The sequence below is a fragment of the Blennius ocellaris genome (genome assembly GCF_963422515.1).
Source record: "Blennius ocellaris genome assembly, chromosome: 7".
NCBI classification, from domain to species: Eukaryota; Metazoa; Chordata; class Actinopteri; order Blenniiformes; family Blenniidae; genus Blennius; species Blennius ocellaris.
Window position 1 is genome coordinate 26909991 of NC_137656.1, and position 144179 is coordinate 27054169.

Here is a 144179-nt window from a genome sequence, read left to right on the forward strand (position 1 = left end):
CAAGAGCTTGTGTCTTCTCTTCCTTTAGAAGACAGCTTGCAGTAAGATGTGCTTAAAGGAGCAATATTAGGAGCTTATGAGCTTGTGCCAGAGGCATACAGACAGAGGTTCTGTAATCATAGAAAGTCCCGTGGACAAACCTTTGTTGAGTTTGATCGTGAAAAAGGGGTTCTCTTTGACAAGTGGTGCAAAAACAGTTTTGAAGCCCTTTGTCAGTTAATGCTCTTGGAAGACTTTAAAGGTGCTTTACCTGAGCAGATGGTGATGTTCTTAAATGAGCAGAAGGTGACTTCATTGTCCAAAGCAGCAGTCTTGGCTGATGAGTATGTGCTGATTCATAAGAATGTGTTTGTGTCTTCCTCCTGCCCAGGCAGAAGTTCAGTAATGCATTGAGGGAGACCTGGTCCTGGCCACCTTCCTTTTCAAACGGGTAGGGGACCACCGTCACCTCCTCATGAGACTTCTGAGTGTTTTTACTGCCAGAGGAAGGTCATTTGATCGCTGACTGTCTAGCTCTGAAACATAAAAAACAAACTCCACCTAGTTCACATGAACCAAAAGGCATAGGCCTGCTAATCAGGGTCGTTACCAGACACTGAAGTATTCAAAAAGGAAGATGAATCTAATAAATGTTTTGAAGCATTCATTTTCGACAGTTTCGTCTCGCTAACAGGGGATCCAAAAGATCAGCGGTCAGTTGTAATGCTAAGAGATACAGGGGGCTCCCAGTCTATTTTTCAAGAAGACATCCTACCCTTGTCATTTACCTCATCATGTCACACAAGTGTGATTGTCCAAGGTGTTGGGATAACCTTTGTACCTGCACCGTTGCACAATATCCATGTTCAGTCTTCCCTAGTCAGTGGATGCTTTAAAGTAGCTGTGCTCCCTGCCTTGCCAATAAAAGGTGTTGACTTCATTCTTGGTTAATGATCTTGCTGGGGCAAAGGTCATGCCAGTCCCTGCGGTATTGGACCACCCTGGTTCAAATCTTGGCTCTGACACTGCAGAGATGCTCCGAGACATCTTTCCCACATGTGTAGTTACACGGGCCCAGTCAAAAATGTCTACTCGTAGAGCAGAAGGGCAAAAGCTCGCTTGATCTTGATTTTCAGTATGAATACAGACCGTGAAAGCGGGGCCTCACCATCCTTCTGACTGTTTGGGTTTTAAGGAGGAGGTGTCAGAAAAGTTACCACAGGGAGAAGTGGCTTGTGGCGGCCAAGCGTTCATAGCGACGTCGCTTTTTGATCCTTCGATGTCGGCTCTTCCTATCATTGTGAAGCAGAATTCACCAAGCGTTGGATTGTTCACCCACTAATAGGGAATGTGAGCTGGGTTTAGACCGTCGTGGGACAGGTTAGTTGTACCCTACTGATGATGTGTTGTTGCTATAGTAATTCTATTCAGAATTACTCAAAGGATGACGTCAAATTGGATTTGACTTGTCTGACTCCTTTTTAACTACAGAACAGTCTTCTAAGGCTGCAAGGATGAAGGTACAAGGTCGGCATAACCCTCAATCTGACAACATGGTGCCATGTCCCTCTCGTCCAGTGGTTGTGAAGCTGCCAGCCACACAAGAAGCATTCATCGCAGCACAGAAAGGTGCTGAATCTCTTTCAAAATGTCATTCCTCTGTCACAACCCGGGAAAAAGCCAGGAAGAAGAAAGTGGCCTATGTACTTAATGATGGCTTATTGATGCATCGATGGGCTGATGAGGTCATTGATGACGTGGACTGCGCAGTTTACCAGGTTGTTGAGCCGACAGCCTATCGGTCCCAAGTATTGTCCTTAGCTCAAGATCATCCATGGCCAGGACAGCTGGGCATCACAACAACATATGATAGAATCTGTAGAAATTTGTTTCTGCCAGGACTAAAATATATAGAGATTGAACAGAGTTGTAATACCTGCTATGTGTATCAAGTTGCTAAAAAACCAAACCAAGTGATTCCCCCAGGCACCCTCTGCCTCATTCCAGTGATGGGTGAGCCATTTGAAAAAGTAATAATTGATTGTGTTGGATTGTGTGGCGTAAGCATGTGGAAATTGATGAATATGAATCAGTTGGAACCGATGCGAGTGTTTTGGTTCCTTTGCTGTGCATCGGTACAATTTACAAGTGAAATGGAGGTCTATCAGTCACTGTGTGTGCAATGTTATTATTAGTATTATTTATATGAGAAATCTTAGTTTAGTATCAGTCTGGCAGACAGGAATATGGAAATTGGAAATTGCACTATTGAAAGTGTCACTTTAAGTTCCTCATTGATAGTGACTGTTGTTGTTGTTGTCTTCCTGTTTACTGTTTACATTGTGACAGTGTGATCAAACTAGTTCCAAATGTGAGGAACCGCTTCCTGTTCCTTATGTGTTTTCTGGTTCCAAATGCTGACGCTGTGAAAAGACCTGTTTTTTGTCTTGTGCTTTTTCTGAGGACAAAAAGAAGAAGCATCAAGTGAAGCAAAATGTTTTTGTTAAATCTGCTGCTTATGAAGATTGAATAAAGAATAAATCCTCTGCCTCCAGTACCATATGGAATTGCAGCTTCTTATTTTCTATTTCCATTTTTGTTATAATTTCTTTACATCATGTTGAATCGTATCGTATCACACCAAATCACATTGTATCACATTGTGCAGAATTGAATCACCATCAAATTAATACTAAATTGTATCAAATCGAATTGAAAAGTATCGTATCAAACCAGGAACAGGAGTGTATCGTATCATGTCATCATGTCGTGTCATGTTGCGTTGCGTCACGTCACGTCGTATCGTATCGTATCGTAGCGTAGCGTAGCGTAGCATAGCGTACTGTACCGTACCGTAGCGCAGCGTAGCGTAGCATAGCGTAGCGCATCGCATCGCATCGCATCGGATCGCAGCGTATCGCATCGTATCGTATCGTATCGTATCGCATCGCATCGCATCGTATCGTATCGTATCGTATCGTATCGTATCGTATCATAGCGTATCGTATCATATCGTATCATAGCGTATCGTATCGTATCGTATTGCCAGGGCAATAAAGAAAAGCCGATTTGGCTTCTTCGTCCGTCTCCTCCTTCTCTGCCTCGACAGTATCCAAATATGTTTTAGTAAAACAGGTTCCTCTTCCTCCTCCTCTGGTTCTCCAGGTTTCTCCTCCTCTCAGTGCGTGAGCAGCCCTGGAGCGGCAGAAAGTACTGCTAAGCAGGCAGGGTTTAGTAGCAGTCTCACCAATGACTGGTCAACACCAGAGTGACTGACATGAAATTAAACCAATCAGGACTTTTAAACCTTCAGAGCTGCTCAGTGATTGGCTGAAAATTAGTTTGTTCTGGTGTTTCTATCAGATGTTGAGATGAAGACAAGCTCTGATTATTAACTCTGTCACTTCTCTTCTAATTCACTGATTATTAACTCTGTCACTTCTCTTCTAATTCACTGATTATTAACTCTGTCACTTCTCTTTTAATTCACTGTTTCATTATTTACTGTCACTTCTCTTCTAATTCACTGTTTGATTATTTACTGTCACTTCTCTTCTAATTCACTGTTTCATTATTTACTGTCACTTCTCTTCTAATTCACTGTTTGATTATTAACTCCGTCACTTTTCTTCTAATTCACTGTTTCATCATTAACTCTTCTAATTGACCCTTTCATTATTACCTCTAATTAATTAATTTGCTGCAGGTTCAACTTTCTCCTTTACAGGTATTTTAAATTCACACAAACAGAAAAGTGTTCAGGATTGATCAAATGTGTTCAGGTGTGTTGATGTTAAAATAAATAATTTTAATTAATGATTGAAAATCTAAGAGCTTAAAAAAAAAAGCACAAAGTTTATTTTGAAAGTCTTTGAGGTCCAATCCTAAAGTGCTGTGAAAGATGATTGAGTTGGAGAGAATCTCGCTGAGGCTGATTTAGTTTCACTAAACTCAGACTAACTGTCATTTCCAGTAAACCAGCCCTGAAACACTGGAACTTTCTAGAAGAGACTAATTGAAGCTTCTGCTTGTGTTTGTTTAAAGTATCTTCATACAAGTGTATTTAATAAGAGGCTGTTTAAAAGTACTATCATCTTCACCACTAGGGGGCTCTCTCAGGCTAAAAACGACAAGATTGCTGTGATGTAGTTTATAAACATTCTGGAATTATATTAAGTGAAATTAATTTAGTTTAAGTGGCTGAAACTGCAAAATAATGAAGAACTGTTCCAACAGCCACCACCGCCCTGGAGTCAAACCTGCACTTGGAGTCAAACCTGGAGTCACCCAGCGTCAAACCTGCAACTGCTCACACCTGGAGTCAGACCTGTCACACCTGCAACCTGTCACACCTGGAGTCATTCCTGTCACTCCTGGAGTCAAACCTGCAACCTGTCACACCGGCAACCTGTCACACCTAGAGTCAAACCTGGAGTCAAACCTGCAACTTGTCACACCTGGAATCAAAGCTGCAACCTGTCAAAACCTGGAATCACACCTGAACCTGTCACACCTGGAGTCAAACCTGCAAACTGTAACACCCGGAATCACACCTGCAACCTGTCAAAACCTGGAATCAGACCTGCAATCTGTCACACCTGGAGTCCCACCTGGAGTCAAACTTGTCATACCTGGAGTCAAACTGGGAGTCAAACCTGCAACCTGTCACACCTGGAGTCACTCCTGTCACACCTGGAGTCAAACTGGGAGTCAAACCTGCAACCTGTCACACCTGGAGTCACTCCTGTCACACCTGGAGTCAAACTGGGAGTCAAACCTGCAACCTGTCACACCTGGAGTCACTCCTGTCACACCTGGAGTCAAACTGGGAGTCAAACCTGCAACCTGTCACACCTGGAGTCACACCGGCAACCTGTCACACCTGGAGTCAAACCTGCGACCTGTCACACCTGGAGTCAAACCTGCGACCTGTCACACCTGGAGTCACACCTGGAGTCACAGCTGCAACACCGTAGCCTCAAATCTGTAGACCAAGTCAAAGTCTGCAGCGCATCATGACTGTGACAGGAAACAGGAAAGGTCCATCATTGTGGAGGAAAAGCAGGAGGAGGAGGAAAAACAGGAGGAGGAGGAGCAGGAGAAGCAGGAGGAGCAGAGGGAGGTGGAGAAGGAGGATGTGGAGGAGGAGGAGGAGGAGGAGGAGGAAGCGGAGGGGCACCAGGCCCAGGACAGTAGGAGCTGCACCTGCCAACAACAGGGCCTCTGTGGGCCGATTCATTCATGTCCCCCCTCCCCACAAACACACACGCACGCACACACGCGCACACGCACACGCACACACACCGGGCCGGAGCTGTCGCTTCACCGCGCCGGTCCGCTTCCTTCCAGTTCGGTCCCGGTAAGGTTCGGCACCTCCTCCGTTACCGCTCCTCCCGGTAGCCACTCCTCGAACCGGGCCGCGATGACAAGCAGCCCGCAACAACAACAGCGCGTCCTGCGGAGCCGCCGCCGCCCCGCATCACCGGCAGCGGGGCGGCGGCTGACGGAGAGCCGCGTCCGACCGCACCGACCCAACCGGAGACACACTCACCTGCTTCCCGGTGGAGACGGACGATGGGCGGCTACAGGCTGGAGGTCCGCTCCGCCGCTACCGCTCCGTCCTCCATCTTCCCTGCGTGTGTGTGTGTGTGTGTGTGTGTGTGTGTGTGTGTGTGTGTGTGTGTGTGTGTGTGTGTGTGTGTGTGTGACAGGGGCGGAACAAGCATTTCGGGGGCTGAAGACCCCAAGAGCAGTGAGACAGGAGAGTTTCTGCAGCTTAAACTAATTTCATCAAGAATAAAACGTGTCATTCTTTTATTTGTTACAAACAATCATAAACATCCCGTCAAATGTTTTCAGTACTTGTTCCCCACTGAAACCACTATTTTGATAAGATTAGTAGGATAAAGTGACCTAAGTGTTAATTAATGGTGTTGTTCTGACACACTGTCCAGTAATCATAATTTCGACTGGTGATGCTGTTGCCATGGTGATGGGAGGGGCATGCTGGGGGGAGGGGCGAGGAACAGGGAACACTGAGAAGGATCTGGTTCTACTATTAATGTTGGCGTGGTGACGGCTGACAGTGAATACTTGTGTAAGAACTGACCGGCGTATTGCAGTACCCAGGTGGTGCCAGCAGGTGGAGATGCGTTCGACCCGCAGTGGGAATTGGAGGTGACCGGTGCATCGGGAGTCTGTGAGGCAGCTGCAGCAACCCCAGAGCCTGATGGAAGGCGTGGCTTAGTGTGGGAACCAGGCCTGGTTTACCCGCTGGCTGCACACTGTGGACTGGATTTCCTGAAAGGAGTAATGAGTCAGGAAACCATTCCACAGTTTGCAGCCAGCCAGCAGGCTAACGTAGTAGCACTGTGCTATCCAACTGTTCATGACAACATGGTGCTGCTTGGATGGATTTTACACTCAAAACACCAAAAAGCAATGCAGCAATGTGCAATTTTTGCAAAACAACAAAGCAATGTGCAATGTTTGCAAAACAACAAAGCAATGTGCAATGTTTGCAAAACTACAGCAATGCACAATGTTCGCAAAGCAACACAGCAACATACAATGTTTGCAAAGCAACACAGCAACATGCAGTGTTTGCAAAGCAATACAGCAATGTGCAATGTTTACAAAGCAACACATTAACGTGCAATGTTTGCAGAACAATGCAGTAACATGCAATGTTTTCAAAGCAACATAGCAATGTGATCAAACCAATACAGCAACATGGATGTTGGCAAAGCAATGCAGCAATGTGGATGTTATCAAAGCAACACAGCAATGTGGATGTTTTTAAAGCAACACAGCAACGTGGATGTTATCAAAGCAACACAGCAATGTGGATGTTATTATAGCGACGCAGCAACATGGATGTTATCAAAGAAACGCAGCAATGTGGATGTTAGCAAAGCAACGCAGCAACATGGATGTTATCAAAGCCTTTGTCCACCAGGTGGCGCTCTTCCACCAGACGTCAGCGTTTTAAAACTCCAGCTCTCCAGGAGAACAGCTCTGACATCAAAACACTGAACAGCAGCTCCTCCAGGCTGTCAGCAGGAGATTCACACCTCTGTGAAGCTGCGTCCTCCTCCACGCTAAACTCCCTGAAAATAGTCCCAATGGTTGGAGCTGCGTTAGAGCTGGAAACATTGTGTTGCTGCTGCGCTGATAAAGAATTTCTCCAGGGATTAATAGTGATTGTGAGGTTTTAAAAGTAGAACTAGTTTATTATGACGTCACGCAGACCCCCACATTGTCCACATGGAACTAAAATACTTTGTACTGCTTCTTTTTCTCACCTTCTACTAACCTCAAGTTGTCTTTTGAGAGCATACATGTAAACATTCCTACATTTATTACTTTACTGTAGAGAGGAGTTTATTACTGCCTCGTATAAAATCAATTATTTCTTTTTTTATTCATTCATTTCAGGCATGTAACATTTAATACATTTTGCTCAATCATGTACATATCCAATATCCCTATACACACACATACAAAAATACATACACTCTTTGATGTTAATAAATACAAACATTATAGCATAGCATATATGGAAATATAAGTTTTACAAAATATATAATCTATGTTTAAGTATAGTCACACATACTTATCAACATACATACACACCAGTGGTGTTTTGGGATGTAAACACTTGGTGGGGCCAGATTTTATATCAGGTCTAGTAACACTACTGAATTCCAAAGCAAAGAGGGTGTACAACATTTTCGCCACCACATTATAACAACCATATAGGTCAGGGGTCTCAAACTCAATTCATCTGGGGGCTGCTGGAGGTGGAGTCTGGGTGAGGCTGGAGGCGGAGTCTGATTGAGGCTGGCCCACATCAGGGTTTCCACAATCAAAGTTGTACAAAAAAATCCTCCAACGTCATTATTAACAGTTTTATTGATTTCTTCTGAACATGAATGGAACATTGAATGAAGATCCTGAGCGGTTCTTCTTAACATGGTTTCTCTTGCTATTCCTTTCTGCGAGAGACTTGGCAGCACTTCTTCTTACATATTAGAGCCACTTTGGCTTGAGAGAGGTAACAGTACAAATCCTCATAATGTCTCAAAATATTAGCTATAATGGAGTCAATACACGCATAATATTAAAAATACAACTTCCTTTATACCAGCTACAAACTGCAAAAGCTTCATTCTGAACACTTGGAAACAACAAAAAACACCCTGGCAGGAGGACACTTCACACAAATCCCTCTTCACCCCTGGTTGCCCAACCACAACTAATGAACTAAGCTAAACAAAATGAACTAACTAACTACATGAGCTAAGCAACAAAAACACAACACAATAATTATCAACTCTACAAAGCTAATGTAACCCCCAATTATGACATCTAAAACAATTAACAGTGTTGGTGAACAGTGTTTGTGAAAAGTATTAGTGAACAGTATTAGTGAACAGTATTAGCGAACAGTGTTAGTGAACAATATTAGGGAACAGTGTTAGTGAACAGTGTTAGTGAACAGTATTAGCAAACAGTGTTAGTGAACAGTATTAGAGAACAGTGTTAGTGAATAGTAACTGAATTTTTTTTTGGATAATTTAGTTTGCACATCACCCCAGAAACTTAATTAATGAACAGTATTAGGGAACAATATTAGGAAACAGTGTTAGTGAACAATATTAGCGAACAGTGTTAGTGAACAGTATTAGTGAACAGTATTAGCAAACATTGTTAGTAAACAGTATTAGAGAACAGTGTTAGTGAACAATATTAGGGAACAGTGTTAGTGAAAGTATTAGTGAACAGTGTTAGTGAACAGTGTTAGTGAAAAGTATATAGTGAACATTGGTAGTGAACAGTATTAGATAACAGTGTTAGCAAACAGTGTTTATGAACAGTATTAGTGACCAGTGTTAGTGACCAGTGTTAGTGAAAGTACTAGTGAACATTGGTAGTGAACAGTATTAGAGAACAGTGTTAGTGAACAGTATTAGAGAACAGTGTTAATGAACAGTGTTAGGAACAGTATTAGTGAACAGTACTATGGAACACTATTGGTGAACAGTGTTAGTGAACAATATTAGGAAATAGTGTTAGTGAACAGTATTAGGCAACACTATTAGTGAAAAGTATTAGGAGACAGTGTTAGTGAACAATATTAGCAAACAGTGTTAATGAACAGTATGAGAGAACAGTATTAGTGAACAGTGTTAGTGAACAGTATTAGCGAACAGTGTTAGTGAACAGTATTAGAGAAAAGTGTTAGTGAACAGTGTTAGGGAACAGTGTTAGTGAACATTGTTGTGAAAAGTATTAATGAACAGTGTTAGTGAACACTAGTAGGAAACAGTGTTAGTGACCAGTATTAAGGAACCGTGCTAGTGAACATTGGTAGTGAACAGTATTAGAGAACAGTGTTAGTGAACAATATTAGCAAACAGTGTTCGTGAACAGTATTAGTGAACAGTCTTAGTGAACAGTGTTAGTGAACACTATTAGTGAACAGTGTTTGTGAACAGTGAACAGTGTTAGTGAACACTGTTATTGAACAGCATTAGTGAACAGCATTAGTGAACAGTTTTAGCGAACAGTGTTAGTGAACAGTTTTAGCGAACAGTGTTAGTGAACAGTGTTAGTGAACAGTATTAGTGAACAGCGTTAGTGAACAGTATTAGGGAACACTATTAGTGAACAGTGTTAGTGAACAGTGAACAGTGTTAGTGAACACTGTTAGTGAACAGCATTAGTGAACAGTGTTAGTGAACATTGTTTTGTTAAAAGTATTAGTGAAGAGTGTTAGTGAACAGTATTAGTGAACAGTGAACATTGTTAGTGAACATTGTTAGTGAACACTGTTAGCGAACACTGTTCGTGAACAGCATTAGTGAACAGTCTTAATGAACAGTGTTAGTGAACAGCATTAGTGAACAGTCTTAATGAACAGTGTTAGTGAACAGTATTAAGGAACTGTGTTAGTGAACATTGGTAGTGAACAGTATTAGAGAACAGTGTTAGTGAACAGTGTTAGCGAACAGTATTAGGGAACACTATTAGTGAACAGTGTTAGTGAACAGTGAACAGTGTTAGTGAACACTGTTAGTGAACAGCATTAGTGAACAGTGTTAGTGAACATTGTTTTGTTTAAAGTATTAGTGAAGAGTGTTAGTGAACAGTATTAGTGAACAGTGAACATTGTTAGTGAACATTGTTAGTGAACACTGTTAGTGAACAGCATTAGTGAACAGTCTTAATGAACAGTGTTAGTGAACAGCATTAGTGAACAGTCTTAATGAACAGTGTTAGTGAACAGTATTAAGGAACTGTGTTAGTGAACATTGGTAGTGAACAGTATTAGAGAACAGTGTTAGTGAACAATATTAGCAAACAGTATTAGTGAACAGTGCTAGCGAACAGTATTAGGGAACACTATTAGTGAACAGTATTAGTGAACACTGTTAGTGAACAGCATTAGTGAACCGTCTTAATGAACAGTGTTAGTGAACATTGGTAGTGAACAGTATTAGAGAACAGTGTTAGTGAACAGTGTTAGCGAACAGTATTAGGGAACACTATTAGTGAACACTGTTAGTGGACAGTATTAGTGAACAGTGTTAGTAAACAGTATTAGGGAACACTGTTAGTGAACAGCATTAGTGAACAGTCTTAATGAACAGTGTTAGTCAACAGTATTAGTGAACAGTGTTAGTGAACAGTGTTAGTGAACAGCATTAGGGAACGCTATTAGTGAACAGTATTAGTGAATAGTAACTGACATTTTTTTGGATAATTTAGTTTGCACATCACCCCAGAAACTTAATTACACTGTTCGGGGGGCTGCTGGATGCTGGAGTGGCGGCGTCTGGCTCTGGTGGCCTCGGGCCCTGGGGTGGTACTGCGGGCCCCCCCACAACAGTTCCAATCACACCCAGTGGACACAGTGCATACGCACACGCACACGCACACACTGCCACTCCTCATTGATGAGATTTGCTGCTGATTTCTTATTTTCTGCTTTTGTTCTTTTAATGATCAAAATCATGATTTTGAGCTTTGTTTTGTGTCGTTTTCTTTTTGTTATCATTGTTGTTTTGCTTTGTGTTTTGTTGGTTTTTTGCCGACCTGCTAATTTATACTCTTTATAGAAAATGATGTTACTGTCTAGATTGAGCTGCTCAGGCTGGTTTAATCTCATAACAGTTGGAAAATATTTGGATCAGTGTGAATACTGTAAAAGAAAAAGAAATATATGTAGCACTAACAAGGGTATTGTATGTATCTCCCCACAAAGTCTATCTCTCTGTCTTTCCTCTCCTCTCCTCTCCTCTCCTCTCCTCTATCCTTTCACCCCAACCGGTCTGCAGAATTCCTCCACCTCTGACTCTGGTTTCTTCAAAGGTTTCTCCTTGTTAGAGGGAGTTTTTCCTTTCCAGTCGCAAACACACCTGCTTGCTCATGTGGATATGTTGGGCTTTTCTATTTTCTCTGTAAAAGCACATAGGAATGACTGTACTGTATTTAAAAATGTTTTTTTTTAATTAAAAAACCCCCCAAAAGAAAACAGTGAGGTTTGATGAGGTAACGGTGAGATTAGGGGAGGTAACAGTAAAGTTAGGTGAGGTAACAGTGTGGTTAGGTAAGATAACGATGAGGTTAGGTGAAGTAACAGTGAGGTCAGATGAGGTAACGGTGTGGTTAGGTGAGGTAATGGTGAGATAATGGTGAGGTTACGGTGAGGTTAGATGACATAACAGTGAGGTTAGGTGAGGTAACGTGAGATGAGGTGAGATAATGGTGAAGTTTGGTGAGGTAACAATGAGATTAGGTTAGATAACAGTGAGGTAACAGTGAGTTTAGCTGAGGTAACTATGAGGTTATGTGAGATAATGGTGAATTTAGGTGAGGTAACTATGAGGTTAGGTGAGATAATGGTGAGGTTAGGTGAGGTAATGATGAGGTTAGGTGAGATAATGGTGAGGTTAGGTCAGATAATGGTGAGGTTAGGTAAGGTAACTATGAGGTTAGGTGAGATAATGGTGAGGTTAGGTGAGGTAATGATGAGGTTAGGTGAGATAATGGTGAGGTTAGGTCAGATAATGGTGAGGTTAGGTAAGGTAACGGTGAGGTTAGGTGAGGTAACGATGAGGTTAGGTGAGATAATGGTGAGGTTAGGTAAGGTAAAGGTAAGGTTTGGTGAGATAATGATGAGGCTAGGTGAGGTAACGGTGAGGTTTGGTGAGATAATGGTGAGGTTAGGTGAGGTAACGTGAGGTAAGGTGCAGTCAGTCGCAGCAACACTCAGTACAAACAAAGAGCATCAGTCGTAGGAAGCAATGAGTTTTATTTTCAGGGTAAACAAACAGTGAAAGTGAAGATAAAATACATTTCCTCTAGAAATAAATAAAATGAATGAGATGACAGGGAGATTCCTCAGACTGAAAACAGCACAAACATAAATTAGAACCAAACAGGAGCTACATGATTCTTTTTAAAAGCTTTCAAAACAAACTGGTGCATAGGTAGTACCCCCCCCCACCCCCCCCAAACTCCCCAACATGAGTCAAAGTGATGAAGTTCTAACGTCACAACTGGAGGTTAGAAGAGAAGAACCACGTTACATGGAAGTACATGATGACGTAACAAGGTGCTGACGGAGGTGATGGTGTCACGACTCGTGCAGACATGGCGATGCAGCAGCAGCATCGCACTCAGTGGAACCCTGCGGCAGGAAACACGAAGACGGAACCGCAGGAAGCAGCGCTCACACAGTCACCTCCAGCTTTGCTTGTTTTACCGTCGGACGGCCTCGCAATCGTCCCGACAAACCAGCCGGATGTTTATCCAGGTTCTGTACGTTTCTTAAAAGAGGAGCTGAACGAAGCAGGAGGCTACATTGCTGCACCGCCCCCTAGTGCACACGTGTCGAACTCCGGTCCTCGAGGGCCGCAGCCCTGCACATTTTGCATGTCTCCCTGCTTCCACACAGCTGATTGCAATGAGCAGCTGGTTGTCTGGCTTTGTGCTGAACTTGGTGATGAAGCATCAGGACATTCAGTGGAGGGAGACCTGGAAAGCGTGCAGAGCTTCAGCCCTCGAGGATCTGAGTTTGAGACCCCTGCCCTAGTGGCTGGCTGCAACTTCTCTCTGCATCTCATGATGCCGAAGGTAAAAGGTAAAATCAGTAATGATTTTCAAAAACTCTCAAGCATCATAAGTTAAAACATCTATGATTTTTGCCGTGATGACAGAAGCTGGAGCCCATTGCATTGTGGGTGGTGGACCAGGATGAATCCGGCTGCACCAACACGCCGACGACTTTCTCCATGAATGTCCCAGCATAGCAGGACCAGTCACACCTTCCTAAACTGTAGTACCACACATACAGAGATGTGAAAATGTATTACCCTCTTTTCAAATTCTTCTCTTGTGACATATTCCCCACTTTAATATTTAAGATCATCACACAAAGATAACCCAAGTAAACACCAAATGTAACACTTAAAAGAGATTAAAAACTTGTTCAAAGCTCCCTGTCCCTGTGTGACAAAGTGATTTTGTCACGAACGGCCTTTATAAGGTCGTACTACAGCTTATCTCTGAGATTCAAGTCCAGACTTCTAAACACTCCATAACCTGCAGTTGGTTCTCAAAGTCATTCAGAGGTCGACATGCGGGTTTGTTCTCCTTCAGGGCTCTCTGCTGGAGCAGAACTCATGGTTCCATCAGGTTCCTAGGTGATCTCCTGGGTGAGTCGTCGCTGGGTTCTTGGGGTAGTTTAGATGTTGTCCTGGTTCCTCTGTGACCTCCTGGACGAGTCATTGCTGGGTCCTTGGGGTAGTTTAGATGTTGTCCTGGTTCCTTAGTGACCTCCTGGACAAGTCATTGCTGGGTCCTTGGGGTAGTTTAGATGTTGTCCTGGTTCCTTAGTGACCTCCTGGAGGAGTCGTCGCTGGGTCCTTGGGGTAGTTTAGATGTTATCCTGGTTCCTCTGTGACCTCCTGGATGAGTTGTCGCTGGGTTCTTGGGGTAGTTTAGATATTGTCCTGGTTCCCTGGTGACCTCCTGGACCAGTCGTTGCTGGGTTGTTGGGGTCATTTAGATGTTGTCCTGGTTCCTTGGTGACCTCCTGGATGAGTTGTCGCTGGGTTCTTGGGGTAGTTTAGATGTTGTCCTGGTTCCCTGGTGACCTCCTGGATGCTGGGTTCTTTGTGAGTAATCTGTGGCTGTGGTTCACTGGCGGCCTAAAGATTTGCAAACCTTCCTGACTGACAGAGAACAATGACTTTATCTCTCATCTGTTCCTGAATTTGTTTGGGTGTTGCAGATGTTGGAGCTCTTTAATTTTGTCAGACAGGTTCTATTGAAGTGAGTTCTTGAACAGGTCTGGAGTGTGGTCGGTGAAACTGAACTTGGCGTTCCAGAAAATGTGATTACCCCAGTTAAGTGATGATTTATCAAGGAAGGCAATGACTTCTTCACACAGAACCATCACCATCATCACCATCATCATCATCATCATTTAAAAATGTCATTTTGTGTTTACTTTGGTTTTCTTTGTCTAATATTTACATTTGCTTGATGCTCTTAAATATTTATGTAGAGGAAATAATCAAAAAATAAGAATTTGAGAAGAAGGCAAATACTTTTTCACAGCACTGTACCCACTGGAAAGTAACTGCAGCAGTTTTTTATGTGACATGAGGCAAAAGCAGTGAGGAGTACCGTCAGCCAGCTCGTTTCTAAAAACTCTTCAGTTCGCCAAAGTCACCTGGCTACCTGTAGTCCCAGCTGTAGTCCCAGCTGCCACCTGGCTACCTGTAGTCCCCGCTGCCACATGGCTACCTGTAGTCCCAGCTGCCACCTGGCTACCTGTAGTCCCAGCTGTAGTCCCAGCTGCCACCTGGCTACCTGTAGTCCCCGCTGCCACATGGCTACCTGTAGTCCCAGCTGCCACATGGCTACATGTAGTCCCAGCTGCCATCTGGCTACCTGTAGTCCCCGCTGCCACATGACTACATGTAGTCCCAGCTGCCACCTGGCTACCTGTAGTCCCAGCTGCCACATGACTACATGTAGTCCCAGCTGCCACATGACTACCTGTAGTCCCCACTGCCACATGGCTACATGTAGTCCCAGCTGCCACCTGGCTACCTGTAGTCCCAGCTGCCACATGGCTACATGTAGTCCCAGCTGCCACCTGGCTACCTGTAGTCCCCGCTGCCACATGGCTACATGTAGTCCCAGCTGCCACCTGGCTACCTGTAGTCCCAGCTGCCATCTGGCTACCTGTAGTCCCCGCTGCCACATGACTACATGTAGTCCCAGCTGCCACCTGGCTACCTGTAGTCCCCGCTGCCACATGGCTACATGTAGTCCCAGCTGCCACCTGGCTACCTGTAGTCCCCGCTGCCACATGGCTACATGTAGTCCCAGCTGCCACATGACTACCTGTAGTCCCCGCTGCCACATGACTACATGTAGTCCCAGCTGCCACCTGGCTACCTGTAGTCCCCGCTGCCACATGGCTACATGTAGTCCCAGCTGCCACCTGGCTACATGTAGTCCCAGCTGCCATGGCACTTCAACACAGGAAATGTCAGTGAAACATCACGTCAAACCCAAAATGAAGCTGTGACAAATCAGAACATCATGGAGGCCAGTCCGCTCCAGAAGCACCAGTTACACAATAATGTCCACATGGATCCACGACTTTTGCATTAACCTTTTCTAAGTTACTCATTTTGTTCAAAATAAAAGCATGAATACCACCAGGCAGAGGAAGTGCTTGTAATGCAGGTTCACATGGAGATGTTTGGCTGTTTGTAACCATCAAATCATTGTTCAGACACATAAAGTCTACATATGGATCACAATTCTCTTGTCAGAAGAAAACCAAAATCTTTTTCCCAACAAACGTTTTCTCAGGAAGCTGCTGACCACATGTTAGCTCCAGTGTTAGCTTCCACCAGGAGAGCAGCCAGCTCCACAGTAAGGCTGATCAGCCTGAAGTAGCGTGGCCTGGTCCAGCCCAACAGCACGGACTGTCAGTGAGTAGAAGCTTTGATCGACAAGAACAGAGCAGCTTCCTGTCTGCACAGTGGCAGCACTGGAAACTAACTTCAAAATAGTGACTCTAAAGGCACAGTTCCGCCGCATTTTCTGTTGCAGAGCGTTGCGGGGAGGGATGGGTTATCACGCGGTCCGACTTAAAAGTTATGCATGTACGACAAGAACCCGCGACCACCAGGTACCATTTTCTGCTCCCCCTCCGCTGAGGTTCCGGGCACCGTGGAACGGGTCTGTGTGGAGGAGCAACGGCGCCGCTGTCTGCTGATTGGACGCCACGATCGTCACTCTTGACTTGCCCACAATATTTAATTATTTCATCAGCCTGAGCCCCTCTGTTGTTGTTTACATGTGCCGTTTGGGCTCGCTGGTTGATTTGTTAAGTGGGTTTATTGAAACGTCAGCGCGACACAACATTGTGGTCTTTTAACAAGGTCGTGAAAAGAGCGCGGTGTTGTGTCGCTCGTCTCCGGAACAGGAGGAGATTCAACAGGAGCTGGACGCTGCTGTTCACAATGAGAAAGTTCAACCTGAGTCACAAGAGAACGGCTTGACAGCCACCGGCCGCTTCCTTATTCTGCGCTGGAGTGTCTCTGAGTCGTTCACAACCCCGCCTACAGTTTTACTGAACTTTCTGTGGTGGGACCAGAGACAGAGTTGGTCCTGGGTACACTTTGCCGTACCATAACCTCCTGGTATGCCCCGCTCCACCACGTATTGTGTGGTGGAAGAGCGGCTTAAGGTAGCTTCTATTCAGGAACCTTTTCTGACGAAGATGCATCAATAACCTGAAGTGACTAAAAACGTGTTGCAGCTGCGGGGATGAAGGTGGTCAACTGAATCCCACATTGACCGATTCCTTCAAACAGCTCAGAGAACGAGGAGGCTGAACGCATGTTCCACTGTCCAAGGGCACCAGCAGGCACCAGGAGAACCTCCAGCCAGACTGAGGGAGGAGATGCGAATGTCTTTGTCTTATTCCACCATCTTCACAAGTGCTAAAATTGAGCAGCTGGGATGTTGTTGTTCACAATGGTTACTGTCACTTTAAGTGCTTCTCATTCAGGAGGACTGTGTGCAGAATGTTGGACTGTTATCATCCATCCCTGGTACCAGAGACCAGCTGCTGGCGAGTCACACTGGCTGCTTTACCATTCAATGGTTGGCATGACGCTCAGCTATGTCCTTCAGGACTCGCCATCCCCCTCTCCACTGATTGGTTCCACCAACGTAGCACCGGCAGGATCCAGGAACCTGGGGATGGACCGTAACAGTGGTTTGGTCCGGGAACCAGGAGACGGATTGTAACAGTGGTTTGTTTAGTAGCTGATGAACCAAAATTTTGGCTTCATTATGAAGAAGTTCTGTGGTAGAAAATAGTGGAGTGTCTCATAGCGGAGCGCCCCCTGCTGCCTCATGCAGACCTCATAACTCCATACAAGACCTGGAGGTGAACTTGGTTACAATCATGTTACCATGAAAAGACTGCTTCTAGATTCTAGATCCTACCAGCTGACAGGACAGGAGCTCTGCACCTCCAGAACCTCACTTCCACGATCGCAGATTAAATGATCTCGTTCCCTCATACTACTAACTTCAGGGAACGACTTATTATATCGTTCCCACACGTTATTATATTTTCTCTATAACCACTTCGGGGCTCCGTGTTCACTGTAGATTTCAGAAAGCCGGTTCAGCGTCTCTTCCTCTTCGTAGGTAGTGAGAACTCCAGAGATAACTCCGCCCCCAGCAGATGATGTGTCAGACCCCCCTCTGGTCCCCCTCTGGTCCCCCTCTGGTCCTCCTCTGGTCCCCCCCTGGCCCTCCTCTGGTCCCACTCTGGCCCTCCTCTGGTCCCCCTCTGGCCCTCCTCTGGTCCTCCTCTGGTCCTCCTCTGGTCCTCCTCTGGTCCCCCTCTGGCCCTCCTCTGGTCCCCCTCTGGTTCCCCTCTGGTCCCCCTCTGGTCCCCCTCTGGCCCTCCTCTGGTCCCACTCTGGCCCTTCTCTCACCCTCCTTTGGTCCCCTCTTGCCCCCCTCTGGTCCAGTACCGATGTGGGACCAGTTCAACACCTGATAGTTCCGGGGCTTTGGAGGTGGAGAGACTAAGAACTGGTGCTAAATCTGGTCCTGGACCAGAACTAGAACCTGGTTCTTCCTGGAGGAGCCACCAGAGTTCAAGGAGGAACAAAGCCAGCTGCTTCAGAATAGTACCAGAGAACCAGAGAACCAGAGAACCAGAGTACCAGAGTACCAGAGTACCAGAGTACCAGAGTACCAGAGTACCAGAGAACCAGAGAACCAGAGAACCAGAGTACCAGAGAACAGTGCCAGCAGCAGTGCCTGAAGAACCAATGACTGCGCCTCCTACTGGAGACAAGGTGCTACTGCTCCACCAGACTGAAGACACCATTGGAACCACAGTGACGAGCGGAGAGGCTGCAGCGGCGCGAACCGGGAGCTTCTAGCTGCTGGAACATGTACACAATGGGACTGCTGGTGCAGTGGTGGACTGTGTCCACTGGCAATGGTCTTCAGATGTACTCCTGAGCCTTAGACTGTCATCACTTGTTTTAACTCACACAGAACTTCACCTCAAGGTTCCTTCACATATTTTCTGGGGAACGTTGATGAAAAGGATGTTGGATATTGTTACGTAGCAAATAAGATTACATTTTGACAGATTTACTACATCACGTTCAGAAGATTTATTGATTTTCTTTTCATGTATGGGACATTTTTCAGTTTCAGACTTAACTCCAGGTTGAATGGAAGCTTTGAAGGGGCGGAGCCTCAAAAACACGGGTTCCTCCTCAGTGTTTGTGGCGGACTATAATGTTGGCTCCGCCCCCTTCGCTGCCTGGCGCAGCGTCACTGAGACTCGACGTGAAGATGAGGATCAGTGAAGAGAGAAGTTTGACCTGAGGTTTTCAGACACCTGCAATAAGAGGAGAAGACGCTGGGAGCGCCGCACCGCGAGCCGTGACTTTTATTCTGAAGGAGCCCTGGCTCCGAGAACATCCAGAGCATTCCACCCCTCCTCCACAGGAGGGCGCCGTCGTCCTGACGTCCTCACTGCATTACAAGTACCGGCGAGTCAAGTCGGCAGTCAGGATCCCACACTGTGTCTAAAGGCAACTGGAGTGTTGAGCAAGGGCGGACGTCGGGTGGACGACGGTGTCTAACCACTTCCTGTAGGCGGTGGCGAAGCGTCTCTGCTGGTGGCAGCAGCAGCTCCGCAGGACGCCGCTGACAAAGCCGTGCTCAGAGGGCAGGCTGGGTGGGGCCACGCCCCTCTTCAGACGCTTGCTGTCCTGCGGATCCACCCCGTCCACCTCCATCAGCTCCACACCCCACCTTGGTCCTTTCACCGGCTCCCTGGCCAGGCGGGCGTCCTGCAGGGCGGCGCCGTCACCGTCCATGTCTCTGCTGCTGCTGCAGTTACGCTCCCTGGCCGGGCGGGCGTCCTGCAGGGCGGCGCCGTCACCGTCTGTGTCCCCTCTGCTGCTGCAGTGACGCTCCGTCCTCCACTGGTGCCACAAGTAGAACACGTGTCGTCTGGGAGGCAGGAAGAGACAACATTTCACTGTTCCACTCCACACTCCACTGCACCACACACTCCACTGCACCACACACTCACACTCCACTGCACCACACACTCCACTGCACCAAACACTCACACTCCACTGCACCACACACTCCACTGCACCACACACTCACACTCCATTGTACCACACACTCCACTGTACCACACACTCACTCCACAGAACCACACACTCACACTCCATTGTATCACACACTCCACTGCATCACACACTCACACTCCACTGCACCTCACACTCCACTGCACCACACACTCCACTGCACCAAACACTCACACTCCACTGCACCACACACTCCACTGCACCACACACTCACACTCCATTGTACCACACACTCCACTGTACCACACACTCACACTCCACTGAACCACACACTCACACTCCATTGTACCACACACTCCACTGCATCACACACTCACACTCCACTGCACCACACACTCTCACTCCACGGCACCTCACACTCCACTGCATCACGCACTCACACTCCATTGTACCACACACTCCACTGCATCACACACTCACACTCCACTGCACCACACACTCTCACTCCACGGCACCACACACTCCACTATACCACACACTCCGCTGCACCACACACTCACACTCCACTGCACCACACACTCCACTGCACCACACACTCACACTCCACTGCACCACACACTCACACTCCACTGCATCACACACTCACACTCCACTGTACCACACACTCACACTCCATTGAACCACACACTCCACTGCACCACACACTCACACTTCACTGCACCACACACTCACACTCCACTGCACCACACACTCACACTCCACTGCTTCACACACTCACTCCATTGCACCACACAGTCACACTCCACTGTACCACACACTCACACTCCACTGCATCACACTCACACTCCACTGTACCACACACTCACACTCCATTGAACCACACACTCCACTGCACCACACACTCACACTCCACTGCATCACACACTCACACTCCACTGTACCACACACTCACACTCCACTGTCCCACACACTTACACTCCACTGTACAACACACTCACACTCCACTGCACCACACACTCACACTTCACTGCACCACACACTCACACTCCACTGCATCACACACTCACACTCCACTGTACCACACACTCACACTCCATTGCACCACACACTCACAGTCCACTGCATCACACACTCACACTCCACTGTACCACACACTCACACTCCATTGAACCACACACTCCACTGCACCACACACTCACACTCCACTGCATCACACACTCACACTCCACTGTACCACACACTCACACTCCACTGTCCCACACACTTACACTCCACTGTACAACACACTCACACTCCACTGCACCACACACTCACACTTCACTGCACCACACACTCACACTCCACTGCATCACACACTCACACTCCACTGTACCACACACTCACACTCCATTGCACCACACACTCACACTCCACTGCATCACACACTCACACTCCACTGTACCACACACTCACACTCCATTGCACCACACACTCCACTGCATCACACACTCCACATAACCACAACTGTGGGGATGGAGGGTCTTGGCTGGGGGAGCATAACCACTGCTCCACCATGTGGTCCATAACACCGGTGTTAAATACCACAGCTTGTCTGAGCTGGACAGTGTCGGTATTTAAAGAGTAAAGTTACACATCAGAGTTTGGTTGAAGTGACCCTGCCACTCTGGTGGCCAGCAGGGGGCAGGACCTGTAGGTTTCTCCTCACTCAGGGGCTGGTTCTACAGGTTCCTCTTTCTTTAGGGCTGGTTCTACAGGTTCCTCCTCCTTTGGGCCTGGTTCTGCAGGTTCCTCCTCCTTTTGGGCCTGGTTCTGCAGGTTCCTCCTCCTTTTGGGCCTGGTTCTGCAGGTTCCTCCTCCTTTTGGCCTGGTTCTGCAGGTTCTCTTTTGGGCCGAGTTCTGCATGTTCTCTTCTGGGCCCAGTTCTGCAGGTTCTCCTTGGAATGACTGACTAGTAGTCAGTGTTTTATAAATGAAGTGAATTAAATTCTCTTGTTTAATAAATGAAGGAAAAACACTTCCAATCAAAAACTTTCTCTTTGTGAAAATATAAATTAAGAAAAGTGTTTGGAGTGAGAACATTAGTGATACCTGAAGAGCAGAGCCGTGGAGACCATGTGGTGGGTCCGGGTTCTTCTGTTCGTCAAGCAGAGAGAGGAAGATGATGGACCTTCTTCTTCTCACCACATTAAATGATCATTAAGGCTGATTCCTCCTCCATAAGAACAAGAACAACATTCTCCACTTCAGGGTCCAGCTCCCTCTGGCTGAACAAATATGGTTCTGCTGCTCCAACCACCCTGGTTCCACTGCTGAAGCTTCTCAACTGCCATGTGCTGCACTATTCAGCTTGGAGTATGAACCCTCCAGGATACGGCCTGGGTGATTTGACCTGGGGGGGGTCTCACCTGTGAGAGGGATATGGCCTGGGGGGGGAGTGGTCTCACTTGTGAGAGGGATATGGCCTGGGGGGGGGGGTCTCACTTGTGAGAGGGATATGGCCTGGGGGGTCTCACCTGTGAGAGGGATATGGCCTGGGGGGGGGGGGGGGGGTCTCACCTGTGGCTCCAGAGCGTTTCATGTCCAGGGAAGGACTGGATGAGGTCAGAGCACAGTGCCATCTCCTGGTGGAAGAGCTGAAAGACAGAGAAGAGGCGGAGCTGCCGCTCCTCCTCCTCCACTGTGGCCTCTGCACCCGACAGTTCTCCGTTAGTGAGGGGGCCGCAGTGCTGCTGGGTGGGGCACAGCTCAGTGATGAGCTCCTGCAGCAGGAACTGGCGGTAGTGGAAGCCGCTGTGGTCTGACACGTGTTTGGAAACCCAACGACTCATCGATGACAACTCGTCATGGAAAACCTGCCGGGGAACAATCGACAACAAACATCACTTTCAAGATGGCCGCTGATCTTTTAATCTAACCCCCCCTTTCCTCTGACATTGAGAGAAGTAACCCTTCCTGACTCCGTGTGTCTGTAGTGAACCCAGTGTGTCTGTAATGAACCCAGTGTGTCTGTAGTGAACCCAGTGTGTCTGTAGTGAACCCAGTGTGTCTGTAATGAACCTAGTGTGTCTGTAGTGAACCCAGTGTGTCTGAAGTGAACCTAGTGTGTCTGTAATGAACCTAGTGTGTCTGTAGTGAACCAAGTGTGTCTGTAGTGAACCCAGTGTGTCTGAAGTGAACCTAGTGTGTCTGTAATGAACCTAGTGTGTCTGTAGTGAACCAAGTGTGTCTGTAGTGAACCAAGTGTGTCTGAAGTGAACCTAGTGTGTCTGTAATGAACCTAGTGTGTCTGTAGTGAACCAAGTGTGTCTGTAGTGAACCTAGTGTGTCTGTAGTGAACCAAGTGTGTCAGTAGTGAACCCAGTATGTCTGAAGTGAACCTAGTGTGTCTGAAGTGAACCTACTGTGTCTGTAATTAACCTAGTGTGTCTGTAGTGAACCAAGTGTGTCTGTAATGAACCTAGTGTGTCTGTAGTGAACCAAGTGTGTCTGTAGTGAACCCATTGTGTGTCTGTAGTGAACCCAGTGTGTCTGTAATGAACCCATTGTGTGTCTGTAGTGAACCCAGTGTGTCTGTAATGAACCTAGTGTGTCTGTAGTGAACCCAGTGTGTCTGTAATGAACCCATTGTGTGTCTGTAGTGAACCCAGTGTGTCTGTAATGAACCTAGTGTGTCTGTAGTGAACCCAGTGTGTCTGTAGTGAACCAAATGTGTCAGTAGTGAACCCAGTGTGTCTGTAGTGAACCAAGTGTGTCTGAAGTGAACCAAGTGTGTCAGTAGTGAACCCAGTGTGTCTGTAGTGAACCAAGTGTGTCAGTAGTGAACCCAGTGTGTCTGTAGTGAACCCAGTGTGTCTGAAGTGAACCAAGGTTGTCAGTAGTGAACCCAGTGTGTCTGTAGTGAACCCAGTGTCTTTACTGAACCCAGTGTCTGTAATGAACCTAGTGTGTCTTTAGTGAACCCAGTGTGTCTGTAGTGAACCCTGTGTGTCTGTAGTGAACCAAGTGTGAGTCTGTAGTGAACCCAGTGTGTCTGCAGTGAACCCAGTGTGTCTGTAGTGAACCCAGTGTGTCTGTAGTGAACCAAGTGTGTCTGTAGTGAACCCAGTGTGTCTGTAATGAACCCAGTGTGTCTGTAGTGAACCCAGTGTGTCTGTAGTGAACCCAGTGTGTCTGTAATGAACCTAGTGTGTCTGTAGTGAACCCAGTGTGTCTGTAGTGAACCAAGTGTGTCTGTAGTGAACCCAGTGTGTCTGTAGTGAACCAAGTGTGTCAGTAGTGAACCCAGTGTGTCTGTAGTGAACCCAGTGTGTCTGTAATGAACCAAGTATGTCTGTAGTGAACCCAGTGTGTCTGAAGTGAACCTAGTGTGTCTGTAATGAACCTAGTGTGTCTGTAGTGAACCAAGTGTGTCTGTAGTGAACCCAGTGTGTCTTTACTGAACCTAGTGTGTCTGAAGTGAACCTAGTGTGTCTGTAGTGAACCAAGTGTCTGTAGTGAACCCAGTGTCTGTAGTGAACCAAGTGTGTCTGTAGTGAACCCAGTGTCTGTAGTGAACCAAGTGTGTCTGTAGTGAACCCAGTGTCTGTAGTGAACCAAGTGTGTCAGTAGTGAACCCAGTGTGTCTGTAGTGAACCCAGTGTGTCTGTAATGAACCTAGTGTGTCTGTAGTGAACCCAGTGTGTCTGAAGTGAACCTAGTGTGTCTGTAATGAACCTAGTGTGTCTGTAGTGAACCTAGTGTGTCTGTAATGAACCTAGTGTGTCTGTAGTGAACCAAGTGTGTCTGTAGTGAACCCAGTGTGATTCTGTAGTGAACCCAGTGTGTCTTTACTGAACCTAGTGTGTCTGAAGTGAACCTAGTGTGTCTTTACTGAACCCAGTGTGTCTCTAGTGAACCTAGTCTGTCTGTAGTGAACCTAGTGTGTCTGTAGTGAACCTCGTCTGTCTGTAGTGAACCCAGTGTGTCTGTAGTGAACCCAGTGTGTCTGTAGTGAACCAAGTGTGTCTGTAGTGAACCCAGTGTGATTCTGTAGTGAACCCAGTGTGTCTTTACTGAACCTAGTGTGTCTGAAGTGAACCTAGTGTGTCTTTACTGAACCCAGTGTGTCTCTAGTGAACCTAGTCTGTCTGTAGTGAACCTAGTGTGTCTGTAGTGAACCTCGTCTGTCTGTAGTGAACCCAGTGTGTCTGTAGTGAACCTCGTCTGTCTGTAGTGAACCCAGTGTGTCTGTAGTGAACCCAGTGTGTTTTAGTCAACCCAGTGTGTGTGTAGTGAACCCAGTGTGAGTCTGTAGTGAACCCAGTGTGTCTTTACTGAACCTAGTGTGTCTGTAGTGAACCAAGTGTGTCTGTAGTGAACCCAGTGTGATTCTGTAGTGAACCCAGTGTGTCTTTACTGAACCTAGTGTGTCTGAAGTGAACCTAGTGTGTCTTTACTGAACCCAGTGTGTCTCTAGTGAACCTAGTCTGTCTGTAGTGAACCTAGTGTGTCTGTAGTGAACCTCGTCTGTCTGTAGTGAACCCAGTGTGTCTGTAGTGAACCCAGTGTGTTTTAGTCAACCCAGTGTGTGTGTAGTGAACCCAGTGTGTCTGTAGTGAACCCAGTGTGTGTCTGTAGTGAACCCAGTGTGTGTCTGTAGTGAACCCAGTGTGTTCATACGTACTTTAGCTCATTTCATGACATCTTGCTGGTCTAATTGTTAGAAGGTGGGTGGAGATTGAATGGCCGTGGGAGGAGCTGGGTGGTGCTGGATAAAGCAGGTGGAGCAGACCCACCTTGACATTGCCTTTGGCCATGTGCTGCAGCACCCAGATGCGGTGTGACCAGGCATTGTAGTTGCTGGGATAGCGCCCGGCTGCGTCGGCGCACACCTTCATCTCCTGGTGGAGGACCTGGGACAGGTGAGGGCTCAGCTCCTGGCTCCACCCAGCGGCGGTGGGCTGCGGTGGAGGAGGAGCAGAGGGCTGGTGCAGGATGTGCTGCAGTACCCAGCGTCTGCACAAGGACAGAGACAAAACCTCACTCAGACACATGAACACTTGAGGAGCTCACCTGGTTTCTTCATGGCACATGTTTGGATCTGCATCAACCTCTCCAGCAGGGGGCAGCTGGACTGTCCTGCTCAGTGCTTCTGGCTCCACGTTGTCTTTAGGTCAGAGGTCAGATCAGGCCACAAATGGACAAGCGGGACTACTAAAGCTATATAATCTATAACTCAATCTGCACATTAAAGATCTGTGGCAACTTTACACTTTTCTTTTCATCAAAAAGTCACAAAACCAAACACACAAAACTACCTATCCATCCATCCATCCATCCATTATCTACCACTTATCCAGGCCAGGTCGCAGAGGCAGCAGTCTGAGCAGAGCTGCCCAGACTTCCCTCACCCCAGACACTTCCTCCAGGTCTTCCGGTAGCACCCCAAGGCGTTCCCAGGCCATAGAGAGACATAGTCCCTCCAGCGTGTCCTGGGTCTGCCCCGAGGCCTCCTACCGGAGGGACATGCCCGGAACACCTCCCTGGGGAGGGGACCGGGGGGCATCCGAAACAGGTGCCCGAGCCACCTCAGCTGGCTCCTCTGGATGTGGAGGAGCAGCGGCTCTACTCCGAGCTCCTCCCTGGTGACTGACCTCCTCCCCCTATCTCTCAGGGTGACTGAGCTCCTCACCCTATCTCTCAGGGTGACTGAGCTCCTCACCCTATCTCTAAGGGTGACTGAGCTCCTCACCCTATCTCTCAGGGTGACTGAGCTCCTCACCCTATCTCTCAGGGTGACTGAGCTCCTCACCCTATCTCTCAGGGTGACTGAGCTCCTCACCCTATCTCTAAGAGTGACTGAGCTCCTCACCCTATCTCTAAAGCCCCGTTTCCACCGCACACAAGTGCCGGCACGGAGCGGAGCGGTACGGAGCGGAGCGGTACGGAGCGGTACGGAATAGAGACCCCGACCAAAATATTGGGTCGCGTTTCCACTGCAGAGAGGAGCTTAAAAAGTGGGCGGGGCTTATGAGCTCTGCAGAAATGTGACATTACAACAGAAAAGAAAGTCGTCAGATCTAGATTTTGTGAATCCTCTGTTGTTGTTTATATCCTCCACTTTGCACTGTTATTTTTTGCAGCGGCAAAAAAAAAAAAACTGTTACTTTTTGCAGCGGTTATTTTTTGCAGCGGCAGAGCTGCAGCGAACGTTCCGGCCACTTGCCGGCGACTTGGGGCGACGTGCCCCGCACTCGAGCACTCGGGTGCGTGGTAAGTGGCCGGAGCGTTCCCCCTGGTTGGCTGAGGCACAGACACGGGAGTCTGAGCTTTCTGCTCAAACGTAGGAGGCACTCCACTCCGGCGCTGATGGCGGTCCGGCAGCTCAGCGTCGGAACACGGAGGCGCCGAGCTCCGAGCTCCGAGCTTCTCTTCATCGCTTCCGCGGTCCGTCCCCGCGATATAGCGCCACTGATCGCAGTTGAACAGAACGCTGACCGCCTCTGGAAAGCGGAGCTGCCGGAGCCGAAAGCTCCAGACTCCCGTGTCCCGGACGCGCATCCACGCCACGGCGAGCGCTATGCTGTAAACAGAAAACTCCAACGCGATGCAAAGTCCCGAGCCCCGGTCTCCCCCTGCCTCAAGTCCGCTCTTTCACAACAAACACTAAAGTTGAGCAGCAAAGAAAAGAAAAGGAAAAAAAAAACAACCAGAGCAAAGCTGACCACACTGACAGCAGAGGATTCATCCAGCTGACATATTAACATATTGAGGGTGTAGTAAATCACTGACCAATCAGCAGACAGCTCCTCAAACTCAGACCCGTTCCATGGTCCCCGGCACCCCAACGGAAGGGGAGCGGAAAAGCGCTCGCCTTTGGAGCGGTCTGGAGCAGTTCAGACCCCATTCCTGTCGTGACACGCGAACCGGAGCGGTTTAGACCGGTCTGGGCCGGCACTTTTTGTGCGGTGGAAATGGGGCTTAAGGGTGACTGAGCTCCTCACCCTATCTCTAAGGGTGACTGAGCTCCTCACCCTATCTCTAAGGGTGACTGAGCTCCTCACCCTATCTCTAAGGGTGCGCCAAGCCACCTACAGAAGAAGCTGATTTCAGCTGCTTGTATCAGGGATCTCCTTCTTTCGGTCATGACCCAAAGCTCATGACCATAGGTGAGGGGAGGAACGAAAATCGACTGGTAAATCAAGAGCTTCGCCTTTTGGCTCAGCTCCTTCTTCATCACGACGGACCGATACAACGACCGCATAACTGCAGACTGTGATCCGCCTCTCGATCTCACGCTCCATCTTCCCCCTAGTCGTGAACAAGACCCCAAGATACTGGAAGTCCTCAACTTGGAACAAGAGCACTCCACCGACCTGAAGGGGGCAAGCCACCTTTTTCCGGTCGAGAACCATGGCCTGGGATTTAGAGGTGCTGATCCTCATCCCAGCTGCTTCACACTCAGCTGTGAACTGCACCAGTGCATGCTGAAGGTCCTGGTTCAATGGAACCAACATGCACTGGGAACAGGTACGAATTACTGCTGGCAATGCGAACCAAACTACTGCTCCGGGCGTACAGGGACCGAACAGCCCAAAGGGCCCTGGACTCCATACACCCTCCACAGGACATCCTGAGGGACGCGGTCGAACGCCTTCTCCAGATCCACCAAACACATGTGGACTGGTAGAGTGAACTCCCATGAACCCTTGAGCACCTGGTGGAGGGTATAGAGCTGGTTCAGTGTTCAATGACCAGGACAAAAACCGCATTGTTCCTCTTGGAGCCGAGGTTCCACTCATGGATCCTCCTCTCCAGTACCCTGGAATAGACTTTCCCGGGGAGGCTGAGGAGTGGGCTCCCCCTGGAGTTGGAACACACCCTCCGATCCCCCTTCTTAAAAAGAAGGACCACCACCCCAGTCTGCCAGTCCAGAGGTACTGTCCCTGACCACTGCGCGAGGTTACAGAGACGTGTCAGCCATGACAGTCCCTGCACATCCAGAGACTTAAGGAACTCTGGGCGAATCTCATCCACTCCCAGTGCCTTGCCTTTGAGGAGCTTAGCAACTACCTCGGTGACTTCAGCTTGGGTAATGGACGAGTCCACCCCTGAGAACCCAGCCTTTGTTTCCTTAGTCGAAGACATGATAGTGGGATTGAGGAGGTACTCGAAGTATTCCTTCTACCACCCGACGACAACTCCTGTTGAGGTCAGCGGCTCCCCTCCTCCACTGTAAACAGTGTTGGTGGAGAACTGCTTCCCCCTCCTGAGGTGCCGGACGGTTTGCCAGAATACCTTGACTACTACTACGATAATAATCATGATGATAACAAAATTATAATAGTAATAATAGTAACATCAGCTAAAACATCTGCAATTCAAACAACTTTTACTGACATAGTGCCAAAACACCTGAGACTGTTCCGGCCCTTGATTTGGACTGCTGCTCTGATTCTGGCCTTCGGGGGGGAAATAATTGAGGAGCGCTGGGCGAAAGCTTTTCTTCATAACCAACGAAACCAATGATAAAAGTCACAAACTAAAAAGAGCTCTCTGCTGCCGACTAATGTCCAGGAGTGGTACTGCCTTAAAATGACCTGCCAACAGGTTTAAAATCTAAACGCAAGCGAGGAACATCTGGAGCAAAGCATCAAAACAAAGAGTAAGAACAAGGTTCTCAAAGCTGGAGGTAAAGCAGGAACATGAATAGATGTATGACAGCAGTTCTAGATCCTGTATCTAGAGCAGCAGTACATTACGGACTAGAGTCTCACCGGTGGATCCACGTCTCCGGGCTCTTGGGGGATCTGGTGAGCGCCAGCTGGCCCAGGTACAGGTCTTTCTCTGGGCTCAGGACTCCACATTGGATCAGCTCCTTCCTGTAGGAACACACACCTTTTACACAAGGCTACTATATGGGAGGAGCTGGCAGAGGAGGAGGAGGAGGAACAGGCGGAGGAAGAGGAGGAGCGGGAGGGGGAGGAGAAGCAGTAGGAGCTGGCGGACGAGCAGGAGAAAGAAGAGGAGGAGCGGGGGGGGAGGAGAAGCAGGAGGAGCTGGTGGAGGAGGAGGAGCAGGAGGAGGAAGAGGAGAAGTGGGAGGAGGAGCAGGCGAAGGAGCAGGAGTAGAAGCAGGAGGAGCGGGAGGGGGAGGAGGAGGAGGAGCAGGAGGACAGAGACATCAACAGGTTGTTGTTGTGTTTGTTGCGGTTCTTCTGAGGCCAGAGGACTGAACTACGACCTGATCAACAGATCCAGGATCAGTTTCCTGGTTTAACTGATCCAGACACTAGATCCTGATCACCATTACTACCAAGCAGGCTATCAACTCTGTTTCAACCCAGACCTACGTGTGGGCGTTCACATGAAAGGGGCGGAGCTTGCAACATCTGACCAATCACACAGGGAGAAACTCCGCAGAGCAGATTACACATTACTGAAGGAGCAGTTATTCTCTGAGATTATGATGAATTCAAACACACCCAGCAGCTAAAAGCAACAATGCTGCTGCAGCCAAAGCCAGGATATTATTGACTTGTTCATGTTGACATATGGTTCTCATATATATATGTTCATGCTGACTTGTTAATGCTGACATGTTCATGCTGACTTGTGTGAGTGTTTCCTGTTGGAGTATTAATCCATCACCGTGACGACAGCCATAGTTCTGCTTCCATAGATTCCTGTTTGTGCAGTTCTGTCATTAAGCTCATTATTCCAGATCAACCCTCGTGGAGAAAAACAGACTTGGAACAAGTCAAGAACAAAAACCTTCTTCAAAGCCTCAGTGACCAAGACTTATTTTATTATGTCAAAAGATCTCGAAATTAACTTCTCCTCTCCACTGCAGCTCAGCGCTGATCCCACCCACCAATCACCATCATTTAAGAATGGGCGGGGCATTTCCCAAAATATGTGATTGGTCAGGAGGCGGAGCTATGACTGCTTACCCAGAATGTATCTTGCTCTGGAGCAGGAAAGGTCGAAAGGTCAAAACCATTTTCGTCATAACAGAGCCAGTTTTAACCAGACTGCTGTCAACCCAACACTACAATATTGCGTTTTCAATCCACAATCTTCTGACATGTTGAAATAATGCAGTGATGTCATTAGCCCTTAGTGGTTGGGGTCAAAGGTCAGTGGGGGTCACACAGAAATTATAAAATGTGTGTCCAGGAGTGTCAAACAGTGATAACATGAAGTAATTCAAAGGAGGAGGACAGATGATGAAAGGAGTGGTGTGGTGGATCAAATAACCTGGAGTCCTCTGGTTTCCAGGGTGACAAATGTGACGTTGGCAAAGGTCTGCCTGTTCTAGGTGTGGTGGCTGCTGGGGTTGTTATTGTGGTTGTTGGTACCTGACATTCCAGGCTGTAGTGAAATCTGGATTCAGCAGCAGCAGAGTGCCAGTGAGGTCCAATAAAGCTGAAGGACACAAACAAACAGACTTTTGAAAGAAGTTATTCTGACCATCCGAGCTGAACTCCCACAATGTTAACCGCATCACCATCTTTAATCCAATTAATCATGGTGATGGATTAATGTGTTAACATTTAACACGCACGCACGCGCTGTACGATGACGGGCAGAGAGCAAGAGAGCTGTACACTAACGGCAGTGAGCTAGAGAGCTGTACGATGACAAAAGAGAGCTGTACGATGACGGCAGAGAGCTAGAGAGCTGTACGATGACGGGCAGAGAGCTAGAGAGCTGTACGGTGACAGCAGAGAGCTAGAGAGCTGTACGATGACGGGCAGAGAGCTAGAGAGCTGTACGGTGACAGCAGAGAGCTAGAGAGCTGTACGATGACGGGCAGAGAGCTAGAGAGCTGTACGATAACAAAAGAGAGCTGTACGATGACGGCAGAGAGCTAGAGAGCTGTACGATGATGGCAGAGAGCTGTATGATGACAGCAGAGAGCTGTACGATGACGGCAGAGAGCTGTACTATGACGGAGAGAGGTAGAGAGCTGTATGATGACAGCAGAGAGCTGTATGATGACAGCAGAGAGCTGTACGATGACGGCAGAGAGCTGTACTATAACGGGCAGAGAGCTAGAGAGCTGTACGATGATGGCAGAGAGCTAGAGAGCCGTACGATTACGGGCAGAGGGCTAGAGAGCCGTACGATTACGGGCATAGAGCTAGAGAGCCGTACGATAACGGGCAGAGAGCTAGAGAGCCGTACGATAATGGGCAGAGAGCTAGAGAGCCGTACAATAACGGGCAGAGAGCGAGAGAGCCGTACGATAACGGGCAGAGAGCTAGAGAGCCGTACGATGACGGCAGAGAACTAGAAAGCTGTACGATGATGGCAGAGAGGGAGAGAGCTGTACGATGACGGCAGAGAGCTAGAGAGCTGTATGATGACGGAAGAGAGCTAGACAGCTATATGATGACAGAAGAGAGCTAGAGAGCTGTAGGATGACGGAAGAGAGCTAGAGAGCTGTACGATGACGGAAGAGAGCTAGAGAGCTGTACGATGAAGGAAGAGAGCTAGAGAGCTGTTTGATGACAGCAGAGAGCTAGAGAGCTGTACTATAACGGAAGAGAGCTACAGAGATGTACGATAACGGGCAGAGAGCTAGAGAGCCGTACGATAACGCGCAGAGAGCTAGAGAGCCGTACGATAATGGCAGAGAGCTAGAGAGCCGTACGATAATGGGCAGATAGCTAGAGAGCCATAGGATAACGGCAGAGAGCTAGAGAGCCATATGATAATGGCAGAGAGCTAGAGAGCCGTACGATAACGGGCAGAGAGCTAGAGAGCCGTACGGTAACGGCAGAGAGCTAGAGAGCCGTACGATAACGGGCAGAGAGCTAGAGAGCTGTACGGTAACGGCAGAGAGCTAGAGAGCCGTACGATAACGAGCAGAGAGCTAGAGAGCCGTACGATAACGGGCAGAGAGCCTCCACACAGCACAGAAAGAGGAACACGCAGCCTTACCTTCCCGGTCCAGCCAGTTGTGGCGCTGGCGGTACAGCAGCAGCTTGTTGTGGACACACGGCAGCAGGAACTTGATGCACCAGCTCTCCACGCCCAGCTTGTTCTCCACCAACACGATGGGGCTGCGGTTGCAACGGGCCTCGGGACACGGAATCACCCCGACCTCATCACTGTGGGGAACAAAGGCTCAGTGAGGGCGAGACCAACCAATTCCTTCTGACACTGATATGCTAGTGGCTCCATGTTTCTTCTGGAATGATTCCTGAAGCCACCTTTTGTTTGGGAGGACCATGTACAAGAAACTAGACCAGTTCAGAACAGACGTCCTGGGTAGTCCTGGACCAGGTAGCCCATAGAGGATTCTGTAGGGCCATTATGACCATTAGGACCAGAAGTCCTGGGTAGTCCTGGACCAGGTAACCCAGAGAGGATTCTGTAGGACCATTAGGACCAGAAGTCCTGGGTAGTCTGATGACCAACAAGTCAATAAACCCAAGAAAAACTATGTTCAAAGTCAGAGAAATGGCTGCAATGTCCACTGAAAAACAAATAAAATAAAGTAAGTGTAACATTCATCCAGCCACTGTAACATTCATCCAGCCACTGTAACGCAACATTCATCCAGCCAGCGTAACGTAACATTCATCCAGCAACATTAACATTCATCCAGCCAGCATAAGGTAACATTCATCCAGCCAGCATAAGGTAACAATCATCCAGCCAGCATAATATTCATCCACCTAGCATAACATTCATCCAGCCAGCGTAACATTCATCCAGCCAGCGTAACATTCATCCAGCATAACATTCATTCAGCCAGCATGTAATTTATCCAGCCAGCGTAACACTCATCCAGCCAGCGTAACACTCATCCGGCCAGCGTAACACTCATCCGGCCAGCGTAACACTCATCCGGCCAGCGTAACACTCATCCGGCCAGCGTAACACTCATCCGGCCAGCGTAACACTCATCCGGCCAGCGTAACACTCATCCGGCCAGCGTAACACTCATCCGGCCAGCGTAACATTCATCCAGCTAGCATAACACTCATCCGGCCAGCGTAACACTCATCCGGCCAGCGTAACATTCATCAGGCCAGCGTAACATTCATCAGGCCAGCATCACGTTAATCCAGCCAATTTAACATTCGTCCAGCCAGTGTAACACTCATCCAGCCAGTGTAACATTCATCCAGCCAGCATAACAGTCATCCGACGAGAGTAACAGTCATCTGGCCAGAGTAACATTCATCCGGCCAGTGTAACGTTCATCCAGCCAGCGTAACATTAATGCAGCTAGCATAACATTCATCCAGCCAGTGTAACGTTCATCCAGCCAGCGTAACGTAACATTCATCCATCTCTGTAGTGTAACGTAACATTCAGCCATCTCGCCAGCGCAACGTAACATTCATTCATCCAGCCAGCGTAACATAACATTCATCCGGCCAGCTTAACGTTCATCCGGCCAGCGGAATGTTCATCCAGCCAGCATAACGTAACATTCATCCAGCCAGCGATACACTCATCAAGCCAGCAGAACATTTATCCATATAGTATAACATAACATAACATTCATTCATCCAGCCAGCGTAAAATAACATTCATCAAGCCAGCGTAATGTAACATTCATCCAGCCAGCAAAACAGTCATCCGACTAGAGTAACATTCATCCGACCAGAGTAACATTCATCCAGCAAGAGTAACGTTCATCAAGCCAGTGTAACATTAATGCAGCTAGCATAACATTCATCCAGCCAGCGTAACATTCATGCAGCCAGCGTATTATTCATCCGGCCAGCGTAACATTCATCCGGCCAGTGTCACATTCATCCAGCCAATTTAACATTCATCCAGCCAGCGAAACATTCATCCAGCCAGCGTAACATTAATCCAGCCAGCGTATCATTCATCCGGCCAGCGTAACATTCATCCGGCCAGCGTAACGTTCATCCAGCCAATTTAACATTCATCCAGCCAGCGTAACATTCATCCAGCCAGCGTAACATTCATCCAGCCAGTGTAACATTATTCTGGCCAGTGTAACATTCATCCGGCCAGTGGAACATTCATCCAGCCAGCATAACATTCATCCAGCCAGCGTCACGTTCATCCAGCCAATTTAACATTCATGCAGCCAGCTTAACGTTCATCCAGCCAGCATAAAATTCATCCGGCCAGCGTAACATTAATCCAGCCAGCGTAACATTCATTCATGTGGCGTAACATTCATTCAACCAGCCAGCATAACATTCATCCAGCCATGGTAATGTAGCATTCATCCAGCCAGCGTAATATAACATTCATCCGACCACCATAACATTCATCCGGTCAGTGTAACGTTCATCCAGCCAGCGTAACGTAACATTCATCCATCTCTGTAGTGTAACGTAACATTCAGCCATCTCGCCAGCGTAACATAACATTCATCCGGCCAGCTTAACGTTCATCCGGCCAGCGGAATGTTCATCCAGCCAGCATAACTTAACATTCATCAAGCCAGCGTAATGTAACATTCATCCAGCCAGCATAACAGTCATCCGACTAGAGTAACATTCATCCGACCAGAGTAACATTCATCCAGCAAGCGTAACGTTCATCAAGCCAGTGTAACATTAATGCAGCTAGCATAACATTCATCCAGCCAGCGTAACATTCATGCAGCCAGCGTATTATTCATCCGGCCAGCGTAACATTAATCCGGCCAGTGTCACGTTCATCCAGCCCATTTAACATTCATCCAGCCAGCGTAACATTCATCCAGCCAGCGCAACATTCATCCAGCCAGCGTATCATTCATCCAGCCAGCGTAACATTCATCCGGCCAGCGTAACATTCATCCGGCCAGCGTCACGTTCATCCAGCCAATTTAACATTCATCCAGCCAGCGTAACATTCATCCAGCCAGCGCAACATTCATCCAGCCAGCGTATCATTCATCCGGCCAGCGTAACATTCATCCGGCCAGCGTCACGTTCATCCAGCCAATTTAACATTCATCCAGCCAATTTAACATTCATCCAGCCAGCGTAACATTCATCCAGCCAGCGTAACATTCATCCAGCCAGTGTAACATTCATCTGGCCAGTGTAACATTCATCCGGCCAGCGTAACATTCATCCAGCCAGCATAACATTCATCCGGCCAGCGTCACGTTCATCCAGCCAATTTAACATTCATCCAGCCAGCTAAACGTTCATCCAGCCAGCATAAAATTCATCCGGCCAGCGTAACATTAATCCAGCCAGCGTAACATTCATTCATGTGGCGTAACATTCATTCAACCAGCCAGCATAACATTCATCCAGCCATGGTAATGTAGCATTCATCCAGCCAGTGTTATGCAACATTCATCCAGCCAGCGTAATATAACATTCATCCGACCACCATAACATTCATCCGGTCAGCGTAATGTTCATCCGGTCAGCGCAACATTCATCCGGCCAGTGTAACATTCATCCGGCCAGCATAACATTAATGCAGCTAGCATAACATTCATACAGCCAGTGCAACATTTATCCGGCCAGCATAATGTTCATTCAGCCAGCTGAACGTTCATCCAGCCAGTGTAACACTCATCCAGCCAGCATAACGTTTATCCAACCAGCATAACATAACATTCATTCATTCATCCAGCCAGCATAATTTAACATTCATCCAGCCAAAGTAACATAACATTCATCAAGCCAGCGTAACGTAACAGTCATCCGACCAGAGTAACATTCATCCGGCCAGCGTAACGTTCATCAAGCCAGTGTAACATTAATGCAGCCAGCATAACATTCATCCCACCAGTGTAACATTCATCCAGCCAATTTAACATTAATCCATCCAGCATAACATTCATTCATCTGGCGTAACATTCATTCAACCAGCCAGCATAACATTCGTCCGGCCATCATAATGTAACATTCATCCAGCCAGCGTAATGTAACATTCATCCAGCCATAGTAATATAACATTCATCCGGCCAGCATAACATTCATCCGGCCAGCACAACGTTCATCCGGTCAGCTTAACGTTCATCCGGTCAGCTTAACGTTCATCCAGCCAGCGTAAAATTCATTCAACCAGTGTAACATTCATCCAGCCAGTGTAACATTATTGCAGCTCGTGTAACATTCATCCAGCCAGCGTAACATTCATCTGGCCAATTTAACATTCATCCAGCCAGCGTAACATTCATCCAGCCAGCGTAACATTCATCCAGCCAGTGTAACATTCATCTGGCCAGTGTAACATTCATCCGGCCAGCGTAACATTCATCCAGCCAGCATAACATTCATCCGGCCAGCGTCACGTTCATCCAGCCAATTTAACATTCATCCAGCCAGCTAAACGTTCATCCAGCCAGCATAAAATTCATCCGGCCAGCGTAACATTAATCCAGCCAGCGTAACATTCATTCATGTGGCGTAACATTCATTCAACCAGCCAGCATAACATTCATCCAGCCATGGTAATGTAGCATTCATCCAGCCAGTGTTATGCAACATTCATCCAGCCAGCGTAATATAACATTCATCCGACCACCATAACATTCATCCGGTCAGCGTAATGTTCATCCGGTCAGCGCAACATTCATCCGGCCAGTGTAACATTCATCCGGCCAGCATAACATTAATGCAGCTAGCATAACATTCATACAGCCAGTGCAACATTTATCCGGCCAGCATAATGTTCATTCAGCCAGCTGAACGTTCATCCAGCCAGTGTAACACTCATCCAGCCAGCATAACGTTTATCCAACCAGCATAACATAACATTCATTCATTCATCCAGCCAGCATAATTTAACATTCATCCAGCCAAAGTAACATAACATTCATCAAGCCAGCGTAACGTAACAGTCATCCGACCAGAGTAACATTCATCCGGCCAGCGTAACGTTCATCAAGCCAGTGTAACATTAATGCAGCCAGCATAACATTCATCCCACCAGTGTAACATTCATCCAGCCAATTTAACATTAATCCATCCAGCATAACATTCATTCATCTGGCGTAACATTCATTCAACCAGCCAGCATAACATTCGTCCGGCCATCATAATGTAACATTCATCCAGCCAGCGTAATGTAACATTCATCCAGCCATAGTAATATAACATTCATCCGGCCAGCATAACATTCATCCGGCCAGCACAACGTTCATCCGGTCAGCTTAACGTTCATCCGGTCAGCTTAACGTTCATCCAGCCAGCGTAAAATTCATTCAACCAGTGTAACATTCATCCAGCCAGTGTAACATTATTGCAGCTCGTGTAACATTCATCCAGCCAGCGTAACATTCATCTGGCCAATGTAACATACATCCAGCCAGCGTAACATTAGTCTAGCAAGTGTAAGATTTATTCATCTAGCCAGCGTAGCGTAACCTAACATTCATCCAGCCAGAGTAACGTAACATTCATCCAGCCAGCGTAACATAACATTCATCCAGCCAGAGTAACGTAACGTTCATCCAGCCAGCGTAATATAAGTCATCCAGCCAGAGTAATGTAACATTCATCAAGCCAGTGTAACATAACATTTATCCAGCTAGAATAACATTCATCCAGCCAACGTAACATTGATCGAGCCAACATAATGTAACATTCATTCACTCCACCAGCGTAACATTCATCCAGCTCGTGTGACATTCGTCCAGTCAGGGTGACGTTCATCCAGCTTGCGTGACGTTCGTCCATCCAGCCAGCGTAATGTAACATTCATCCAGCCAGAGTAATACAACATTCATCCAGCCAGCGTAACATAACATTTATCCAGCCAGCGTAACATAACATTTATCCAGCCAGCGTAACATAACATTCATCCAGCCAGCTTAATGTTCATCCAGCCAGCATTATATTAATCCAGCCAGTGTAACATTAATCCAGCCAGCGTAATGTAACATTCATCCAGCCACCTTAAAGTTCATCCAGCCAGCGTAACATTCATCCAGGTCATTCGCCCCGCTGTCCCGGTTCAGACAGCCGCCGTGTCCCATTTCAGACAGCCGCTCTGTCCCGGTTCAGACAGCCGCCGTGTCCCATTTCAGACAGCCGCTCTGTCCCGGTTCAGACAGCCGCTCTGTCCCGGGTGACAGTCCGAAACCACAGCGGTAAGCCCGGCTTAGCTTGCCGCAGGACAGCCCGCTCTCACGGGGACGGGAGACGGAGACACGGTGGCGGGATGTCCGTCCCGGTCGCCCCTGGCTCTACTTACATGTTGGGGTTCCTCTTCAGGGCATTGGTGATGTCTTTGACCACTCTCTGGACCAGGACGTCCACCTCCTCCTCCGACTCCGCCATTTCTGAGGGCACCCTCTGACGTCACACTCACGGAGAACTACTTCCAGGTTAGAGCTCTACGTCACCACGGAAAAGTCACGTACGTACGTCAACAATACTTTCTATTTACAATGTGTCCGAAATAAGTCACACATAAAAATGAAGTTCAGTGACTGCAGTGATTTCAGTCAATACCAATATAAAATGAAGTAAGCATCAATGTCATTACACATAAACACACAAATATATTCAAAAGTACAAACTTATTCCATCTCAATCGCTTTTTGAAAAATAAGATTCTTCCTTCTTAAAAAAATTGAAATATAACTCTCTATGCATTGTCTGTGCGCCATCGTTTGTTGCTCTTAAAAAAAAAACAATAATTGAATAATTGATTGTAGAATGGAATATGTTTACGGTGTTAAACGTTAGACTGATTACCATTCAAGTTTCATCAATGCTTGACATATATTATTATACATATGCATGTTTTAATAGTATTTATTTCATTAAAAAGTTCATTTTATTTTACTCTAATTTGAATATTTGTTTATTCATTGATTTTGAATTCACCATCATAGGCGTCATCTATCTCAGGGACATTGATCAACCAAACAGCCTATTTTTTTGTTTGTTTGTTTTGTTTGTTTCACTCAATCACACAGAAACATTTTAAGATCGTTTAGAGAATGTTGTCAGAACATTTTAAGACATTTTTCAAAACATTTTCAGAAGTTTTAAAGCAATCTGAAGTTTTCAGATCGTTTTAAGTGTGTTTGCCAAAGGTTTTAAAATCTTTTTCAGATTGCTTTCCAAATGTTGTCAGAAAATGTTCACATCGTTCATGGAATGTTGCCCGAACACTTTCAGATCGTTTACAGAATGTTGTCAGTACATTTTCACAGCATTTGCCAAACCTTTTCAGATCATTTGCAGAATGTTGTCACAACATTTTCAGAGTATTTGCCAAACGTTTTTAAATCATTTTCACAACTTTTTCAAAATGCATTCAGTATATCATTCAGTCATTCAGTACGTAGAGTCGTTCACCTCCTCTGAATCGTTCAGTAGGCATTATGGAGGAGAGTGACATCATGGAGGAGAGTGGCATAGTGGAGGAGAGTGGGGAAGAGTGACAAAATGGGGGAGAGTGACATAGAGGGAGCTTGACATCATGGGGGAGTGACATCATGGAAATGAGTGATATCAAGGAGAAGAGTGACATCATGGAAAAGAGTGATATCAAGGAGAAGAGTGACGTCAAGGAGAAGAGTGACATCATGGAGGTCAGAGGAGTGACATCATGGGTGAGAGTGGCATCATGAAGGAGAGTGACATCATCCTCCTCCTATACAGAGGAGTGATGTCATGGGCAAGAGTGACATCATTAAGGTCAGAGTGACGTCATGGGGAGAGTGACATCATGGAGGAGAGTGATGTCATGGAGATCAGAGGAGTGGCATCATGGGGAGAGCGACATCATGGAGGAGAGTGACATAATTTGGGGGGTGACCTCACGGAGGTCAGAGGAGTGACATCATGGAGGAGAGTGACATCGTGGAGGAGAGGGGCATCATGGAGGAGAGTGAAATCATGGAGGAGAGTGACATCATGGAGGAGATTGATGTCATGGAGGTCAGAGGAGTGACATCATGGAGGAGAGTAACATCATGGAGGAGAGTGATGTCATGGGGAGAGTGACGTCATGGAGGAGAGTGACATCATAGAGAGTAACATCATGGGGAGAATGACATCATGGGGGAGTGACATCATAGTGGAGAGTGACATTATGGTAGTGACTCCAGTGTGTGTCAGAGCGTCGGAGAGGAAGGAGATATTTTGGTGGAGACACAACAGGTTAAGAAGTGGCATACGTATCTTTCAGGACCTTTAGTGGTTCAGCAGCTTTATAGATGAGACCCCAAGCCTTCAATAGTGCTGGTCTGAGTCTGTCCACCCCTCAATAACTTTTTATAGTTACCAAAACCATGTTACTGCAGAAATGCAGTATAAAAAGCCTTTGCATCACAGATAGATACTTACAGAACTTTATGAATAAAAACAATCCAAGCTCACCTTCTCCTGCTGCAGCTGAATAAAATAGCGTCTACTTTTTCCCAAAACTTCTGCAGGTTGAAAAGGGAGACAAGTGTCAGCTTTTCATGGTCTTGAAAATAATATAATGGAAATAATCTAATCCTGAATCCTGCATGGAGTTTGTAGTGAGCGCTTGGAGTACTGTGGTGCGTTTCTGGACTTCTGGGAAAAGTTCACTTGAAAATTGTTTTGACAATAAATCTGCAACTAAATGTCTTTATCTTCTCCTTTAGTCACTGTAGGTTGACAAAACCACTATTAAATAAACAACTATATTCTTGTTCATGCAGCTTGCGACAGATGCAGCTAGCTAGCTGGAGAGTGAGCTCTCTGACGAGCCAATCAGAGGGCTTGAATACAGTGACACTAATATCAAAATGTGATTGGTTGAAGCAGCAGCGTGACCGACACTAGTTTTACACTGCAGACGCCTGCAGAACTGAATGTGAAGGCCTCAGGCAGATTTCTTTACCCGGCAACAGGTGATGCTGAAAATGTGATTGGTTAAAACCTTTAATATGGAAGTACATGTCTGGAAGCAGCAGCCAGGGAGAAGCTCTGAGAAGAAGCAGACAGACCATTTGGAATTATTTAATAAGGATTCATGGACAAAATATAATCATCAGTCTGTGATTCAGATCTTTTTCTTCGGCCTGCAGAGAAGACTGAAGGTCCTGATGGTCGCCACTGGTGAAAATGTAACAAAAGTAAAATATATTTTTATCTAAAATGGAATGAACACCATCATAATCCACTGAAGTTCTGCAGTTTAGTAACAAATCAAATGTAAGTCCAGAGAGAAAGAACTCCTGGGGATTTCACTTAGAGACCATGACGTGTTAGTGTGATGTTTCTGAGGAAACCAGAAGCAGATGTGTAATAAGTTTCCACAGTGGATCCTGCAGGGCACACACACACACACACACACACACACACACACACACACACACACACACACACACACACACACACACACACACACACACACACACACACACACACACACACACACACTTTATATTATATGATTCATTCTCTGAGAAAACCACTCATCTTCAGACAGGAAATAGAGGAATATCAGGAGGGAGAGCAGCAGGAATCCACAGCACTTATTAGTTTGCTCCTTGCCTCCATATTGCTGACACCTCCTGGTGTTTGTGGGATTTCATTTACAGTGACGGTATCATGTAGTAATTTGGAACAGCAGCTGGTAAACTCTCTGCTGGAGGCTGCACAGTAGTTTTCACACACGAGATTAGCTGGTAGTCCTGCTGGGATGAACAGTGGATCAAAAGTAAAACAGTCATCCGAGCATGACTTCAGCTCGACTCCAGGATTTGCATGTTCTCCACTGGAAAGCTTCTACTTCTTCTACAGCAAAGAACTCTGTGGGGAAGATTGTAGTTTCTAGATTCTAGATTAAAATCCTGGACTTCTGGTCATCAACACATCCAGGCAACCATCTCTGCAGCAGGAGAGTCAACAAACGTAAACAAAGGAAACTTATGAAGAAGAGCTGGATGAAGGTCTGAGGAGAGAGGAGAGTGATGCTGGTGATATTTGATGATGTGGTATTTGACCACTGACACTGCAGCTTCACCACCTTCTCCTCCAAATCCTCCACCATGTTTCTTACTCTATTGTCTCTATTGTTGCAGTCCATTGCACTTAGTGGCCACACTGCCCCCTACAGGTTTCCGATAGTACTGCTCCACATACATTTGTAGAGAATTGACTGAAAGATAGGGGCTACTTGTACTTGTACATTGAGCACATCCACACAGGATCTCAGTACATCTGAGTGTGGAGACTCCTGCAGAGTGAGGGTGGAGGCTAAGGGTGGAGGCTCCAGCAGGCTGAGGGTGGAGACTCCGGAATGGTGAGGATGGAGATTCCAGCAGGCTGAGGGTGCAGACTCCAGCAGGCTGAGGGTGGAGACTCCAGTAGACAGAGGGTGGAGGCTGAGGGCGGAGACTTCAGAACGCTGAGGGTGGAGACTGAGGGCGGAGACTCCACCAGGCTGAGGGTGGAGACTCCGGAATGGTGAGGATGGAGATTTCAGCAGGCTGAGTGTGGAGATTCCAGAAGACTGAGGGTGGAGGCTGAGGGTGGAGACTCCAGTAAACTGAAAATGGAGGCTGAGGGCGGAGACTTCCGAATGCTGAGGGTGGAGACTGAGGGCGGAGACTCCAGCAGGCTGAGGGTGGAAACTCCGGAATGGTGAGGATAGAGATTCCAGCAGGCTGAGGGTGGAGACTCCAGTGGGCTCCACAAACTTTCACAAGGTCCAGCCACGTGGTGGATCTGGACTCAGGGCAGAAGGTCTCAGGAGGATCTGGTCCAAACTGAGGACCATCCTGGACAGTGTGGTTGTAGAAGTACTGCTCATTACCTGCTCAACTTGTAGGAATCAAACTGTCCTGGACGGAGCTGAGTTTTTATTGAATCTTCAATAAGCAAAGTCTCAGCAGGAGGGCAGGTTTCCTGAAGCAGAGAGATAGACGGGTCAACGCAATGTCAACTTGGAGTGAAGACATCCCTACATGCTGTTTGGACGGAGGACTGACTCCTAAAGATATGCAAAACTGAAGAGGTTTAAAGCTGGATATACTTGATTACAGTATTATGTGGCCAGGCACAACCAACCAGTCTGTGGAACAGTTCCCCCCAAAAAATCATAGTTGATGAGTTGACCTGATGGTGTGGGGTGCAGGTGGAGAGCAGCTTCTGTAGGAGAGAACCCAAAAGAGGAGGGTAGGTGAAACAATGTGACCTAGAGATGTGGTGGGCAGAGATTCATGAGGAAGGAATCCAGCCAGACATCTCCAACCACGAGCACTGATGTTGGGTTAGGTGGAGCGAAACTGTGTGCTGCTTTAGAGAAACTCTGTCATGGCAAATAGGACACATTTTGTTTGTATATGCAATGAAAAATGAGGCTTCTTCTGTAGAGACAGTAAAGAACACAACATGGTCTCCTCACCCTGGTTGAACAATGGCCTGGTTCACAATGTCTTATCAATCAACTTTATTTATAAAGTACTTTTTATACAGTGAAGTAATAAAAAGTGCCATCTGTGACAGAGACGGAAAGTTCAGAAGAGCAATGCCATGGTGCCCCATCTGTGTTGTTCATGAGAAAATTCAAGGTCGAACTTGTGTGTGCCTCAAGCCCTCCCCTTGTTCTCCATGATGTTATTAGGTCCTCCATGAGGTCCTGGATGTTCTCCACGAGATTCTTCAGGTCCTCCATGAGGTCCTTTAGGTCCTCCATGAGGTCCTCTGTGATGTTGTTCAGGTCCTCCATGAGGTCCTGGGTGTTCTCCACGAGATTCTTCAGGTCCTACATGAGGTCCTTTAGGTCCTCCGTGAGGTCCTCTGTGATGTTGTTCAGGTCCTTCATGAGGTCCTGGAGGTATTCCATGATGGTTTCCAGGTCCTCCATGAGGTCCTTTAGGTCCTCCATGAGGTCCTTGAGGTCCTCTGTGATGTTCTTCAGTTCCTCCGTGAGGTCCGGGAGGTACTCCATGATGGTTTTCAGGTCCTTCATGAGGTCCTGGAGGTCCTCCATGAGGTTCTGGAGGTCTTCTGTGAGATCCTGGAGGTGCTCTGTGGGGTGCTCCATGAGGTTCTGGAGGTGCTCCATGAGGTCCTTGCGGTCTTCCATGAAGTCCTGGAGGTGCTCCATGATAGTCTTCAGGTCCTCCATGAGGTCCTGAAGGTCCTCCTTGAGGTACTGGAGGTGCTCTGTGAGGTCCAGTAGGTCCTCCATGAGGTTCTGGAGGTGCTCCATGAGGTCCTGGAGGTCTTCCGTGAGGTTCTGGAGGTCTTCCGTGAGGTCCTGGAGGTCTTCCGTGAGGTCCTGGAGGTGGTCTGTGAGGTCCTGTACGTGCTCCATGTGGTTCTGGTCCATCCTGAGCCTTCAGTAACAGATTCCTCCAAAGTGTTCTTGATATTCAGGAGGTGGACGTCAGACTCTTCAGCCCTGTAAAGTGTTTTTATTGTCCATGTCTTGGCTGAGGTTTCATTTCTTCAGGGTGAGTCGTGCATCTGAACGTCTCTCATTGAATTTTTCTTGTTGATGAGGAGGATGAGGCTTATGTTTGGTCCAGCCTCTTGTGAACAATGTATGGAAGATTCCTTGTCAGACCTGAAGGTGGCAGCAGTGGCCATAGTCATAAAGGGCGGGGCTCATTAGTATGACAGCGAGGAGGGAGGGGCGGGGCCTATTTTTATCCAACTGCCCCAGGCCAAACATCCATCTGCTGGAATAAACAGACACTGAGTCCTGCTGACATGTGAGAGGAGCTAGAAGAGAGACTGCAGGGAGAGAGACAGAGGCAGAGAGAGAGAGAGAGAGAGAGAGAGAGACAGAGAGAGAGACAGAGAGCGAGACAGAGAGAGAGAGAGAACCAAGAGAACCAAGAGAGAGAGAACCAAGAGAGAGCGAGAGAACCAAGAGAACAGAGAGAGAGAGAACCAAGAGAACTGAGAGAGAGAGAGGACCAAGAGATCCAAGGGAGAGAACCAAGAGAACTGGAGAGAGAACCAAGAGAACTGAGAGAGAGAGAGCTGAAACAGGGAGAAAGAGAACCGAGAGAGTGAGTGAGAACCAAGAGAGAGAGAGAGAGCGACTGAGAGAGACAGAGCGAGAGAGAACCAAGCGTGAGAGAGAGAGAGAGATAGAGAGAGATAGAGAGAGAGAGAGAGAGAGAGAGAAAGAAGCGTCTCCTGCCATCATGATCCTCTGGCTGCTGGGTAACTAACTGCATAGAGTAACTACTGTAGAGAGTAACTACTGTTTAGAGTACCTGCTTCATAGAGTAACTGGTTCATAGAGTATTTTCTGTATAGAGTAACGTCTGTTTAGAGTAACTACTGTATAGAGTTACGGCTGTATAGAGTAACTACTGTATATAGTAACTTCTGTATAGAGAAACTTCTGTTTAGAGTAACTACTGTATAGAGTTACGACTGTATTGAATAACTTCTGTATAGAGTAAGTTCTGTATAGAGTAAATTCTTTATAGAGTAAGTTCAGTATAGAGTAAACTCTGTATAGAGTATAGACTGTATAGAGTAACTTCTGTATAGAGTAAATACTGTATAGAGTAACTACTGCATGCAGTAAGTACTACATGCAGTAACTACTGCATGGAGTAACTATTGTATAGGGTAACTACTACATGCAGTGACTACTCCATGGAGTAACTACTGCATGGAGTAAGTACTTAACATGTAAGTACGTAACATGTCCGGTGTCCCTCAGGGCTCCTGGGTTCTCTGCAGGCGGAGCAGCAGCTGCTTCCTGGAACCTGCAGCTTCCAGCGGGACACCTGCAGCTACACACCTGATCCTGAGCTCCGGGGCTGGAGGATGGATGAAGAAGGTACTGTCTCTAGTGTAGAGATTTCTTACCTCATAAGGATCACTATTTACGTTTTGGTTTACTATCGATAATGATTAATAATTATCAAAGATAGTTATTAATAATGTTGTTGAAATTTAATCTGATCTGTATCAGAACCTCGGAGCTCCACCTGTCTTAACAGGAAATGATAGCCAATCCAGTTATATCAGTCTCAAAAGATATACTAAACAGTTAATCAGGAATTTGAATTAATAGTTAAATTAATTACAATTACCAGAATTCACAATAAAGATCGAAGGATTTTGGAGTTCTTGACCCAGAAGAGGTCGACATTTCATTCACCTTTGTGCTCATTAATAACACAGCAAGTATGATTCCAAATTTTATATTAATTTACAATGAAAACAAATAAACACAGATTCCAACTACCTATATACAGCTTGGTGTGTGTAGGTGGGTGTGTGTGTGTGTGTGTGTGTGTGTGTGTGTGTGTGTGTGTGTGTGGAGAGAGAAAAAGAGAGAGAGAGTTGGAGGGAGTGTGTGTGTGAGATGTATGAGATGTGTGATGGAACTACAAAACAAGATGGCGGATCACAAGAAACTACATCCAAATGGAGATTATCAGAGAGCAGGAAGTCTGTCCTGGGTCTCCACCATGTGCTGGAGAACAATGGAACATGGAAGCTAGTCTTTAGCGTCTGCTTCCTGTGTGTCTCTGTTAAAGGACCATTTCTAGAATGAGTTGATGTGAATGAGACTTGCTTTGTAAAACATCAGGAGTCCTCAGATGGTGTTCAGTTACTGTATGATGTTATCTTTGATGTGATATGTGTAGGATTGTGAAGTTAGTAAGGCAAAGATTAGCATGCAGACCCTGTGTCTGTGGCAGAGCTAACTTTGGTTTACAGGTTAATAACTGCTCCTAATATCATTATCAAAAGAACTTAATCGTTGTAACAGAATCAACACATCTTCATGAAGTTAAACAGTTCTATAGCATCAGGTTTAACTAATCTCAGGTAAAGCCCAGTTGTTGTTACCACTTCCTTGAAGGAGTTCAGTTGTTGTCCTGCTGGAGGGAAGCTGGTGTCTTCTCCTGTAGTTAGCACCTCCTGCTAACTGTGGTTTGCTGGTTCTGCAGGCTGAGGAGAGGAAGATGAAGTTGATGTTTCAGGAGTCTTTCTTTGCAGCTCCTGGTTGTTCCTTTGTCCAGACTGAGGTGCTGGTCACTCAGGTCTGTGATGGTTTTACTGCTAGTTGAGGAAAACACAAAGAAGTTCTGTGAGACGTCATTTCCCTGGTCCCGTCCTGGAGAAACCGGTTGGTTTTCCTTGGTTGATGGGAGATCAGACTCTGGGCATTGATCTCTGGCTCAGGGGAAAGTCTGACCCTCGTGGTAGGGTCAGCAGAGTAGTTGAGGAGTGAAGGCCCCTGGTTGCAGGCCTCTGGCGTTAGCTGTATGCTAACACTGGGTGAGCTGACTCCAGCAATCCACCTACTCAGGGTCGACTCGCTGCAAGAGACTCTATGAGTTTGTTGAAAGTTTGTGGATTTGAAGGTGTCGAATCCTGAGAGCTTCAACCAATCAGTGTCTGGCTGAGTGCATGGCTTTCTGTCTTTTCAGCAGAAAGCGGGGGAGCATCTGCTGTGACAAAAGGTCCCCCAACTGGGTGTGATGGTCAATCACGTTCCTGGGTCCGAATTCATATGTCATGCCTGTGTATCATGACAAATGAAAATTGTCTTTCCTTAGAAATGAACAAAAGTTCTGTGGTCTTGTGAGATCCCAACACAAGATAAGCTCCTCCCACTGCCAAGATAAGCTCCTCCCACTGTATGAACATAAGCTCCTCCCACTGTCTGTAGATAAACCCCTCCCACTGTGTAGATAAGATCCTCCCACTGCCAAGTTAAGCTCCTCCCACTGTCTGGAGACAAGCTCCTCCCAATGTCTGTAAACAAAGTCCTTCAACTGTAGTCCGTAGATAAACGCCTGCCTGAGAGGCTATCGTCCACCCTCAGATGCTGTCGTCCACCCTGAGAGGCTGTCCTCCCTGTGATCTTGTCCTCCACCTTGAGAGGCTTTCCTCCACCCTGAGAAACTGTCCTCCACCTTGAGTATCTGTTCTTCAACTTGAGAGCCTGTCCTCCACCTTGAGAGCCTGTCCTTCACCCTGAGAGACTCTCTTACATCCTCAGGCTGTCCGCCACCCTGAGAGGCTTTGCTCCACCTTGAGATGCTGTGCTCCACCCTGAGAGCCTGTCCTCCACCCTGAGAGGCTATTCGTCACCCTGAGAGACTGTCATCCATCCTGAGAACCTGTCCTCCACCCTCTGGCTGCCCTCCACCCTAAACATATGACACGGGTGTAGAACGTATGACGGTGTTGTGCAACATATGATGGAGTATTGAACATACGATGGGGTGATAAACGTATGATAGGGTGTAGAACGTATGACTTGTTGTTGAATATATGACGGGGTGTAGAACGTATGATAGGGTGTAGAAAGTATGACAAGGTGTAGAACATATGACGGGGTGTAAAACCTATGATGGGGTGTAGAATGAATGATGGGGTAGAATGTATGATTGTGTGTAGAACATATGATAGGGTGTCGAACATATGACGGGGTGTAAAACTTATGATGGGGTGTAGAATGTATGATGGGTGTAGAACATATGATGGGGTGTAAAACATATGATGGGATGTAGAACGTATGATAGGGTATAGACCACATGATGGGGTGTAGAACACATGATAGGGTGTAGAACGTATAACGGGGTGTATAAAGTGTGACGAACTGTAGAACATATGACGGGTGTAGAATGTATGATGGGGTGTAGAATGTGTGATGGGGTGTAGAACATATGACAGGGTGTAGAACATATGATAGGGTGTAGAATGTTTGATGGGGTGTAGAATGTATGACGGGGTGTAGAACATATGATAGGGGTGTAGAACATTAGATGGGAGTGTAGAACGTATGATAGGGTGTAGAATGTATGATAGGGTAGAATGTATGATAGGGTGTAGAATGTATGGTGGGGTGTAGAACGTATGATATGGTGTAGAACGTATGATAGGGTGTAGAACATATGATAGGGTGTAAAACGTATGATAGGGTGTAGAACGTATATTGGGGCGTATAAAGTGTGACGAACTGTAGAACATATGACGGGTGTAGAACGTATGATAGGGTGTAGAATGTTTGATGGGGTGTAGAATATATGATGGGGTGTAGAATGTATGATAGGGTGTAGAACGTATGACGGGGTGTAGAAAGTATGATAGAGTGTAGAACATATGACGGGGTGAAGAACATATGATGGGGTGTAGAACGCATGATAGGGTGTGGAACATATGATGGGGTAGAATGTATGATGGGGTGTAGAATGTATGATAGGGTGAAGAATGTTTAATGGGGTGTAGAACGTATGATAGGGTGTAAAACGTATGATGGGGTGTAGAACGTATAACGGGGTGTATAATGTATGATGAACTGTAGAACATATGATGGGGTGTAGAATGTATGATGGGGTGTGGAACGTATGACAGGGTGTAGAACATATGATAGGGTGTAGAATGTATTATGGGGTGTAGAATGTATGATAGGGTGTAGAACGTATGACGGGGTGTAGAAAGTATGATAGGGTGTAGAACATATGACGGGGTGTAGAAAGTATGATAGAGTGTAGAACATATGACGGGGTGAAGAACATATGATGGGGTGTAGAACGCATGATAGGGTGTGGAACATATGATGGGGTAGAATGTATGATGGGGTGTAGAATGTATGATAGGGTGAAGAATGTTTAATGGGGTGTAGAATGTATGATAGGGTGTAAAACGTATGATGGGGTGTAGAACGTATAACGGGGTGTATAATGTATGATGAACTGTAGAACATATGATGGGGTAGAATGTATGATGGGGTGTAGAATGTATGATAGGGTGTAGAATGTATTATGGGGTGTAGAATGTATGATAGGGTGTAGAACGTATGACGGGGTGTAGAAAGTATGATAGGGTGTAGAACATATGACGGGGTGTCGAACATATGATGGGGTGTAGAACATATGATAGGGTGTGGAACATATGATGGGGTAGAATGTATGATGGGGTGTAGAATGTATGATAGGGTGTAGAATGTATGATGGGGTGTAGAACGTATGATAGGGTGTAAAACGTATGATGGGGTGTAGAATGTAGAACGGGGTGTATAAAGTATGACGAACTGTAGAACATATGATGGGGTGTAGAATGTATGATGGGGTGTAGAACGTATGACAGGGTGTAGAACATATGATAGGGTGTAGAATGTTTGATGGGGTGTAGAATGTTTGATGGGGTGTAGAACATATGATAGGGTGTAGAATGTTTGATGGGGTGTAGAATGTTTGATGGGGTGTAGAACGAATGACAGGGTGTAGAACATATGATAGGGTGTAGAATGTTTGATGGGGTGTAGAACATATGATTGGGTGTAGAACATATGATAGGGTGTAGAATGTTTGATGGGGTGTAGAACGAATGACAGGGTGTAGAACATATGATAGGGTGTAGAATGTTTGATAGGGTATAGAATGTTTGATGGGGTGTAGAACATATGATAGGATGTAGAATGTTTGATAGGGTATAGAATGTTTGATGGGGTGTAGAACATATGATAGGGTGTAGAATGTTCGATGGGGTTTAGAATGTGTGATGGGGTGTAGAACATATGATAGGGTGTAGAATGTTTGATGGGGTGTAGAACGAATGACAGGGTGTAGAACATATGATAGGGTGTAGAATGTTTGATAGGGTATAGAATGTTTGATGGGGTGTAGAACATATGATAGGGTGTAGAATGTTCGATGGGGTGTAGAATGTGTGATGGGGTGTAGAACATATGATAGGGTGTAGAATGTTCGATGGGGTGTAGAATGTGTGATGGGGTGTAGAACATATGATAGGGTGTAGAATGTTTGATGGGGTGTAGAATGTGTGACGGGGTGTAGAACATATGACGGGGTGTAGAATGTATGACAAGGTTGAGATGGTGGTCTGGCCCTTCTGATCTCGAGGAGTGGGCGGCGGCCTCAGTCATGAAGTTGCATGAGAATCTTGTGAAGGATGAACTGCTGAGAAATTCTTCCCAATGCTGCATGGCAACATGTTAAAACTGCATTCTTTTAAATGTCAAAATGACAATATTGTTTCAAACAGACAGGTTTCAGTTTGCTCAATGTGAATGAGGGAAAGAAGAAGAAGAAAAGGTGTTCAGATTATCACAGTGGCATTCAGCTGGTCCTGTCCACCCAGGGAGAAACGAGTTCCAATGTACAGTGACAGCTGTTCCTGGGTGTGATGCCCTCTGCACCGTGAGGCACGGTGGAGGCAGCATCATGTCTCTGGGGAAGCTGGAGCTCCCCCAGCACATCTGGCAGCAGGACAAGGAGCTGAAGGGAGTGAAAGCTATGAGAAGATTACTGTGCAGTCGACCATTCAAAGCCTTTCACCCTGGAAAGAATGTGTGTGAAAAGGTTCAATGGCAGTGAATGGGACCGTGGCTCAACGGTTCCCCAGCAGGAGGCCAGAGCCTGACCCTCATGTGGTCAGTGGTCATTAGCTCACTCAGGTTTGGATTAACATCGTCCCAGAACACTGACTGAACAGGTCAGCTCAGTTTTCATGTCCTCAGCAGTGCTGCTCTACCTGCCAACAGTTTGACCAATCAAACGCTTCAGATTAGACCAATCCGATGCTTTGGATGAGACCAATCGGACACTTCAGATTAGACCAATCGAACGCTTCAGATTAGACCAATAGGACATGTCCGATTAGACCAGGGGTCGGCAACCCGCGGTTCCGGAGCCGCATGCGGCTCTTTGGTCCCTCCACTGCGGCTCCTTGAGCCTCGGTCCCACTGCAGTTCATCCTGCAGGGACGTAAGGAGGCAAAGCCACCCAGAGCGCAGTCCCTACAAAGAGTGGTACAATGTAGGCGGGTTGTCAACGAGGCAGTGATGTAACGTCATTACAACAATAATGGCATGAAGAACGTAGAATTGTGGCTGCAGGTCATGACAGCGACTCAACTGGGATCTGAAGCTGGGAGCTTCCTGTACCTTTCACAGTAAAACCGCTGCGCTGTGGAGCGCCGACAATTCCAGGAGGTTCATTACAGACTTGTTAAGAGAGATGGAACATTCTAGTGAATTACAAAACAACTACAGGACATTAAAGCCACACCATCACACTGATGGTTCTAACAATCCAGATCTCCCACATTTATCTTCCATTTTAACAATGTTTAGCAATAAAGGAGCTGAGAGCTGCAATGCATTATGGGAGCTTCTGTTTGACGTGTTTTAAATGTAATTATTGGGGGCTATATTAGATTTGTAGTGTTGGTAATAATTGTGTTGTGTTGTGTTTTTGTTGCATAGTCCATGTAGTTTAGTTTATTAGTTGTAAATTGTCAACCAGCAGTGAAGAAGGTTTTGTGTGTAGTGTCATCCTGGCATGGTCTGCCGGTGGGACTGTCAAAATAAAATGCGTGCGGCTCTTTTGGTGTTGTGTTCAGAGCGAGACGGGTCCAAATGGCTCTTTGAGCATTTAAAGTTGCCGACCCCTGGATTAGACCAATCGAACACTTCAGATTAGACCAATAAAGCACTCCAGATTAGACCAATGGGGCGCTTCAGATTAGACCAATGGGACAGGTCCAATTAGACCAATAGGACGCTTAAGGTCAGGCCAATTCAACGCTTCAGATTAGACCAATCGGACATTTTTTCTTAGAACAATCAGACACTTCAGACTAGATCAATCGGATGCTTCAGATTAGACTAATCTGACACTACAGATTAGACTAATTGGATGCTTCAGATTAGACCAGTACGGCGCTTCATTTGTCCAGAGTGTGTCTCAGCTGGTGGATTACAGGCAAAGTGAAAGATCACTTGCAGGTGGAAGAACAAATCTCACAGCACAAAGAAACGAGCTTGTCTGCACGGCGTTGGTGTTGTTGGAGAACAAAATGGTCAAAGTCAAGTCGAGCTCGTTTTAGTTTGACATTGTAAAGATATTTTCCATCAGTAGGATTCATTACAAATGTACTATGTGAACTTTTCAGGTTCAGTGAAAACATTTAGTTCTTCTTTGAAAGAACGTGGCACCTTCCAGAGTTTGTTTGTAGACGATGCAAGTTTGTGGCCTGAAGTGAGTTTCACACGTTGAGCTGAATAGAGCGACCAGGGAATAAAAACCCTCTTCCTTGGTCATGCTGACGTCTCCAAAGAGAAAAGCTCTCATTCCGACTCAAACTGGGACTTTTGGAGCAAATACAACTGTAATGCGGTTGTGTACTGTTTGAATGACATGTTTGAATAAAAGCTCTTATTTTGAAACATGAGAGTAATTTGTTGCATATATGCTGGAGCAAAGCAACATTGAGTGTCCGTTGTGATCTCTGTGCCGTCCATCCAGTGGAACCCTAGTCTCCAGCTCCTCTATGGTCCTTCAGGTTCCTCATCTGGGACACGTCAGGAACCAACTGCTCTCCTGAGGAGAAGCACTGCAGAGACCAGGAACTGGAAAGAACCAACACGTAAACAACAATAAGGACATGAAAGACACCCGGTTGAAGATCACTAGGCTGAAGATCATCAGGTTGAAGATCACCGAGTTGAAGATCATTAGGTTGAAGATCACCGAGTTGAAGATCATTAGGTTGAAGTACACCAGGTTGAAGGGCACCAGGTTGAAGGACACTCGGTCGAAGGACACCGGGTTGAGGATTACCAGGTTGAAGGACACCAGGTTGAAGATCACTAGGTTGAAGGACACAGAGTTGAAGGTCACCAGGTTGAAGGGCACCAGGTTGGAGATCACTAGGTTAAATATCACCAGATTGAAGATCACTCGGTTGAAGAACACCAGGTTGAAGATCACTAGGTTGAAGTACACCAGGTTGAAGATCACTAGGTTGAAGTACACCAGGTTGAAGGGCACCAGGTTGAAGGACACTCGGTTGAAGGACACCGGGTTGAGGATCACCAGGTTGAAGGACATCAGGTTGGTGATCACTGGCAGTTAAGTCCTGGATTGTGCTTATCACAGAGTTGAGAACAGTGTTCTTCTTCTTTTATTTCCACCAGCAGCTTTTCAGAAGCAGAACAATTTGTGGTTGATTCTGTGCCTCCATGCTCACACTTCTGACCAGTTCCACCAGGTGTGAAATAAAGTAGAAATAATGACTAATGTGTAATATGATCTGCAGTCCAGTGAGACTGTGTCTGATTGGCTGGATCTGTTGACCTGCAGACTTCATGGAAACCAGTGGCAGCCTGTGTTTCAGAGCCAGGCTCTTCACTGCTGGTCTGAGTCAGTCCACCCCTCAATAACTTTTTATGGCTACTTAAACCATGTTACTGCAGAAATGCAGTATAAAAAGCCTTTGCCTCACAGATAGGTACTCGTGTAGCCAGAATAAATACCTTTATCAATAAAAAAAACAATCCAGGTTTACGTCTCTCCTCCTGCTGCAGCTGCATGAAATAGCGTCTGCTTTTCCTAAAACTTCTGGAGGTTGAGAAAGGAGACAAGTGTCAGCTTTTCATGGTCTTGAAAATAATATAATGCAAATAATCTAATCCTGAATCCTGCATGGTGGAGTTTGTAGTGAGCGCTTGGAGTACTGTGGTGCATTCAATGACATCTTAGAAAAGTATTTCTTGAAAATTGTTTTGACAATAAATCTGCAACTTAAATGCCTTTATCTTCTCCTTTAGTCATTGTAGGTTGACAAAACCACTGTAAAATAAACAACTATATTTTAGTTTGTACAGCTTGTGACAGATCCAGCCAGCTAGCTGGAGAGTGAGCTCTCTGACGAGCCAATCAGAGGGCTTGAATACAGTGACACTAATATCAAAATGTGATTGGTTGAAGCAGCAGCGTGACCGACACTAGTTTTACACTGCAGACGCCTGCAGAACTGAATGTGAAGGCCTCAGGCAGATTTGTTTACCCGGCAACAGGTGATGCTAAATGTGATTGGTTAAAAGCTTTAATGTGGAAGTACATGTCTGGAAGCAGCAGCCAGGGAGAAGCTCTGAGAAGAAGCAGACAGACCATTTGGAATTATTTAATAAGGATTCATGGACAAAATATAATCATCAGTCTGTGATTCAGATCTTTTTCTTCGGCCTGCAGAGAAGACTGAAGGTCCTGATGGTCGCTACTGGTGAAAACACACTGGACCACTGTGACACACTGTGCAGCTCGCTGTTGGGATGATAATGATGATGATGATGATGAGGATATGTATGAATATACATTTGATTGAATGAATTTATGATCCCAGAGGACTCTGGATTGCGTGATAGAATGTTAATGTAAAAAATTAAAAGCTTGTTTCAGTATGAGGCTGCTGTCTTTGAAGAGTCATGAATATATTTTCATATTTTGTTTTATATGTTGTTTAAATTGAAAGGCTAAAGGATAGTTTATCTTTCGCATCTAAATGTCCAAGATGCAAAATGGCCAAAACAAAGTGTGCTTGTTTTGGTGCTGGAGTGATGCTGAGATGAAACGAGCAGGATCATTTAGTTAGCTCTCCTGATGTGTGCTGGTTTACGGTCCAGCTCAGGACCACATGCATTTTGTTTGAAGGAAAATCACAAATATTTTCAAACTGTTTGTTTCCTCGCAAAGGACTTGACTTTGAACGTGTACAGTTAGTTGTTTTTGTTTGAAGGTTAAAATCTCACACGAGAGATTTGTTTTGTGAGCTGCTGGGTCAAGATGTTCCATCACATACCAACCAGCAGGAAAGAAATGTCTAGTCTTCAGTTTACCATCATCATTCTGCACAGCTGCTGCTCCTCTGCTGGTTAGCAGCCGCCACACGTCTCCTGTCACCCACAAAACACGAGTCCCGCCCAAATTGAAGCTTTGTCCTTCACCGGCAGACGGAGGAGGAGGGAGCCCTGGACGGGGTGACTGGCTTCACCCACACTGGAAATAAATAGTCTCATAGAAATGTGGACGGCCCACAGTGCTGTTTTCTGTTTGGTTGCCATGACAACCGACCATCCTGCTCTAAACACAGAAGCGAGGGAAGTTGTGGTGAAAGCCAGGAGAGACGCTCTGGGTGACTAACGTCTAAACGCCGAGCTGGCACTCTGCCCGCCCCACCTCCAACCAGGAAATACGTCTCTGACCACGTCTGACCACATGTATTCTACTTCCTGCCTCAGAAGACCGAACCCTCGAATGCTGAGGGTCAGAACTGGATCATCCACTGATCCATCTATTTGTCCTGATCGTCTCCTTCTGACTGGTCACAGTGGACAGGTTTGTCATTATCCGTCTCCTCCTGACTAGTCATGGTGGACAGGTTTGTCCTGGTCCCTCTCCTCTTGACCTCATCACGGAGCAACAGTCCAACATTCTCCAAGTTTAAGTCTGAGTCACTTCCTGTGAAGATCTCCTGAAATGAACTGAAGAGCTGCTGGACTGTCAGAGCTGCTCTAAGATCCAGGTGGACAGGTCCTACAGCAGGTCTAGAATCCTGGTGGACAGGTCCCACAGCAGGTCTCGGATCCTGGTGGACTGGTCCTACAGCAGGTCTGGGATCCTGGTGGATTGGGCTGGACCGATGGGTTCGGAGCCAATGAGCCTTTGAGGAAAGACTGACCAGGACTGACACGGGACATTCTGGACTAAATGCTCTGTCTTCACCTCTGTCTTTGTAGAGCGCCACCTGGTGCCTGATTTTCCTGAAGTCTTTTTCTCTGTCTCCTCTGTATATTTCACTCTGCTGAGTTCCCACGCTTCTCATTTACAACACTGGTCCCTGAAATCCACATATGTTGCTGCCTGGTGTCACGTGACAGCTTCACTCCCAGGAAGTGGTCAGTGTGGTTCCTAAACTACAGAAAAGGCTGGAAAAAGATTAGCATCAGGCTTTAAAACTCAGATTTTTTTCCTGTTTGGGCTGGAGGCCAATCCGGGTTCAGATGGGGCAGCGTCTGGGTCTGGACCAGGACTGCGGTCCGCCATCAGGTGACCCCCGTTCTATACCTTTAACCAATTCAGGTTCCAGGGCTAATCCCACCTGAAAACCAGTGTGAAGGCAGGACAGGTGAACAGGTCACGTGACCAGGAACTTCACGGTCCAGACGGGGTTTCTCTTGGATCCAGACCAAGCACAATGCAATGCTCTCTGGTCAGCATGTTCTTATTTTTGATGAGGGCTCGGGTCTGGGTTGATTTCAATTTCTATAAAGAAATGAAGGACTTGTTCTAATGAGAGGTGGTGTTATAAAAACACCATCTGCTTTGTGGTGTTCAGCTCTTTATTTGACAGGAAGTAGATTTTTACTCTGAACTGGCTTCGTGAACTGTTTTTTACTGGTGGAAGAAAAGACATGTGTTTTTCAAAATGATAAATAAAAGTTGATTTGAAAATCAAAAAATCTCCCTCTGTCTCTCTCTCTCTCTCTCCCTCTGTCTTTATCTCTCCCTCTCTCTCTCTCTCTCTCTCTCTCTCTCCCTCTGTCTTTATCTCTCCCTCCCTCTCTCTCTCTCTCTCTCTCTCTCTCTCTCTCTCTCTGTCACCTCATTGCTCTGAGGAGGTTAGGCTTCGATCACGAGTTTCAGGTATTGTGAAGCAGGAAGGGAGCGGCGATGGCCCTCCAGGGCCACATTTGGACACAACACCTCTGGATTGTCTTAAAAGACACAAACAAAATAGTTTCAGTGATTATTGACCTCCGTTCTGGAAATCCATTATGGATGTCAGAGGTCTGTATAAAACAATGTACACCGCAGAATAATCCAACAACACACAATGTTTGGCCACTCCAGGAACCTGTCCTTTGCGTTCTGTCATTTTTAGTCACAGAGAGGTTAATGGGGGTCTACAGATGTCCTCAGGGGCCACCTGGGGATGCTGAAGTTATAATGAAGCTTGTCTTCATCAGTTTTCTCAGTCTGACTGCTGAGGCAGCAGGAGCTTCTGTGTCAGGATTCTCTCCATCCTGCAGCCTCGTCAGGTGAACCAGATGGTCCTCCATTCCTTCACTGGCCTCAATCACCCCAGTCCTACAATGTCAACTACACCTCATGAAATACCTGAACTAAAAGTAACTTCATGTAAATGACAGAGTAGTACAGCCTTCATCAGGTCTCTGGCTCATCACTTTGAATGTTCCAGCAGAGAGGAGGTGAAGACAAGTCAGTCTGCAGGATGGTCTGGTGTTAAAGCTCCAGACGACTGAGCTCATTCTGTGTCACTGTCCTCCCGGAGGGGGTAGCTGCCTGACTGTCCTCCCACAGGGAAGAGTTGTCTGACTGTCCTCCTGGAGGGAGGAGCTATCTGACTGTCCTGAGGACTCTCCTGGAGGGAGGAGCTTATTTTCCATCGTTGCCATGAGTTTCCTGTCACAGTTTCTCTGTGACTGGATGTCAAAGCTGGGATGGGGGCCTGGACGGGGTCCAGTGAGGTCCTGTAGGGGACTGAAGATACTCCAGTGGGAGTCCTGGGGGGCCAGTGGGGGTCCTGTGGGGGTCCTGTGGGGGTCCTGTGGGGGTTCCTGGGGGGGGTACTAAGCATTATGGATAGTTACGTTACATTACATTATGGAGCGTTACATTATGCTATGGAGTGTTTTGTTACGTTATGTATCATTACGCTACATTATGTTATGGAGCATTATGTTACATTATCAGAATCAGAAAAAACTTTATTTATCCCCAGGGGGCAATTAGGTGGGCAAAGAGTGACACATAAAAGGCATCAAGAGAATGATTAAATAAGTTAATTAAATAAAATCAGAAAGCTAGTATCAACAAAAAAAGCAAGCAGATTTCTAATATTGCACAGGTCAGAGAGGTTAATTGCACATGAACAATATTGCACGAAAAAAGAAAGCGCATGTTATTGTAACCTCTTGGAGTTCAGGAGGAGAACAGCCCTGGGGACAGGAGCTGCTCCTGTCCTGTAGGGTGATGGAGTGATACCAGCAGCACATGGAGAAAGACAAAATGCTTCCGATGGATGTGTAGTAGAATGTCAGTAAGACTCTCGCTGATGAAAAAAGAATTCAGTTTTCTGAGTAGGTACATCCTCTGGTGGCAAATCCTCTGGTGGCACCTCCTCAGGAGCCCCTCAGGGTTGGAGGAGAACCTCAGTCAGTTGTCAAAGATGGTACGCAGATATCTGTATTCCTCGACAGACTAAACCAGTGAAGCGTGGATCATGGTGGTCAGTGGTGCTGCAAGGTCCCTTCGGCTGCTGGAGACGGTCACTACCATCTCCTTGGTTCTGCTGACATCCAGCTCCAGAGGGGACGTATCACACCGCTCTACAAACTGCTGCAGGATGGGTCCGTAATGCAGGGAGGAGCCGGATAGGACGACAGCAGTACTGTGTTGTCAGCAAACTTCACCAGGTGACAGTTGGGTTGTGTGGATCTACACTTGTCAGTGTACAATATGAAGATCAGAGAAGCACTCAGCCCAGTGGGGGGCCTGTAGAGGTAGGGAGAATGTTAGAGAGGTTCTTCTTAATCCCTACTTGCTGGATTCTGTTAGTAAGAAAGTCCAAGATCCAGAGTTTGAACTGACTGCACATGTTGAAGTTCTGGTGGAGTCTCTCTGCCAGGATGTGGGGTTGTAGAGTGTTGAAGGTGGAGAAGTCTGCAAACAGGAGTCTGGCAGATGTGTGTCTGGGGGGGCTCCAGATGTTTATGGATGGTATCAATGGTGAAGGCTGTGGTATCATCATCACCTCTGTATTTCCATTGAGCAAGTTGGAGCGGGCGGAGCTTTGACTTGGTCAGGGTGAGAATGTGTTGTTTGACCAGCCTCTCCATGGCTTTCATCACCTGGGAGGAGAGCGCCACCAGGTGGAGGTCCTTCAGGGTCTAGGTCAGGATGATGGTGGAGTGTTTCCAGCTCTTGGGGACAATTCCAGTGCCGATGGAGGTCTGGAACAGGTTCTGGAAAATGGATCATTAAGTTATGGATCATTACATTATGGCTCGTTACATCTATCTATCTATCTATCTATCTATCTATCTATCTATCTATCTATCTATCTATCTATCTATCTATCTATCTATCTGTCTGTCTGTCTGTCTGTCTGTCTGTCTGTCTGTCTGTCTGTCTGTCTGTCTGTCTGTCTGTCTGTCTGTCTGTCTGTCTATCTATCTATCTATCTATCTATCTATCTATATATATATATATATGTATATATATATATATCATCAGCTCATCACACTGACTCTGTCTTGTATACATAGATTTATATTTATCTCATATTATATCTATAGTCTATTCTCTTGTGTGCAACTATCCCGACTGTCTCTAAGTATTTCTACACTGTTGAGCTGCTGTGTCGACCCAATTTCCCAATGTTGGATTACTGTAATATAGTCCGATTTTATCATATCTTATACATATGCTTCAAAAAACATCCAGCCACCTCTGCGGCATCTATTATTTTTCTGCCTGAGTTGGTGTGTGTGGGACTGTATCTTCTGTCTTTTTTGCTCCTCCCAGGTTTAAAATCACTGCTCTGAGTCTCCTCCTGCTACTATGACTCTTGATGAGTTACATTTGACCAAATAAGGGATTGCAGATACAACTCTCAATCCCCCAGCCTCCCCTTCTCAATGTCATTTCAAACTAAGGGCACTTAAAGCAGCTCTCCATAAACAGTGTTTATATCCACTAAATTGTGTTGGACCTGAGTGAGTGAATATAAAGACTCTTACCGTTGACAAAAAGGCTGAATGGAAACTCTGTCCTGGGGCTTCTGCCCCGAGGTCAACCAACCTACTGTTGAATGTGAAACATCAAGGACGTGGTCATGAGAAGAACGAGCTCTCACTCAACACATTCAATCATAAGCTGCTTTGGAATTACAATGCAACTCACAGCTATAAAACTCAATAGATGCCAAACGTGGTTGTCACCTCCTCAGAGTCCAAATCACAATTTATTCAAGGCTACGAGGCGTAAATATTAGGAACTACTGCTGTCCATCATCAATGTACGCCTCCGTCAAAGATATTTTCACCAGATCAATTTGTACACTTTTATTTCCTTTATACATCCAATACATTTTAATTATATTCATTATTAATCTCGGACCTGAATTAAACCGAGATGAGCAGACTGAGCAGCTTGGTACTCTTGCACAGTGAGCAGCGTTGTTTGGACTGAGACATGAATGGAGCTTCTCAACATGATGGACTCCTGCTCCGGACATGCACGAAGGATTGAGCTCCACCCTGGAGGAGATAAGTTACTCAGCAACAGTAAAGGGACAAATCGTGAGGAGGCACAGGTGATGATGTTCCTGAAGCAGAAGTATGGTAAACGAGCTGGCGTCTCATCCCATCTATAAGGGTCTGTCTGGCAAAGGCCTACTCTCTCATTGACAAAATGGATATCAAGCTACTGCTCACTAACCATGAACAGCCGTGTCACTTGAAAAGCCAAAGTGCTACATGAAAACATCCCCGATTCAGCCGTGAAATTAGCCGACCGTACTGTCTACCTGGCAGACCGTTCCGTCTATCTGGCAGACCGTTCCGTCTATCTGGCAGACCGTACGTCTATCTGGCAGACTGCACCGTCTATCTGGCAGACCGTACCGTCTATCTGGCAGACCGTACCGTCTATCTGGCAGACCGTTCCGTCTATCTGGCAGACCGTTCCGTCTATCTGGCAGACCGTACCGTCTATCTGGCAGACCGTACCGTCTGCCTGGCAGACCGCACCGTCTATCTGGCAGACCGCTCCATCTATCTGGCAGACCGTACCGTCTATCTGGCAGACCGTACCGTCTGCCTGGCAGACCGTTCCGTCTATTTGGCAGAAAGTACCGTCTATCTGGCAGACTGTACCGTCTGCCTGGCAGACCGTTCCGTCTATCTGGCAGAACGTACCGTCTACCTGGCAGAACGTACCGTCTACCTGGCAGACCGTTCCGTCTATCTGGCAGACCGTACCGTCTACCTGGCAGACCGTTCCGTCTACCTGGCAGGTCCAGCACAGTGACGGAGACATTCCCCTGGTCCAGCACAGTGATGAAGACATTCCCCTGGTCCAGCACAGTGACGAAGACATTCCCCTGGTCCAGCACAGTGACGAAGATTTTCCCCTGGTCCAGCACAGTGTGAACACATTCCCCTGGTCCAGCACGGTGTCAGTGTTGTGTCCTCAGACCAGGAGACAGGTGAACCAGAGTAGACCTGCACTTCAGGGTCAAAGCAGCTAAACCACAATACAAACTGCAAATTGAGGAAACCTTGCTAATCCCTGCGGTATGTGGCAAGTCAGCAGGACCATTTCAGACTAAAACAATGCAAGGCAAAGTAACTGGCGAACCAAATCATATTACGTCCTCTCAGCAGACGGAAGCTTCTCCAACAACAGACTGACTCTATCTACCTGACAGACAAACATTGAACAATAACTTCTCTCAATTATAGCTCCCATTGTGAATCGCCAAAATAATAAATGTGAATGTTGGTGTTGTTGATCACTGTATGTTCCAAAGCCTGTCTCCAGGTGTGATGTAAAGGAAGAGGTGTTCAGGACATTGGTTCCACAGGAAGGAACTGAAAAAGCTGCTTCACCTTGTTTCCTCCACCTCGGGGACACTTAATCAACCTACAGGCTGGAAGCAGCTCCTCCATGTTTCCTCCACGTCAGGGTTGCTTCTAATTCTAAAGAGTCCACGGTGTTTTCATCCACATGTCTGAAGTGATGTGATGGACCTCTGCTTGCTCTTGTGTCACAGGACACTTGATCACGGTGGACTCGGCCTTCTTAGAAGAAGAAGAGCAGGCGGTTCTGATCAGCCCGGTTCTGGACCACCAGGACTGGAGCTGTGTGAGACTGGTGTACCAGATCACCGGACAGGGTTCCCTGGGGCTCCATCTCAGACCGGACGGCGACAACTTCGACTACCGACTGTGGACCGCCAACACAACCTCTGACAGCTGGCTCATTGCCAGTGTGGACCTGCAGAACCGCAGCACTCCTTACCAGGTAGGGTGGTGTTGGGATTTATGGTTGGTTATTAGCGTTAAAATTACTGTAAGTAATTGATTACTGAAAGTAATAAATCACTGGAAGTAATTTATGAAAAATTGTAATTATTAATGGAAGTAAAATGTCATGCACTCATTTACAACTCCTAGAGTAATTGAGTAATTACTGAAAAATTTATAAATTATGAAAAAGAATTTATTAATAAAAAATTATTAATTTGAATAACTTGATTATTTATCAAATAATAATGAAATTGGGGCACCACCAGTTAAACTGGAAATAAATAATAACAAAATATCAGTCTCGTTTGTAAAAAGGGTATTTAAGTTAGTTAATATTCCTGTGCAAAATATAACAATCTTAAATAACAGGGAAGGCGTGAGATTCAAGCACAGTCTGTTACAAACCAGTGAATTGTCAACAATAAATACACAATAATTACCAGGAATCGATCAATTCAGCTAACAGGCATTTATTAACCAAAATGTATTAATTCATTAATAATTCAGAAATAATATCATAAACCAACACAATCAAGTAACAAACGTCATCTAACACGGAGATCTGATCTACTAAACAGCAAACACTATGTACAAAGAAAGAGTGTGTGTGTGTGTGTGTGTGTCAGAGAGTCTGAGTGGGGATGTAATGACCACGAGTGTCCACCAGGTGGCGGCGGACCTTGGAGGGTCAGTGTAAGTGGGTGTAATGATCTCGAACGGACGCCAGAGGGAGGCAGGCGTCTGGTTCGGGGCGGTGACTGTGATGACCACTAGGGGCACACGGCCGAGGGGGAGCGCAATGACTCGTTGTGACCACCAGGTGGGTGTAAGGAGAGATTGCGATTACCCACGCAGCCGATAGGGGCGTTTGACTCGCTCTTTCTGGGGATGCGGCGGTTGCTCGGCGACCATATAAACAAGATGGCCGTGGCGTGCATGCGTGGGGGACGCTCGGAGCAAGTGGGCTCACCGGGGCAAAATCATTACTGTAACGCTGGAGTTTAACTGGATGTTGAGACATGCAGCCAAACTCCGGTGACTATACGGATGTATCACGGTGGCACAAGTTAGCGGTTTGGATGCTAACTGTGGCTATGTGGAGAGCTTATCTCCATCAGTTAACACACGCGGCAGCGGGATACGTGTGGAGCGCGTGCACCAGGGGTTAATGAAGGAATGAGAGAGAGAGGGGGAGGAAAAAAGGAAGAAAGTTCCGGCGAGGCTCGGTTCCGTGGCTCGTTTCTCCGCACAGAGATCTCCTCAGAACTCCTGTTCTGAGGGGGGAAAAGTCACGAGCTTGCGATGATGCACGCAAACACACACACGCGCGTACACAACAGATATCAGCGGCACATGAAGCAGGTTAGCTTCAGGCTAATCTAGCAGCGCTGCTCAGACAAAAGCTCTCTTTCGGTTCCGTTGCGCGGTGTGGTGCAGCACCGTCCACGGCCTGGTCTTTCTGCAGGTCCGTGGAGCACATTGCAGCTGGGCGGGGGGAAGAGAAGATGTCCTTCATGTCTGGCTCCCAGGATCCACAAAAAGAAAAAGGGAAAAGAGAAAAAGGATAGTCCAAACAGTGTGTTCTGCTCACCAGCGGGCTGAACCGTAGTTTGGTTCTTGTGAATCACTTTGTGCTCTCTTGACCCGGTTCTGCAGAGACGTCCTCTCTGCTTGGAGACCTGGTTGAGAAGTGGCGGTCAGTTGGCGGCGAGCTGGGTTTGACCAAGTTGCATTTCGGACACCTGCTGTGTCCGGGTCGGGATCGACCAATGATGGGGCTTGTGGCCCTCTCAGGTTGCTGTCCTCCCCCCCTGCTGTTTTATTGTCTCCCCATTGTTCTTGCAGCCTGCTCTATTGGGGGAGAACTGCTTGGGGGAGAACATGGATTCCGGGCCCAACAGTGGAGACTAGAACATCCTGTGTGGTGCTCCGGCAGGTTGGCAGATTTCCTGGAGGTCCAGCCTGCCACCATCAGATACACTGGAGACTGTGTAACTGTGACAACCACTTTATGATCAGAGACAAACACCAACACTACAGATCCTCGTGCTTACCGAGCTGGTCACTCCAAGTGTATATTCTTCATTTCTACAGCTTCAATTCCACAGCTTCATTTAACCAGCTTCATATAACCAGCTCCATTTAACCAGCTTCATTTCTACGGCTTAATTTAACCAGCTTCATTTAACCAGCTTCATTTCTACGGCTTAATTTAACCAGCTTCATTTAACCAGCTTCATTTTACCAGCTTCATTTTACCAGCTTCATTTCAATCGCTTCATTTAACCAGCATCATTTCTACAACTTTGTTTGTACAGCTTCATTTCTACAGCTTCATTTCTTCAGTCTTAATTAACCAGCTTCATTTAACCAGCTTCATTTCTACAGCTTCATTTAACCAGCTTCATTTCTACAGCTTCATTTAACCAGCTTCATTTAACCAGCTTCATATCTACAGCTTCATTTAACCAGCTTCCTCTAACCATCTTTGTACCGGTTCATACCTTTTGTTCAGGTTTAAGAATGACCAACCAGAGTAAACGACCATGGTTTTGTGTACCATGGTTACAGGCTCTAGTACTCTACTGCGTGTGTTTATGCAGTTGTACCTTTTGTGCTTTGTTGCTACCTAGTTTTCAGACATTTACCTGCATTAAGCACTGAGAGCAAAACCTGAGACAAGGAAATGATTTCTCGCTGAGCTTGTGATGATGAGAGCTTTGACTATAAATAAACTCCCATTACATTATTGTCGGTTTTTTGGAAGAGACATTATTAATGACTTATTTTAGGCTTTTGTGCAGTCAGAGGGCCAAAGTGAGGCCACAGATGGATGTCTGTCGTTGTGTCGCCGGTTTCAGTCACACGTTGCTGTTGGTGGCTGAACGACCCCAGCAGGAGGAACCATACCTCCTTACTTAGTCACTGACCTCCAGCCACCAGCCACGTTTTGAGGTACTCCGTTAGCCACACACATGCTGACGCTTAGTCTGACATCCTTCCAAATCAAAAGCCCTCTTTCGTCGTCACACAGGGACCCTTTTATAAACTCGTGGCTCTTTCTGAGTTCATCTTCCAAACAAAGGTAGTTCTCATTGCCTCCTTAATGCTCAGTCCTCCTGCAGACTCTCCATAAATACACTGTGAGTTTGAGGCCTTCACCCACAGTGACTATAAAAGGGCCGGTGATGTCACCTAAGCGTCTTTCTATATTTAACTTTGACGAGCATCCTCAATGTTAACCGGAGCTCTGACCCCTGTAATTACTCTCTTCTGCTTGTGGATATGTGTGTGCCCAACCCACCACCACCACACATCTGTGTTCAATCTGGAAGAAATGTGACACCATGTTTGATCTGACTGACTACATTCACATAGGAATTATACAAGCAGGCAGCGTCTTCTTCTCTCACTGTGCTGGTCCATCTGGTGAGAGACAACAGCAAACAAGCCTTCTGAAAACCAACAACTCCATTTTGAATTAAATACACATTTCACTACAAATACATCTCAATGAACATTTGCAAATTACATAAAAATTTTCAGACATTATACCCCAAATGACCCTGTAGTAATTGTATTTCATTCTTGTTTTCATGCACTCATCTTCCAGAGCTTCAGATAGTCTGCCTGTTTTATTTCCAATCCCTCACCAAGACACATTCAAGTGGCATGATATTTACACACATGATGGGAACTGTGCAACAGAGCCCTTATGAAATAAGTACAACCCAGAAATTAGAAGGAAAAAAAATGCAGATAATTTGCGTTGAGAAAAGGTGAATCCCACTTTTTGAAAACAAGAGTGAGTTTAAAAGATTCAAAGACAATTAAAGCTGCAAGCAGCGTTTGCCCAGGACTGTGGCGCGTCAGGGCCCAATCGTGCCCTCTGACCCCTTTAAATGTTGATCAAATATCAATTTTGAAGGTTTTAATCAAAAATGACTTTTATTTAGAAAAATATGGGGTGCAAAGTGGGCAGGACCCAGCTAATTAGTTAGTGATTTGTAAACACAGAGTGATATCATAATAATGCGACGGCAGCATAAGTTAGTGACATGTGCCATGGTGGGGAAAGAACTACAAGTTTCTGAAAAGGGACTACAAAAAGCGCATTTGTGTTTTAGATGATTTCAACTTGTTATTGCTTTGGTAACTTACATGATCCTTTTTCCGCCATCATCATTTTCCATAAACGCTCGGATGAGTGGGTCCCTTTAAATGTTGTCGCTGCAAGAAATTGTGGGGCAACATGAGCTCACGCCCTTTGCAAAAGTGTGCATCAATGCTATCCTATGCTAAAGGAGGCTCTAAAAGAAGCAACCAGCTTCCTTTTCTTTGCTGCTTGAGAATTCGGACAGTCCTTTTCATGGCTGCTACACAAAACACTTCCGGGGTTCAGCTAAAGTCGATAGAAAAGGAGTTAGGAGGGACATTTCGGCCGTATCCCAGGTCTTATCTCATATGCTAATCTGCTAAGCTATCTAGCTTAGCATGAGCATGAGCATTCTAAAGCATTGAAAGCATCAGCAATATGTCACATTCATTGCATTCATAACACTAGCATGTTATCATTAGCATGTTATCTGGTCCACAAGGAACACATGAGCTTGTTAGCTTGTTAATATCACAGTGCACATTGGCATGTTAGCTAGTCCACACACTGCACGCGAGCTAGTCCTCAAACCGCACATTAGCATGTTAGCTTGGAGGAGGAGGGATGAGTGAGGAAACAGGAGGGAGGAGGAGGAAGGGTGGAGGAGGGAGGAGGTGGGATTCAGCGTTCAGAACTTTGACGGCTAAAAAAAACTAAACCTCTTGACTTGTCAAAAAAGTGATCTAGATTATTGATCAGGAGAGTCTCCTCTCTCTTTTAATAGTATTATAAATAGCCGATACAATGTTTACCCTCAGAGGAAATAGGGTTTGCATGAGTGCCTTTTTTGTTTGAAAATCTTGTTTTGAAAGGTAAATTGCAGACTTCCTGTTGGAGTTAGGTCCAGGGTACGAGCACGTGATTTGTAGGTCTTGATGAGACGAAGAATTGGGTTCTGGTTTGAGCTATGTACGACATTCCTATAGGCCGTGGTGGCTGTTTTAGGATTTCTAGGTTGTGCTAGTGAGCATATGAGCACATTTTGGCATTCTGGGGGTTAATTTTTACATTCCCTTACTATTTTTGCCAGTCTTGATATTCCTGACAAATCCGGTGAGTTGTTGAGTGTTTAGTGGGTCACATTTGGGCTCATAGCCGAATTTTCAGGAGTGAAAGAAAATCAAGGAAAAAATAATAAAAGGACGAAAAACAATAGGGTCCTGGCCTTTCATGCTCAGTTCCTAATAGCCTTTTGTACTTGGTCCCTAATGGCCTTTCGTGATTGGTCTCTAATAATATGCTGTGAATTTTTTTCCATGTATTTCACACATATTGGTCCTGACATTTCTCATTAAAAGTACGCTGTTCATCACATCCATTGGGATTTTTCGATCTGAATGTCATTCCCTGATGAGAAGAAGGGTAGATTGAGTGTACCCCGCCGTGCTGCAGCCGGTCACTGGCACGCCAGGTTGTTTCTGCTGAGCGTTGTGAGGCCTGTTGTGATGGCTGCCAGTGGAACGGTGTGTTAGGAGTTGGATATAACAAGCAGTTGTGAAAATGACAAGTAGAATTCCCGAATGAGGACAGCAGATAGACACTTTCTGTGAGGTCCTGCAGGTGGAGCTGTTTGAACAGTGGCAGAGGAGGCAGGATTAGGGAACCTAAAGGAAGGTTCCAAATGTTACATCAGCAAAGGGCAAAGGTCAGGATATTCCACCAGGTTGCTCTCCTTCCACAGATTTTACTGGAGGGTCGCCCTGAACGTGGCTCAGGAAACAGCGTGGCCATCTTTGAAATCCACATAGTACCAGGATACTGCATTGGTGAGTACTGTCAAGTATTTCCTGCTCTGAGTCCACCTGCTCAATCATGACCACGACACAATGATACTATGGTTAAACAACAACATGGAGAGGAGTCGACGATGACAATATGACAATGATATGACAACAATATAACAACGATATGACGGTGACAATATGGCAACGATTGGACAGTGACAATATAACAGCGATGATATGACGGCAGTATGGTGATATCATAATGATACAATAATTATATGACAATCATACGACGATGATGACCCCGAAAATGATACAATAGCAATGATACGATGACAAAATGATGACTGTGCAACAACAATACAACAATGATAAAACAACGATACAACAAAGATATGATGACGGTAATACAATGATGACGATGGCAACATGACGACAATAAGGAAATGACAATGATGATGATACGACGACGACACCATGTTGATGACGACATGATGACAAGGATGGCAATACAACGATGTTGATTTGACGACATTATATGAAGACGTTGAAGATGATGACGACGATATGACGACGAAGATCCGACGATACTATGATACTAGGACAACAACAGTAATGAGCTGTGTGGTTCCAGAGTGTAGCTTTGAGGAGCACCACCTGTGTGGCTACAGCAACAGCTGGAACCCCAACGTCAACTGGTACGTTGGGGGGGGTTTGACGATGGAGGACGACCAGCAGGAGGACGACACGGCCACTGAGACCAGAGGTACACTGCTCACCTGGACCAACCATGGATGGGATAATTACCAATATCAGTTTAACTTTGCAACAATTTCATGAAGTAGAAAAATAATAGACAGTACAGAAATTGCAATAAATTGAGAGTTCTGCTCAGTGAATAACTAATTAATTTACCACCCATTTATAACTATTCAAGATAAACTAACCATTCCAAAACACTCCAAACAATACAAAAGGGCCAAAATGTAATAAAAAGTTGACATCATGAACAGAACTGGGGACACATTTTAGAAAACCTACACTGACCTCATGAGCTGTGTTGTTTCCCCACTGAGCAGAACGTCTGTCTGGTTGATTTTCCAGGCCTGAAGCAGCAGAACCTCTTTCTGATGTTCCAGGCCTGAAGCAGCAGAACGTCTTTCTGATGTTCCAAGCCTGAAGCAGCAGAATGTCTTTCTGATGTTCCAGGCCTGAAGCAGCAGAACGTCTTTCTGATGTTCGAGGCCTGAAGCAGCAGAACGTCTTTCTGATGTTCCAAGCCTGAAGCAGCAGAATGTCTTTCTGATGTTCCAGGCCTGAAGCAGCAGAACATCTTTCTGATGTTCCAGGCCTGAAGCAGCAGAACGTCTTTCTGATGTTCCAGGCCTGAAGCAGCAGAACGTCAGCTCACAAAGAGCAGTTCTATCCTGCCTTTGGCGATGTTCTACAGACTGATCAGGGATTGGGTATGTTGGAATGGTACGTCCTGTTTACCTGTGACTCTTCCAGGCCACTACATGTACGTGGACGCGGTGTACGCCAAGCCCTTCCAGGAGGTGGCAAAGCTCAGCTCACCGATGACCACCGTGCCCATGGAGGGCTGCCTCACCTTCTACTACCAGCGGCACCAGGAGCGTGGTAACATCTTCAGCCTGTTCACCAGAGACTGGCTGGGCCACTACCAGGAGGTCTGGAGGCCGGCGCTCTACACCACAGCTGGGTGGACAGTGGTCAGTCTGGACATCAAGGCCCCACATCCTCTGGAGGTCAGTGCTCAGGATGGAACACACATATGTACATGCAGGAGGCTGTTTTAACCAACACTGACAGACTGACCACACTGACCAACTGATCTACACTGACCAACTGACCAACACTGACCAACACTGAAAAACTGACTAACATTGACCCACACTGACCAACATTGACCCGCACTGACCAACATTGACCCGCACTGATCAACTTCACAACTGACTAACATTGACCAACTGATCTACACTAACCAACACTGACCAACACTGACTAGCTGACCAACATTGACCAACTGACTAACACTGACCAACTGACCAACACTGATGAACTGATCAACACTGACCAACTGACCAACACTGACAGACTGATCTCCACTGACCAACACTGACAAACTGACAACCACTGACCAACACTAACCAACATTGACCAACACGGACCAAACGACCAATTGACCAACACTGACCTACATTGACCAACACTGACAGACTGACTAACACTGACCAACTGACCAACACTGACCAACATTGACCAACTGACCAACACTGACAGAATGACCAACACTGACCAACTGACCAACACTGACAGAATGACCAACCCTGACCAACATTGACCAGCTGACCGACACTGACATTGCTGATGAATACTGTCCAACACTGACCAACAATGACCAACTGACCAAAACTCACTAACTGACCAATATTGACCAACTGACCAACACTTACCGACTGATCAACACTGACAGACAGACCAACACTGACCAACTAATCAACAGTGACCAATACCAACCAACTGACAAACACTGACTAACTGACCAACACAGACTGACCAACTGACCAATGCTGACTACCTGATAACACAGACTTCCCAAGACTGACCAACAATGACCAACTGACCAACATTGACCAACTGACCAACACTGACAGAATGACCAACACTGACCAACTGACCAACACTGACTAACTGACAACACAGACTTCCCAAGACTGACCAACACTGACAGACTGACCAACACTGACCAACTGACCACCACTGAGCACCATAGAACAACTGACCAACACTGACCTACATTGACCATCAGACTAACACTGACCAACAGCGACCAACATTGACCAACTAACCAACACTGACCATCTGACAAACACTGACCAACTGACCAACACTGACCTGCACTACAGATCACCCAGCAGGTAACATCAGCACTGGATCTGAGGCATCACACTCGCATCTTACTGACATGAGTTCATTTAATATGATTTATCATAAACTATGTTTACATATTTAGGAAAAATAATAAAAACATTTGACATCTCCATGTCTGGGTTTTTATGTTGTTGTATGAATATTATGACAAAGTTCAATAAGTTTTCTCGCTGCTTTCAGAAAGTTAAACCCACATTTCATATATTCGTTAAAATTTGCTTTATTGCTTAAAATGTGGATGATTGTGGCTCACAGATGATAAAAACTCCAAAGTCACTCAGAGAAAATTGAAATATTACATATGATAAAAAAAAAAAAGGATATTTTCACTTCTGCAAACTATGTCACTTTCAGTGCAGTTGGTTAAATTTCACTGGAAATTTCTCTGTGAGGGATGAATAAAGGATTATCTTATCTCAGGCCTAGTTTAGCATCAGTCTGTAGTATGTAGACCATCAGTCAGTGGAGCCCATCAGTCTGTTGTATGGAGACCATCAGTCAGTGGAGATCATCAGTCTGTAGTATGGAAACCATCAGTCAGTGGAGACCATCAGTCTGTAGTATGGAGACCATCAGTCATTGGAGACCATCAGTCTATAGTATCGAGACCATCAGTCAGTGGAAACCATCAGTCAGTGGAAACCATCAGTCAGTGGAGACCATCAGTCTGTCGTATGGAGACCATCAGTCAGTGGAGACCATCAGTCTGTCGTATGGAGACCATCAGTCAGTGGAGACCATCAGTTGACCCTCGGTCCATAGGCAGTCTGCACCAGTACCAAGTCCTCGATGAAGCCTTCCAGTAGCTCTCTCCAGGTTCCCGGTGGACCAACACCATTTCCCCTGCTGGTCCACGGTGGTTTCTGTGGGCCATGTCCTCAAGCCTCATGGTAGAGCAGTGCTTAGCTCTGACACCTCACAGCGAGAATATCCAGGTTATCTTGTCCTCACATGTCGTCACCTGTCCACATTCTGTCCAGGTTAACTGGTCCAAACCCGTCCAGGTGAACCTGCCCTGACCTGCCCTTACCTGTCCAGGTTAACCTGTCCACACCTGTCCTCATTCTGTCCAGGTTAACTGGTCCAAACCCGTCCAGGTGAACCTGCCCTGACCTGCCCTTACCTGTCCAGGTTAACCTGTCCACACCTGTCCACATTCTGTCCAGGTTAACTGGTCCAAACCCATCCAGGTGAACCTGCCCTGACCTGCCCTTACCTGTCCAGGTTAACCTGTCCACACCTGTCCACATTCTGTCCAGGTTAACTGGTCCAAACCCATCCAGGTGAACCTGCCCTGACCTGCCCTTACCTGTCCAGGTTAACCTGTCCACACCTGTCCTCATTCTGTCCAGGTTAACTGGTCCAAACCCGTCCAGGTGAACCTGCCCTGACCTGCCCTGACCAGCCCTTACCTGTCCAGGTTAACCTGTCCACACCTGTCCTCATTCTGTCCAGGTTGACTGGTCCAAACCCATCCAGGTGAACCTGCCCTGACCTGCCCTTACCTGCCCTTACCTGTCCAGGTTAACCTGTCCACACCTGTCCTCACTCTGTCTAGGTTAACTAGTCCTCACCTGTCGACGTGAATCTGCCCTGACCTGTCCAGGTTAACCTATCCTCACCTGCCCTCACTTGCCTTCACATATCCTCACCTGCCTCACCTGTCCAGGTGAACCTGCCCTCACCTGTCCTCACCCTTCCAGGTGAACCTGCCCTCACTTGCCCTCACCTGTCCTCACTTGCCCTCACCTATCCTCACCTGTCCTCACCCTTCCAGGTGAACCTGCCCTCACCTGTCATCACCCTTCCAGGTGAACCTGCCCTCACCTGTCCTCACCTGCCCTCACCTCTCCTGGTGAACCTGCCTTCACCTGTCCACACCTGCCTTCACCTGCCCTCACCTATTCTCACCTGTCTAGGTGAACCTGCCCTCACCTGCTCTCCCCTGTCCAGGTGAACCTTCCCTCAACTGTCCTCTACTGTCCAGGTGAACTTGTCCTCATCGTTCTCACCTGTCCAGGTGAACCTGTCCTCTCCCGTCCAGGTGAACCTGCCCACACCTGTCCAGATGAACCTTCCCTCACCTGTCCTCACCCTTCCAGGTCAACCCGCACTCACCTGTCCCCACCTGCCCTCACCTGTACAGGTGAACCTGCCCTCACCTGTCCAGATGAACCTGTCATCACCTGTCCAGGTGAACTTGCCCACATCTGTTCTCACCTGTCCAGGCGAACCATCTCTCACCTGTCCTCTCCTGTCCAGGTGAACCTGCCCTCACCTGTCCTCACCTGCCCTCACCTGTCCCGGTGAACCTGCCCTCACCTGTCCAGATGAACTTTCCCTCACCTGTCCAGGTGAACCTGCCCTCACCTGTCCAGTTGAATTTGCCCTCACCTTCCCTCACCTGCCCTCACCTATCCAGGTGAATCTGCCCTCACCTGTCCTCACCCTTCCAGGTGAACCTGCCCTCACTTGCCCTCACCTGTCCTCACTTGCCCTCACCTATCCTCACCTGTCCTCACCCTTCCAGGTGAACCTGCCCTCACCTGTCCTCACCTGCCCTCACCTCTCCTGGTGAACCTGCCTTCACCTGTCCACACCTGCCTTCACCTGCCCTCACCTATTCTCACCTGTCTAGGTGAACCTGCCCTCACCTGCTCTCCCCTGTCCAGGTGAACCTTCCCTCAACTGTCCTCTACTGTCCAGGTGAACTTGTCCTCATCGTTCTCACCTGTCCAGGTGAACCTGTCCTCTCCCGTCCAGGTGAACCTGCCCACACCTGTCCAGATGAACCTTCCCTCACCTGTCCTCACCCTTCCAGGTCAACCCGCACTCACCTGTCCCCACCTGCCCTCACCTGTACAGGTGAACCTGCCCTCACCTGTCCAGATGAACCTGTCATCACCTGTCCAGGTGAACTTGCCCACATCTGTTCTCACCTGTCCAGGCGAACCATCTCTCACCTGTCCTCTCCTGTCCAGGTGAACCTGCCCTCACCTGTCCTCACCTGCCCTCACCTGTCCCGGTGAACCTGCCCTCACCTGTCCAGATGAACTTTCCCTCACCTGTCCAGGTGAACCTGCCCTCACCTGTCCAGTTGAATTTGCCCTCACCTTCCCTCACCTGCCCTCACCTATCCAGGTGAATCTGCCCTCACCTGACCAGGCAAACCTGTCGTCACCTGTCCAGGTGAACCTGCCCTCACCTGACCAGGCAAACCTGCCCTCGCACGCAGTAAGCTGGGATCGGCTGCAGTCTTTTTCTGTTTTTTCATAAGAAAAACTTCTTTCTGAGAACGTGAGTGTGATTCATTATTGATAAATGATTCTATTATAAAACACACTGATGAAAAACTCTTGATCTTTTATTGATGGAGTGATTTAAGCCCTATTGATGGAATATTACAATTGTGATTGTAGATATTAGACAGAAAAGTTGTTTTTAAACTTTTGATGTAATAGCTTATCAGAATATTGGCCAGATGTTGGTCAGTTCAGATTGTTGGTGCAGGAAATAGTGAGCAGTCAGAGCGGAGCTGGACTGAAGCTGCAGTCTCAGTGGATTGACACTTGTTCCTCCTCTGAGGCTTTCCACTGCTCTTCAAAAGTGTGTCTTCATGATGTCCTTTTAACGCCATCATGGCGCTGGAAAGAAACTTGCATAAGGTTTGACTAAGTAGGTCAGTGAGTCAGAGCGAGTGTTTCCATCCACCGCCTGGCCTCCATCTCATCTCACAACCCGCAGCCTGTTTACACTGCTGCGTGTATGTGTGTGTGTGTGTGTGTGTGTGTGTGTGTGTGTGTGTGTGTGTGTGTGTGTGTGTGTGTGTGTGTGTGTGTGTGTGTGTGTGTGTGTGTGTGTGTGTGTGTGTGTGTGTGTGTGTGTGTGTGTGTGTGTGTGTTCTCAGGTGGTGTTTGAGGCAGCCTTCAGCAGCGCCCGCGGTGGATACGTTGCCATTGACGATGTTTCTTTTTCACCCGAGTTCTGTCACACTGACACGGGTAAGAAGTGGCTCCTAGTGGCAGAACGTGTGAAGTACACCTTACAGCTTACTTTATTTTACACACTATAAGTCACACCATGAAATTCTTACTTTGCTGCCCATGCTGAATGCCACAACATTTAAATCTATAAATACTATAAAACTATTATAAACTTAAGAGCTCCGCAGATATGTGACGGCTTAACAGTCGTCTCAGCCTGGCGGCAGATCTGGATCTTATGAATCCTCTGTTGTTGTTTACATCCTCCACTTTGCACTTGTGCGCTGGTGCGCTGCTCCGGGACACGGGAGCCTTTAGCCTTCTGCTCAAACGCAGGAGCAGCCACTCCGGCGCTGATCATGCTCCTGCAGCTCCGCGCCGGAACACAGAGGCTGCTCTGAGCGTCTCGTTGCATCGCGCCCGCGGTCCGTCCCCGATGCAGCGGTTGAACAGAACGCTGACCGCCTCTGCATCGTGTTTGAACAGAAACCACAAACGCGATGCAAAGATATACGCACGCGACGCACCCCCCCGGCGCCCTGGAGGTTCTCTCTCCACATCCACCTCCAGCTGCAGCAGGAGGTGGAGGTGGAGAGAGCACAGCACAGAGAAACCTGTGCCAGGAAGCGAAAGACCGATATAAAGATGTAGCAACAATTCTACAGAGAACCAAGAAACTCAGAGGAGCTCAGGCCTTCGTGAAGGAGGACGATACTGTTCTACACTGAAGAACAGGGGAGAGAAGAACTGCTTCCAAAACCGAGAGCTGCACCAGAGACATTGCTTTTCCGAGACACGACAAACTGGTCATCCACCCCCGTATCAACCACCCCCGCATCATCTACCTCCTTATCAACCACCCCCTCATCATCTACCCCCGTATCAACCACCCCCTCATCATCTACCTCCGTATCAACCACCCCCTCATCATCTACCCCCGTATCAACCACCCCCTCATCATCTACCTCCGTATCAACCACCCCCGCATCATCTACCCCCGTATCAACCACCCCCGCATCATCTACCCCCGTATCAACCACCCCCGCATTATCTACCCCCACATCATCCACCCCCATATCAACCACCCCAGCAGCACCACCCCCGCATCATCTACCTCCGTATCAACCACCCCTTCATCATCTACCCCCGTATCAACCACCCCCGCATCATCTACCCCCGTATCAACCACCCCCGCATTATCTACCCCCACATCATCCACCCCCATATCAACCACCCCAGCAGCACCACCCCCGCATCATCTACCTCCGTATCAACCACCCCTTCATCATCTACCCCCGTATCAACCACCCCCGCATTACCTACCCCCACATCATCTGCCCCCGCAGCACCACCCCTGCATCACCCAGAGCAGATTACTGAACACTACACAAACAGACACACCATTGACAATGGCTGCAGGAGCAGCTAACACTCACTTGACTCAATCGTTCCTTTCTCAGCACCACAGAGAACTATGACTTGCAGTGAAAACTTTTTCAACGCACTGGACACCATTCACACTATATAGATAATGACATTGACCCAGACATCAATATTTTGTGTTATATCAATGAAAACTGCAAATATTACACCCAAGAACAATATAGCAGCAGCATTATGATGGAGTTAATCAGTAATTAATATCAACAGCCTGTACGCTAACTTCAAATGCTAAGTCAATTCAAACATGTTTTATACTATTGCTATACCAGAAACCTGGTTAAACAGTGAATGAGGCCTGGACTTTAACATTGATGGTTCTGAGAAACAGACGGGAGTGGTGGAGGCGTTGCCTTGTTTCTCGGGAGAAACCTTCAATTCACGCTGGTGGAAAAGATGTCAGGAGTAGTAGACAATGTATTAATATAGAAATAATTATGAAGAAAAAGAAAAATGTTATTCATCCATTATCCAGGTTCCAATCTATCAGAACAAATTTAAAGCTAGAGACCTCTAGCTTTGGCTAGAGAGAACCTCCAGCTGCAGCAGGAGGTGGAGGTGGAGAGAGAGAACCTCCTGCTGCAGCTGGAGTTTCTCTCGGAGAACCTTCTTTACGCGCTGCTAGTCGGCACAGGTGTCACCAGGCAACTCCAGGATCCCCCGAGGGTTTCTGGAGCAAGGAGATCAAGAGGAAGAGTAGAACATGAGGTACCAGCAGATCTTGACTAAACTGGAATGTTGACCCTGAGTCCAGAACGTCACGGCATCTTTTCTCTTCTTCTGCACCAGCTGGTCATTTAGCACCAGCATCATCAATGCAGGACTCCCTCACGTCGCTCCACTTTCCTAACTGACAGACCTTGGTCAGCTGCAAACTAACTTGTAATTTAATACCAGCCTCACTGCGTTTGTGTGTTCCAGAGCCGACCTTTGACCCCGCCATCGCCAGCTGTGACTTTGAGAGCGGCCTGTGTCTCTACCAGCAGGAGGCGGTGGAGAGTAAAGTGTGGAACCGAGTGTCGGTGACACCCAACATGTACCGGACCGGAGACCACACCACGGGTTCTGGTGGGTCTGCCCTGGACCAGAACCTGCAGGACCGTTAAAACTCTCAGAACTGTCAGAACCTCCAGAATCGTTACAGCCTCGAGAACTGTGAGAACATTTGGAACAATCAGAACCATTAGAACCTCCAGAACTGTGAAAACCTTCAGAAGTGTGAGAACCATTACAACCTTCAGAACATTTAGAACATCTAGAACCATTCAAACCCTCTGAACTGTTGGAGCCTCCACAACCGTTAGAACCTTCAGAACTGTCAGTGTGTAGTTTCAGTGTCAGTGTGTAGTTTCAGTGTCATTGTGTAGTTTCAGTGTGTAGTTTTAGTGTCAGTGTGTAGTTTAAATATGTAGTTTGTGTTTCAGTGTCAATTTGTAGTTTCAGTGTGTAGTTTCAGTGTCACTGTGTAGTTTAAATGTGTAGTTTGTGTTTCAGTGTGTGGTGTCAGTGTCAGTGTGTAGTTTCAGTGTGCAGTTTCAGTGTCAGTGTGTAGTTTCGGTTTCAGTGTGTAGTATCAGTGCGTAGTTTCAGTGTCAGTGTGTAGTTTAAATGTGTAGTTTGTGTTTCAGTGTGTGGTGTCAGTGTCAGTGTGTAGTTTCAGTGTGCAGTTTCAGTGTCAGTGTCAGCGTGTAGTTTCGGTTTCAGTGTGTAGTTTCGGTTTCAGTGTGTAGTTTCGGTTTCAGTGTGTAGTTTCGGTTTCAGTGTGTAGTATCAGTGCGTAGTTTCAGTGTCAGTGTGTAGTTTCGGTTTCAGTGTGTAGTTTCAGTTTCAGTGTGTAGTTTCAGTGTCAGTGTGTAGTTTCGGTTTCAGTGTGTAGTATCAGTGCGTAGTTTCAGTGTCAGTGTGTAGTTTCGGTTTCAGTGTGTAGTTTCAGTTTCACTGTGTAGTTTCAGTGTCAGTGTGTAGTTTCAGTTTCAGTGTGTGGTGTCAGTGTGTAGTTTCAGTATCAGTGTGTAGTTTCAGTGTCAGCATGTAGTTCAGTTTCAGTGTGTAGTTTAAATGTGTAGTTTGTGTTTCAGTGTGTGGTTTCAGTGTCAGTGTGTAGTTTCAGTGTCAGTTTGTCACAGTACACACACACACACACACACACACACACACACACACACACACACACACACACACACACACACACACACACACACACACACACACACACACACAGACACACACACACACACACACATACACACACACAGATATGGTTCTGGACTGTGGGTGGTGGGTGGGTCTTATTGGACAGGGGGCCGCTGATGTTGCTGACTAGGGTGGGGTTAAAGGACTGATGTTGCTGACTAGGGTGGGGTTAAAGGAATGATGTTGCTGACTAGGGGTTAAAGGACTGATGTTGCTGACTAGGGTGGGGTTAAAGGAATGATGTTGCTGACTAGGGTGGGGTTAAAGGACTGATGTTGCTGACTAGGGATTAAAGGACTGATGTTGCTGACTAGGGTGGGGTTAAAGGACTGATGTTGCTGACTAGGGTGGGGTTAAAGGACTGATGTTGCTGACTAGGGTGGGGTTAAAGGACTGATGTTGCTGACTAGGGTGGGGTTAAAGGACTGATGTTTCTGACTAGGGGTTAAAGGACTGATGTTTCTGACTAGGGTGGGGTTTAAGGACTGATGTTGCTGACTAGGGTGGGGTTAAAGGACTGATGTTGCTGACTAGGGTGGGGTTAAAGGACTGATGTTTCTGACTAGGGGTTAAAGGACTGATGTTTCTGACTAGGGTGGGGTTAAAGGACTGATGTTGCTGACTAGGGGTTAAAGGACTGATGTTTCTGACTAGGGGTTAAAGGACTGATGTTTCTGACTAGGGTGGGGTTAAAGGACTGATGTTGCTGACTAGGGATTAAAGGACTGATGTTGCTGACTAGGGTGGGGTTTAAGGACTGATGTTGCTGACTAGGGTGGGGTTAAAGGACTGATGTTTCTGACTAGGGGTTAAAGGACTGATGTTGCTGACTAGGGTGGGGTTAAAGGACTGATGTTGCTGACTAGGGTGGGGTTAAAGGACTGATGTTTCTGACTAGGGGTTAAAGGACTGATGTTGCTGACTAGGGTGGGGTTAAAGGACTGATGTTTCTGACTAGGGGTTAAAGGACTGATGTTTCTGACTAGGGGTTAAAGGACTGATGTTTCTGACTAGGGGTTAAAGGACTGATGTTTCTGACTAGGGGTTAAAGGACTGATGTTTCTGACTAGGGGTTAAAGGACTGATGTTTCTGACTAGGGGTTAAAGGACTGATGTTTCTGACTAGGGTGGGGTTAAAGGACTGATGTTGCTGACTAGGGTGGGGTTAAAGGACTGATGTTTCTGACTAGGGGTTAAAGGAATGATGTTGCTGACTAGGGGTTAAAGGACAGGAAGGGCAGGTTTTGCTGGCCGATTCGCTAAAGATGGAGTCCATAAACACTGACTCAACAGTGAAAGAGGGGCCGAGGAAAGACTCGAGAGTGAAGAGGTTGGGGTCCTCCAAGCTATGGCAAGGTAAACTGAGTGACTTGGATTGGGTGGTGGTGGTGGTGGTGGTGGTGGTGGTGGTGGTTGTATGGGGTCCCCTTAGGTTGGGGTCATACTCACTGGGTGTAGGCACTTGGTGGCGGCGACAGCGAGGGTTCCGTCAATGGAAACGGGCTGCCGGTTGTTTTGAGCTACGGCGTGTTGCTGAAGGAGAGGTGTGGACGGGAATGGAACCTCAACCCCTGATGGCGAGACAGCTCTCTGCCTCCAACGCCTCCATAAACACTTCAGATCAATCAGATTTCAAACTGAAAAGGTCAAAGGTCATTGGTCCACTTTTCAAACATAAAGGTTGATGATGTGTTGATCCTCACACTGTCCACCAGGGGGCAGACCAACCACAGCCTTCCCCGCCAGCCAGTCTGCTTTCTGATTGGTGTGTGTGTGTGTGTGTGTGTGTGTGTGTGTGTGTGTGTGTGTGTGTGTGTGTGTGTGTGTGTGTGTGTGTGTGTGTGTGTGTGTGTGTGTGTGTGTGTGTGTGTGTGTGAGTGATATCAGCAAGGTAAATGATAATGCATATCAAACTACCAAATCTCCTGTCCCCTGTTGCAGGCTGTTACCTCCTTGCAAACCCCCGTTCCTCTGCCAGGCCCGGGTACGTGGGCCGGCTCCACGGCCCCTTCCTCCCCGGGAACCATAAGTACTGCCTGAGGTTCTACTACCTGCTGTATGGGCTGGGCAAGGTGGACAACGGGCTGGTTGTGTACATCTATGACGAGAACAACGTGGCTCAGGAAAGAGTTTGGAGCGTGAGCGCCACCTCCAGGGGGGTGTGGACCGAGGCGGTGGTCACCTACATGAAGCCCATGGTCTCCAAGGTTGGACCAGTGGAAGCTTGACGGAGAAAAACTGCTCCTGGTTCAGTATCACAGCTCTGGCTCAGCTTTCTTCTGGTTTTCCAGGTTGTGTTTGTCACCATCTGTGGAAACTTCTGGGAATGTGGCCTCATCGCCATCGATGACATCACAGTGAGCCTCGGAGACTGTCACATGTCGGCAGGTAAACACGGCCTCTCACCTGAGGACAGGTGAGACTGACTGGGTCAGATGGGAGGTGCTGGTTGATTGGCCACAGCAACTGTCAATCATGGCCATAACGTAGCAACAGCAAAGATAGCGTAGCGATAGCAAAGAGAGCATAGCGATAGCAAAGAGAGCATAGCGATAGCATAGCAGTCCTTTGCTCTGAAAAACAAAACAAAAACAAAGGTGGAGCGTCGAAAAACATCCAAAGCAATGAGCTCAAGACTTAAAATGAAACAGGATGGACAGCCTCCCTTCCTCCCCCCCAGATGTTCATGCTGTCATGATGCTCCACAGCCTCCCTTCCTCCCTCCCTTCCTCCTGGAGGGTCATGCTGTCATGACGCTCCACAGCCTCCCTCCCTCCCTCCCTCCTTCCCTCCCTCCTAGAGGGTCATGCTGTCATGATGCTCCACAGCCTCCCTCCCTCCCTTCCTCCTCCCTCCCTCCTAGAGGGTCATGTTGTCATGATGCTCCACAGCCTCCCTCCCTCCCTTCCTCCTCCCTCCCTCCTACACTCAAAAAAATGATTCATTGGACTAACTCAATTTAATTGTGGGCAGAAGTTCCATCCAAAAAATATATTTCAACTCAACTCAAACCAAGTTTTTCTGTATATGTTAATATTGTTTAGTTTGTCCAGAAGTATATTTCTTCATTTGGTTGACTAAAAGGAAAGGCTTTCACGTAAAAAAAATGAAATTGGTTTGGGCAATCAATTTTTAGCAATTAATAGCTCAACTAAAAGGTTTTTATGTAAAGAAATATAAATGAGTTTGGTCAAGCCATTTTTAATAATTATATCGAAAGCTATTGTTATATTCTAAATGTATTATTATAATTTGTGGTTGTTCAACTCAAAGGTTTTCATTCTAAATAAAGCATACAAATTTGATCCAGACTACAATATTTGTTGTAAAAGATTTATTTCTTTGTACAAGTTAAAACTTTACTTTAAAACTGTATTCTGAAAAAGCTGATAATAAAACAGTCAGCGTTAAATGGAGCGAGAATCCCCATGACGGCATTTTTATCAGGATAGCTCAGAACTAGTATCAATGCCCAAGTCACAATCTCAACCTCAGAGTTGTTACATACATTTGACTGATAATTAACAACGTTGCTCATGTCCAAACCCTATTAACAATTTGGCTTGTTGCACAATGTGGCTACGCTAGTTGCTCTGAGCTGAAGTTGTGGGCGCTAGTACGACTCGTTCGAATCATCATATTTCCTATAGATTCTGTGGTGGACAGTGAGTTCCTGGTAGATGATCACTTCCTGCAGGTTAACGAGTTGCTGTACAGTGTAAATATTTCCATAGAGGAGACGTTTATGTTTATAAGGATCAGTGAGTTTGTCTTGAAGCTAAAGGCTAACATTAATTTCATGCATTATACAATTTGAAATAGTATATAGCATCTTAGCCTTTAGCTTCAAGACAAACTATCAATCCTTTATGATCACAGGTGTTTCCTCTGAACTTGTTGCATCAAGATTTGAACACACAGTAAATGATCTGCCGGGAACTCACTGCCCACCACGTAATCTTTAGAAAATATGATTATTACTCCAGGAAAAGAATACAGACCGTAAGTACTGGCACTCACAATTTCAGGACAGAGGAACTAGCATAGCCAAACCGTGCAACAAGCCTGCAGACCTCTAGTCACATGTTGGGATCCAGAAAAAAAAAAGTCCCATTCTTTTCTTTTTTTATGTTCTTTCAAAAATACTAGCACAGAGCGGATTAGCCGGCGCTGTGCTTTTAGACTCTTAAACATTAGAATTTTCTAAAAATTAGTGCGAAATAAGAATCAGATGTTTTCTTTCGGGACCCCAGCATGTGATCAGAAGTGGATAGGAATGTTGAGCTCTATAATCACTGTAAAACCATACAGTCATTATATTAAAATTTCCACAAATTGTACACTCTCCCTTAAATTTTCACTGCTCTTGAACAAGTATAAAATGAGCACAATTAACAAAATATTTTATAACAAATCATAATAACATAGGTTTGTGCATTTGAGATTTTGAAAGTATTTCACATCAACTCTAAATCAATCTGTCCAAGTAATCAGATTTTCAAAGAACTTCTAAACAAAGTGTTCACAAAACACAAAGAGTGGACCTCCATTACTGGAACATCTTCATTTTGAGTTGCTGAATTTTGCTGTTCAGCCTATGTCCATCCATGTGCATGATAACTTTCTGAACAAACTCAAACGTGTGTTTGAGATTGCCTGGGTAGCTTAGATCAAGGGCATAGATCAGTCCAAACAAGATGATGAATGCCATGATGACACTTCCAGCCCGACTGATGACCTTGACACCTTCAACAATGATCCAGACATCATCAGCAAACCCATGTTGGGCCCTCCTGAAGACAAAGATGCCCATCATGGTGGTCTCCACATCGTTTTCAGCGTCCTCCACCTCATCAATCTGAAATAAAACAAAAATTTACATATTTACATCTCTACCACCATAATTGATTGACTAAAATCTGCTCTAGGGAGCCGCTATGCTCCCCAGCTCTGGAACTCTCTCCCCTCTGACCTCCGTACCATAGACTCCCTGCCACTCTTCAAATCCAAACTCAAAACTCACCTGTTCAGACAGTCCTACACCACCTAGCTATTCGCTCACCTTCTCAATCGTTTGTACCGTTTTATTCTGTTGCTCTTGTTTTTAATGTTTTTACAGTGTCCTTGGGTGTTCGGGAAAGGCGCTTCTACATAAAATGTATTATTAGTACTATTATAATAAAGTCTATAATGGGTCTTTAGACAAAAATAATAAAATATTTAAACTATAGTTTATGATTTCATTGGGGAAAAAAAGAGTAATAGTTTAAGTTTAAAACTGACTGCATAAACTGTTTATAGAGTATATATAAACACTTTATGTTTATAAAGTGTTTATATATATGATAGATTGCATATCCAGTTACCTGTTACACCAAGCCTAGTATTTTTTTATGTCAGCTAGCCTAAATTATGGATGCCTTTTGGCGCCAATTAGACACAAACACAGCTGAAACAGAACACAGAGGAACACTGGTGAGTATGGCGAGACACTAACCCCATAATCCTTGAACACTGACTTCGGATCCTCATTCAAGTAGACAATCAGGCTTTTAAGTTACAATAAGTTTAGGAAACAAATGTGTCCAAATAATGCGACATGCATCACTTACAGGTTTGCTTGAAAGTTTACATGTCCTGCCAGAATTTAAAAAAAAAATGTTTTAAATATTTTGAATAACACATGAGTGTGATTACACTCATAGTTAGTGGTTGTGTGAAGTCATCTGTGTTGAAACAACAGAGTTTGCTATTTTTTAATTCTAATGAAAAAAGACAGTACTAAAATGACTCTGATCTAACACACCCCAGTTCCTAATACCATGTATTTCCCCTTTAACATCAATGACAGCTTGGACTCTTTTGTAGTAGTTGTGGATGAGGTTCTGTATATAATCTACAGTAATGGTAAAGTGGCCCATTCTTCTTGATCATGAACTTTTGATCAGGTTCATTTTGGCTTTATTTTTTAATTATAATTTAAAAATAGCCTTGGTTGTTTCACCATAAATGGCTTTACACAACCACTAAGTATGAGTGAAAAAAAAAGTGTTATATTTCATATTCTTTGAAAAAAATATATATCTAAATTTCTGTCTGTAAACTTTTGAGCACAACTAAGTATTTAAGGACTGTATGCCCATCTATTTAGTTTCAAGTACCTACTGGCAAGTTCTGAACTACACTCTTTACAGGTCCACATCAACATTTTTGGTGTACCATTATTCACAAGAAGTTAAAGGCTAAAATTAAAAAGAACAGACAATAACTACAGCTAACATCATGTTCGTCAAATCAAACACAAAAATCCAATTGGCAACAGCATTATAGTTTTTGCAAGGCCATAGTCTAGTAATTTGTTGACATGCATACTTTCATATATTTAATGTGTAAGTAGTAGTTGTTATGCTGTAAGCATTGTAACAAAGTATGGAATTGAATGCATTGTGACCATAATAACGTAATTTGCATTTTATTATTTGTTTATTTAAATATTAATCCTTTAAATGGCATTTGTGGGCTTAATTATGGCCCAATTGGTCCAGGAATAATTTCAATTTGTGATTGAACAGAAATTAACATTGTTCAAACGTCAATGTAGATCAAAGTGTGATGCATCTGCCAAACACAAATCATGACTTACCTTTACAGAGCTTTTACTGGGATGAAAGTTTACAATTATACTTGTACTTGTACACGGCAGGAGAGATCTGCAAAACAAAAACCTTCTTTTAGCTCATGCAGCACATACAGAAAAAAGAAAGGTAAAATGAAATATAGTTAACAGACATGCAAACACGTAGCCTACATAGTAAAAAAGGTGACACTTTATGGGCCGATTTCTAAATATAGATTTTAAACTTTTATTGATTATTTATAGGAATATAGATACGCTTAAGAATAAAATGGTCATAAAATCAGTTTTTTTTTTATGGCTACAGTAGGCTACTAAAAGTTTACAAATGGTTTGACATATAGTTGCAAGTCTTTCTAGACACGTTCAGTTTTGGTAAACTTGCCAACGTTCACATCTCTGATCAGCAGAAACATATCCGTGAGCACCCAATGACCACACGGTCCACCCGGAGAGGTCAGCCATCTCCTCGCTGACCACACGGTCCACCTGAGGGTGTCAGCCCTCTTCTCACTAACCGCAACCGCGGTAACGAGCGCAGAGCGCGCGCAGAACCACGGGCACTTGCCCTGTCAATTTAGCCATAGGATTTAGCCTCACAGTAAATGTAGCTATCCGTTAGCTTTGCATGTTTTAGCTTGTAGATCCTCTAATGTTTCACGCGGCTATTGTCAAATATGAAAACTACAGTCATCACAAAACTTGGATTAGTTTTGTGCAGAGTTGCGCACTGTGTCGGTGTAACTCTGTTGTATACTGCTACATTAGCCGCTACCGTTAGCTACGAAGTGAAAAGCAGTAAAAGCCCATACAGCGGAATAACTTTCACCTCAGCGTCAGCGCGATGTCTCGTGCGGTTCATCGCCCTCAGTGGTGGGTCTTTTGGAGCGGGGTTAGCGAGTAGACGAGCTACAGTCAGCCGGCTCATGCGGGCGGCTGTAGCGCTGCCCAGGTGAAGTGAGCGAGCGCACGCGGGGCAGCGGGGCTCACGCAGCCTGGAGCTGGAGGCTCCTCCGGCTGCAGCCACGGAGAAATGGCATATTTGGCGCAACAGCACCAGTGAACATTTTACAAGCCTCAGCCAGTGCATTTAAGCGTCACACGCCATAAACCCCCTCTCCCCTTATTATTATTATTATTTTTTCTGATGACAGATCTTCACGATTCACGTGAACGGCGAATATCTTTGACTGACTCAATTTACTGCGCGAGCCGCAGGCGAAAAACTTGAGTTTGAGCAAACGGCTGGCTAATGATTTTAGCTGAACACTAAAACAATGAGCAGCTAAAGCGTCTGTCCAAATGTGTGCCCTGATATACACCTTCAAGACAGACCTCGTCTTGCTTACATCCAAAATCTGGAATGATTAGCTTGACTTGCTTGTTTGAAAAGTTTAGTTTCTATGCAGCCTGAGGTAAATTATCAACAGAAAGCGTCTTACGAGACAATTAGGCTACTCTTGCACAACGAGTATATGAGTTTTCATAATGCTAAATACATTTGCATATTCGTTCATAAAAAAAGAAAACTTACCATTTGGACATCTAGCCTTGACTGCCAACCGAGTCCAACGACGCACATGGTCAAAATGGCTGGTGAACTCCTGGAAGTGAAAATTCAAATCCCGCCCTCCTCGCCAAATCTTTTTTAAATGTGTTGGGGCATGTCCAAAGACTCACATATGAACGTAGTTTAGGTTAGAATTATTTAATCTATTTAGGTTTTCATGAAAAGTATTTAATGTTTGTTAGGCAAACTATGTGTGAATGTGTTTAGCCTGATTGATAATGAAAAACGTTTTGGTTACATGGATTAACACTATTTGGTTATTAACAAAATCATATGTTTTCTTTAAGCAAATGAATGATTAATGTGTTTGCATCTAAGAGGGGCTCATTTAATGAAAATATTTTAGGTTACATTGAATACACTTTTTCGGATGCTGCCAAAATAAATGTATATTCTTCAGTCAAATAAAATATAAATGTGTCACCTCAAAGATCGGCTGAACAAACAAAAAGAATTTACTTTACAGTGAATAGTTCTTTTTAGGTTTGGGTTGTACTTAATATAGTATTATCCAGTGAATTAATGTTTAATGTGTTCATTTTAAGAGTGGCTTGAGTCCGTTTTTTGAGAGTAGAGGGTCATGCTGTCATGATGCTCCACAGCCTCCCTCCCTTCCTCCCTCCCTCCTAGAGGGTCATGTTGTCATGATGCTCCACAGCCTCCCTCCCTCCCTTCCTCCTCCCTCCCTCCTAGAGGGTCATGTTGTCATGATGCTCCACAGCCTCCCTCCCTCCCTCCCTCCCTCCCTCCCTCCCTCCCTCCCTCCCTCCCTTCCTCCCTTCCTCCCTTCCTCCCTCCCTCCTCCCTCCCTCCCTTCCTCCCTTCCTCCCTTCCTCCTCCCTCCCTCCTAGAGGGTCATGTTGTCATGATGCTCCACAGCCTCCCTCCCTCCCTCTCTCCCTCCTTCCCTCCCTCCCAGAGGGTCATGCTGTCATGATTCTCCACAGCCTCCCTCCCTCCCTCCCCTCCTCCCTCCCTCCTGGAGGGTCATGTTGTCATGATGCTCCACAGCCTCCCTCCCTCCCTCCCTCCTTCCCTCCCTTCCAGAGGTTCATGTTGCCACGATGCTCCACAGCCTCCCTCCCTCCCTCCTCCCTCCCTCCTGGAGGGTCATGTTGTCATGATGCTCCACAGCCTCCCTCCCTCCCTCCCTCCTTCCCTCCCTTCCAGAGGTTCATGTTGCCACGATGCTCCACAGCCTCCCTCCCTCCCTCCTCCCTCCCTCCTGGAGGGTCATGTTGTCATGATGCTCCACAGCCTCCCTCCCTCCCTCCCTCCCTCCCTCCCTCCTTCCCTCCCTTCCAGAGGTTCATGTTGCCACGATGCTCCACAGCCTCCCTCCCTCCCTCCCTCCCTCCCTCCTCCCTCCCTCCTGGAGGGCCATGTTGTCATGATGCTCCACAGCCTCCCTCCCTCCCTCCCTCCCTCCCCTCCTCCCTCCCTCCTGGAGGGTCATGTTGTCATGATGCTCCACAGCCTCCCTCCCTCCCTCCCTCCTTCCCTCCCTTCCAGAGGTTCATGTTGCCACGATGCTCCACAGCCTCCCTCCCTCCCTCCCTCCTCCCTCCCTCCTGGAGGGTCATGTTGTCATGATGCTCCACAGCCTCCCTCCCTTCCTCCCTCCCTCCCTCCCTCCTCCCTCCCTCCTGGAGGGTCATGTTGTCATGATGCTCCACAGCCTCCCTCCCTCCCTTCCTCCCTTCCTCCCTCCCTCCCTCCCTCCCTCCCTCCCTTCCTCCCTTCCTCCCTCCCTCCCTCCTCCCTCCCTCATAGAGAGTCATGTTGTCACGATACTCCACAGCCTCCCTCCCTCCCTCCTTTCCTCCCTCCCTCCCTCCCTCATAGAGGTTCATGTTTTCATGATGCTCCACAGCCTCCCTCCCTCCCTCCCTCATAGAGAGTCATGTTGTCATGATGCTCCACAGCCTCCCTCCCTCCCTCCCTCCCTCCCTCCCTCCCTCCTTCCCTCCCTTCCAGAGGTTCATGTTGCCACGATGCTCCACAGCCTCCCTCCCTCCCTCCCTCCCTCCCTCCCTCCCTCCTCCCTCCCTCCTGGAGGGTCATGTTGTCATGATGCTCCACAGCCTCCCTCCCTCCCTCCTTCCCTCCCTTCCAGAGGTTCATGTTGCCACGATGCTCCACAGCCTCCCCCCTCCCTTCCTCCCTTCCTCCCTCCCTCCCTCCCTCCCTCCCTTCCTCCCTTCCTCCCTTCCTCCCTCCTTCCCTCCCTCCGAGAGAGTCATGTTGTCACGATGCTCCACAGCCTCCCTCCCAGGGCAGTGTAACTTTGAAAGTGGACTCTGCGGCTACATCCAGGACCAGAAAGGAGACAAGGCCGACTGGCTGCGCATCCGAGGCCACACACCCACATCCTTCACTGGACCCCGAGGAGACCACACCACTGGAGTGGGTGAGTCACTTCCTCATTCATAGAATAGAATAGAAGCAGTGGCACTTTATTAATCCCCAAAGGGAATTTCCGCTGTCCAGGAGTTCAAAAGAAAAACACAAAAAATGTCAACCACACTTCCATTGATAGTTATATATGTTTTTTCACAAGTTATATAAGTTTCGATAAAATAGGTTTAAAATATATCTGTTGGCTCGAAGTTGGCTGGATGTTGGTTGGATGTTGGCTCGAAGTTGGTTGGATGTTGGATGCATGTTGGTTGGATGTTGGATGGATGTTTGGATTTTGGCTTGATGTTGGTGCAAAGTTGGATTGATGTTGGTTGGATGTTGGCTGGAAATTGTTGGATGTTTGCTGGATGTTGGTCCTCACACCAAGCTGTTCCCTACACCAAGTTGTTATCAGTAGTTCCCTTACACTCAGCTGTTCCTTCACACCTAGCTGCTCCCTCACACCAAATGTTTTCCAGCTGTTCCCTTACACTGAACCTTTTCCAGCTGTTCCCTGACACTGAGCTGTTTCCAGATGTTCCCTCGCACTGAGCTGTTCCCTCACATCCAGCTGTTCCCTCTCACCAAGCTATTTCCAGCTGTTCCCTCTCACCGAGCTTTTCCCCCACGCCGAACAGGTTCCAGCTGTTCCCTCACACCGAGCTGTTCCCTCACTCCGAGCTATTTCCAGCTGTTCCCTCACAATGAAGTGTTTCTAGCTGTTCCCTCACACCGAGCTGTTCCTTCACTCCGAGCTATTTCCAGCTGTTCCCTCACGATGAGGTGTTTCTAGCTGTTCCCTCACACCGAGCTGTTCCTTCACTCCGAGCTATTTCCAGCGGTTCCCTCACGCTGAGGTGTTTCTAGCTGTTCCCTCACACCGAGCTGTTCCCTCACTCCAAGCTATTTCCAACTGTTCCCTCACAATGAAGTGTTTCTAGCTGTTCCCTCACACCGAGCTGTTCCTTCACTCCGAGCTATTTCCAGCTGTTCCCTCACGCTGAGGTGTTTCTAGCTGTTCCCTCACACCGAGCTGTTCCCTCACTCCAAGCTATTTCCAACTGTTCCCTCACAATGAAGTGTTTCTAGCTGTTCCCTCACACCGAGCTGTTCCCTCACTCCGAGCTATTTCCAGCTGTTCCCTCACAATGAAGTGTTTCTAGCTGTTCCCTCACACCGAGCTGTTCCCTCACTCCGAGCTATTTCCAGCTGTTCCCTCACACTGAGGTGTTTCTAGCTGTTCCCTCACACCGAGCTGTTCCTTCACTCCAAGCTATTTCCAGCTGTTCCCTCACAATGAAGTGTTTCTAGCTGTTCCCTCACACCGAGCTGTTCCCTCACTCCGAGCTATTTCCAGCTGTTCCCTCACAATGAAGTGTTTCTAGCTGTTCCCTCACACCGAGCTGTTCCTTCACTCCGAGCTATTTCCAGCTGTTCCCTCACGCTGAGGTGTTTCTAGCTGTTCCCTCACACCGAGCTGTTCCCTCACTCCGAGCTATTTCCAGTTGTTCCCTCACAATGAAGTGTTTCTAGCTGTCCCCTCACACCGAGCTGTTCCTTCACTCCGAGCTATTTCCAGCTGTTCCCTCACGCTGAGGTGTTTCTAGCTGTTCCCTCACACCGAGCTGTTCCTTCACTCCAAGCTATTTCCAACTGTTCCCTCACAACAAAGTGTTTCTAGCTGTTCCCTCACACCGAGCTGTTCCCTCACTCCGAGCTATTTCCAGCTGTTCCCTCACACTGAGGTGTTTCTAGCTGTTCCCTCACACCGAGCTGTTCCCTCACTCCAAGCTATTTCCAACTGTTCCCTCACAATGAAGTGTTTCTAGCTGTTCCCTCACACCGAGCTGTTCCCTCACTCTGAGCTATTTCCAGCTGTTCCCTCCCACTGAAGTGTTTCTAGCTGTTCCCTCACACCGAGCTGTGCGGTCCTCCTCCAGGTCACTTCCTGTACATCGAGGCGTCTGCCATGCGGCCGGGCCACACAGCTCGCCTGCTGACCTCCCAGCTGCGGGGGTCATGGAGGCCACAGTGTCTGGTGTTCTACTACCACATGTACGGATCGGGGACGGGCATCCTGAGCGTGTGGCTGCGGCATGGCAACGAGCAGCAGGATGCCCTGCTGTGGCGGCGGCGCAGCGAGCAGAGCGTTAGCTGGAGCCGGGCCATGGTGGACTACCAGTGCCGGTTCAGACACCAGGTAGGACAGCAGGACCTAAACTATCCTAACGCTCTCTTCTGCTGAAGGCTGTTTAAACACTCTATTAAGCTCCAGCTGAATGGAGGACAAAAGTCTCATTAATCCTGAACTACTTCAGTCCTGCACCCCACTGTAAGTAGCATTAGCATTAGTCACAGTAGCTGTGGTTAGCATTACCATCCTAGAATAACGATTAGCTTCCCTTATAAATCTGTTTCTGTGAATGAATGTCAGGAGTTTATCTCAGTGGGTTGGGTCCTGCTTTTTAGGGACTGAACCCCAAAGGCCTGGAGGCAACGACCCGATTGTTTTGCAATGTTTCTTTTTATTATAAATATATACAATCACAAATATTACTATCCCATGAAAGCTGCATTTTTTTCTTATTCTTTTTTTTTCTTCCACTCCTGATGCAACATCAGTCTAAACCTCCAGTCAACCTCCATCAGTAAATCTCCATCAGTAAACCTCCATCAGTAAACCTCCATCAGTAAGTCTCCATCAGTAAAGCTCCATCAGTAAACCTCCATCAGTCAACCTCCAGCAGTAAACCTCCATCAGTAAATCTCCATCAGTAAATCTCCATCAGTCAACCTCCATCAGTCAACTTCCATCAGTCTAAACCTCCATCAGTAAACCTCCATCAGTAAATCTCCATCAGTAAACCTCCATCAGTCAACCTCCATCAGTAAATCTCAATCAGTAAACCTCCATCAGTAAATCTCCATCAGTAAACCTCCATCAGTCAACCTCCATCAGTAAACCTCCATCAGTCAACCTCCATCAGTCAACTTCCATCAGTCTAAACCTCCATCAGTAAACCTCCATCAGTAAATCTCCATCAGTAAACCTCCATCAGTCAACCTCCATCAGTAAACCTCCATTAGTAAATCTCCATCAGTAAATTTCCATCAGTATACCTCCATCAGTAAACCTCCATCAGTCAACCTCCAGCAGTCAACCTCCAGCAGTCAACCTCCATCAGTAAACCTCCATCAGTAAACCTCCATCAATCTAATCCTGTAGTATTTTCCCCTCAGGTGATTTTCGAAGCGATTCGAGGTCCGACTCTCCGCAGTGACATCGCCATTGATGACATTCAGTTCAAACAGGGACCATGTGAAGGTACTACTACTACTACACTCTTCAATGTATCACTCTAACTCAGAGTACTACTACTACTACACTCTTCACTGTATCACTCTAACTCAGAGTACTACTACTACACTCTTCAGTTTATCACTCTAACTCAAAGTACTACTACTACTACATTCTTCACTTTATCATTCTAACTCAAAGTACTACTATTACTACTACTACTACTACTACTACAACTACTACTACTACAACTACACTCTTCACTTCATCACTAACTCAAAGTACTACTACATTCTTCACTTTATCACACTAACTCAAAGTACTGCTACTGCTACTACTACACTCTTCCCTTTAGCACACCAACTCAAAGATGCAGTTCTCTGTCACTTCATGTACAGTTTGAGAGTATTTTTCACTCGTTATTCTTGAATGAACACGAGCCAGAATGTTTCTCTGGCCACCATGTCTGGAGCTCCTGATGATGTCATTTCTTTCCACTCGGGTTCTACAGTACTGTTTTGTGTACTTATGAGTGTTTGCATGGACTGAATACTGTGCTCAGTGTGTCATTGATTATGAGATTGAATGAGAAAACACAATGTTGTTTTGATTAGAGTGGAGCAGAAGAGTGTGTCTCTTATTGTGGAAGTCCTGCAGGAAGTCCAGCTGTTCCGGTCCAGTGCTGATGCTTGTGCCTTCCTTTTCAGATCCTGGTGACACGGCACAGTACTCTGGATTCTCTGAGTACTTCAATGAGATTGAGAAATGAGTAGGGCTGTGGCGTCTCAGTAGGTTTCCAGAGGAAGGACGATGTGCAGAGTTGTACAGAAGTTTTCACAGTTTTACTGTTCATGAGCTTTTCACCACTTTCTCCATCCAGTCAGCCCCACTTCCTCCTTCAGTCAACCCCACTTCCTCCTTCAGTCAACCCCACTTCCTCCTTCATTCAACCCCACTTCCTCCTTCAGTCAACCCCACTTCCTCCTTCAGTCAACCCCACTTCCTTCTTCATTCAGCCCCACTTCCTCCTTCAGTCAACCCCACTTCCTCCATCCAGTCAGCCCAACTTCCTCCTTCAGTCAACCCCACTTCCTCCATCCAGTCAGCACCACTTCCTCCTTCAGTCAACCCCACTTCCTCCATCCAGTCAGCACCACTTCCTCCTTCAGTCAACCCCACTTCCTCCTTCAGTCAACCCCACTTCCTCCTTCAGTCAACCCCACTTCCTTCTTCATTCAGCCCCACTTCCTCCTTCAGTCAACCCCACTTCCTCCATCCAGTCAGCACCACTTCCTCCATCCAGTCAGCCCCACTTCCTCCTTCAGTCAACCCCACTTCCTCCATCCAGTCAGCACCACTTCCTCCATCCAGTCAGCCCCACTTCTTCCATCCAGTCAGCTCCACTTCCTCCATCCAGTCAGCCCCACTTCCTCTATCCAGTCAGCCCCACTTCCTCCATCCAGTCAGCTCCACTTCCTCCATCCAGTCAGCCCCACTTCCTCCATCCAGTCAGCCCCACTTCCTCCATCCATTAAGCCCCACTTCCTCCGTCCATTAAGCCCCACTTCCTCCATCCATTAAGCACCACCTCCTCCATCCAGTCAGCCCCACTTCCTCCATCCAGTCAGCTCCACTTCCTCCATCCAGTCAGCCCCACTTCCTCCATCCAGTCAGCACCACTTCCTCCATCCAGTCAGCTCCACTTCCTCCATCCAGTCAGCTCCACTTCCTCCATCCAGTCAGCTCCACTTCTTCCATCCAGTCAGCTCCACTTCCTCCATCCAGTCAGCCCCACTTCCTCCATCCAGTCAGCCCCACTTCCTCCATCCAGTCAGCTCCACTTCCTCCATCCAGTCAGCCCCACTTCCTCCATCCAGTCAGCCCCACTTCCTCCATCCATTAAGCCCCACTTCCTCCGTCCATTAAGCCCCACTTCCTCCATCCATTAAGCACCACCTCCTCCATCCAGTCAGCCCCACTTCCTCCATCCAGTCAGCTCCACTTCCTCCATCCAGTCAGCCCCACTTCCTCCATCCAGTCAGCCCCACTTCCTCCATCCAGTCAGCCCCACTTCCTCCATCCAGTCAGCACCACTTCCTCCATCCAGTCAGCTCCACTTCCTCCATCCAGTCAGCTCCACTTCCTCCATCCAGTCAGCTCCACTTCTTCTATCCAGTCAGCGCCACTTCCTCCGTCAGTCAGTCCCACTTCCTCCGTCAGTCAGCCCCACTTCCTCCGTCAGTCAGTCCCACGTCCTCCGTCAGTCAGCCCCACTTCCTCCATCCAGTCCGAGCGCCTCTAATCTCAGTCTGCTAAGTTGACCTTCATATTGGTCCTGCTCACTTAGTGTTGTCTGTCACAGAACTCAGAAATACACTTGTCTTCCTCTTTCAAAGCTCATTTTGATAATATTGTATAGTTATTGCTAAAGGAATGCTAATGCTCAGTACTGATGGAGTTGAAAGGTTTCTTGAACCTCACGTCTTCACGTCGGGGACAAACGACCACGTTAGCATATTGAACGTCAGATACAAGCACAAATGTGGCTCTCCAGGCGAAGCCGTTGTGAGAATGAAAATGAATCTGTAAATAACATGTTAGAATAAATGTTGTAATGTCGGAGACTCTTTAATATGTTTGTGTGGCTGGTTGCACTGAAGGATGTGAGTTTTCACACATGAGGCTGGGTGGCCCTGGTGAGGCAGCAGGAGGAAATGAACAACAGGAACAGCATGAAGATGAAGAAGATCTAGAAGGTGTTCTGAGACATTCTGTTCTGCTCCCCCACGACGCCTAAACTGTGTCCACGGGTCTTTAGGGCTGGACTGCACCACAGGGAACGGTGGCGCAGGATGAACAGCCTTCTTCGGGGCCCCAACATGTTTAAAAACTCAACAACTTTGGAACAAAAATCATGCCTGGTGGTGCATTACAGATTCTATTGGTTTCACTCATAGGCCAGGCAAAATGGCTCCACAGCGCCACCTAGAGAGATTCAAAAATGTTCATTCTGAAACCCAGGTTTAAAACCACTGTCCATTCTAAAACCACTGTTCTTTCTAAAATGAAAGTTACGTATATAACTATGGTTCTATGAATCCCGGATGACCGCCAGAGGCAGAGCTTTAAGCGCTGGATGACTTATAACAACAAGGTCCCGAGGAATCACCAACTCAGGACGGGTTCTGTCTCAGAACCGCTTCCAGTGGGCGGGACACCACAATATTTACTCGGTAGAACCTTGCAAATGTTGTCTGTGATGTCCACGAGGCTGCCTCACAGATTACATCCCATGGGACTGCACTGGATGTTGACAAGCTCCTTGTGGAATTACAGTGTACCCCAGCAGGTAGTGTACGTCCCTGTGAACTATTGGTGTGCTAACTGCCAGGGAACTGCAGTATGGAGGCGCCAGGGCAACGCACTATGTCCAACCCATGTCCTGGCACCAATGGTCGAACAGTTTCCACCTGTTTGATTACAATCTTGGTGTTGATGGTGCACGAGCATTTGAGATGGTAAACGCTATGTCCTCACTGTAACAGAACAGCGCACCAGACAGACACAAAAACAAACACCCCTCTAAAAGACTCCGTCTCAATTCTACCCCTTAGCCCTTCATCTTACCCCTACCCCTACCGCTTTGAAATGCACGTTCAGGAGAGTCTGAGGGGTGTCCCATTTCATTACTGTGCAGAGGCAGAGGGTTGAGGGGAAGGGCTATTCACCATCTGTAAACCCAAGTGTTTACAGATGGATACTTTAAACAGAGGGGTAGGAGGACATGGCGCCGAAGGACTCGCATTTCACATATATACTCTTCTAAAGTTATATAAACCTGTTGTGTTTTATACTAGTAAGAGCGGCAGTAGCACTGCTGTCTGCCATATGTAGCTTCCGTGTGTATTTGTTTGGTAGAGACCGTGTTTATAACATTTTATTATTACACTTTATAGTTCCAAAGTCTTCTAATATGGGTGTTTTGAAAACAGGGATCCCCGAGCAAACAAGGAAGCTCCTCCACTTTCGCATGGTGAATGAGGAAATATTTCTGAAGTCCAAATACAGCGCAAAATCTGAAGTAATCCATGTCTCCGTCTATTTCTTCACTTTGACGTGGAAAGGCGGAAAATGAAACAAAGCAGCCAAGCTGCTGCAACACGTTGAATTTGGGACGGCATGACGATGCTCCTGCTGGAAAATCAACAAACATCCGTGGCTCAGCTCTGCTGATATAACGGCGCCGTATTATGATGTCATAACTGTGAGACGGAGCGAGAGGGAGAGGGATGTCCCAAATCTAAGGGCTGAAACTTTTATCCCTTTGCCTTTGCCCTCGTTTTGGAGGCGGAGGGCTAAGGGGTAGGCAGAGGGCGAAGGGGTAGGCGGAGGGCTAAGGGGTAGGCGGAGGGGTAAAAATAGAATTGGGATTGACCCTTAGTTTACCTGTCTTTTATTCATTTTTAAGTGTCTTAACGGTTTTGCACCGTCCTATTTATCCAACCTGCTTTTACCATATCGACCCTCACGAGCCCTGAGGTCCTCCAGCACCAGCCTTTTAATTGTCCCTCAAACCAGGATCCAGACCCACCTGGTTCAGGTCCTTCGGCCCCCATTTGTGGAACAGCCTGCTGGGGAACCTCAGGGCTGTATAGACCTTTGAGGTTTTTAAAAAAGGTTGAAAACTCACCATTTTAAATCAGGCTTTTAACTGATTTTTATATATGTGTGTAGATTTTTATATATATTTATGAACATATGCAGATACTGTATGTATATATCAAGTATTTATCTACTTATATCTACTTTATCTATCGTCTATTAATCTACTTTTATCTACTTTATCCATTATCTGTGTATCTACTTTATCTATTCATCTACTTTACCTATTATCTAATTTTCTACTTTTATTAGGTTATTAACTGTCCATCCATCCATCCATTGGCTACCGCTTTATCCAGGCCGGGTCGCGGAGGCAGCAGTCCAAGCAGAGTTGCCCAGACTTCCCTCGCCCCAGACACTTCCTCCAGCTCCTCCGGTGGCACCCCAAGGTGTTCCCAGGCCATAGAGAGACATAGTCCCTCCAGCGTGTCCTGGGTCTGTCCCGAGGCCTCCTACCGGAGGGACATGCCCGGAACACCTCCCTCGGGAGGCGTCCGGGGGGCATCCGAAATAGATGCCCGAGCCACCTCAGCTGGCTCCTCTGGATGTGGAGGAGCAGCGGCTCTACTCCGAGCTCCTCCCTGGTGACTGAGCTCCTCACCCTATCTCTAAGGGTGACTGAGCTCCTCACCCTATCTCTCAGGGTGACTGAGCTCCTCACCCTATCTCTAAGGGTGACTGAGCTCCTCACCCTATCTCTAAGGGTACGCCCAGCCACCCTACGGAGGAAGCTCATTTCAGCCGCTTGTATCCGGGATCTTGTTCTTTCGGTCATGACCCATAGTTCATGACCATAGGTGAGGGTAGGAACGAAGATCGACCGGTAAATCGAGAGCTTCGCTTTTTGGCTCAGCTCCTTCTTCACCACGACGGACCGATACAACGTCCGCATAACTGCAGACGCTGCACCGATCCGCCTGTCGATCTCACGCTCCATCTTTCCCCCACTCGTGAACAAGACCCCAAGATACTTGAACTCCTCCACTTGGGACAAGGACACTCCACCGACCTGGAGGGGGCAAGCCACCTTTTTCCGGTCGAGAACCATGGCCTCGGATTTAGAGGTGCTGATCCTCATCCCAGCTGCTTCACACTCGGCTGCGAACCGTGTCAGTGCACGCTGGAGATCCAGGCTTGATGGGGCCAACAGAACCACATCATCCGCAAATAGCAGAGATGAGATCCTGTGGTCCCCAAACTGGACCCCCTCCGGCCCCCGGCTGTGCCTAGAAATTCTGTCCATATATATGATGAACAGAACTGGTGATAAAGGACACCCCTGCCGGAGGCCAACGTGCACTGGGAACAGGTCCGACTTACTGCCGGCAATGCGAACCAAACTCCTGCTCCGGGAATACAAGGACCGAACAGCCCTCAACAAGGGACCCCGGACTCCGTACTCCCGGAGCACCCCCCACAGGACATCTCGGGGGACGCGGTCGAACGCCTTCTCCAGGTTATTAACTGAATTTTTTTAATCTCCAGTGGTTCCTCTTAGGGGTCGCTACACTGGTGGAGGCCAGGTTCCCCGCTGGTGGTGCCGTCCCGGGGGTTTCCCTGCCCGGGCACCGAGCTGGTCCCCTACGTGTGTGGTGGGATTGGCTGGTCTGCCCGGCTGAGGGGGGATGTGTTGGGCGGCGCCCCCTGTGGTTATAAGTTGTGCTGCCCCCAGTGTGGATGGCCCAAAATGTGTCCCTTTCCTCACCTCTCATCATGTAAGGGGTAGGCGGAGGGCTAAGGGGTAGGCGTAGAGGTAAAAATAGAATTGAGATTGGCCCTTAGTTTACCTGTCTTTTATTCGTTTTCAAGTGTCTTAACGGTTTTGCACCCTCCTATTTATCCGACCTGCTTTTACCATATCGACCCTCATGAGCCCTGAGGTCCTCCAGCACCAGCTGTTTACCACCATGTGTACCACCTCTCATCATGTACTTTCCTCACCTTTCCTCGGTGCCCTGCCATGTCTTCACACCACCAGGCATGTCTTCATTTATGTGTGTGTCTGCATGTGTCAGTGTGTGTTCATTTGATTTTCAATTATCTATTTTATCTTTGCACTGTTTTTAAATCATGTTAAGCACTTTGCATTACTTTGTTGTATAAAAAAAGTGCTATATGCACAGTGTTTGGAGTAACGGCGTTATTTTTTCAGTAATGGGGTACTCTAACGGGTTACTTTTTACACCGTCAACGTTACTGAATGTTATATAGGGTGTGTTACAATGCATAGTGTTATCCGAAAGCACCTCTGGCTTCATTCACGGCTGTAGTGAGGAGGTGGGTTAAAGACGAGGTAAGCGATTGGCTCAGGCAGAGTCATGTTTCATGGTAGCCAATCAGAGCTTGTGTTTTTACACATGTGCTAGCTGAGCACACACACACACACACACACACACACACACACACACACACACACACACACACACACACACACACACACACACACACACACACACAGCTGTATATATGTACCATATACAGTATACAGGTACTCTCTAGAATCTGTTGTTGTTTTCATTGTAAATAAATGTAATTTTTGGAATCATACTTGTGTGTGACCTCTTCTGTGTCAAGAACTCCAAAATCCTTCAAGCTTTACTATCAATTCTTGTAATTAATTACTTTCACTGTTAATTCAAATTCCTAATTAAGTGTTTAGTATATCTTGAGAGACTGATATAACTGAATTGGCTATCATTTCCTGTTAAGACAGGTGGTGCTCTGAGGTATGTGAGTCTGGTTTCTACAAAGGTTTCTTCCTGTTTGAGGGAGTGTTTTGTTCCACAGTCGCAAATTAACCTGCTTGCTCATGAAAGACGCCAGATCAACAATGCAGATGACCTGAAGGCCGCAATCAAAGCAACCTGGGCCTCTATGATGCTGAGCAGTGCCACAGGTTGATGGTCTCCATGCCACGCCGCTAAGACGCCACGCCGCTAAGACGCAGTGAATACTGGGTTTTCACCACCTGTGAAAGCCCATATTATATGATACTATATATATATATATATATATATATATATATATATATATATATATGTATATATATAATGTATGTTTACCACCTCTCACCTCTATTCCTCTTATAGAGTAGAGATCCAAAATGTGGTTCAGTGGAGTAAAGCTAACAACCTCCAGCTGAACGCATCAAAAACATGTGAACTGGTCTTTGACTTTAGCCGGAACAGTTCTCACACACCTGTCATTATTGATAACTCCCAGGTGCAGATTGTAGAGGAGTGCACGTTTCTCAGTTTAACTCTCTCTAAAGACCTGAAATGGGTCAAAAACACTAACCGGGTTGTTAAAAAAGCTCGTCAGCGTCTCTACTTTCTACATAGACTTAGAGACTTTACCACTAACTCTAAGATTCTGCTTAATTTTTATCACTGCACCATTGAAAGTGTACTTGTTGGCTCTGTGACTGTGTGGTTTGGTAACACCACAGACAAAGAGAGGAGAGCTCTAAACAAGGTGCTCCGCTCTGCAATGAGGACTGTGGGCTGTGAGCTTCCTGTTCTGGAAGTTCTTTATAAATCCAGACTTTTAAACCGAGCACTTGGAATCGTCAATGACTCTTCTGGCCACCCTGGAAAAACCTTGTTCCAGCTTCTTCCTTCTGGCAGAAGAGATCGTTCGCTGAGATGCAGGACATCTCGATATGCCAGCAGCTTCTTTCCACATGCTGTTATCAGTCTAAACAGAGCACTTTTATGAATGATCTTGCACTTTATTGAAACTGTTTCAGTCGATGGATTTCACAGTGTCAATTGTTTACTGTTCTCTCTCTGTTTTATTTCTGTACTTTTATCCTGTTTTATTTATGTACTTTTTAATTAATGTTATTTTATGGCTGTACCTGTCTTGTGCACACTGGGGACTTTTACAAATTTATTCCAATGTGGTTTCACTGCAAATGGCAAATAAAATGAATCTGAATCATCATGTACTTTACTCTATTTACACTGTACTCGTGTATATTAACAACCCCTTATTGTGTGCTATACTGTATATATTTTACTCATGTATCATCCTGTACTAACAAAATGTTTCTCTCTTCTGACTTTTAATTTTTGCTTTTTGTGCAAAATAGAAACAATGAACACGCCCACACACACACACACACACACACACACACACACACACACACACACACACACACCTCCAATCAGAACATTAAAGATTTTATTTGTTCTGGAAAGAAAAGCTTCTTCACTTTTCTAACAAGTTTCCACAAACAGAACGAGGCGTCGAGCTGCTCTTGACTGGCAGTGAATCCCAATTACTGGAAGAAGCAGCAGCTGGGCCAGCTGGGGGGTTGGCTTGTTAGGTGTGGGGCTTCTGGGGGGGGGGGGGGGGGGGGGGGCTGGAGGGGATGGAGGAGGGCTGGAGGGGATAGAGGGTCTGGAGTGGAGGGGGGCTGGAGGGGTTTGAAGGTGGCCTTGAGGGCCCTAGAGGGCCCTAGCGGGGGCTGGAGGGGGGCTAGAAGCAGGTTGGAAGGGGCTAGAGGGCATATGGGAGGTGCTGAAAGGCGTATGGGGCTGCTGGAGGGGTGGATGGGGGCTGGAGGGGGCTTCTTCCTCTGGCACTGTCCCCCCCACATGGCCGGCTGGTTGCTCTGCTCAGACCTGCTAAATGAGCAGCTTCCTGTATGAGATGTAAACTTCCTGTTTGCTGCACAGGAGGGGTAATTGCTTCAGTTACACACTTTGTTGGTCCGTGTCCATTACGAGAATCAATTCTGTCCAGGAAATCACAGTGAGCTATTTGAGTCTGCTGTGTTTACCACGAACAAACAACCATCTCTCATAGAGGAACCCCATAAAACTAATGGTGCCCATAAAGGAGGAGGTGACGGGCGGAGGAGACGAGCAGCAGAAAGAGGAGGAGGTGACGGGCAGAGGAGACGAGCTGCAGAAAGAGGAGGAGGTCACAGGCGGAGGAGTCGAGCTGCAGAAAGAGGCAGCTGTGGTGTTGGGTGTGGTGAAGTAATTCATAAAAGAGCGTCAATGAAAAGTCAGAGCAACTGTCTCCTCTCAACCTGACGGTGGCAGTTCTTCTGACCTGGCTGCAGGGGAGCAGGCAGGCTGCAGGGGAGCAGGCAGGCTGCAGGGGAGCAGGCAGGCTGCAGGGGAGCAGGCAGGCTGCAGGGGAGCAGGCAGGCAGACTGCAGGGTGACGTGACCCGGCTGCAGGGGAGCAGGCAGGCTGCAGGGGAGCAGGCAGGCAGACTGCAGGGTGACGTGACCCGGCTGCAGGGGAGCAGGCAGGCTGCAGGGTGACGTGGGAGGCGGGTGGGTAGGACAGGGGCAGGGAATCGTGCGGAGGGAATACGTGGTGGAGGCTCACCTGACTTACATCAGGTGAGCCTCCATCTCTCTGCCCATAAAGGAGGAGCCAATGGTGGAGACGAGCTGCTGTTAGTGTATGGAAGTAACTACTAAAAGTATGTTAGAGTACTGCGTAGACTGGTATGATACTGATTACGATACAGATACAATACTGAGATGATACTAAGACGATACTGAGATGATCCTGAAACGATACTGAGAATGTAATGATATGATACTGATATGACACTGAGACGGTACTGATATTACACTGAGAAGGTACTGATATGATAATGATAACATACTGAGAAGGTACTGATATGATACTGAGATAGTATTGAGACGATACTCAGATGGTACGGATACGATACTGATACTCAGTTTCATGTCAGTATCATCTCAGTGTTGTATCCATACCTTCTCAGTATCATCACAGTATCATATCAGTACCTTCTCTGTACTGTATCACTGTTATGTCACTTCCTTCTCACTATTGTGTCAGTACCTTCAAGATGATACTGATACAATACTGAAATGGTACTGATACAATATTGATATGATACTGAGACGGTGCTAATATTATACTGATAGAGAATGAGATTGTACCGATTACGATACCTATACGATAATGATACAGAGAAGGTACTTAGATGGTATTGATATGATACTGATAAAATACTGATATGATAAGGATATGATAAGGATATGATACTTCGATGGTACTGAAATGATACTTATATGATATTGAGACAATGTTGATAATATCCAAAGACGGTACTGATACTAATATTTAGTATTAAATTGAATTAATGAGTGAAGTAGTGAATGAATGAATGGTTCAATTAATGAGTGAATGAATGAATGAAAATTAATTTATTAATGAATGAATGAATATGAATTGATAAGAAGGGTTGGGAAGGTTACTTGAAAACTGTAATCCGTTACAACTACAAGTTGCTTGACAAATTTCTATTCAAGAAAATGTGCCCATCCTCCCTCTCTCTCTCTCTTTCTCTCTCTTTCTCTCTCGTCCACTTTCCTCATTGGTTTTAATGTTTATTTTCAGACTGAATATGAATGTTTGATGAGAGGTTGTATCTGGCAGCATGAATCACTGAGTGATAGTAACTAACAACCTGCTACTCAGTCAACCAGCAGACTTTTTTAAAAAAAGTTATCCCTAAAACATCAGATCCTCTAAATGTATAGAGAATGTCTTCCTACCATCAGCACCAGTACTGGTATTGGCAGGTTACTAGCAGATTATGAGCTAATAAAACTAGTTGACAGAGTCCTGTGCCCGTATTCACGAAGCGCATCAGGGAACTTTTATCTTAGCCTAAAAGTCCCATAGCAAGGAATTCTTAGCTTAGAAATGACATAGGAGGTGTCTAAAACCCCGTTTCCACTGCACAAAAAGAGCGGGAATGGAGGGGTATAGTCCGTCACGGTTTGCGTTTCCACCGCAAGAATTTGTGATTTTCCGGAAACAACCGCTCCAAAGGCGACCGCGTTTCCGCTCCCCCTCCGTCGGGGTACCCGGGACTATGGAGCAGGTCTGAGTTTGAGGAGCCGTCTGCTGATTGGTCAGTGATTTACTACACACCCTCAATATTTTAATATGTCGGCTGGATGAATCCACTGTTGTCAGTGTGGTCAGCTTAGTACTGGTTGTTTTTTTTTCTTTTCTTTGCTCCTCAACTTTGGTGTCGTGAAAGAGCAGATGTGAGGCAGGGGGAGATCGGGGCTCGGGACTTTGCATCGCGTCGGACCTTTCTGTTTGCAGCATAGCGTCAGTGCACCGTGCTGGGGGTGCGCAGCGCTGGGTCTTTGCATCGCGCCTCAGGTTTCTGTTCAAATGCAATGCAGCGGCGGTCAGCGTTCTGTTCAACCGCGGTCAGCGCCACTGCGTCGCGTGTGAACAGAAAGCTCGGCCTCCGCGCTGCTGGTGGTCGGGCAGAAGGCGGACGCGATGCAAAGAGACGCTCGGAGCCTCCGTGTCCAGCGTTTGAGCAGAAAGCTTGTCCCGGTGCAGCTCTGTGCCACGACCAGCCGGCGTGCGTTCGGGCAAGTCACCGGAGCGTTCGCTCTCTCTGGACCAACACGGAAGTTACAGCTGCAGCTCTGCGGCTGCAAAAAATAAAAGTAAACAAAACAACTAGTGCAAAGTGGAGGATGTAAACAACAATAACAACAGAGGATTCATAAGATCCAGATGGCTGAGACGACTGTTGTAACATCACATATCTGCGGAGCTTTAAGCCCCGCCTACTTTTTAAAGCTCCTTTCTGCAGTGGTAACGGGTACCGGTACCGGATTTGGCTCCGGTTACACTTTGCCGTACCGCTCCGTAACATACGTCAATTTTAAGACGCCAGAGCCGCCCAGACGCCAGAGCCGCCCAGACGCCAGAGCCGCCCAGACGCCAGAGCCGCCCAGACGCCAGAGCCGCCCTGCCATAATGGACGTCAGTGGTCAACGCTCACGAGAGGCCGATACAATCGCCAACCTCAAGGAGGACATTCACCGGCTCTCTAACGAACTTAAAGCGAAGTCCGAGCTCCTGAATACGTGTCTGGAAGTGGCCCATAACCAGTCACTCAAGATCATTTCGCTGCAATCGGCTTTGCAGGACACACTAAAATGGGACCCAACATCTCCCCTGCGGCCGGGCAGCAATTCCACACCTGGCTGCGAGTCCACCTGGTCGGAGGTTGTGATCCGGGGTAAACAAAAACCTCCTGGTGATGGTGTCCATCCACCTCTGCTCGACCTCTCCAACCGGTACGAGGCCTTCTCCCAGGAGGAACTCACCAACTCTGGCCCCGGATTCACTGAACCAGCGCCTAGCTCCACCTCGGCTTCGAACTCCTCCACCGCGAGACGGAGACTGCTGCGGGACGCTGTGCGGAGACACTCCGGGAGGCTTCGCCGGTCCGACCATGACAGCCGGTTAGCGGCGGCTGTTCCGCCCGCTCTCTCGGCTGTCCGCCCGGGGCTGCAGACGGACCGCTCACCATCTCTGATCCCCACCGCGGCTAGCCCGCCTCACCGCTCCCCAGCTCCGATTCAAACCTCGGCTAGCCCGCCTCACCGCTCCCCAGCTACGGTCGCCGATACCACCAGACGCCCTCGACCCCTGTTTAACCCTACAACACTCATAATCGGTGACAGCATCACAAGAAACATCCGTTTCTATAACACCACCACCCGATGCTTTCCTGGAGCCACCGTTAACATTATTCATGAGAAACTGCCTGAGCTGCTCCGTTCCGCACCAGCAACCATTCACCGGGTGATCGTCCACGTCGGCACCAACGACACCACTCGGCCCCAGTCGGAGCAGCTCAAAGCAGATTTTAAAAAACTTTTGTCTTACCTGGATGGCTGTGGTAAGTCAGCTTTTATCAGCGGGCCCATCCCCACTTACTTCCACAGTGACGAACGCTACTCCAGACTTTTTGCTTTGAACTCTTGGCTCCGGGACTCCTGCTCAGCGCTCAAGATTCATTTTATAGACAATTTTAACCTGTTCTGGAACCGCTCTGTGTTTTATTGTCATGATGGACTCTATCCGAATGAGGTGGGCAACTCCGTTTTAACAGGTAACATCCACAACGCCGTCCAATCAACCCCAGGTGATTGACTCCCTGCAGGCCACGCCCACTTCCTCCACTCCCCCTCCCTCCTCACAGAACCTCAGGACACCATCCAGCCCATTCCCACAGTCACCACCAGGAGACCCTTCAAATCCAGGACTTTTAGCAGACCACAAACTCTCATTCCTTTTAATGTCACACTGAACACACTCCAGCACCAACATTAAAATGGCTGTTTTAAATATCCGCTCTCTTTTAAACAAAACTTTTATCATTAATGACTTGATTTTAGACAATAACTTAGACTCCTCCTACTCACTGAGACATGGCTTGACACTGATGCACCAGTTGTTCTTACCGAGGCCTCCCCACCTAATTTTAACTTTTTATTCTCTATCAGGGATGGAAAGAGAGGAGGAGGAACTGCGTCCATCACTAAAGAGAAACTTTGCACATCCAAAGTGACTTTTAACAGCTTCACGTCCGTTGAATATCACGCTTTTATTTATTGCAGTCCCCCCATCCTCTCTTTAATTATATACAGGCCTCCCCATCATTCTAGCAGTTTTATCGCTGAATTTTCAGAATTTTTAACTATTATCCACACTAAATTTGAACGAATTTTAATCACTGGTGATTTTAACATACACATAGATAGCCACTCAGACTCATTGTCCAGAGAATTTTTAACTCTCCTCCAATGTCTGGATTTTAAACAACACGTCACACAGCCGACTCACAACAGAGGTCACACCCTGGACCTGCTCATTTCTTCTGGCCTGACCATTGGTGTGACCTCTGTTGTTGACCTGGTGTGTCCTCTGTTGTTGACCTGGTGTGACCTCTGTTGTTGACCTGACTGTGTCCTCTGTTGTTGACCTGCTGTGACCTCTGTTGTTGACCTGGTGTGACCTCTGTTGTTGACCTGCTGTGTCCTCTGTTGTTGATCTGGTGTGTCCTCTGTTGTTGACCTGCTGTGACCTCTGTTGTTGATCTGGTGTGTCCTCTGGTGTTGACTTGACTGTGTCCTCTGGTGTTGACCTGGTGTGACCTCTGTTGTTGATCTGGTGTGTCCTCTGTTGTTGACCTGCTGTGACCTCTGTTGTTGACCTGCTGTGTCCTCTGTTGTTGACCTGGTGTGACCTCTGTTGTTGACTTGACTGTGTCCTCTGGTGTTGACCTGGTGTGACCTCTGTTGTTGATCTGGTGTGTCCTCTGTTGTTGACCTGCTGTGACCTCTGTTGTTGACCTGCTGTGTCCTCTGTTGTTGATCTGGTGTGTCCTCTGTTGTTGACCTGCTGTGACCTCTGTTGTTGACCTGCTGTGACCTCTGTTGTTGATCTGGTGTGTCCTCTGTTGTTGATCTGGTGTGTCCTCTGGTGTTGACCTGCTGTGTCCTCTGTTGTTGACCTGGTGTGTCCTCTGGTGTTGACTTGGTGTGTCCTCTGTTGTTGACCTGGTGTGTCCTCTGGTGTTGACCTGCTGTGTCCTCTGTTGTTGATCTGGTGTGTCCTCTGTTGTTGATCTGGTGTGTCCTCTGGTGTTGACCTGGTGTGACCTCTGGTGTTGACCTGACTGTGTCCTCTGGTGTTGACTTGACTGTGTCCTCTGGTGTTGACCTGACTGTGTCCTCTGGTGTTGACCTGCTGTGTCCTCTGGTGTTGACCTGACTGTGTCCTCTAGTGTTGACCTGACTGTGTCCTCTGGTGTTGACCTGACTGTGTCCTCTGGTGTTGACCTGACTGTGTCCTCTAGTGTTGACCTGACTGTGTCCTCTGGTGTTGACTTGACTGTGTCCTCTGGTGTTGACCTGACTGTGTCCTCTGGTGTTGACCTGGCTGTGTCCTCTGGTGTTGACCTGGTGTGTCCTCTGGTGTTGACCTGACTGTGTCCTCTGGTGTTGACTTGACTGTGTCCTCTGGTGTTGACTTGACTGTGTCCTCTGGTGTTGACCTGACTGTGTCCTCTGGTGTTGACCTGACTGTGTCCTCTGGTGTTGACCTGGCTGTGTCCTCTGGTGTTGACCTGACTGTGTCCTCTGGTGTTGACCTGACTGTGTCCTCTAGTGTTGACCTGACTGTGTCCTCTGGTGTTGACCTGGTGTGTCCTCTGGTGTTGACCTGACTGTGTCCTCTGGTGTTGACCTGGCTGTGTCCTCTGGTGTTGACCTGACTGTGTCCTCTAGTGTTGACCTGACTGTGTCCTCTGGTGTTGACCTGGTGTGTCCTCTGGTGTTGACTTGACTGTGTCCTCTGGTGTTGACCTGACTGTGTCCTCTGGTGTTGACCTGGCTGTGTCCTCTGGTGTTGACCTGACTGTGTCCTCTGGTGTTGACCTGACTGTGTCCTCTAGTGTTGACCTGACTGTGTCCTCTGGTGTTGACCTGGTGTGTCCTCTGGTGTTGACTTGACTGTGTCCTCTGGTGTTGACCTGACTGTGTCCTCTGGTGTTGACCTGGCTGTGTCCTCTGGTGTTGACCTGACTGTGTCCTCTGGTGTTGACCTGACTGTGTCCTCTAGTGTTGACCTGACTGTGTCCTCTAGTGTTGACCTGACTGTGTCCCCTGGTGTTGACCTGGTGTGACCTCTGGTGTTGACCTGACTGTGTCCTCTTGTGTTGACCTGACTGTGTCCTCTGTTGTTGATCTGGTGTGTCCTCTGGTGTTGACCTGGCTGTGTCCTCTGGTGTTGACCTGACTGTGTCCTCTGGTGTTGACCTGACTGTGTCCTCTGGTGTTGACCTGGCTGTGTCCTCTGGTGTTGACCTGGCTGTGACCTCTGGTGTTGACCTGACTGTGTCCTCTGGTGTTGACCTGACTGTGTCCCCTGGTGTTGACCTGACTGTGTCCTCTGGTGTTGACCTGCTGTGTCCGACCACTTTTGTGTGTTTTTTAATGTCACCAGTTTTAACCAGCAGGGGGCCCCGGTCAGAACGGTGAGGAAACGCTACATAACTTCTGAGGTGGCTGATAATTTTATAAAGATTTTACAGAATCTCCCAGCTGAGGTTTTACCCTCCATGTGATTTTATTGTTGACGATTTTAACAGTAAATTAAAGTCAACTCTAGACCTGGTGGCTCCAATTACTACAAGAATCCTTAATAAATCCAAACCACCAGCGCCATGGACAAACAGGGAAACTCACCAATACAAAAGAAACTGCAGGATTGCCGAGCGGAGGTGGAGAAAATCAAAACTTACGGTTCATTATCACATTTTCCGGGCCCACCTCAAAGCCTACAATAAAATAGTCAGACACTCAAGATTTTCATATTTCTCAAAACTCATCAGTGACAACAAAAATAACCCCAAACTCCTCTTCTCCACCTTCGACTTTTTAACAAACACCAATTTTAATAAAAACTCGCCACCCTCTCCCTCCGTCTGCGAGGATCATGCCCCCCACCTCAGAAGCAAAATAAAAGTCTTTTACCTTTACAAACTGTACCTTTGAACTCACCTGGACTGGTTCTTCACCAGAGGAACCACTGGACTGTTTTGCTCTGGTTGATGCAGGAACACTTGGTGGAGTTTTCTCCCAAGTGAAACCAACAACCTGCCTTTTAGATCCAATTCCTACCTCACTTTTTAAGTCATTTTAGGGGTTCTTTGAGGAACAGCTTTTATACATGGTCAACTGCTCTCTTCAGACGGGTGTTTTCCCCGCCGCCTTTAAAACGGTGGTGGTGAGGCCCCTTCTGAAGAAGAGCAGTTTAGACCCCAAGGTTCTTAACTATCGCCCTGTATCCAACTTACCATTTTTTAGCAAAATTTTAGAAAAAATAGTTTTTAATCAATTAAATACATTTTTACTTACAAATAACATTTTAGAGAAGCATCAATCTGGTTTTAGGAAGAACCACAGCACAGAGACGGCCCTTTTAAAGATTTTAAATGACATCAGGCCCAATCAAGACTCCCAACAACTCACAGTCTTGATTTTATTGGATCTTAGCGCTGCTTTCGACACTATTGATCATTATATTTTACTTGACAGACTTAGAAATCTGGTCGCGTCTCTGGTAATGTTTTTAAATGGTGCAGTTCTTATCTCACAGATCGACGCTTCTTTGTAAGTTTGGATACACGTTCCTCAGGTACCCATGAAATCCACTATGGGGTTCCCCAGGGGTCGATCTTAGGCCCAATCCTTTTTAATTTATACATGCTGCCACTAGGGGGCGTCATCAGGAGACACGGTGTCAGCTTCCACAGCTATACTGACGACACACAGCTCTATGTGGCCGTGTCTCCTGATGACACAAGGCCGATTGATGCCCTTCTTAACTGTATTTTAGATATCAAGTCATGGATGGCAGCAAATTTCCTCCAGCTCAACCAGGACAAAACAGAGATTTTAGTTGTAGGTCCTGAACACCAGAGAGAGAAACTTTTACCAAAACTGCTAGATTTTAACTCATCTTCATCTGTAAGGAACCTGGGCGTAACTTTTGACTCTGAGCTTAATTTTATCTCACACATCAAAAATGTCACAAAGACTGGTTTTTATCATCTGAAGAATATAGCCAGAGTCCGCCCATTTCTCTCTCAGGCAAGAGGAGGTGCTAATGCTTTTATCTCTTGTCGAATTGACTATTGTAACGCCCTGCTCTCTGGTCTCCCCAAGAAAACTTTATCAACACTACAACTCTTACAAAACTCTGCTGCAGTGCTAACGAGGACCAGAGGGCGGGCCCACATCACGCCTATTTTAAAATTGCTGCATTGGCTCCCCGTTCGCTTCAGGATCGATTTTAAGGTTCTTTTATTAGTTTTTAAGTGTCGTAATGGTTTTGCACCCTCTTATTTATCCGAACTACTTTTATCATATCAACCCTCGCGGGCCCTGAGGTCCTCCGGCACCGGCCTTTTAATTGTCCCTCAAACGAGGACCAAGACTCACGGGGAGGCTGCGTTCAGCTCCTATGGCCCCCGTTTGTGGAACAGCCTGCCGGGGAACCTCAGGGCTGCAGAGTCCGTTGAGGTTTTTAAAAAAGGGTTAAAAACTCACCTTTTTAATCAGGCTTTTAACTGATTTTATATATGTATGTGTGTATATAGTTATGTATTTGATCAATGTATTTATCTACTTCTATTGATTTATTTCAGATAATTATCAAAAAAAATTTCTACCTTCTTTTTTATCTCCAGTGGTTCCTCTAGGGGGCGCTACACTGGTGGTGGCCGGTTTTGCCGCTGGTGGAGCCGTCCCATGGGTCTCCCTGCCCGGGCACCTGGCAGGTCCCCCGCGTATGCGGTGGGATTGGCTTGTCTGCCCGGTTGGGGGGGGATCTGTGGGGCGGCGCCCCCTGTGGTCGGAAGTTGTGCCACCCCCAGTGTGGACGGCCCAAATATGTCCCTTTCCTCACCTTAGTCCTCGGTGTCCTGCCATGTCTCCATATCACTAGGCATGTCTTCACCTATGGTGTGTGTCTGCATGTGTGCGTGTGTGTTCACCTGCTTTTTATTCATCTATTTTGTCTTTGCACTGTTTTTAATTCTTGTGGAAGCACTTTGTGTTGCTTAATGTATAAAAAGTGCTATAGAAATAAAGATTGATTGATTGATACTGTTCCGTCCCTGCTCTTTTTGTGCGGTGGAAACACGGCTTTAGAGTAACTTTCAGCAAGGAGTTGACGGTAACTTTTATTGGAGTGAGGAGGTGTGGTTGACCCCGTTGCTATGATGCAGTCTGCTGAGAGCTGTGATTGGTTGTTAGAGACAGGAAGACGCTCGGTGCTCCTGGTCCGTATTCACAAAGCATCCTGAGGCTGAAAATAGCATGTAGTAATGTCACTCTTTAGAAAAATCTTATAATTCCTCGAAATCTAAGACATTTCTTAGAATTGTTCCTGACTAAGTTAAAAGTAATTCACAAAGCATCCTAAGCCCTAAGAGTCCTCCTAAAGGTGGAAAACCACTAGAAGTAGTGAGGAGGACACTTAAGAAGCCTAAGAGTTCCTAGAAAGAGAAAGGAAAGATGTTCTCTGTTTATTTAATCAGTAGCACTGACCACTGTGCGTACAATTTTGTTAAAGGTGTGAAAAAAATTAACATTTTAAAGGGGCGTTTGTTTTTGCCTCTGCTTCGTGCGCTGTTTCTGTACCCCCCCCCCCCCCCCGTGCGTCATGTGTGCAAAGAAGATCGGTCTCCGCGCGCTCTCTCCCGCGCAAACAACGATCTTCTTTGCACACATGACGCACCCCCCTTCCCATCCCCCGCGACCTTGTTTGTGGTGAACCTCATCATGGAGGATCTTACTTCTCCCACAGTGAAGCAACATAAAAGCGCTGGGATGAAGGTGATCACAACACTGCGACACCTGTCTACAGGTGAGCTGCATGAGTGGTGATGACTGGTCTGTCCCAACCCTCCGTCAGCAGAGTGTCAGTCTGACCGTTACGTTCTTTCACTGCCCCACATTGGTGGTCAGTCACTGGGATTGATGACGGCTGCGTCCACGTCCGCCATTGATTTCATAATAATACATTAAGTGGCAAAAATAACCAGCGTGGACAGAAAAGATAAGAATCAAATCAATAAAATAATCGGCATGTGAACGAGGTAAGCTCAATAATTTTTAAGCTTTGTACTAATTCAATTAATTTGTCTGAGTTTCATTAATTAGACACAGAATCATTTTCATGACTACACATTTTTAATGCAGCCCAACATATTTGATGGTTAATTTTACTCTCCATTCATAACTTGGAGCACAAAACACTTTTTTCTGTCTTTCTCTAACAACCAATCAGCTCTCAGTAGACTGCATCATACATAGCAACGGGGTCGACCACACCTCCTCACTAAGATAAAAGTTCCTGTCAACTCCTTGCTAAAAGTTGCTCTTAAGCCGTGTTTCCACCGCACAAAAAAGAGCAGGGACGGAACGGGGTGTGTTACGGAGCGGTACGACAGTGTAACCGGAGCCAAATCCGGTACCCGTTACCACTGCAGAAAGACACTTCCTGAGTCACTTTTAAACTAAGAATTCCTTGCTCGGGGACTTTTAGGCTGAGGTAGGAGCTCTGAGAGACTCTGAGACGCTCTGTGAATACAGGCAGTAATGAATGGAGAGTAAAATTAACCATCAAGTCTCTTGGGCTGTAGCTATTGAAAATGTGTAATCATTAAAGTTATTTCATGTCTATTTTATGAAACTCAGATAAATAATTGGATTTGTACACAGATCTAAATGTACAAGCCGATTATTATATTGATTTAAATGTTGCCATCTTTTCTGTACACGCGGGTTATTTGTTCCACTTAATGTATTTGATTGTAATGGTCGACCTGACGCAGCTGTCACCAATTACTGTGATTGGTGGAGCTCTTATAAAAAGAGATTAGACTTGGCAGAATGATGAAAATAACAAAGGAAACAAACCGGAATGGCAACCCCCCCCAAAAAACTAGCAAGGCCAGCTGGACAGAAGAGCAGTGCCTGCTGTTGACACGGCTTGTGGAGCAAAATAAAACCATAATAAGAGTCAAACTGGGTTCCGGGATCACTGCAGGAGGGAAGAGGCAGACCTGCGACCACATGGCCCAGCAACTCAAGGTGTCGTTCCCTCTGCTTGCACCAACAAGTGAGGAGAGTGAGAAGCGCTGGTTCGTTGCTGCAGTGGAAAGCCAGAGTGGAGATTGCAGCATTCAAACAGAGTTCTTCTCAGACAGGTGGATGTAGTAGTATATACCATTAAGGCTATGATTGCCGACATCACTTTGTTTAATAATTTGTATGAATGTTGGTGAGTTCTATATGTGAATTTACTGAACTGTTTAGGGGGGTGGACCACCAGCTGGCACTCACTGTGTTCAGTGTGTTGGGAAGGTCTGACACCAGCATCAGTGGCCTGGAGGAGGACATTGATAGCTCATTGATCCAGCTGGCAGGACTGCGTCAAAGGTAGGACAAATTGATTTTCACCAGAGAAGATACCAAAAGACAAAAAATGATTTACAGTCAGGATACAGTCTATTTCAGGTGGATTTGTTGGGTTTTCTCTGACAAATTCTATATATTGTGATGAGCGCTGTGACACGACTTGTTGTAATTGGTGTAATACAAATAAAATGGAAATCAATTATATTTTTAAGGTTTTATGTAGAATGCATGTGGAATGCAGGAATAGAAATAAAAAACAGCAATAATGAGAACCAAGGCTGACTATCGTCTCTTCTGGACAGCTCTGAGCCATCAGAGGAACCGGGGCCTTCCTCATCACAGGACCACGTTCAGCCTGAGATCCTCCTCCTCTTCTTCCTCTTCCTCCTCCTCTTCCTCTTCCTGCTTCCTCACCAACCCTGCAGGAGAAATTAGAAGCAGAGATGGACATTCTTAAACAACACAAACAAGTCCTTCTACTGCAGGAGGAGTATTAACGGCTCAAAATTGAGCATTTGAAAAATAAATTGGCTGACAAATAAATGATGCATCTTGTGATTTACTTGAACAAGTTTCACTGTTTTACATATATGTTGGTTCAATGCAATCACTGATTGGAAATTACCTAAAGTGCAATTGTGTAAATTGAGCTCTGAACGGATTCCCTGTCAGAGTCAGATTCTCGTCCTGCTGCAGTTGCTGCACATTCTCATCACCATCACCATCATCATCACCGCCGTCCTGCTCCTCCTCGGGAGGTTGTGGGAGGAGCCTGGCCTTGCACATGTTGTGCAGTACTGCACAGGAGATTAGTATTTGGCAGACCTTCCCTGGCGACAGCCTCACCTCCCCGTGCAACACATGGAATCTGCGTTTCAGCGGTCCAATATCCCGCCCGACCAACGCTGGTGTTTTCTTATGGGCCCAGTGTACAAACAAAACAAAAAATAAAGCAGTTGCACACAAAAGCTAGAAATGGCAACTCATCGTAGATGACTGAAAATTGTTTTCGGGAGACATTTAAAGTAATAAGACAATCCAACTGCTCCTTAATGTCAATGCATTATAGGCTATAATTTCCTCTTTATTTACATTACCTGTCATAATTCAGTTGTGGTCCTGCTTCTGGACGAAGGTGTGGAGTGAGAAGCCAAGGTTGGCACAGGTAACCACTGTCCCCTAACAGGTGGCAGCCAATAGGCGCGATCCATTCCTCAAAGAGCGTCTCAGGCCGCTCTCAGACAGCATCCGGGAGTCGTGCGTTGGGCCGGGCCATTTGTTCACGATGTCCACAATCACACGGTTTGCATTTGAAACAATCTGTGTATTGATGCTGTGGTAGCGTTTTCTGTTTACATGAACAGCCTCATCTTGTGACGGTGCCGTTATGCGGATGTGACACCATCAATGACACCAACAACACCAGGGAAACCCGTTATGTCCATGAATGCCTGTTTGTTTGCCTGCAACAAGTGACCATCCAGTGGGAAGCGAATAAATGGTGTAACAACGTGGGGCTGTGAAAGCGCCGCTATGGTCTGACTGATCACTGCTGACGGAGGGTTGGGACAGACCCAAGTCATCAGTACTACACTGCTGCATTTTCCCTGTCGCCAGGAATCGCAATGTCGTGATCACCTTCATCTCGGCCGTTATTGCGTCGCTTCGCTGTGTCGGTGAAGTAAGATCATCCCTGACGAGGTCCACTACAAACATAATTCCAGCACGATCGAGCCGGTAGCGTGGAATTAAATCACGGTCGTTAAACAAACAGAGAACGTCTTTCCTTCTTTCCGCCATCGTGTCTGTTTAAGAAACTTACGTAGACTTCTTAAAGTCCTCCTCACTACTTTCAGTGGTTTTCCACCTTAGGAGTCCTCTTAGCACATAAGATGCTTCCTTATCTTAGTAAAGAAAAATTCTAAGAAACATCTTAAATTTCAAAGAATTCTCAGGGTTTTCTTAAGAGTGACATCACTAAGAGCTACTTTTAGCCTGAGGATGCTTCGTGAATACGGGCACTGGTTTTTACGGAACTTCCTGAGTCTGCGCTTGTGTCCATCCACACTCCACCTGCATTCCCTGACAGATTCCTGCCTCCTGCACCTGCTGGCACATATTTAACCTTTGACCTTCATTCTTTGTATTTATATCTGACTCATGCTTTTTATTATTAGATTTTTTACTATTACTGGTATTTATTTACCCAGAGATGTAGTTGTAGATCGTTGTTGCACTATTTATTTATTTATTTGCACTGCCTGCTTTATGAGACTTCATTTTACCCCCTCCTGGAGTAATAACTTCTTTCATTGATTGATTTAAACAGGGTGGGGGTTTATTGACGACAATGGTTGGTTGTAATTTTTTTGTGTTACCTGAACGCACCATTAGAGTGAATTGGCCTGTGATTGGCTGATAGTGGAGAAGGGGCTGGGTCGTGTGTGTGTGTGTGTGTGTGTGTGTGTGTGTGTGTGTGTGTGTGTGTGTGTGTGTGTGTGTGTGTGTGTGTGTGTGTGTGTGTGTGTGTGTGTGTGTGTGTGTGTGTGTGTGTGTGTGTGTGTGTCAGTTTGGAGGAGAACAGAGGAGCGGCAGGTTCTGTTTAATAATAAAACGAGTTTACAGAGAAGAAACTCGTCCTGCTGGATGCTACAACAGCAGGACGAGTTTCTTCTCTGTAAACACACACAGTGATCTGGATGAGAAAACTTTATTCTGATTACTGGTTTGGAAATAGTAATGCATTAGATTACTTGTTTCTGAAAAAAGTGGTCATATGAGAGTAACTTGTTACTAATGAAGGCGTTCCCGGCATCACTGACTGTAGCATTGAGCTAATATCCTGTAGAATGTATTTATCATTGTATTCTTAATTGTATTATGTATATATGGTGTGATGGGGCTTGGTTGGTAGAATGGTTGTGTCCCAGTCGGAAGGTTGCAGATTCAGTTCCCATCTCTGCCTGCCTACATGCCGAAGTGTCCTCGAGCAAGACTCTGCACCCCAAATTGCCTTTGTGAATGTAGTGAGAGAGTGAGTGGTTGGTGGTGGTCAGAGGGTGAATGTTGTGAGAGAGTGAGTGGTTGGTGGTGGTCAGAGGGTGAATGTTGTAAGAGAGTGAGTGGTTGGTGGTGGTCAGAGGGTGAATGTTGTGAGAGAGTGAGTGGTTGGTGGTGGTCAGAGGGTGAATAGAGTGAGAGAGTGGTTGGTGGTGGTCAGGCGGTGGATGTAGTTTGATTATTAACTCTGTTACTTTTCTTCTAATTGACCCTTTCATTATTACCTCTAACTAATTAATTTGCTGCAGGTTCAACTTTCTCCTTTACAGGTATTTTAAACTCACACAAACAGAAAAGTGTTCAGAATTGATCAAATGTGTTCAGGTGTGTTGATGTTAAAATAAATCATTTTGATTAATGATTGAAAATCTAAGAGCTTAAAAAAAGCACACGGTTTATTTTGAAAGTCTTTGAGGTCCAATCCTAAAGTGCTGTGAAAGATGATTGAGTTGGAGAGAATCTCGCTGAGGCTGATTTAGTTTCACTAAACTCAGACTAACTGTCATTTCCAGTAAACCAGCCCTGAAACACTGGAACTTTCTAGAAGAGACTAATTGAAGCTTCTGCTTGTGTTTGTTTAAAGTATCTTCATAATAGTGTGTCTAATAAGAGGCTAAACATTTTCACCACTAGGGGGCTCTCTCAGGCTAAAAACCACAAAATTGCTGTGACGTGGTTCACAAACCTTCTGGAATCAAATGAAGTGAAATGAATTTACTTAAAGTTTAAAAATTAAGTGGCTGAAACTGCAAAATAATTTAAAAAAAATGTTCCAGCAGCCGCTACACGATGGACCCTTTCTTTCTCCCGGTGACACGTGAAGAACACAAAGTCCAGAGGTTGAGAGAACAAGCAGCATTCGCGCCTCTGTCCGCTCCTCCAGCCATCGACTGTGATGATGACCTTTGACCCGGGCAGGAGAATAAAATCAGCTCAACCGTCAGTGGGAGGAGTTGGGCCGCTGGTCTGAACGACTGGAAGCAGCGCCGTCGATACCAATTAGCAAAGTAGTGTGGCTGCAGGGAGCCGCATGGACGTGTTACCCTAGCTTAGCATGAGGACGATGAACCTGAACTGCAACAACATCCCATAATAATCAGGTTAATTTCAGCTGGAGACGCAAACAGCCATTGGCTGCATGTCAACCACGGGTCACCTGATCATTAACCAACTGGAGGAGAAAGGGCAGGAAGAGCAGAGCTTCAATGGTTAGCTCTGGTTTCCCCTCTTTCATTCATTTATTCACTCATGAACTAATCAATCAATTAAATAATTAATCCACTCATTAACAGGGTTGGAAGTAATGGGTTACATGTAACGGCGTTATATAATTAGGATGCAAAAAATTTTAACTATAATCCGTTACAATACATAAAAAAATGTGTAATCTTATTACAGGTATATTGGATAAAAAGTGGGATTACTGAGCAGGATTACGGTCGGTAATCAGATGGAATAAACTACAACTGCAGCGGTCACATGATCCAGCCACTGGCATTGCGACACTTCCTGACGCTTTCAGGCTGGCTGGCTGGCATTGATGTGTTGCCATGGATACTGCAGCCAGCTGTTCTCATCACTGTTTTTAAGTGGGAGGAGTCTCTTAACCTCTCTGTACAATGCTAATGACGCCTCCCAGCAGTGAAAGTGATGTGAACGTCCAGGAAGTCGACGTCTCACCTGAAGAAACATCTGTATTGGGATCTCACAAGGACACAGAAAGTTTGTTCATTTCTAGGGAAAGACAATTTTCATTTGTCATGACATACGAATTCTGACCCAGGAATGTGATTGACCATCACACCCAGTGGGGGGGACTTTTTGCTACAGCAGACCCTCCCCGCTTTCTGCTGAAAAGACGCTTCCCCCATGAACTCAGCCAGTCACTGATTGGTTGAAGCTCTCAGGATTCGACACCTTCAAATCTACACACTTACAACAAAAGGCTGCAAAACCAGTCTCACAGTCTCTCTTGCAGCAACTCGACCCCAAGTAGGTGGGTTGCTGGAGACAGCTCACCCAGCGTTAGCATACAGCTAACACCAGAGGCCTGCAACCAGGGGCCTTCACTCCTCAACTCCTCTGCTGACCCGACCACGAGGGTCAGACCTTCCCCTGGTCCAGAGACCAGCACCCAGAGTCTGATCTCCCATCAACCAAGGAAAACCAACCAGTTTCTCCAGGACGGGACCAGGGAAACAACGCCTCACAGAACTTCTTTGTGTTTTCCTCAACTAGCAGTAAAACCATCACAGACCTGAGCGACCAGCTCCTCAGTCTGGACAAAAGGAACAACCAGGAGCTGCAAAGAAGGACTCCTGAAACATCAACTTCATCTTCTTCTCCTCAGCCTGCAGAACCAGCAACCACAGTTAGCAGGAGGTGCTAACTACAGGAGAAGACACCAGCTTCCCTCCAGCAGGACAACAACTGAACTCCTTCAAGGAAGTGGTAACAACAACTGGGCTTTACCTGAGATTAGTTAAACCTGATGCTATGATAGAACTGTTTAACTTCATGAAGATGTGTTGATTCTGTTACAGTGATTGAGTTCTATAGATAATGATATTAGGAGCAGTTATCAACCTGTAAACCAACGTTAGCTCTGCCACAGACACAGGGTCTGCATGCTAATCTTTGCTTTACTAACTAGTTAACTCACAATCCTACACATATCACATCAAAGACAACATCACACAGTAACTGAACACCATCTGACGACTCCTGACGTTTTACAAAGCAAGTCACATTCACATCAACTCATTCTAGAAATGGTCTTTTAGCAGAGACACACAGGAAGCAGACGCTAAAGACGAGCTTCCATGTTCCATTGTTCTCCAGCACATGGTGGAGACCCAGGACAGACTTCCTGTTCTCTGACAACCTCCATTTGAATGGAGTTTCTTGTGATCCGCCATCTTGTTTTGTAGTTCCATCACACGTCTCACACACACACTCCCTCCAACTCTCTCTCTCTTTTTCTCTCTCCACACACACACACACACACACACACACACACACACACACACACACACACACACACACACACACACACACACACACACACACACACACACACACACACACACACACACACACACCTACACACACACACCCAGCTGTATATAGGTAGTTAGAATCTGTGTTTATTTGTTTTCATTGTAAATTAATATAAAATTTGGAATCATACTTGCTGTGTTATTAATGAGCACAAAGGTGAATGAAATGTCGACCTCTTCTGGGTCAAGAACTCCAAAATCCTTCAACCTTTACTGTTAATTCTGGTAATTGTAATTAATTTAACTATTAATTCAAATTCCTGATGAACTGTTTAGTATATCTTATGAGACTGATATAACTGGATTGGCTATCATTTCCTGTTAAGACAGGTGGTGCTCCGAGGTTCTGATACAGATCAGATTAAATTTCAATAACATTATTAATAACTATCTTTGATAATCATTAATCATTATCGATAGTAAACCAAAACGTAAATAGTGATCCTTATGAGGTAAGAAATCTCTACACTAGAGACAGTACCTTCTTCATCCATCCTCCAGCCCCGGAGCTCAGGATCAGGTGTGTAGCTGCAGGTGTCCCGCTGGAAGCTGCAGGTTCCAGGAAGCAGCTGCTGCTCCGCCTGCAGAGAACCCAGGAGCCCTGAGGGACACCGGACATGTTACGTACTTACATGTTAAGTACTTACTCCATGCAGTAGTTACTCCATGGAGTAGTTACTGCATGTAGTAGTTACCCTATACAATAGTTGCTCCATGCAGTAGTTACTGCATGTAGTACTTACTGCATGCAGTAGTTGCTCTATACAGTATTTACTCTATACAGAAGTTACTCTATACAGAAGTTACTCTATACAGAGTTTACTCTATACTGAACTTACTCTATACAGTCTATACTCTATACAGAGTTTACTCTATACTGAACTTACTCTATAAAGAATTTACTCTATACAGAACTTACTCTATACAGCCACAACTCTATACAGTACTCTAAACAGACGTTACGCTATACAGAAATTTGAATGTAGCTTCTTGTGATCCGCCATGTTGTTTTGTATTTCCATCACACACACACACACACACACACACACACACACACACACACACACACACACACACACACACACACACACACACACACACACACACACACACAGCTGTATATAGGTAGTTAGAATCTGTGTTTGTTTTCATTGTAAATAAATATAATGTTTGGAATCATACTTGCTGTGTTATTAATGAGCACAAAGGTGAATGAAATGTCGACCTCTTCTGTGTCAAGAACTCCAAAATCCTTCAAGCTTTATTGTTAATTCTGGTAATTGTAATTAATTTGACTATTAATTCAAATTCCTGATGAACTGTTTAGTATATCTTATGAGACTGCTATAACTGAATTGGCTATCATTTCCTGTTAAGACAGGTGGAGCTCCGAGGTTCTGATACAGATCAGATAAAATTTCAACAACATTATTAATAACTATCTTTGATAATTATTAATCATTATCGATAACCAACCATAACATAACTAGTGATCCTTATGAGGTAAGAAATCCCTACATCTGGTAGGATATAACCTGCTCACTTTCACTGATACACACCTGTGCCCGTATTCACGAAGCATCCTAAGGGTATAAGTAGCCTGGCCTCACCCCACCTCCAAATTAAAGAATGAAAATAAAAATAACAATAAATTAGGTGGATACGGATTCTAGCCAGGTAGAAACACCACTCGAGAGTGATCACTCTCTCCTCATCAGGTTGGAGGGTTGCTCTGAGGTGATGGAGTAGTCCTTGCTCTGCGAGCTGCCTCCCCAGGGTTAGGCAGCAGCAGAGTTTAAGCCCCTGGCCTAACACCCACCTCAAAAGGATATTGAACATATATTCAAAAAATAGATAGATAAATAAAATAAATAAATGGGTATATTGCAAGCATTGTGTAATTGGAGAGAAATGTCTAGTATATTTTTTAATGATTCTACAATTCTTTTTTTTCTCTATTATTTTTGCTCCTTTCTCTGTTGCCAAACTATTTCCTTTCTCCTTCGTTTCCTCCATAAACATAACCAAGTCACACTTAGTGTTTCGTATACAAGCAAACGCGCGCGCGCGCGCACGCGCGCACACACACACACACACACACACACACACACACACACACGCACACACACACACGCACACACACGCATGCACACGCACGCACACGCGCACACGCACACACGCACACGCGCACACGCACACACGCACACAGGCAGGCACGTACACACTATGTATATAGTATTTGAGGTAGCACTTGTTTGTATTACTTTTGTATATAGAATGTATTGTTCATCATCACCCATCTATGGAATTGTTTACTGTTTTGTGTTGTTTATCTGCACTACCTTAAATAAAAAAATTGAAAATGAAAAAAGTAGCTCTTAGTGACGTCACTCTTAAGAAAACCCTCAGAAATCCTCGAAATTTAAGATTTTTCTTAGAATTTTTCTTTACTAAGATAAATTCCCGAGCCCCGGTCTCCCCCTGTCTCAAGTCCAGTCTTTCACGACAAACACTAAAGTTGAGCACTAAAGAAAAGAAAAGGAAAAACAAACAAACAAACAACCAGAGCAAAGCTGACCATGCTGACAGCAGAGGATTCAGCCAGCACATTAAAATATTGAGGACGTGTAGTAAATCACTGACCAATCAGCAGACAGCTCCTCAAACTCAGACCCGTTCCATGGTCCTGGTACCCCAACGGACGGGGAGCGGAAAAGCGGCCGCCTTTGGAGCGGTCTGGAGCGGGTCAGACCCCATTCCTGTGGTGACACGCGAACCAGAACGGTTTAGACTCGGCCGATATTGACTTAAAAATGTAATATTTGGAATTATCGGTATCGGATTTTTACAACCGATCTTGGAATTTCCGAGTCTGCATGAATGCAGCATGGGACGGGCGCGCGCTTGATGATGTTTAACAAAAACAAAGACAACATGCTAGACTCGTGGCTAAGAAGGAGAAGCCCGGTGAATGAAATGTCCGTGGAGGACTGGAGGCTCAACCAGGCCCTCTTCCCTGCTGGACCAGTACCTGACTGCACCCTGCACCAGTGTTGACGGTGAACCAGTGTTCAGCACTGGTGCCAGTACCTGACTGCACCCTGCACCAGTGTTGACGGTGAACCAGTGTTCAGCACTGGTACCAGTACCTGACTGCACCCTGCACCAGTGTTGACAGTGAACCAGTGTTCAGCACTAGTACCAGTACCTGACTGCACCCTGCACCAGTGTTGACAGTGAACCAGTGTTCAGCACTGGTGCCAGTACCTGACTGCACCCTGCACCAGTGTTGACGGTGAACCAGTGTTCAGCACTGGTACCAGTACCTGACTGCACCCTGCACCAGTGTTGACGGTGAACCAGTGTTCAGCACTGGTACCAGTACCTGACTGCACCCTGCACCAGTGTTGACGGTGAACCAGTGTTCAGCACTGGTGCCAGTACCTGACTGCACCCTGCACCAGTGTTGACGGTGAACCAGTGTTCAGCACTGGTACCAGTACCTGACTGCACCCTGCACCAGTGTTGACGGTGAACCAGTGTTCAGCACTGGTACCAGTACCTGGCTGCACCCTGCACCAGTGTTGACAGTGAACCAGTGTTCAGCACTGGTACCAGTACCTGGCTGCACCCTGCACCAGTGTTGACAGTGAACCAGTGTTCAGCACTGGTGCCCACATCATTGATGAGAAGAGAAATCTCATACATTGCTGAGATGCTGAGATGCTTGTATTCATACAGAACAATCTCCCTCTTACACATGAGGACATGGGAAAAGAAATAGACCAGTTATATGGACGAGTCAACTTCAGTCTTTGTTTTTGTTGCACTTTAAAGGAGGGCTGTTTTAATTTTGTGAGCATTTCTGTGCCTTTCTTGTTTATATTTGCACTATTTTGTTACTCTTAAAAGAGATTGAGCCCAGTTTGAGTCTATTATTTGACAAGTTATGTCCAGTTATTCATTCATTGACTGTTTACAACTAATGGACTGAAGATATGCCTCTTCCTTTTTTTATATCGTCTGTGGTGTTGTTGAGTTTGTTTTTGAGGTTTCTCTCTAACACTAAATAAATATGGCACTTTTTTCCATAATTTAGGTTGTTCTCTTATTTGTCTCAGTGTGTACATTTGGAAAGCCATGTTTGATTCACATATGCATCCAGTGGGGCATCACAATAAAATTAGGCATAATGTGTTAATTCCACAGTAGGAGATATTTTATGTTGTTGTTACCTAACAGTTTTGATGTAAAAAGCCAGCATATATCGGTATCGGTATCGGAAATTAAGAGTTGCACAATATCGGAATATCGGATATCGGTAGAAAAGCCAATATCGAGCATCCCTAGTTTAGACCGGTCTAGGCCGGCACTTTTGTGCAAACAACCAATCACAGCTCTCAGCAGACTGCATCATGCAGAGCAACGGGGTCAACCACACCTCCTCACTAAGATAAAAGTTGCCGTCAACTCCTTGCAAAGAGTTACTCAGCTCTTAAGTCACTTTTAAACTAAGAATTCCTTGCTCAGGGACTTTTAGGCTGAGATAGGAGCTCTGAGAGACTCTGAGACACTCTGTGAATCCGGGCAGTAATGAATGGAGAGTAAAATTAACCATCAAGTCTCTTGGGCTGTAGCTATTGAAAATGTGTAATCATTAAAGTTATTTCATGTCTATTTTATTAAACTCAGATAAATAATTTGGTTCCCTGAGATGCTTTGTGAATGGGCACAGGTTTATTGCAGCAAAAGTCCAGGGAACACGAGGAAAACACAGGAGCGACGCAACGAGAGCGGTGACGTAATGACAAGAGGCGAGACACGTTGAGGAGATGAACCGACAAAGACAACTGAGGGAGAGTGTAACGAACAGGAAGCTCGTTCCTTTATTTTGACGCACTCACAGCACTTTAAAAGGTTCATCAGCGCTTTAAGAAGCACACGGCACTTTGAGATCAAGATATTTGCACATATATAAATGAATTTGCACACAATTGTTGTTTTAACTTATTTATTGAATCGCCTGTTGTCGATAGGTCCAGCCACCTGTGGAGAAACACAACAATGAATGGAGCAATGTGCAATATGTGTATTTAAGATTATCTTGTTCTTTTAGTTGTTGATGTGTGCTGTGAATGTTTGAAGATGTGTTGTGTGAGGAGTTTCCACTTACCTTGTCTTGTGTTCAGGCTGGTGTCCGAGTAAAAGATTCCCCCTGGGACAGACACCATTGAAGAAGGTTCCGGGCTGAACCAAGAGGAGGAGCGAGTGGGGGTGTTGCACATAGTTTTAGTAGGGTTTAGGATTTAATTTACTATTTAGGTGTTTGCTTTTAGAGGTATTGGTTAATAGCAGTTTTGTTTCATTAAGTTATAGTTAGGGTTTTGGTTTGGAGGATTTTAGCTTGGTTTTTAGACACTAATGTTAACTTTTAGTACCTATGGAGTTTTAATGGTTTCACCCAGTTGAGGGAAGTGGATTTAAGGCGCCTGTTTACATCATTCACTGTTCTGCTGCTGGAGAAGCCACACTCCTCAATCCTCCAATGCATTTTTAGCACTTTGTAAGTTTTTGTTTTGGGCACTTGTGAAAATAAAAGAAAGAAAGGTGTGGACCACCCACAAAGCTGACTCCTCACTGATTTTACTCACTGCTCAAACCGCTCGTCAGCCACTCTGAGGCCATATCGGAGATCCGAGGCCTAACAGAGAGGATTTAAATACACAAGTTAGGGAAGCGCACAGGTGGAACACAAGAATAGGGGCACACAGAGGGAGGAGGCCATTGGTTAATTGGAAACAGAAGGTGAAACACACAGGAGCAGACAGAGTTTTTAATGTTCAGACAATGGGGGGTGTTGTCGGCAGATGCTGAAAGTAATTAAAAAAGTAACTTGTAATCTAATTTAGTTACTTTTAAAAACAGACAATCAGTGAAGTAACTAAATTACTTTTAAAGGAGACTAGCAATCAGTAATTGGATTAGTTTTTTAAAGTAACTGTGGCAACACTGGCTACAGGACAATAAATAAACGCTTCAGAACAAAAAATAAACGCTTCAGAACAAAAAATAAACGCTTCAGAACAAAAAATAAATGTTACAGGACAATAAATAAACGCTACAGGACAATAAATAAACGCTACAGGACAAAAAATAAATGCTACAGGACAAAAAATAAATGCCACAGGACAAAAAATAAACGTTACAGGATAATAAATAAATGCTACAGGACAAAAAATAAACGTTACAGGATAATAAATAAATGCTACAGGACAATAAATAAACGCTACAGGACAATAAATAAACGCTACTGGACAAAAAATAAACGTTACAGGACAAAAAATAAACGTTACAGGACAATAAATAAACGCTACTGGACAAAAAATAAACGTTACAGGATAATAAATAAATGCTACAGGACAATAAATAAACGCTACAGGACAATAAATAAACGCTACAGGACAAAAAATAAACGTTACAGGATAATAAATAAATGCTACAGGACAATAAATAAACGCTACTGGACAAAAAATAAACGTTACAGGATAATAAATAAACGCTACTGGACAAAAAATAAACGTTACAGGATAATAAATAAACACTACAGGACAATAAATAAACGCTACTGGACAAAAAATAAACGTTACAGGATAATAAATAAACGCTACTGGACAAAAAATAAACGTTACAGGACAAAAAATAAACGTTACAGGACAATAAATAAACGCTACTGGACAAAAAATAAACGTTACAGGACAAAAAATAAACGTTACAGGACAATAAATAAACGCTACTGGACAAAAATGAATGCCACAGGACAATAAATAAACGCTACAGGACAATAAATAAATGCTACTGGACAAAAAATAAACGTTACAGGATAATAAATAAATGCTACAGGACAAAAAATAAACGTTACAGGATAATAAATAAATGCTACAGGACAATAAATAAACGCTACTGGACAAAAAATAAACGTTACAGGATAATAAATAAACGCTACTGGACAAAAAATAAACGTTACAGGACAAAAAATAAACGTTACAGGACAATAAATAAACGCTACTGGACAAAAAATAAACGTTACAGGACAAAAAATAAACGTTACAGGACAATAAATAAATGCTACAGGACAATAAATAAACGCTACTGGACAAAAAATAAACGTTACAGGATAATAAATAAACGCTACTGGACAAAAAATAAACGTTACAGGACAAAAAATAAACGTTACAGGACAATAAATAAACGCTACTGGACAAAAAATAAACGTTACAGGACAAAAAATAAACGTTACAGGACAATAAATAAATGCTACTGGACAAAAAATGAATGCCACAGGACAATAAATAAATGCTACAGGACAATAAATAAACACTACAGGACAATAAATAAACGCAACAGGACAATAAATAAACGCTACAGGACAATAAATAAACGCTACAGGACAATAAATAAACGCTACAGGACAATAAATAAATGCTACTGGACAAAAAATAAACATTACAGGACAATAAATAAATGCTACAGGACAATAAATAAACGTTACAGGACAATAAATAAACGCTACAGGACAAAAAATGAATGCCACAGGACAATAAATAAATGTAACAGGACAATAAATAAACGCTACAGGACAATAAATAAATGCTACTGGACAAAAAATTAACATTACAGGACAATAAATAAACGCTACAGGACAATAAATAAATGCAACAGGACAATAAATAAACGCTACAGGACAATAAATAAACGCTGCAGGACAATAAATAAATGCTACTGGACAAAAAATAAACATTACAGGACAATAAAGAAATGCTACAGGACAATAAATGAATGCCACAGGACAATAAATAAATGCAACAGGACAATAAATGAATGCTACAGGACAATAAATAAACGTTACAGGACAATAAATAAACGCTACAGGACAAAAATGAATGCCACCGGACAATAAATAAACGCTACAGGACAATAAATAAATGCTACTGGACAAAAAATAAACATTACAGGACAATAAATAAACGCTACAGGATAATAAATAAACGCTACAGGACAAAAAATAAACGTTACAGGACAATAAAGAAATGCTACTGGACAAAAAATGAATGCCACAGGACAAAAAATAAACGCTACAGGACAATAAATAAATGCTACTGGACAAAAAATAAACATTACAGGACAAAAAATAAACGCTACAGGACAAAAAATAAACGCTACAGGACAATAAATAAATGCTACTGGACAAAAAATAAACGTTACAGGATAATAAATAAATGCTACAGGACAATAAATAAACGCTACAGGACAATAAATAAATGCCACAGGACAATAAATAAATGCTACAGGACAATAAATAAACGCTACTGGACAAAAAATAAACGTTACAGGATAATAAATAAATGCTACAGGACAATAAATAAACGCTACTGGACAAAAAATAAACGTTACAGGATAATAAATAAATGCTACAGGACAATAAATAAACGCTACAGGACAAAAAATAAATGTTACAGGACAATAAATAAACGCTACTGGACAAAAAATAAACGTTACAGGATAATAAATAAATGCCACAGGACAATAAATAAACGTTACAGGACAATAAATAAATGCTACAGGACAATAAATAAATGCTACAGGACGATAAATAAATCCTACAGGACAATAAATGAATGCCACAGGACAATAAATAAATGCAACAGGACAATAAATAAACGCTACAGGACAATAAATAAATGCCACAGGACAATAAATAAATGCCACAGGACAATAAATAAATGCTACAGGACAATAAATAAACGCTACAGGACAATAAATAAACATTACAGGACGATAAATAAATGCTACAGGACAATAAATGAATGCCACAGGACAATAAATAAACGCTACCGGACAATAAATAAATGCCACAGGACAATAAATAAATGCAACAGGACAATAAATAAATGCTACAGGACAATAAATGAACGCTACTGGAAGATAAATTAATGCTATAGGACAATAAATAAGGGCACAACCATTAACCAAAAGGAAGTCTCCAAGCGTATCACTGTGAATCTTGGCCTTTAGACAATTTGTTCTGTACCTAATACCAATTCTTGAGTCGAAATTGGTATCAGGTACAGACACCAGAGTTAGCTTCCCTGTTAGCATCAGAGTGAACATCCATGTTCGCTTCAGAGTTACTTTCAGAGTTAGTTTCAGAGTTATCATCATAGTTAGCCTCCCTGTTAGCGTCAGAGATAGCTTCAGTTATCTCCCCTGTTAGCTTCAGAGTGAGCTTCACAGTTAGCCTTTCTGTTAGCTTCAGCGCTATCTCCCCTGTCAGTGTCAGAGGAAGCTTCAGAGTTAGCCACCATGTTAGCTTCAGAGTTAGCTTCAGATTTGGCGTCCCTGATTCCCACAGAACCCACAGATTTCTTTAAAAGCCGAAGGTTCCTCTGGTGGAGGATGATCGTTTCCCTGAGAGGCCCTGAGTGCTGCGTCAGGTTTCATACTCACACACACACACACACACACACACACACACACACACACACACACACACACACACACACACACACACACACACTTCATTGTGTGTGCTGACATGTCCCTCACGGCTCCATCCAACACCTTCACTGTAGATTGATGCCTCACCTGTTTTTATAGTAGTGTTATTGATTACCATTGTGCTTGTCAGTGGTGCATAAAATTAACACTGTGTTATAGGGCCATGGATTTCTGTCAGCCCCTGACAAGATAAGCCATTATCGGACGACTCCTCCTAATTTGTTTTTGTTTATTCAGAAGTATAAAGTAACATTCAGCAAGCCCCCGATAATAAGTCTATTACTGCAAATCCTGCTGCGCCATCGACGGCCACTAATCTTCGCTGCTCCTAATTACATCAGGATTCTGGGCCTTAATTAACCAATCTTTACAGCGTTTTACCTGCTTAATGCTCAACTCAAGCCAAGTGTGCATGTTTGCTGAATCGCACTTTCCAGCTCTTCGCTTGTCACTTTTGGAGAAAAGCAGGTGTCTTTGTTATTTATCATTTCAGTGTTTCACACAGCCAGCACAGAATGAGAGCACAGCTGAGATCTCAGCTCAAAACACGTAGGATGAAGCACAATATGTGGGATTCTTCTGCTAACGCCAAGTGAACAGAGCACCATGTTCATTCTGGGAAATTGACTCTTCACTGGTGGAGAAATGAGATGATTTAACGTGACAGAGCCACAGCTACAGTGTGGTGAACACACAAGGCTTCAAGATGTTGAGAATGAAAAAAAGTGGTAGTGAAATGTTGAGGCGACTGCTTCCTGAATCCCCCGAGTCAACGAGTCGATCCTTCATACTGAGTCTGACTTCCTCATTAACCCGGATCCTTTAAGTCTCGGTTACGTTTGGCAGACGGTGAGCAGATCACCTCCAGCAGGCTCAATGGACTTCGATGTCCGGCCTGCCAGTCAGAACACACACACGCACGCACGTGCGCGCGCGCACACACACAATGTCAACATCTTGTACTTCTGTATACTTACCAATTCTTGTTAGATCAAAGGAGCCTGAGAAGCTCTATCTATACCAGGGGTCTCAAACTCGTGGCCCACGGACCAATTGCCTGACAGGACCATATTTTGTGGCCCCCACCTTGATATGAAAGCATAATATTAGTGCAGCCGGCAAGGGGAGTGGACCTCCAACATTGTCACTCAGCCAGCTCACCACCCTGTATATCTACAATTACCATGATCAAGCACATACAAGAAGGATCTGCTACTGGCTGGTTCATCATCCACCACACTGTGTCACAGGAAGAAGCCATAGTGACATTGTGCATTGAGTGCATTTCAGGAAGAACTCAACCTTATCTTTTATACCCATAGTAAGAAGCACAGCCTTTATTCTGCCACTGGACCCAGCAGGAACACCATGGCAGGATGTCACTACACACGAAACCCTCTTCACTCCTGGTTGCCAACTTACAACTAATAAACTAAACAAAACTAGGTGAACTAACTAACTACATGAACGAAGTAAGAAAAACACGACACAACCAGTACCAACACTACAAGCCTAATATAACTCCCAATAATTAAATTGAATACACGACGAAGATAAACTCCCATAATGCATTGCAGCGATCAGCTGCATGACGCTACACATTATTAAAATAGTGGATATATGTGGGAGATCTCGGTTTTTAGAACAATGAGTGTGAATGGTGTGGCTTTCAGTGTCATTTAGTTGTTGTGTAACTCACTGTTATTTAGAGTCGGAAGGTATTTGCAGCCCTCTGTAGTCATGATACATAATTTCTACACACACAGTGATGATCTGCACTCTCATGCCGGACTGCATAACTCAGGTGCTGGCCTGATCGTACTGTCCAGCTTTTCCCGCTCCGGGATGAACTGCAGTGGGACTGAGCAGAGCAACCAAAGAATCTCGGGTTGCTGACCACTGGTGAAATACTGAGGGTCTCCACTGCTTCCTGTCTCAATTCTCTGGCAGCAAGGAGAAGCAAGAGGAACCATGTTCAGGATAACATTCAATGTTCCACTCATGTTCAGGAGAACCTTCATGACCTCCATCTTCCAGGTGAATTGAGTAAGAGACCCCTGGATTAGACAGTAACATGATTTTCTAGATTTAACCAGCCCAAGCAGCTCTATCTAGACAGTAACATGATTTTCTACATTAAACCAGCCTGAGCAGCTCTAGCAAGACAGTAATATGATTTTCTAGATTAAACCAGCCTGAGCAGCTCTATCTAGACAGTAACATGATTTTCTACATTAAACCAGCCTGAGCAGCTCTAGCAAGACAGTAATATGATTTTCTAGATTTAACCAGCCCAAGCAGCTCAATTTAGACAGTAACATGATTTTCTACATTAAACCAGTCTGAGCAGCTCTAGCAAGACAGTAATGTGATTTTCTAGATTAAACCAGCCCAAGCAGCTCTATCTAGACAGTAACATGATTTTCTACATTAAACCAGCCTGAGCAGCTCTAGCAAGACAGTAATATGATTTTCTAGATTAAACCAGCCTGAGCAGCTCAATCTAGATCAGGGGTTGGCAAACCACAGCTCAGGAGCCGCATGTGGCTGCTACAAATATAGGACAGGATGGTATCTGAAGCTGGGAGCTTCCTGTATCTTTGACAGGAAAACCACTGTACTGCGGAGCGCCGACAATTCTGGGAGGGTTCATTGTGGACTTGTTGAGAGAAACGGCAAATTATAGTGAATTACACAACAACTAAAGGACATTGAAAGCCACACCACTCACACTCATGGTTCTAAAAATCCCAAATCTCCCACATATATCTTCCATTTTAATGTGTAGCAATGGAGGAGCTGATAGCTGCAATGCATTATGGGAGTTTCTGTTTGACGTGTTTTAAATGTAATTATTGGGGGTTATGTTAGGTTTGTAGTGTTGGTAATGATTGTGTTGTGTTGTGTTTTTGTTGCTTAGTTCATGTAGTTTAGTTTATTAGTTGTAAATTGTCAACCAGCAGTGAAGAAGGTTTTGTGTGTCGTGTCCTCCTGGCATGGTCTTCCTGCGGGACTGTCAAAATGAAAGACTGATGTGCATGGCTGTTGTAAGGTATAAGCATCTTCTCTAGTGTGCTTCTTTGACATTATTCACCATAATATCACAGTGATATTGTGAGTGACAATGTAAACAAGTGTGCAGCATGGGCCCACCTGGCTCTTTGAACAGTAAAGGTTGCTGATCCCTGATCTAGATAATAACATGAATTTTGAGATGGTGTGTTGACAGGTATCAGGGAGATTACCTGTGCAGTTTAAACATATGTTAGTGAATGTGAGACCCATCTTGAACATCCTTTGTCCTGGGTAATGCACTCTGTGAAGAACCTTGTATTGTATAAGCTGTATATTGGTGTTTTTGCTCATTTTGAATATATTTCTACAGATTTGTGACCAAAGCATTGGGTCTATGTTAATGTTTAGATCTTCTTCCCATTTGGAGGTGGGAAGGGATATTGTGGTATTGGAACATGACAGGACTGAAACGATTTTAGAAAGTGGTTTTGGAGCTGAGATCTTCAGGAGGTTGGTCACTGTCTGAGGTAAGTTTAGGTTCATCTCTTCTAGTTTGAACTTTGTTTGTATTATTGACTTAAGCTGGAGATATTCCAGATAATTGTTGTGCTTGATACCATATGTATCTATTAGATCATTAAATGGAATAAAAGAGTTATTGAAGAGAAGTTGTTCCAAGTTTCTTATTCCCTTGTTTTGCCATCTTGTGAAGTTTATTGGTTTCTTCCTTTGCAGGATGTCAGGATTGTTCCAGATGGGTGGGAGTTTGCAGAAATTCCCACCAAGCTGTCACAGATGTGTTTATATTGATGCTTTTAAAGCAGCTGTGTTTTTTGATGACAGGACTGATGAAAGGAAGATCTCTGATATGAAGATCTTCACAGAATGTTTTTTCAGGGTCCTGGAGATTTACCATCAGGTCCTGGAGCTTTGCCTTCAGGTCCTGGAGGTTTACCATCAGGTCCTGAGGCTTTACCATCAGGTCCTGGAGCTTTAGCATCAGGTTCTTTGAGCTTTACCATCAGGTCCTGGAGGTTTACCATCAGGTCCTGGGGCTTTACCATCAAGTCCTGGAGCTTTAGCATCAGGTTCTTTGAGCTTTACCATCAGGTCCTGGAGGTTTACCATTAGGTCCTGGAGGTTTACCATCAAGTCCTTTGAGCGTTACCTCGGAAGTTCTTCAGCAGGGAGGACATTCTTTATGGTGGAGGCTCTTCAGCGGGAGGACATTCTTTATGGTGGAGGCTCTTCAGCAGGGAAGACATTCTTTATGGTGGAGGCTCTTCAGCGGGAGGACATTATTTAAGGTGGAGGCTCTTCAGCAGGGAAGACATTCTTTATGGTGGAGGCACTTCAGCGGGAGGACATTCTTTATGGTGGCGGCTCTTCAGCAGGGAGGACATTATTTAAGTTGGAGGCTCTTCAGCGGGAGGACATTCTTTAAGGTGGAGGCTCTTCAGCAGGGAAGACATTATTTAAGGTGGAGGCTCATTAACAGGGAGGACATTATTTAAGTTGGAGGCTGTTCAGCCGGGAAGACATTCTTTATGGTAGAGGCTCATTAACAGGGAGGACATTATTTAAGGTGGAGGCTGTTCAGCAGGGAGGACATTCTTTAAGGTGGAGGCTGTTCAGCAGGGAGGACATTCTTTAATGTGGAGTCTCTTCATCAGATCGGACATTATTTAAGGTGGAGGCTGTTCAGCAGAGAGGACATTCTTTAAGGTGGAGTCTCTTCATCAGATAGGACATTCTTTAAGGTGGAGGCACTTCAGCAGGAAGGACATTATTTACGGTGGAGGCTGTTCAGCAGGGAGGACATTATTTAAGGTGGAGGCTGTTCAGCAGAGAGGACATTCTTTAAGGTGGAGACACTTCAGCAGGAAGGACATTCTTAAAGGTGGAGTCTCTTCATCAGATAGGACATTATTTAAGGTGGAGTCTCTTCATCAGATAGGACATTATTTAAGGTGGAGTCTCTTCAGCGGGAGGACATTCTTTAAGGTGGAGGCTCTTCAGCATGGAGGACATTCTTTAAGGTGGAGGCTCTTCAGCAGGGAAGACATTATTTAAGGTGGAGGCTCCTCAGCAGGGAGGACATTCTTTGTCCTGCTGTTCCAATGACGGCCAACTTTAAAATGACATCAAGTTCATGTAAGAAAATATAGTTTTCCAACATAATGTGAGATAAAATTTCAGATGATGGTTCATTTAAAAGACATCTGATGATGTCTCCCTTGTGGTTTGTAAAACTACAATATGTGATTTTTTTGGTGTATTTTCTAGTAAAACACTTTGAAATGTTTGAAAACATGATTTAATGACCTGAAGAGTGTAAATGAGTAACGTAGACAGAACACAAGAGAAGCACAACATTTGTCTTGAGTTCAAAGCAGGATTTTATTTCTAAACACAATACAAGTCAAATGGCAAATCCAGAAAATATCATCACCTCTTCTTTTGTACATGTTGAACCCCTGAGTGCCTCAACCCAGCTTTCCCACAATGCACTGGGTCACCCAGCCAAAGAGAAACACCAAACAAAGAAACATGTAAAGCATCATACACTGCTATTAAAGCGATTAGTGTCTAGGCTACGAGCATAGCATAGCCTAGCTTAGCCTAGCATAGCTACAATACCAAGTAAACAACAAGTTATTTGATTACATAAGTCAGTTCCATGATGGTGTTTGTGCATGCGGAGAGTGGCCCTCCTCTCTTCTCTTCTCTTCTCCTCTCCTCTCTGCTCCTCAGTCTCACCTGATCAAACTAAGAAACACCTCAAAGAAGCCAGTGTGAGGAAGTGTTTGGTGATTGGCTTAATTCAGCACAAGAGGCGGGGCCAGCCTTAACCAGGAACACTGAATGGGGCCGGATCAGAGTGGGTGCAGCGTTAACATAATAGTCACTGAGGTAAGTTTGATTTCCAACCTTCACACCAGATGAATGCAACCAGCATGTGTACGTCTACTTTTTATTATTTGATGAACAAATGATCTGAGCTCATGGTCGAAAGGGTTGGTAGTAATGGTGCGTTCATGAAGCGAACCCTTTCTGGTTTACTTTTCCATTGGAGCCTGAAACGTGGAATTATAACTGCTGACATGACCACAATGACATTATTTACATAACATCTCATCTCCAGATGTAAAATCTACTGGGGTTTTTCACTACGAGGATAATCAAGTTGTGTTAAAGCAAAAAAGGACTTCCTATTCACATTCCCGCCACAGGAACTATCGAGAAATTCTAAATTAATATGTTCAGATAGTGATTGACAGTGATTGGTGCTCCAGTGCTGTTTTTGTTTGATTTGATAAAAAAAAAATTTAGGTTATTGTAGGATGGATTGAACGTATTTTCCATATAAATCACACTTTTATTGTACTTATATTCAGAAGTGAATGATCTATAAAAATGCAGCAGTCCATACCATGTGCAACCAGCAGGTGTCACTGTGATGAGGCTGGATCAAGACATTAAAGGCATATTGTGACGTTGGCACAATGCCAGGACCCACCATTTTGGCGTGGGGCTGACGCTTCATCTGATTGGTTGAAGGTCTGTCACATGTCTGCTGGTATTCTGTGGCGTTCAAAGATGTGTGAACTATCGAATCACAGGAGCGCCAAAATTAAAAGGAAATAAATGTGGAAATATAAAGAGAATCAATAATACAAAAAATATACAAAAGTAGTCATATTCTTGTTCTATATTGTCTTTGCTTATTCCATGTTGTCAAAGCTTTTCCTGTTTTGACTTTGTCTTTTCCATTTGCTTTTTGTCATTACATTTACTGGAGGAGTCAAGCCATCTGGAAAAGACCAAAGCAATAGAATGCAAATCAGCAAGGGCTGTGGGCGGGGCTAGTCAGCAAGGGCTATGGGCGGGGCTAGTCAGCAAGGGCTGTGGGCGGGGCTTCCTGTTCAGTCACATAGTGGCTATGTAGCAGCAGGAAGGAGACGCAGATGTGCGTTTATTTGAAGTAAAAGAGGGAAAGTGAAACATGGCGGACGTGGAGGAATTAAGAAGAGGCTACGACACTACATGGCCACTGTATGCCACCTTAGTCACACAGCCAATATATGTGTAGTGACTTCATCGGTTCCAAAGGCCGTCTCTCGTTCATCGGTAAACCCGGGAATATAAATGTGACGATGAGAGGAGACGCCCACATTACACCAAAAACCAACATAACCAGCCGATTCTTTATCAAACTAAATACTTTTGTTACCAAAACAAAGAAATGATATTTACAATATTGTACAAGAAATAGGAAATGTGTAAAAGGAAAAATAAATTCAATACTTATTCTTAATGCAACAGTGCCACCTATTGGCAGGAACAGTGACTGCTCCACACCACATCCTTCAAGCAAGGTGTGATCAGGTATTGACATTACCTGAATAGGAAGCCCCGCCCACAGCCTTGCTGATTAGCCCCGCCCACAGCTCTTGGTGATTTGCATTGTATTGCTTTGGTCTTTTCCAGACGGCTTCACTCATCCAGTAAATGTAATGAGAAAAAGCAAATGGAAAAGACAAAGACAAAACAGGAGAAGCTTTGACAACATGGAAAGACACGATTGAAAAAGAACACTACCTTTGTACACTTTTTGTGATATTGAATCTCTTCATATTTCCACATTTATTTCCTTTTAATTTTTGCCTTTCTGTAATTCCATAGTGAACAACATGGTGTCAGTTACAGCTGAAGTATGTCTACACTGTACTTCATGAGAAGATGTGAGAAAAAAAGTATTGTTATGTACTTCTCAAACATCATGTTTACCAGTTTCACCTGCACTTTCCCAGTCAGAACTTGAATGTTTTCCCACTCAGAGGTTCCTCATGAACACACCATCGCTCTCCTTTTCAGGACATTTTAAAACTTGGCTTTGGTTGGAAAACTCAGTTCTGAAGCCAGAAACACTAAAGCAGGAGATATGTTTTTGGGAACTTTTGACGTGGAATCCAGAAACACGAGCTTCAGTGAAGAAGGAGGTTCTAGTCCATCAACCAGCAGAGGAGAGCTTCAGCTCCACAGAGCAGCTGGACTGGAGCTCACCAGGAGTGTTGAGCTGGTCGCCACACCGGTCCTCAAAGACACAAACCATCTGTTTCTCACTTTGTTCCACACAATGTGCAGGAACCTCCAGAAAGACGTCCAGCCAACAGCCAGGTGCTGGATGTCAGAACCAGAGCCAGAGCCAGAGCCAGAACCAGACGGAGCAGCAGAGAACACGGTCGTTCCCCTGGTGGCTGGCTGCAGAAGGAGGAGGACACCCTGCAGAGCCCAGAGGGAGGAGGACACCCTGCAGAGCCCAGAGGGATGAGGACACCCTGCAGAGCCCAGAGGGAGGAGGACACCCTGCTGTTGACTGGCTGCAGAGCTCAGAGGGAGGAGGACACACTGTAGAACCCAAATGGAGGAGGACACCCTGCAGAGCCCATAGGAAGGAGGACACCCTGCTGTTGACTGGCTGCAGAGCCCATAGGGAGGAGGACACCCTGCAGAGGGAGGAGGACACTCTGCAGAGCCCATAGGGAGGAGGACACCCTGCAGAGGGAGGAGGACACCCTGCAGAGGGAGGAGGACACCCTGCAGAGCCCAGAGGGAGGAGGACACCCTGCTGTTGACTGGCTGCAGAGCCCATAGGGAGGAGGACACCCTGCAGAGTCCAGAGGGATGAGGACACCCTGCAGAGGGAGGAGGACACTCTGCAGAGCCCATAGGGAGGAGGACACCCCGCAGAGTCCAGAGGGAGGAGGACACCCTGCTTGATTGAGAAACACCATGATAACATTCAGACTCCTCTGGAGGCCAGAAAGCAGCGTCGAGGGTTGGTGTGACTGCTTGTCATAATGCTGAGTCTCAAACTCACTGCCTGTTTTTACACAAGAGAAAATACTTTGTGTTCAGTGAAAGGTCACATTTTGATTTTCAATGGTCCTTTTACAGCTCGGCTCTGGATGAATCAGAGGTTTAAAGTTGGTTTGAGGTTTGTTTCCAGGCTTTTAGCTCATAAACCAGTTTCACTGTAGCTACCTGCACAAACACGCTCTGATTGCTAACAACACATTTCAAGTAAGCACAACAAAAAAATCAAATAAATCGGCACACCAGTGTTCAACAGCTTGTCCCATCGGCCGAGGATTGTCCCCTGCTGCACGATTGTGTTTATACAATTTCAACATCACCACCGACACACGGTCACACACAAATACCATTAGTGTCATCAGCAGGAAGTGGTAACGGAACCTTTCTGCTGGAGCAGAGCGAAGAGTCTGCAGGGAAACCCTTTCCTCACAAGTCCAAACTGCTGGAAGCCAAGTGGAACAAGAACAAAGAATAAAAAGATAATCAGCAAAACATTTGGCCTTTGTTCAAAAATGAATTGATCACTCCTAAATGTCACTGTAAGACTCCTTAACTTGGATATTTCTTGACATTTGGTCGGGATTCCAGTCAGTTTGAATGTGTGTACCTGTCACATCATTTGCAACGTAGATTGAAATGAGAGGAGGGGCAGTGGTGAGCACTCACAGCCGACCTGCTGAGGGTTTGAATCCGGGCTGTGGGGTTTGCATGTTCTCCCTGTGCCCCCCCCCCCCCCCCCCCCCCCCCCGCCCCCCAGTCTGTTCTCACAGCCCAGAAGCTTGTGTTTGATGTGAGCTTGTGACTCCAGCTGGAATCTGCATGAGCCGAAAGGAACCAAAAGCTCCTGTTGCACCAAACCCTAAATATCAGTGTGGTGCTCAGCAGAACGCAGCTGCGTAGCAAAACCACATGAGTCCAGCAGAGGATGAATATGAGGGCAAAGAAACTGGAGGAGAACAAGGGAGATGGTGGATGAAGCATTTCTGTTCCTCCAGTTTTTTTTCTTCTTGTCGTGTTTCCCTGCAAACTAGATTCATTCCACTGCCCCCCACCACTTCCCTCCCCCCAAAACAGAATAAGAAAAATACACTTGTCGCTTCATTTTTTGACTAAAAAGCCTTTGTTGTCTTCTGCTGGTCTTTTTTCATTGCTGTAGACTCTTTGTCCTTGTTTGTTTGAGTGAGAAGCATCTTGAGAGCACAAAAGACATGAACTTGAGGGTGATGGAGAGCGAGACGGTGACATCACGCTCGTTGGCACCACCCATCACAATATGAGGTAGATGTGTGTCAATCTAATATTCCCTTCTTTGGTACAATACTAATATGAACCTCAACAAAAAAATCCAGTGATCTGCTGAAGTAGAACATCGATTTCAAGTGGATGCACATTCAAAATAAAAGGAAGAGATGAGGTATATTTGGTGTTCATACTTTACTACGACTATATACAAGTTGGGTATGAGGTATTCAGACGACTCTTCAGAACCGTAGCTGAGCTGAGTGCAACACAATCACATGGAGAACATCACAAACCAAACCTGCACTTCGATGCTCTGACATTAAAAACCCACACATTTAAACTGCTTCCCTTCCCCTTCACAATAAAACTATCCAACACAATAGAAATCTATGAAGGCAAGGACAAGCTTGGAGGAAAAGTTAGAAGCTTCTGATGCTGAAGGATCTAAGCTGGAACTTCTGTTTCACCACTGGTCTGGTTCTTCAACCGCAGGTCTCATAGAAGCTGAAACAGAACCTGATAGAACCTGATAGGTCCAGGAAGCGGCAGGTCAGCGTGAAGACACCCGGAGGACAAGGCCAGGAGACGTCAGTGATTGATCCTCCATCTGCCGGCGGCCATGACGAGCTTCATGCTCCTGTCTTCTTACATCAACTTCAGTGGTAGAATGGTTCCAGTTCCACACAGAACTCAGAGGTTCTGTTAAAACTTGCAAGCAGAAGCAGGGCGAGGAGCTCCTGCAGTAGTTTGACCATCAGGATGAGTAAGCTGGGACTGTTACCACACTCCTTCCAGCCTGCGCTGCCACTGAACTGCTTCCTGTGGCTGAACCACTTCCTGTGTCTGAACTGCTTCCTGTGGCTGAACCATTTCCTGTGTCTGAACTGCTTCCTGTGGCTGAACCATTTCCTGTGTCTGAACTGCTTCCTGTGGCTGAACCATTTCCTGTGTCTGAACTGCTTCCTGTGGCTGAACCACAAAGCGAGACGATGTGCACCACAGCCACAAGACCCATAGCAGGTTACTGAGACACGGCGTCTCCACGCCACATCAACGTGCTGATTGTCAGCAAGTTTAAAAAACTACTTCAAAACATCCAAACCATGCTTTACCTTGTGTGCATTTTGCTTTGTGCTCAGAATGACCTAGATCACGACCTCATTGTCAGAAGCGGAACCCCGTGTCCGAGGCTTTTCCAGTTTGCCCTGCTGGAAAACTAAAGATGCTACTAGCGAGTTACCGAGCTCACCTGCGAGTCGTAGTCGTAGTTTGAGCTCTGAGAAGTGTCGGACATTAAACGATGGGTTTGCATCTGGATGTTATCAAATGAAAAGCTGTAACTTTGGTTGTGTTTCAGCAAGTTGTCTCTGTTAGCTGCCCTGTTTGGCACGACTCCGTCCCCCGCTGTGCTCATGGGCACTAAGGCTGCAGGTAAATTTGTGCAAAGAAAATAATAAAGACGTTGTGTTGCTCAGTCTGGAACGTCAGCTGCATACATGGAGACTCGTTTCTTTCATCCAGCAGACGCTGAGCGGCTGGAAGCAGAAGAGCAGGTTTAGGAAAACACAGCACCTACTAGTGGCCTGGCATGCAAACTACCGACTATCAACATTCTTGTTTTTCCATGTGAGCAGCAACAGGTCTCCCATGGTTGTCATCTGCACACACAATTTTATCCAAACCAAACTTAAAACACAACGGGGTTTTCAGCAGGTGGTTCCTGTGCAGCAGGGCAGGGGGTGCTGTGTTGAACAGCTGAAAGCCAGAACAAGTGACTCGGTTGTGAGGAGAGGTTATGAACGAATCTCATGTGAGTTGTTCATTGGACAGCCTTCAACCAAACAGCCTCCACTGCAGAAAGCCACCAGGACAGTTTGCGGAACATCGGACCGTCAGTGGCCATGGTTCATGGTCGTGGAGATGGAATGACAAGTTTGCCCTCCAGAGGGTGTGTGTGCTCGTACACTTCTCTGGAGTGAGCTGAACTGGAAGGATTGTGTGGTTTCAGGGTGTGGGGGTTGATTGCTTTCATGAAAGTTTTCCATTTTGGTAGTGATCTTTGGTAGAAGAACAATATGAGATTGGGCCACAGTGTTCTTGAGTCCATCTTCTGCCTCTGAACTGTTGGTTCTCAGTAGATTGATGTAAACATGAGTTAAAGGAACCCCGTCTGAAGGTTCCTCTTGAAGATTTGGTTTGTTGACACCCTCTCCAAAAGCCTGCCGAGGTAAAGTGAACTCTCCAGGAGAATCACTGAGCTCCTGAGTTTGTACACTCCTTCTTTGGTTTGGGCTGTCAGCAGCAAGTGGGCGGAGCCATCTGGTGTCTGGCTGCATGACAGCTTCAGCTGCCACAGCTTTTCATTGAGAGGGTGCTCAGGACCACGTCTTGGTCAGGACCACGTCTTGGTCAGCACCACGTCTTGGTCAGGACGATGTCTTGATCAGGACGATGTCTTGGTCAGGATGATGTCTTGCTCAGTACGACATCTTACTCAGGACGACATCTTGGTCAGGACAATGTCTTGGTCAGGACGATGTCTTGATCAGGACAATGTCTTGGTCAGGACGACGTCTTGGTCAGAGGAATCTGACTGAGCCAAGGACACATTGTCCAGAGGATCCTTGGGAAGAGAGGGAGTTGTTCATGATGGGCAGAGTGACGTGGGGTGAGAAGATTCCGGGGGGGGAGGGGGGGGGGGGGGTAGTGGGGGGTTGGACTTAGGGGGAGGAGTTTCTGCGGAGGGAGGAGGAGGAGGAGGAGGAGGAGGAGGAGGAGGAGCAGGAGGGCTGGAAGTGTGTGGGGCTGCTCTTTCCCTGAGTCTGACCGTTGCTGTGCTTCCTGCGGCGCCCCGTCATCCCTGCCATGGCCCCCGGCCGGGCGAAGAGGATCCCTGAGGAGCAGACGTCAAGCTGGAGTCAGACACACACACACACACACACACACACACACACACACACACACACACACACACACACACACACACACACACACACACACACACACACACACACACACACACACAGACCTTCACACACTCTGCTTCGTCCTCCTCACGCTCCAATAAACACAGATATTCGTTCTCTCTTTTTCGATCGTACTGGGAAAACTATTACTTAAAGTAAAATACATAAAATTAGTTTTAATAT

General features: G+C 46.0%; 3 protein-coding genes across 3 annotated transcripts in view; 1 reads left to right on the top strand and 2 right to left on the bottom strand.

Moving 5' to 3' along the window:
- Positions 1-18392: 18392 nt before the first annotated feature.
- Positions 18393-38882, bottom strand: ptar1 (protein prenyltransferase alpha subunit repeat containing 1). Its single transcript, XM_080499542.1, has 7 exons — positions 38795-38882; positions 32591-32760; positions 31003-31069; positions 29420-29524; positions 25439-25658; positions 22221-22516; positions 18393-19578 (listed from the first exon to the last, which is right to left on the bottom strand). Exons 1-7 carry the CDS (start codon positions 38878-38880, stop codon positions 19149-19151), a joined length of 1374 nt encoding a protein of 457 aa, XP_080355668.1. The 5' UTR covers positions 38881-38882; the 3' UTR covers positions 18393-19148.
- Positions 38883-45251: 6369 nt separating this feature from the next.
- Positions 45252-96361, top strand: mamdc2a (MAM domain containing 2a). The gene is made up of 14 exons (XM_080499476.1): positions 45252-45714; positions 46226-46345; positions 63136-63386; positions 69229-69313; positions 69906-70037; positions 70781-71037; positions 76131-76224; positions 78568-78714; positions 81781-82046; positions 82131-82227; positions 90307-90453; positions 92384-92643; positions 93684-93768; positions 94449-96361. The coding sequence occupies exons 1-14, from the start codon at positions 45696-45698 to the stop codon at positions 94508-94510; spliced, it is 2022 nt and encodes a 673-aa protein (XP_080355602.1). The 5' UTR covers positions 45252-45695; the 3' UTR covers positions 94511-96361.
- A 47389-nt stretch (positions 96362-143750) lies between these two features.
- arid3c (AT rich interactive domain 3C (BRIGHT-like)) overlaps positions 143751-144179 on the bottom strand; it is a gene marked incomplete at both ends in the record, with an annotated part of 83817 nt that continues 83388 nt past the window's right edge. Inside the window, one exon of the mRNA XM_080499225.1 lies at positions 143751-143923. Coding sequence (XP_080355351.1) covers positions 143751-143923 — 173 coding nt within the window. The remainder of the gene's footprint in view (positions 143924-144179) is intronic.

Excerpts from the sequence above, each read along its gene's own strand:
- mamdc2a (XM_080499476.1), top strand. Across the intron at positions 90,454-92,383 it reads AGACCACACCACTGGAGTGG|GTCACTTCCTGTACATCGAG; the intron begins GTGAGTCACTTC and ends GTCCTCCTCCAG. Across the intron at positions 93,769-94,448 it reads CAAACAGGGACCATGTGAAG|ATCCTGGTGACACGGCACAG; the intron begins GTACTACTACTA and ends CTTCCTTTTCAG.
- ptar1 (XM_080499542.1), bottom strand. The coding sequence starts at position 38,880 with ATGGCGGAGTCGGAGGAGGAGGTGGACGTCCTGGTCCAGAGAGTGGTC. Across the intron at positions 31,070-32,590 it reads CAACTGGCTGGACCGGGAAG|CTTTATTGGACCTCACTGGC; the intron begins GTAAGGCTGCGT and ends TGTGTCCTTCAG. Across the intron at positions 25,659-29,419 it reads CCGGAGACGTGGATCCACCG|ACGCTGGGTACTGCAGCACA; the intron begins GTGAGACTCTAG and ends GTCCTTGTGCAG.